The 109,062-nt window shown below is 51.9% G+C and overlaps 3 protein-coding genes across 5 annotated transcripts; all 3 read right to left on the reverse strand.

Annotated features, from left to right (window-relative positions):
* Positions 1 to 602: 602 nt before the first annotated feature.
* CZIB (CXXC motif containing zinc binding protein) lies at positions 603 to 8,398 on the reverse strand. Of its 2 annotated transcripts, XM_079927688.1 has the most exons (8): positions 8,347 to 8,398; positions 8,037 to 8,120; positions 6,721 to 6,777; positions 6,255 to 6,336; positions 6,010 to 6,041; positions 4,672 to 4,749; positions 3,878 to 3,943; positions 612 to 2,976 (listed from the first exon to the last, which is right to left on the reverse strand). In XM_079927688.1, the coding sequence occupies exons 1-8, from the start codon at positions 8,350 to 8,352 to the stop codon at positions 2,899 to 2,901; spliced, it is 483 nt and encodes a 160-aa protein (XP_079783814.1). In that variant the 5' UTR covers positions 8,353 to 8,398; the 3' UTR covers positions 612 to 2,898. The 2 variants fall into 2 exon arrangements, with proteins under 2 accessions (XP_079783815.1, XP_079783814.1); XM_079927689.1 differs by lacking the exon at positions 6,721 to 6,777 and having other exon boundaries at positions 603 to 2,976.
* A 1,712-nt stretch (positions 8,399 to 10,110) lies between these two features.
* MAGOH (mago homolog, exon junction complex subunit) lies at positions 10,111 to 20,284 on the reverse strand. The gene is made up of 5 exons (XM_079931991.1): positions 20,127 to 20,284; positions 17,289 to 17,347; positions 15,985 to 16,095; positions 11,511 to 11,593; positions 10,111 to 10,374 (listed from the first exon to the last, which is right to left on the reverse strand). The coding sequence occupies exons 1-5, from the start codon at positions 20,212 to 20,214 to the stop codon at positions 10,275 to 10,277; spliced, it is 441 nt and encodes a 146-aa protein (XP_079788117.1). The 5' UTR covers positions 20,215 to 20,284; the 3' UTR covers positions 10,111 to 10,274.
* A 3,109-nt stretch (positions 20,285 to 23,393) lies between these two features.
* LRP8 (LDL receptor related protein 8) lies at positions 23,394 to 104,523 on the reverse strand. Of its 2 annotated transcripts, XM_079899331.1 has the most exons (19): positions 104,034 to 104,523; positions 103,133 to 103,252; positions 67,342 to 67,464; positions 59,550 to 59,678; positions 56,010 to 56,393; positions 54,950 to 55,072; positions 50,778 to 50,897; positions 50,581 to 50,706; positions 47,372 to 47,546; positions 45,109 to 45,336; positions 42,001 to 42,119; positions 41,608 to 41,747; positions 40,047 to 40,188; positions 38,592 to 38,744; positions 37,490 to 37,714; positions 35,474 to 35,542; positions 31,543 to 31,715; positions 30,401 to 30,577; positions 23,394 to 28,107 (listed from the first exon to the last, which is right to left on the reverse strand). In XM_079899331.1, exons 1-19 carry the CDS (start codon positions 104,143 to 104,145, stop codon positions 28,069 to 28,071), a joined length of 2,877 nt encoding a protein of 958 aa, XP_079755457.1. In that variant the 5' UTR covers positions 104,146 to 104,523; the 3' UTR covers positions 23,394 to 28,068. The 2 variants fall into 2 exon arrangements, with proteins under 2 accessions (XP_079755457.1, XP_079755456.1); XM_079899330.1 differs by lacking the exon at positions 30,401 to 30,577.
* Between the last annotated feature and the right edge of the window lie 4,539 nt (positions 104,524 to 109,062).

Genomic DNA, 109,062 nt, shown 5'->3' on the forward strand with positions numbered 1-109,062 from the left:
GCTGGTCCCAGGGGAGCCTGCTGTGGGCCGACTGGGTCAGCAGGCTGTGGGATTGCGGATTTCTTGCCTCTCGTGTCTGTCCTCTTGTGGGTGAGGCTGGTCCAAAGGTTAGAGCAGACTTCATGGAGGGCAGGGTTGGGGCCCAGGGGGTTCTGGGACTGGTGCCTACCCACTGGTGGGTGGAGCTGGGCCCTGGGCCCTCTGGTGGGCAGGGCAGTGTCCAGAGGTGGCTCTGGGCTCATGAGGTCTTTAGCTTGTGTGCTGACAGGAGGGACTGTGTCCCCACCCAGTTAGTTGCTTGGCCTGAGGCATCCCAGCCCCAGTGCCTAGAGGCTGTTGTATGGGGTCAGGTCTTGGTGCTAATGAGCCAGAGGACGGGACCCACAGTGGTGCCCACCAGCGCCAGGGGCCATGCGGTAGAAGCAGTTCCCAAGAGTGGCTACCACCAGTGTCTATGTCCCCAGCGGAGCCACAGTCGCCCCCCCCCCCCCCACAGGAGACTCTCCAAGACCAGCAGGTAGGTCTGGCCCAGGCTTCTATCAAATTAGTGCTTTTACCCTGAGTTCCAAAGCATGTGAGGTTTTTGTGTGCCCTTTAAGTTTCTTCTTTCCCCAGTTTTGTGGGACTCCTGAAACCAAGCCCCTCTGGCCTTCAAGGCCAATTGCTCTGTGGGCTCTTCTTCCCAGTACAGGAACTCCTGTGGGAAGATCCTCTGCAATATAATTACCCTCATTTGTGGGTCATCCAGCTGGGGGTACAGGACTTGACTGTATCATAAGCCTGCCTCTCCTACCCATCTCGTGTGGTTCCTTCTTTATATTTTTAGTTGTAGATCTTTTCCAGGAGGTTCCCATATTTTTCATTGATGGTTGTTCTACAAACAGTTGTGATCTCTGTGTGCTCGTGAGAGGAGGTGAGCTAAGGGTCTTTCTACTCTGCCATTTTGACCAATTTATTGGTCATGAAACATCTTTGATAGACTTAATTCCCAGTTACCTTTGGGGGTATTTTTTTGGTTGCTGTTCCTATTGTAAATGGTATTTTCTCTTGAATTGTGCTTTACATGTTGCCAGTGTACTGAAATGCATTTGATTTCTGTATATTGATCTTAAATCCAGCGCCTGATGCTTTTGGATTCACTAAGTGGAAAATCAAAATCTGTGAAAAGTGAGTTATTTCTTCCTTTTTAGTCCTTGCACCTTACTTTCTTTTCAGTCTAAGTGCTGCGGCAGGGGCAGTGTAGGGACAGTGATGAATAGTGATCCAGGATATCCTCATCTCACCCCAGCCGTGAATGGAGTGCTTCAAACATTTCATTTGCTCCGGGTTTCCTGTAGATATCCTTTGTGAGGTAAGGGGAGTTCCTTTCTGTTCCTAGTTTGCTAAGCATCTCTATGGTTTGTTGCTGAATCTTACCGAATACTTTTTCTGCATCTGTTGACATAATCTATGTTCCATCTGTTACTGATTACTTGGGTTCCTCTACTCCCTACAAGATGAGAAAATAATTTACAATATAAAGAAAACCTTGAGATCCTTTTAGTGCTTGCCTTTATAACACATACTGGCTAGTATGGAGACTAAAACCCAGAAAGCCTGTTTATCCAGCCCGACGCTCCCTTGTTTGCTTTCAGGCCAGGCAATGGACCGTTCTAGTCGGTGGGGGCTGGTGGAGCTGCTGGCCGAGGGAGGCCAAAGAAGCCCTGCTCTGTCAGGTGCAGAAAGCACAGGCCCAGGGGCCGGGAACACAGGGGACCTAGAGGACACGTGACAGCTGCCAGACTGGAGAGGGACAGGGCAGGCATCTCTTCCCCACCCTTGGCCATGGCCAGCTTTACCTGCCTCTGAGGAGCCCCTTCCTAGAGCTCCACAGCCAGCCTCGGAGTGGGCAGACTCTCTCCCAGAGGGCCACTCAGAAAATGAAGGTAGTAATTCTTCCAAAGAATTCCAGGCTGCAGCAGAACACTGGAGAGGAGTAAGGTCTCTCGTGACAGGTTTTCCGAATGGTGGAGTCACCGGTATGAAGACGTGCGCTTGCCCTCATGACTTAACTGTGCACTGAACAACTCTATCCACTGTAAGAGGCTCTTTAGACCCAGGGATCCAGGCCCACGAGACACAGAGGCCGGGACTGTTGTCGTCACACCTCCACAGGGCTGTCCAGGGGCAGAAGAACACAGAAGTGTGACCACAAAGAGGACAAACCAGGACCATCTGGAGGAGCTAAAGGAAGCATAGAGGCTGACTCAGCATAAGGAAGAACTTTCATAGGGATTCCCTTGGTGAGAGGGATTGCCCCATCACAGCAAGTGAGCAAAGACCTGAGGACCATCTGGCAGGGATTGGAGAGAGAAGATTCATGCCAGGATGGAACTGCTGGCCTCCAAAGTCCCTTCTGTCCCTGGAATATGCAGTGACACCAATGAACAGAGTTGCCTGGGTTTACCCAAGAGCCAAGGTGGTCAACGTGACGTTCTGGCTCATGACATCATTCCGCAGGCTCCGCTGCCCTCTGTACCAATGAGTTTGACACCTCTGGTCCCCTGGGGTGGCCTGTGCTCTCCCCAAGAGCTTGAGAGCCCTTAGGAGCTCTGTGTTCCTATTTTGCAAATTGGATCAGGCTAAGATTCTGTACTGTGGGAAGGTGCCAAGAAGCCATCAAAGCCCTCCAACATGAAGGGGAGCGGAGGGAGTAGAGCGGTTGTTCATCCACCAGTGTAGCACAAACGGGGGCTTTATTGGTGGGGCTCAGGACGCTGTGACAGCCCAGCACGCAGGCTGTGAGGGCCTGGGCAGCTGCCAGGAGGCGAGACGTGAGGGGACCAGCCTCTGCACTGTGCTGCTTGGGGCACGTTGTCCCTTTTCAGTTCTTAAGAGGCAAGTGTGCAGGAAGAGGGTTCAGGACTTCACAAACTGGTGGGTGACCTCGTAGATTCCCACAGACTCCTGAGCCTTTTCGTCATAGTCAGTCCAGTCCTGTGGGAAAAGATGGCAGTGTTAGCCTCACGAGGCAGCCTGGACAGCATGGGGAGTGGAGGACTAGGACTTAAAAGGCCCAGCTCAGGCTCCGGCTCAATCTTCAGGAACACGTCAGACCCAGGACAGAGCCAGACTGCTCGGGCCTGAATTCCTACTCTTCTAGCTTTGTGATTTTGGGCAAGTCACTAACTTCTCTGAGCCTTCGTTCTGTCCTCTATTTAAAAAAAAAGAGGACAGAAGTAGATTTTACACTGAATGTTGAAAGAATCAAGAGTTAACACATGTAAAAGTATTTAGCCTAGGGCCAGGCACATATGAGAGCTCAGTAAATCCAATTACTGTTATTAGGTGCTATGCAAACTGAATGATTTTGTCCTTCCTTCCTCTGAGGCCTGACCACAAGCCTTCCTTATCTGCAAGGCAGTAACATGTCCAGTTGATTCTTGGTATTCACAGTAGTTACGTTCTACAAAGTCCCCACAAACACTGTATTAGTGAATACTGAATCACTGCTCCCAGGGGAAATAACAGGGTTAGGTTCCTGGGAGCATATGATTCTGTTTAAAAACACCTTATTTAACATACATACATATATATATATATATATATATATATATAGCTGATTCACTAATACTGAACTCACAGCCAACAGTGCTGTATCTCACACCTGAACAAGCTTGTCTAACATGTGTCTTCTCTGTAAGGCACACCCAGCTTTCCTGCGTGTGAACACTAGGCAACGCTTTAGCACTACACTTGGGGCTATCGTAAACACCAAAATCACCAACAAAAAGCACGGAAGTGTGGAGTCGGCTTCCCACTGAAGAGCCTTGTTCACCAAAAGGGTTATTCCCACCAGGTGCCCTAGAGCTCCCTGCAAGGCCCCCAAGTCCCGTACCTTTTCCTGCAGATTAATGTCACTGAAGACTGTCCCGGATTCCAGACCCTCAGCAGCAAAGCCGGCCTGCAGGTGACAGGAAGGCAGCGGTTAATCTAGGGGAACGGAGGCACTGGTCTGGCCTGTGGGGCCTGGTCAGGGAACTGGCCTTTCTCACAACACCTCTGGCATGGGAAGACAGAAATACAGTTGGGCTACTGTTCTGGAATAACTACTGAGCTTCCATGCCCTGGCAGCTGCCCTGGGACTAGAGTGGTTTCTCCAAATTAGAGCCCTGGCCCAGAAGGCAGGAGGTGTGGGGTAAACCCGTCCATTACCCTTGATTTTCTGAAACACCTGGGCACGTCACTTCCCTCTCTGGACCTCAGTTTTCTTACTTATGAAACGAGGATGACAATACTCTCTCTTCTGCCTACTTCACAGGGTTGTGAGGTGAAAATGCTACACAAATAAAGTGGCCTGAGCACTGGCTCTGGAGTCGGATAGATGTGGGTTCAAATTACAGCTCCATTGCTTACTAACTGCATCACCCTGGGCAAGTGGCAAAATCTCTGAAGTTCTTTTCTCATCTGAAAAATAGGATGTATAACTTCACAGAGTTACTGTGAGGATGAAGGGAGGTAACATTAAAAGTGACAAGCCTGGTGCCCAACATATATTAGATGCTTAATAAATAACAACTGTTATTCTTAGAAATGAGAATTCCTAGTCCACGGTCTCTGTAGGAAGCAAGTTCTACTGTCACTTCCTATACGCCCTCCCCAAAGATACAGGTTCCCCAGGAAGACATGCACCTGGGGCTGGAAATCGACTGGTTCAAGTCCTCGGCACTCAAACTCCACTATCGTCTTGAACTTCTCGTTGTCTTCGGCCTAGAAAGGAAGTGTGTTGAGGAGGTAGGTCTAACTGTGCCCTCAGGTTGACTCCACAGCCCCTGAGAGCCCAGAATGGGACTCAGGGGCAACTCATCCCGTTCTGGAAGAAGGCTGCCTTGACACCTGCTTGCCACGAGATCTTCCTGGATGTGGGCTCTGGGGTCAGAGTGCCTGGATGTGAGCTCACACACAGTTCTGCCTCTCTTTTCCTCTGGGCCTAAGATCGTCAGCTGGAGCTGAGGAAACCACTACAGGTTTATTATGAGAACCTGAACTAGGTGTAAATTGCCCAGTATAGGACCCGATACTATGCTCAATGAATGGTAGATAAAATTATCAAGATAAAAACTATGAAGAATGTTAACCTATAAGGTTTCCAGGTCATCCAAAAGGCCCCAGTACACTTCGCTGTGGCCCTTTGCTAACCATCCGCCATGCTGTCAAGGCAGGGGCTGACTCAAAGCCTTTGAAGTGGCATATGCATGTGGAGGAAGCACACCGAGGGGGGTGGTACAGCCAGGAAATTCATGCCTCCCTGACCCCTGGGCCCACAGACCCCAAGGACACACCCACACATTCATTCTCATCCTGTCATTTACTGTAGAAATGCTTCCTGCACACCAACCTTGTGTCTGGCCCTGGACTGGTTTTTGTTCGCTGGTCTGTCTCTTGCACTAGATTATGATTTACTTGAGTGCAAGTCCTTGTGTGATTTTTCCCTTTAACTTCAGGACAAAGCTGAGAATTTGGCATAAATCAGACATTTTTCAAAAATACCAAGTAGGAATGGATGAAGACACAGACCCAAAGCATACACTCCCTCCCTCACCTTTGGACTAATCTGTTAATGCAGTAACGTATAAATACTTAATAAAATCAAATATCAAGGATGGATGCACTGTCTCATCCATGGATTCAGAGAAGGCTCACTAGCCCTCCACGATGTAGACAAGGCAAGTGTTCCCAGTGATGGAAACGGAGTGGCCAGGTTGGGTCAGAGGTCCCCCAGGCTCCCACAGCCCAACACTTACAATAGCCTAGTTACGAGTCTTTCCTGCCGAGCACTCAGTCAGGGTAAGGTGAATGAATGACTGACAGCGAATGAATGACTGAGTGAATGAACGAACAAGTAAGCACATGAAGTCCGTCAGTTCCATGTAGGTCACTCTGGTGCAGATATAACTCAAGAACCCAGGCCTCCTAGTTCCCGGCTTGGATCTCATCCCCCCATGCCTGCCACTGCAGCAGGAAACTTACATTGTAAGGTTTGATGGTGCTGCTCAAAATCTCTGAAATGTAAAAGAGAAGACAAAGTCGATTGAAGTCCATATCCCGGCCCCAGCCAGGTACCCAGATGTGGCTCTGGGCAAGAGTCTACGGCAGAAGCTTGGATACCTCAGGCCTGGGTCCACCCACAGGTAACATGAGCATGCTTTCGGTCTGGCACCACAAAGCCGATGGCCAGCCTGGCAGAGGTCAGTCAATATCCATGGCCTACCTACCAATGGAGTTTTCCCTTGAACACAGCTTGCACTTCTGGACCATGGAGGCACTGCCACGGCCTCCCTTCAGTGCCACGTTGTCCTGGCAAGCAGTAAACAGAACCTCTAGTCACATATCAGTCAGATGTAAGGGTACCCAGGAGACCCAGTCCTACCACTTATTATCAATTAATATTATAACTATTTAAATACACACCATCTATATCTATCAAGACCCAGACAGGGTGAGCAACTTGCTAGGACAAGAATCCTGGGAAGGCTTCTTGAGAGCGAGGAAAGGACTTCCCCTTGATTTTGAACTCTGCCTCACATCCCAAAGCCCATTGTTCCCAGTTGATCACACTCTGCCTGCCCTCCCAAACCACAAAAAGTGGGGTCCAAAGACCGGGGAGGTGAGGGCCACATATCCCTGCCCAGAGGCCTATGTGTGTCTGTATATGGTTATAGTGGTGGGGGGAGCAGTTACCATCAGCCGAATGTACTGCCACTTCTCTGAAATCTCACCACAGTTGCCACATTTCATCTTGGGGAGGGGGAAAAAGAGTATTAGTAAAGAAGTTGGCTCAGTTGGGCAGATGCTGAGGGAAGGGTAAGAACAGTGTGAGGTGGGCAGGCTCATCATCTTGTCAGCAATCTTACCTCATCCTTACGACCAGCCCCACTAAGGACAGAACCAGACTTCTCTCTGGGCAAAGTGTTTCTCGTGTTGGCTTGCTCATCCTCCTCTAAGAAGTCCCCAGTCTGGCTAGGGATTCAAGGCTCAAGTAGTACAGAAATGGCTTCAAAGTCGTCCCCCCCCCCCCCCCGCCCCTGTTGAGTTAGGAGCTTCCTGTGTGTCCTTACAGGCCCTGTAGGTTCCTGGTAAAAGTATTTATCACTCTGTTGCTACTCCTTCTTTGTCTCCTTCTCTAGACCCTGCTTTTTGAAGCCAGGAAACATCAACTCCTCAAATAAGCCCTGGCACTCGGGCTTCAAAATATTTGGAAATAAAGGTGGGCAGAATGCTTCCTGAAAGATAGGGCTTTTGTCAGGTACTGAAGGATTCTGGGATTTAGACTAAAAGGAAAACAGATCAGAAGCTCCGGGATCTGGGAGAGTAAAGGACCTCAAACTGCTCAGTTAAGAAGAGGACCTCTGTATACCATCCCACTAGAATACCAGATTTACCAATACAGGATGGGGAATTAAGAATGGAGCCATGCACAAAATTAAATGATTTCACAGTAAGTAAAACCTAAACAACAAAAGAGAAGGTGAAATTACTCTTACTAAATCATCACAAGATCCCTTCAAGTAGCCTTTCGTTTAGTGTTTGTTTACATACCATGAAATATGTTACGGAGGAAAAAATTACAAAAGATATTTCAAGATACTGCCAATTAAGAATTAACCAGTAGGGCTTCTCTGGTGGCGCAGTGGTTAAGAATCCTCCTGCCAATGCAGGGGACACGGGTTCGAGCCCTGGTCCGGGAAGATCCCACATGCCGGGGAACAACTAAGCCCGTGTACCACAGCTACTGAGCCCACACGCCTAGAGCCCGTGCTCTGCAACAAGAGAAGCCACCGCAATGAGAAGACTGCGCACCGCAACGCAGCCAATAAATAAAATTTTTTAAAAAGAGTTGACCAATAAACTTAAAAAAGCAAACATAAAATTCTACCCAGAAGAAAAGAAAACATTTAATAAGCATTTCTCATCTAGCTGGAGAGAAAGCTCCTGTTCACCACTGAGACAGGGTGGGAAACCTTTACGCGGCCCTGGCGCCCCCACCACAGCCTTACCTTCAGGTACCACCGGAAGTCCTCGCCCACTGGCCGGAGGTTGGTGACATTCTCCAGCGTGGCTTTGAGCTGCAGCGCAATTTTCTGAGAGGAGGAGAGCCAGGGCGACGGCGTCAACAGCGCCCGGGCAGCCCCGCGCCTAGCCCCTGCCCGGCCCCGCCCCTCTCCTCCCCTCCCGGCACGAGCTGTGCCTCCCCGCTCCTTCTCAGCGCGAGCCCACTCCCCTCCTTCCCTCCTGGTGCGACCTCCTGCCTCCCAGGTTCTCGCCACCTCCCGGCCTCTGCCCAGGCAGTAGCTCGCCTCCGCTTACCCCCATAGCGACCCGGCTCAGCCGGCGCTGGCTGCGGCCACTGCTTTCCGGCCCGTCGTAAACGGCGGGCGCCGCATGCGCACCCTCGCTGCGGCTCTGGGCGGGGCGCGGGGCGGGTCTCAGCGCGCCGGGGCTACCCCCGCACACCTGGCTTTTTCTCCCAGGCAAAGTGGTCTTGTGGAGGTAGGCTGAGTCCGCAACTAGCCGGTGCTCAGACCCGCGGAAGGCTGCCTCCAGCAATCGGTAATTCCAGATATTTACTGAACGCCATGCTAGTCTGAGGGGTACCGCAGCAAACAAGACAGTCCTGCCCGAAACCTCTGCGGGGTCCGCTTCCTGCCCTTCAGACTCTGCCTTCCCTCACCCGACCTCGCGCTTGGTCCCTGCCTGCCCTTGGAGGCTTCTTAGATCACGTTCACCCAGCCCAGGGCCGGCTTCGTAGGTTTGAGAGACGGGACCTTTTTCATCTTTAAACTGCTCCTTCCTCCTTCCCCCAGGGGACCTTTCAGGGGGTTGGCTCGTGCACATGTCCTCATTGTGGTCGCCAAGACTGGACACTCCCTTTCAGCTGGCTCTTCTCTGAGTTCCTGGTTTATTTTCTGTCATACATTTACTGAACCTGTGCTCTTGTGCAGGGCACAGCTGAGACCATACAGAAGCTGTGAGCATTATAAGGAACAGCCTGTTTGAGGCTTTTACAGCTTCCTGAGGTCTAGTTTCTTTAAAATTTGGAGTGACTCTTTTCGGATGTCTACTTTGCCACGAATTTACCTGATTGCCAGGTACCCTTCTGTAGCAGAGGGTGCACTATAGCCAGGAAGCCTGACATCTCAGGTCCCAGATCTGCACCTAAGTTGCTGCCCTGTAATCTTTGAAGGAGGCAGAGTGTGTGTGTGTGTTGTGGAGGAACACTTGCCTAGGAGTCACCAGACTTGGGACCTGTCCCAAGTTGGCCTGTCTTGAGGGATGTTGAGCTCACCCTAATCACCTCCCCTCAGTCAAATGAGATTTATCAGGACCTAGTTCCTTTCAGCGCCCACTGTCTGTTCAGTCAGCAATTTGCCTCATTAAGGAAGCCATGCAATTTAGCAGCAAGAAAAAGTTCCTACAGATTTACCTGCTGAAAAAAATCCCCACACTATCTACAACAACTAGGTTGCTTCTTAATGGCCGCTGGTATTCTGATTTTAAAATGAATTATTGGAAAAATTTTTGAGACCAGGCATTTTATCCCTTATAATGTATTAAACCAAATATTTCCCCCCATACTGAAGTAGCTTCAGATATATCTATAAAGGTGATTTTAAAACCCCCAACCTCAGTTATTAAGCTGGATGAAAACAACAAAACCCAAAATACCAACCACAATACTATTTCACATCTAAAAAATTAACAATACTTCATTAATACCAAATATTATGTTCAAATTTCCTTAATGATGTCAATTTTACATTTCCTGAACCATGATCCAAATAGGGTTCAAATGTTGTATTGATTGTGTGTCTCTCAAATCTCCTTTTATAGGTTCTCACTCCATCTCCATTTATTTTATGTTTGTAGCTTATTTTTTGAAGAAATCAGATCCCTTGTCCTGGAGTTTCCCAGGACAAGGATATTGATTGGATTTCCACTGTATTTATTAGCATGTTTCTCTATTCTTTTACTTCCTGTAAACTGGTAGATATATGTATAGAGTTGATTAGATTTTTGGCAATACTTCACATAGCATGTTAGTGTTAAAAAGTAATTGAGAAGAGTGCACATGTTCGGGTCTTTATAATAAAAATTGCATTTTGTTACGTATTTATTAAAGACAATCATTTCTAGTTTATAAAAAAAAATCCTGCCCTGATATACACAAAAATGTCTTGATAATGGTAATTAAAAGCAGCACTCCCACCCCCCTTGTGTCCACACAAATATTCAATCTAGATTGGCTTGATCTTGAAGTGTAATCCAATAAGACTGAAGACCAAACACTTCAGGTCCTGGACAAGATAATAAAATACTCGTAAGCCTTCTGGATCCCTATAATGCAAGAAGAAAAAAATGTTTAAAAAGCTGAGAAAACTCAGCAAAAAAATACCATTTACTAACCCAGATTATTTATGTACCAGGATATTCCTCATAGAGGTATTTACAGAATTAAAACTTTGAAAACAACCCAGTGTCCAAAAAGAAAAAGCCTATGTACTATATATTAAAATGTAATATTATGAGGTAATTTAAAATGTTAAGGTTTCTTCTTAATGAGGAAATGCTTATATTAAGTGGGAAAAAATCATGATTAAAGTAACAGACTGTTGATCTCAATTACATTTTTTGTGCTTTAAAAGACTATATATATTTTTTAAAGCACAGGAAAAAGACAAGAAATACTTTAAGATTAATGGTTATCTAATTGATAAGTTTACGGGCTATTTTCACCTTTCTACTTTTCTGTATTTCCTATATTTTCAACAATGAGCATGTATTACTTTCAGAATTAGGAAAACTTATTTTTGAAGTAGTACTAAGCAGGACCAAGAGGCTGAAGATTACTACAGCATAACTGGGTAAGAACAAGACTGTTCACAGGAAGACAGTTATGCCTAACATGTACTAAAGGTGAGCCATATCTAACCCCAAATCCTCAAAGCACAAGAACCAAAGAGGTTGCCAAATTCTAAGGATTCTTTGTGGCATGTAGATTCATGTCTCAACTTTATATTTTACCCTACTGACAAAATGAATTTTTAAACTTATATTCTGAATAATTTCAAGTTTCACTAAAGTCAGGCTTTAAGATGTGCTATCGGAATAGCCAACACGGAGGAAGGTGTTCAGACTCATTGATTCTACAGTTTATTTCCAGCACTTGTTTTTTTGTGTTTCATTTCTGTTCTGGCCAGATTCTTACCCACTTTGGCTGCTCTTATGGCATTACTCTGTGTGTGTTACTGAGAAGCTCTTATTAGCAATGATTGACTAAAACACCAAAAGCAAAAGGAGCAAGCCCTTGAAAATATATAATTTGGAGTCTCTCTATTGAGGGGGACAAAGCTGACCAATTCTGTCTTACATTTGTACCAGATCTTCCCATAATGGTCCCAATTTGGTTAAGGGTTTCATATCAGCCTGCTCTAAAACAGACACATCTGGATATAAGGATCATGGATACTTACTTGGATTGATTGACATCAATAAGGGAACCAATTTTTGATGTTGTGAAAGAAATATGTTCATCTCCAATGACAATTTCAAGCTCCTAGAAACATGAAATGTCAGTTTGAATTGGATTTTTCATCAGTCACACAGGAGAAGGGTTCATCATCTGCCAAATCACATAGACTATAATACAGTTGGCCACATTCCCAAGACCAGTTCAATCTGAGCCCTAAACTGTACTGGGCACTGGAAACAAAGAGATAAATAATTGGTATGAGATAAATACTGGTTTAGCCCTTGAGTAGCTTATACTCTTAGAGGAAGTTGTGTGTGTGAGGCTCCACCATTTAGAAGAATTTACATCATGCTTTGTATAGGAGTTTTCATTGTTAACAGTGTGGAGTAACATGTATAAATCTGTTTCACGAATACCAAGGATCTAACTTTTCTGGGCAACATGGGACAAGCAAAAGAATTCCAGACCCTGAGCAGATCCCAGCTTTGTCACTTACTAGCTGTATGCCCTTGGGTCTGAATTTCTGAAGAGTGAAAGAAGTACTATAATCTTAAAAAAAAAAATCTATTGGGTGGGGAATTGGAGGGCAGTGCCTATGGGACAGATCAGCAAAACCAAACAAACATCTCTGCCCTTGTGGAACTTACAATCTATTTTTTAAAAATTTATTATTTATTTATTTATTTAATTTTTGGGGGGCTGAATTGGGTCTTAGTCGCAGCATGTAGGATCTTCATTGAGGCATGCAGGATCTGCTGCTGCAGCGCTCGAGCTCTGCCTTCGTTGAGGCACGTGGGCTTCTCTCTAATAGTGGCTTTAGCTGCCCCGCAGCATGTGGGATCTTAGTTTCCCTGACCAGGGATTGAACCCGCATCCCCTGCACTGGAAGGAGGATTCTTTACCACTGGACCACCAGGGAAGTCCCAAACTTACAATCTATTGAGCTCTACTTCTTAACACTCAGATTTGAAAATGTTAATATTTTATCATATCTGTGTCAGATTTCTTTTTTAAGAAATATTAGCGTTTAGACCCACCTCCCACTCTGTTCTCCTTCCTGCCTCCCCAGAAGTTGGGGTGTATTCTTTCCAATCATGATTTTATATTAGGTAGTATATTTTTAAAATTTTACATAAATGATCGTACTATATCTTTTTGCTTTTTTCATTCAACAAGGGTTTTTGTTAATTTGTTTTTTATTGAGTTAACATTGTTTTTTTGTTGCTGTTGTTGTTTTTGGCCACACCATGCAGCTTGTGGGATCTTAGTTCTCTGACCAGGGATTGAACCTGGGCCCACGGCAGTGAAAGCAACGAGTCCTAACCACTGGACCACCAGAGAATTCCCATATTGGGTTAAAATTGGTTTAAAAGTTTCATGTGTACAATATTATATTTCTACTTCTGTAAATACTAGTGTGCCCACCACCCAGAATTTAGTTTCCATCTGTTACCATACAGTTGATTCCCTTTACCCATTTTGCAACACCCCCTCCCCACCTCCCCCAGCCCCTTCCCTCTGGTAACCACTACTCTGATTTCTCTATCTATGTGGTTTTGTTTGGCTTGTTCATTTATTTTGTTTTTTGTTTTCAACAAAGTTTTTGTAGGTAGATCAAGTCCATTAGTTTTAAATGCTTTAGAATATTCATTTCCCTATTGAAGCAGACTTAAGTTTCCAATTTTTGTTTCTATAAACCATGTGGCAAAGATATCCTTCTATGCATCTTGTGTATATATGTGAAAATCTCTCTAGGAAATTCCTAGAAGGTAAACATATTTTCAGCTCTGCTAGACACTAACAAATCGTTCCCTAAATGGTTGTAGCAATGTTGTTTCCACCAGTATATATGAATCCCCCTTTTCTTTCTCATATCCTTTTTAAAACTTGGTGCCTTTTTTTTTTTTTTGACCGTTCTAATAGGTCTGACATGGTATTTCACTGTTGTCCTCATTTTCACTTTTCAAATAAAACTGTAAATGTTTTCATAAATTTATTGCCCACTTGTTTTTCCAGTTCTGTAATTGTCTATTCATAACCCTTACACATTCTGCCACTAGTTTACCTTTTTATTATTAATTTGTAGTTCTTTATATATTCTGGATTGAAATGCTTTGCCAGTTATGTTTTGCAAATACCTTCCTCTAACCTGTGGCTTATCTTTCTATTTTATCTTGATATCTTTAGATAAAAAGAAGTTTTAAATTTAAAGAAGTCAAATTTACTAATCTTTTCCCTTGAGGAGTTTAAAAAACTTCTCTACCCGGAAATAATAAGACAGTCTATATTTTCTTTTATGTTTTAAAATTTTGCTTTATTTCTATAAATCGTCTAATTAAAAAATACTCTGTAACTATATTGCCAATCAACTTGGTATACTTTGTTAAACAGTCCATCCTTTTTCTATTAATTTGAAAGCTCAACTCTGTCATATACTGTTCCAAGTTCCCGTATACTCATGGGTCAATGTTTCTGGGTTCTCTATTCTGTCCCATTGGTTTAGTGGTCAATTCCTGAGGCAATGTCACCATACAAATGACTATAGTTTTATAAGAAATCTTCAAAATTATCTTGGCTACTCTTGCCCCTTTGATCTTCCATGAATTAGAGGCTCCATCAGGTTTTAGGAAAAATTGTGTTGTGATTTTGATCTGAATTGGAATGAATTTATAAATTATTTTGGTGAAAATCGATATAATATTGAGTCTTCCCATCCATAAAAATGATACATATTTTTATGTCCTTCTGTAAAGCCCTTTCCCATAAGTTTTATATATCTTGTTAAATTCACTCCCAAGTTCTGTATAGCTTTTGTTGCTGTTATGAATGGGATTTTGTTTTTAATTACACTATCCAGTAGGTTGTTGCTGGTATATAGGAGTATGCCTTGCCCACTTCACAGGACTATTGTGAATGTTGAATGAGCTAATGGAGCTGAAAATTTTATCAATCCTAAAGCAAAATACGTGTATATATAGTATTACTAAGATCTCATGAACGTTAATTAAAAAGTTAACTTGAGGGCTTCCCTTCCCTGGTGGCGCAGTGGTTGAGAGTCCGCCTGCCGATGCAGGGGACACGGGTTCATGCCCCGGTCCAGGAAGATCCCACGTGCCGTGGAGCGGCTGGGCCCGTGAGCCATGGCTGCTGAGCCTGCGCGTCTGGAGCCTGTGCTCCGCAACGGAAGAGGCCACAACAGTGAGAGGCCCGCGTATTGGGAAAAAAAAAAAAAAAAAAAAAAAAAAGTTAACTTGAGTAAGTACTGAGGATGAGATTTTTTTCACTCTTCCTCAAGAGTTGGCCCATCATTCTGAGGTTAATTAGAATAAGCTTATACGAGTTTTCATATTAATTTAATAAATATAATTATTATTGAGCTTTTACTATACACTGGCACTATTTCAGTCACTAGAGATATAGCAGTGGAAAAAAACAGGTAAAGTCCTTGTACTGAAGGAGTATGCATGTGTATGTGTACGTCTGTTGCAGTGGAGGAGGAAGAGGGATGCATAAGGAAAATCAAACAAGGCAATTTCAGACAATGATAAATGCTATGAAGACAAAAACCAGATTTTTTTTAAGTGGTGGGGAAAGGCATTTTAGATTGGATGGACAGGCAAGACATCAATCACTGAAGAAATGACATGTGAAGACCTCAATAATAAAGACAGTCTTGGATAGAATGTTCCGGGCAGCATGTAGGAAATGCAAAGGTCCTAAACTAAGAACCACCTAGGTGTATCTGAGTAACAGAAATAAGACCGGTGAGGTCTGAACACAGTGTGAGATGGTGAGAATAGTAGAAGGTAAGGTGGGAGTTTGGACTTTATTTTAAATGCAGTGGGAAGCCACTGGAGAGTTTAAAATTAGTGGAAGAAACCAATTTACATTTTTAAAGATTACTCTGGCTTCAGGAAGGAAAAAATGGGCTGTACAGGACAAAAGAAGAAACAACGAAATCAATTAGAAGTCTGGATTAGGAAAGCAGCATTAAAGTGGAAAGAAAACCTTTCCTATTCTGTCAAATATGACAGTGGCTTTTATTTTTTAATTGCCACAATGTTTTCAGAATAAATATCTAAGCCATGAATTTAAACAGATATACTTAGTTGCCTGCGTGATTTTCCATTAGATTGTTGAAATAACTATGTTTTATTTATCTCTGTATCCTCACAACGTTTTGTCCATAGTCGTTACTCAGTAAGTAATATGGGCAGCAAGTACTCTGAGAAGCAAGGGAGGGATCACAAGAGGAAATTAAGGGCTGGGCTCCAGGTGGGGAGCAGCACCACCTGCTCTCCCCGATCCTCTGTGTGGGATTAGTGCTTTCTTAGACCAACGTGCTGGGAATCTGCTCTGTGTAGGGCTCCATATCGCACACCCATACATGAGTATATTCAGTGTCACATGCAGAGCAGTAAACCTCATCTTATTTGTAAGATTTCTGCACGGTGGATAGTTGCCGAAACACCCACCTGCCGGCCCACTCGGTCAGGAGGAGGCCACAGAGCATCATCCTCTTTGGTAATTTCACTGTCATCAATTATTCTCTTCAGTTCCTCCATCACACTTCTATGTACATAAGCCTGAAAGCAAGTTAAAAAACAGAATTTAAACTGTATCGCTAAGCAGCATTCTGACTCAGATAGTGATGAAAAATAAAAGACTACTCATGAAAACTTACTTCTGGCACCTCTGTAAGTGGGAAGACATTCCGGCTTGACCTCAGCATGCCAAGAGGACAGCAGGGTCAGAAGTGCCCAATGACTACACCTCAGTCCCCCAACTAGTTGCTTCTATTTCTTGGTACATCCTGTTCATGTGGACCTACTCCTTGCCTACCTAAAAAACTCACACTTGAGCCCCAAACAAAAGATGTGTGAGTAACTCTGGTTAATTTTAACTAAATGACATGCTTCTGAAGAGCAGAGATATGTCTTTTACATTTCACATATTAGTCCACATTAAAAAAAACTGTGAGGATGCTGACATGTGTGGGTAAGCATAATACTGATTGCTAATTAAATACAATAGCATGAGAATATACTGACTGTTAAGACATTTTCAAATGTGACAAAGTGGTTAAAAGAATAACTTTGATGAAACCTTAATGGTGTGGTGGAAATCATGCCAAAATGGAGCACACTGACTCGACAAAGGCAGGCATAGGTCTGAATTCCTGCTCAATCTCTTACTAGGAGGTCTAACTTTGTACAAGCCCCATAATTAATATCTGGGCCTTCACTGTCTTATCTTTAAAGGGTATATAATACCACCCATCACAGAGACTTACAGTAAGGGTTAAAATAAGCTCACAGATGTAATACCTAGTGTCATGCCTGGCATCTAACATGCATTCAGTGATGTTAACTGCTTTCCCATGCTCCCTTTCCCCCATTCAAATGCAAATTAAAAGAGCTCTATTGAGTGCTAGGTACCAGGGAATATATCAAACACTAAGTTAGTGGGGGGGTGGGTTTTCTGTTTTTGCAGATTAAGCAACTGAAACTTATCAAGTTCAACCAGGAAGTGTGCCCAAGGTCACAAGGTTAGTAAGTAGCAGATTCAGGGTTCAAACCAAGATTTGCAAGACTTCAATGATTACCCCTTACCGATTCAGCATTGTTAAAGAAAATATAAACTAAAAGAAGATTTGAGAAAAACTTTAGAAGCTATCTACAGATATGTCTATACTTCCCTATTCTTTATCTTTCAATACTACTCACAGAAAGAACAAAAACAGGACAAAAGGCTAAACGGCTCTCAGAGGATTCATTACCTCTTTTCTGATCATGACATCATTTTTGTAATTGCTGTTGTTGGCGTATCTCAATTTCCCTGTGAGGGGCAAAAAACAAATTCAATATATAATAAAAACATATAAATAAAGCCTGCCTTATCAGTAAACAAAGGATGTTGCCGCCATCAAGCCACCAGCCACACCACTCCCAGCTCCCTCCCCACGGGTGCACCCTAAGGGGATTCAGGATGGGGGAAACAGGATACTGGCCCTAGATAGTTAAGGTGCATATCAAAGGAATGATCTCAAGCAGCCAAGCAAGAACCTCTACATAGGAAAGTGCTAACTTCTTTAACTTGAGCTGTCTGGTATTTCTTTAATTAATAGTTAATTGTAATATTTTGATGTTCTGACTACCTGTTTTTTTTTGTCTTTGGGTTTTGTTTTGTTTTTTTTGCACAAACTCCTATATATCCTGGCTCATCCCTTACCTCTTCGGAACAGTCCCCCAAAGCTATCTGAGAGCCTGTCTCCCAGGCTTAAGTCCTCAGTATTTCTGCCAAATAAAACATAATTCTCAATCTTTAGGTTGTGTTTTTTTTTTTTTTTTTCAGTCGACACTATTAAATAGCCTCCTAGCCAAAAATACAGCTGACAATGAATTACAATTCTTGCAAAAGCCAGCTCAGGTGTGAGAAAAGAACAGGCTTTTGTGACTGGCAAATCATGTCTCTGCAGGTTAATGTCCTCAGCTGAAAATAGGAGTAATTGATAACTCACCTGCACCCAGGGCCTTCTAAGGCTCAAGAGTGGTGAAAATTTCTGAAAACTGTAAAACACTTTTTACATATATTAACATGTGGCTGTGAAAAACTCCCATCTATCCTTATGATGGAAAAGCTGTGGATTTATTATTGAGCATATTTGGTATACAAGGCCCTTTGTGCATATGTGCATCTAACAGGCTAATTTGGGTATACAGGGTGGATATGAAGGAGAAGATAAAAGGAAATAGAGGAGATAATTATTTCCCTATAGAAGGCACACTAAAAAGAGCCAAATTAATTGATGCCTCACTGCACTGTCTCTCTGCCTCAAGTCTCTCTCCTTTCAGGTCACTCTCCATACAGTGGATAAAGTGATATAGTAACAGATGGCTCTGACTAGGTTACTCTAACACTCTGATACTGACAATGGCTTCCCACTGCCTTCTTGATAAAATCCAAATTCCTTAACGTGGCTTACTGTTAAGCTGAGCCCCTTTCCAGCCTCACTCCTATAATAGTCCTCTCTCACAGAGCTGGAGTTAATCAAACTACAGTTGACCCTTAAACAACGTGGGGGTTAGGGGCGCCCACCCTCTACACAGTCGAAAATCCGAGTATAACTTAAGAGTCAGCCAGCCCTCTGCATCTGCGGTTCCTTGGTATCTACGGTTCCTTACCCGAGATTCAACCAACTGTGGATCATGTAGTACCATAGTATTTACTCTGTAAAAAAATTTGCATATAAGGGGACCCATGCAGTTCAAACCTTTGTTGTTCCAGGGTCAACTGTCTTGGTTTCTGCCTGAAACATCCTATGCACTTTTTGGGGTTTCAGCCTCCTTGCTGTTAATGCTGTCCAAAATGCCTTCCTGACTCATCTGCCTAACCAACTCCTACACATTCCTAAAGACTCACACCCGCCTTCCCCGTGTCATTTTATACAGGAAGCCTTCTTTGACCCTTCAGGATAGGTTAGGTGCCTTCTTTCTGCTCCTAGAATCTTCTGTTTCTTTCTACCACAACACCCAATACACTGTCTTGCTATTGTTAACAAAATTTTCTCTACAATTGGGGCTTGTCAGTTCATCTTTGTGCCCCCATTTACTGGAAGTTTTCTGTCATCTTTGACTCCTTTTCCTTCACCATACTGGCCACGCCCCAAATCCTATCAATTGGCAGTCCTTTTGGTTCTGCCTCCAACAGTATCCTAAATCCTTCCCTCTACTTTTACTATCACTCTAGTCCCAACCAACATCCTTTTTGTCTTAACAACTGTAACCGTCTCCCATTAAGTAGTTGCCATTCTTGCCCGTTCTGCACGTAATAGTTACAATACTTTTTCAAGAACAGATTACATCTCTGCTTGAAACTTTCCAATTGCTTCCTGCTGCACTTAGAAAAAAATCTAAACTCTACCATGAACTATAAAGACTACATGGTGTGGCCCCTGCATACTTATCCGACATCATCTCCTACCATCCTCCCCAGAGTTCAGTACTCTTCAGCCACGCTGGGCACCTGAAACATGCCTAGCTCATCTCTGCCCTACGGCCTTGACACTTGTTTCTCTCTCTGCCTAGAATGCTCTTCTTCCTGAGCTTCACAAAGCTGGCTCCTTCTTGGCAATTAGATCTCAGTTCAAACATCTGCTCTTCAGAGAGTTTTGCAATGGCCACCCTTTCTAAAAGCGGCCCACCAGCAATTATTTCATCATTTTGTTTTATTTTCTGACCACTCATCACTATCTGGAATTTTTTTTTTTTTTTTACTATCTCCCAGCACGAGGATACAAGTTCCATGAAAGAGAAAGCCTGCGCATCGTTCACTCCTGCACCCCAGAATGTGGAACAGAACCTGGCACAAGATAGGCGCTCAAGTAATGTTTGTTGAATGAAGCATTATGGTCAAAAACGTCACTAAACAGAAGTCCCTACACACATACAGAAAGAACCAGTGGAGAGGACATAGGATCGTTCCCTCCAAATCAGCGCCTCACAGCCATCTGTCCCTTCCTCCTCCAGTTCCTCGTACATTCCGGACCCCCGGCCTCCCCACTAGACCGCCCCCGGGCCTAGTCCTCGCTCCCGGGGAGCGGGGAGGCTTCTCTCACCGTCCGGCCGGAACTCAAACTCCAGGAATTCGTGGCCGAATTTGCCCTTGTGACCCACATAGTAACGCAGATAGAAATCACTCTCCATAGCTGGCAAAAGGCAACCAAGACCAAACTTTAATTGCAATCCTCACCGCCGCCGTACGCGCCCGACACTGACGTTTACGGCGGCGCGCGGAAGTGACGTCAGGCAACGGCACGGCCTGTAGCGGAGAGACCCCCTCCCTAAGCCGTCCACCCGGAGGTGGGACAAGGCGCCTGCGCCCCTCCCGTCCGAATGAAGCTGCATTTCCCCGGAGGCGGGGTCTGTGCAGCCCTGCCGGCTCAGCCCGAGGCGTGAAGGGCCTGAGGCTGGTCGACCTGCCTTCTCCTGGGCTTGAGGCCGGAAGCCGTCCGTGGACTTCTGGGCCCCGCGGCGGGGGGCGGGGGTCTGGAGGTCGCGTTGCCTGACCTCGGGCTTAACACCCGGAATCCTGCGTCCCCCCAGGCTCCACCTCCATTTGGGACACCCAACTGTGTGGGTCGGAAAAGGCCCTTCACCGTCTCTGGACCTAGGTCGTCTCATCAGTAAAATAGGGTTAAAGGGAGACCTCAAGGGAGAACGTAGCGTACCACGGTGAATGCGTCTAACGTACGCTCCGACTGAACTCTGCCTGTTTAAGGATCAGTTCTAGAAATCCTTCTCAGCCACGCTTTCCCTGAATCCGCAGTGGAGCTTTTCATTTCCCTGCAGCTAACTCGGCCGCACTTATCCCGCATTTTATCTCTTTCTACCTTTTATTTCTTCCTTTCCCTTTCTACCTCACGGGTCTCTAGATGAGGTGCTGTGAATAGGACTTAAGTTGAATATTTGATCTCCCACTCCCCAGCACAGCTTACCCAGCAGTGATTCTCGGCCCGGCCTGCGCAATCGGATCGCCTTGGAGCACCTAAAAAAATACTGGTGCTTGGGCCCTACCCCAAACCAATTCAACCAAAATCTCCTACAGTGGACCTGTGTGTCGGTATCGTTGTTTTGTTTTGTTTTGCAGAGCTCTCCAATTGAGTCAGGATTGAGAATTACTGCTCAAGAGGCTCTTGTCTTTTCAGGCCAAAGTGGTTGACCTCTGTGAAGGCTTTCTGGCTATGGAAAAATTTTCCTCCTTGCTTAGGCCAAGGGCAACAAAACTCCTAATTAGTAGAAGCCTGCTGTAGTTCATCTAAGTTCCAGCCAGAGGGGAAAATGGAGTTGGATCTAGAGACAATGCCGAAATGGCATCATTCTTGGCGCCTGTAACTACACTATTCTGTATTTGGGCTAGTGGTCTCTTCTCATTCCCAGTCTTGCCATTACTACTTTTCTCCCAGAAAAAGAATTGGTAGCAGAGTGTAGAGTGGGTGTGATGGGGGGAAAAAGTCACTGGAGATTTGTATTAAAATAATCCCTTGTGTGACAGTGATTCACTGTGACCAAAGGTGAACTGATTGAATTTTTTGGACCTCAGGTTTCTTATCTTTAAAATGAGCATAATAATGTTATACATCTGGCAGAACTGTTGCAAGGATAAGAAACAATGTCTTGGAAATTGAAAAATACTTTGTAAACTGTAAATTACTATAAGGCATCTTATTAAAAAAAAAGTGGATGTGGGTGACAACAAGGGACTTGTATAAAAAAGAGAAGGGATCCACCGTGTATTAGGCACCTAATAAATGTCAACCCCTAGGCTGAGTCTGTTTACAAGTGCTTGTTCTTCGAATCCTCATGACAATCTTGAGGTGGTAGTTGGAGTTAAGTATTTAGAGACATTGGGTAATTACCACAAGGTTATTTTCCAAGAGCGAAATTATAAAAAATTATAATGTAATTGATGAATCTGGGCATCTGCAGATATGGCAAATATCAAAAATGCTGAGAAAATTTAAAGGACACCCAACTTGGGCTTCCCTGGTGGCGCCGATGCAGGGGACACGGGTTCGTGCCCCGGTCCGGGAAGATCCCACATGCCACGGAGCGGCTGGGCCCATGAGCCATGGCCGCTGAGCCTGCGCGTCTGGAGCCTGTGCTCCGCAACGGGAGAGGCCACAACGATGAGAGGCCCGGGTACCGCAAAAAAAAAAAAAAAAAAAAAAAAAAGGACACCCGACTCCAATCAGGCTATAAGGTGATTTCAGGTTTGGGGGTATGAGGCCACATAGTATAGCTGAAAAAGCATGGTCTATGTGTCTGATGTGCCTGAAGTCAGCATAATTTAATGAGCATCTACTATGTGTCATGTGCTGGGAATACAGTGGTGAACAAGATATACCTTTATAGAGCTTACAGAGGAGGCAATCAAGGAACATACAAGCAATTATAATGTAGGGATAAAATTTACAAATAGGGGAAGCACAGAATACTATGGAAGCACATGGAGTGGCTCCTAATCCAGTCTAGGGGGTCTAAGGGGAGTCTTCCTGAAGAAAGTGTTCCAGACAGAAGGCCCAGGACTGTGTGGTTTGAATACAGAATAAGGTTGTGAATATAATAATGAGGTTGGAGAAGGGGTAGAAGACTAATCATGAAGGGCCTTACAACCCATATTAAGGAGTTTGGGCTAAAACCCAAGGCTACTGGATTTAAATGGAAGGAAAATGGATGAAGGGCTTTAGGCAGGAAAGTGGAAAGAGGTGGTGGTGACATGACCTATTGCATTCTAGAAGGATCACTCTGGCTGGTTGTAGACTGGATTGGAAAATGGAAAGATTAGAAGTATGAAACTCGTAGGCAAGGAGATTAAGATGTAGCCAGAGAGGTAGGGGAAAAACCAGGAGTATGGTGTCAATGTAAGCCAAAATAAGAGTATTTCAAGACAGGAGTGGCAACAGTGTTACATACTGCTTCCAGGTCAAGGAAGATAAGGACTGAAGGTATTTACAAGGTTTATAATCAAGGAAGTCCTGGGTGACCTTGGTAAAAGCAACCTCATTGGCATGGGGGTTAGAGGCAGAGCAGGAATATTGGGATACAAATGGAAAAATTTGTTGTGGAAGCACAGAATTACCTAACCCTATGAGTTAGGTCTGAGTCTGAGTGAATAGAGAAGGCTTCCTAAGGAAAGTACTCAAGGACAGATAGGAGTTAGCCAGATGAAGAGGCAGAAAAGGAAAATCGAGGCAGAGAACACTACACGTGCTACACGTACTTTGGGGGCACTAAACATAACTATCGACTCTGGGAAGTTTCTTCACTCATATTTCTCATCTCTAAAATGGGAATGATAATATTGACAGTCCTTATCTCACAATATCATTCACTCCCCCCCCTCGTTAAAGCACCACAGTACTTTCATATTTTAAAAAAATGAATTTAATCTCTCTCTAGAAACAGTGCACTGATTTTACAAATGTCCACATTTGGTTTTTAGTTCACCAAGATGATGTTGGTACAATTAGTGAGATGCAGCACACCACCCTTTGCCTCTGGAAGAGAAACCAGACTGCAAAGGGGACTGAGTACAGAAGCGAACGGAACTCAGAAGGACAAGACAAAAAAGCGTAAATGGTTAGTGTGACCCAACATTCTAACATGCCTGTTACATCAAATATGGTCACTTGGGGGTGTTCAGAGGAAGACAAACAAGGAAAGTTCATTTGTGTACAACGTGATGGAGTTTGCAAACCAGTAGCTCACCCCACATCAACAACAGCTTGTATAGAACAAAATGCTATTTTAAAACACATGGTTTGCACAGATATTTGTTTTCTCTTGTAATTTTTGTAAAAAAGTATCAAAACCTTCACGTCTTTAAATATATATATACATATACAGGTGGCTTTTTAAAATTACTCTTTATAGCACAAAGTGTTTGCAAATGCAGAGGATTTCTGCTGATCCTTGACTATGTACATGGTGCATAGCCTGAATGAACAGAGCCTCCTGATTTCTTATATTAACTGAAGATTTGAAGCTGTAATTCCTCCACCTCTAAGTTCTCCATATCCTGAAAATCCCCAATACCCTAAAAATAGTGTGAGAAGATTCTGATACTCTATCTTCATGCATTGCCAGGAAAAGAAATTATTTACTCTGAAGCATTTAACTGATAACTCATTTATATCTTGTGAAATGATGAGTGTATAGCAGGTGTGAGGGAGTGGGGTAGAGAGGCTCACATTCCTGTGCTCTCTCCCCATTCCCCCTAGCACCCGACTGGGCAGTGCTTGGGGTCCCCTCTGCAGACCCCACGTCTTCAAAATTTCCAGTTTTCTTTTTCACCGTTGAGAAAATCCCAGAGGCTCTTGACAACATGGAATCCTGTGAAAATCCCACTGCCCTTCTATCAAGTCTTCATTGACCGTATCAAAAAACTTCAACTCAAATTTATGAAAAGCAGTCACTGTTTCCCTTTGGCCACAGGAAAGCTTGAGAGTGAAGACTGTCGTGTCTGCAAAGTGCTGGCAACACATTCTGATCAATTTTCCATGATGCACTTGGTGCCTTATACACAGTAAATGACCAAGAAATGTTTCATTAATTGAATCAGAAACTAAATAGAAGTATTCTATAAAGTGCTTACATTGAACCTGTCTTTCCATCCAGCCTCGTTTCTTGCTAAGTCTCCCTTGAGCCTTTTGCTCATTACAGTGAATTACATGCAGTTCCTTAAGATGCCCATGCTGTTTCATGCTTCTGTGTCTTAGCTCAGTGTGTCCTCTGCCTGAAGCAGCCTGGACACCCCTACTTAATTTCTAAGACTTAGCTTAGGGCCACTTTTCCTACAATGCCTTTCTTGACCCCATTCTTACACCTTTGTAAACTAACAGTACTCCCCAAAATATCTATTCCTTTGTTTTTGTTTCCACATGTCTTCCTCTAATTGCTACTGTGAGTTCTGTCAGGACAGAAAGTGTTTGACTGACCTGTACATCTGCAGTACCTGGCACTTAGTTGGTACCTAGCAAATAGTTTCAGTGGACGAATATACATATTGCAATCACACAGAATTGGAGGGATGCAAAGTACTTATTGCTGTACATTTAAATACGATCTCATTCTGAGGTTACAGTTTACCTCAATCTGTTTTATATGTAATCATGCTATCAAGAGTAAATAAATAATATTTTAGTTTTCCTCATTTCTGGAAGGATATTTCTGCCAGTGCTTTCAAAATTCCACCAGAAAGATAGGCCATAAGATAGGCAGCAGGTTTGATACAATGTTCAGGCAGCCCAAAGTAGTCTCCTGGAAAAGGAAAGCGAGGAAAAGGGCTGGGACTAGTGTCTTTTACACATATAAAAAAATGTCTGATAAATTTTCTGCCCTTCAGGCCTTATCTCTAAGCTTCGTTCCAGCTCTGTAGTCCAATGACTCTGTGATCCATTATTGGCTGTAGGTATATGATGACGCAGGGGCAAAAGGCCACAGAAGTGCAACTGTACCTCAAAACGCATCCAAGAATAGAGAAGAATGAACCTGACTCCTCAGATTTCATCTTATTTACTGCCGTCCGACACATGAGTATTCCACAGTTTTTTGTAGGTTGCTTCCGTAACTGTCTCTTCCAAACTGCAGTTGTAGCATATTCAGGAAACATGGATGTCTCTCAGAGAGTTGTGTTTCATCATCATTTTGAGATCTCAGGCTGAATCATCCTGACCCTATTCATTATTTTTTTCTGTGAAGGACAGGATCTGACTAAAAGTTTAGAAACTATGCATTAGTCACTATTATCATTTCCCCAGGAAATTCTATTTCTTTGGAGGCAGGTTACAGAAAAAGTTGCTTGTTTTGTGTAAATTTCAGTGCTTTTCACTTTCATGATTTTTCTTCAGTCAAAAATAATTTTACTTTCCATTCTTGAAAGAATAGTAGTAAGTGATTAAGCTCTATAGGAGTTGGCCACCTGTTCTTAAAATTCTGTTTGGTTTTGGTCGTTCTAGGTCAATTGCATATACCCTCTCAATGAATGTTTCAGGACTATCAACACATGTATATCATGAAGAAACTGCTTGCTTATGCAAAGCTTAGTGGCCAGGCTCCAGAATACAGTTATTTTCTCAGAAGACAGGAGACCATGAGTGATGTAGAGAAAGGTCCTAGGAACAGGGTGACAGAACCCCAGAATGTCTGCCTGGAAATTCAGAGGGTATCAAGCTGGTGAGACATCCAAGCTTCACAGAGCTGGGGGCAGCTGGGGAGTAGAAGGGGAGGAATTTGCTTAAAAGTGTCAAGTTCCAGGTATGTTAAGGTTAGATACATGTCCTCTGCTCCTACTTAAACCAAACACTTCCATGTCACACTTTGTCCCTGGTTGTCCAGTGGGAGTGAAGTGGCAGAACAGCAGAGTTAAGACCACACCTTGGATAAGAGCCAACGGAGACTGAATTCCTTCTGGGACTGTAGGATTATCTTTTCAATGGTAGACCCCACAAAAAGAAAAGTGCACTTCTCCCTGCCTCCCCCAAGGCCCAGGAAAAGCAAAGTAAGTGTCCACAATGAAAAAAAAAATCTATACATATACCCAGAGTTTCTCCTTTTATTTGCAAAGCAGTAAACCAAATCCCTGTGTGAACATATATATCCATTATACTGTAGTATTGTGTACGCCGTTTCCCCCTCAAACAGGACTTTAGGTTTGGCCACTTTTTCTGATTTAAGCCAAATATTAGTTTCATCTATGTGAACACATGATGGCAACAAACCTATGTATCACTTTAAATTGTTTTCTCCACCTAAAGGAAATGGTAGAGAGAAAGGGGAAGGGAGAAATAGAGATGTAACAAAACCCGTTCCTCCATCCTCATCCTCAACCCACAGCATACTCGGAGGTCAGTGCCTGAGCCAGTCCCAACAGTAAACTTGGGCTGTTCAAGAAACGTCTCCATTTAGCTCTCTATAAGTAAGGATGGCACCCTCAGTGTGCTTCAGAGGAAACAGTGAATTCAACCCAAGTGTCCTAAAAGAAGATGAAGTTACTTGAAATGCTGAACTTTAAAACAAGGAGTAGCCAAGGTTCAGGCATGTTCTCACCTGAGCTCGCGGGAACTTTGGGTACTGTGTGAAGTCTGTACACTGGCTTTAGCCACAGAAGAGAACCACAGTAGCCACGGGTGAGCTGAGGGCCTTTTGCTGACTGATTGGAATCCCAAGAACAGTCAGAGGCAGAAAAGATCTACCTCTCCCCACTGCATGTTTGCACAAACCATGGTATCTCTTTTCTGATCCAAATTTCCAAAGGCTTCTCTGAAAACTACAGATAACCCTTCTTGTGGACTGTTTTAAAATATATTTATCTTTATGTATCTGAACAACAGCCATAGGTGTGCCTCTTCTCTACAGACTTTTCTTTCTCACTCACATACACACATAAACATAAATGCACACAGAGTCCGGGTGGTAGGCCAATCACACCAAAAATAAATACTCTCACCTCTCTAAATTACTTATAGAACTAATCTTATTTTTGAAATATGTTAATAAATAATCTAAACGGGAGAGGGAGTTGAAGTGTTTTCTTCGTTTTACTTATGTTGATGGATAGCCACAAAGCATAATTATTCTATTTACAAAAAAAAAAAAAAACCTCTGAAACCTAAAAAAGCCCCCCAAAACCAAATACCCTCTGTAAATATAATTTTTAAATGATGAGTAAGCTACTGTACCATCGGCCCCATTTGGTTATGTACATCACGTTAGTCACTCAGCAGTAGCTATTCCATGAATTCCTCATGGGTAGTGCAACCAGTTAAAAAGTGTATAAAACATTATACATATAAAAACTCTCACATCCTTTGGATGTTTGCAGTTCATCATAACTTTGTGGTTACCTTTCCGCAATATAAATTAAAAAAAATTACACACGCACACACACACACAGACACACAGACTCATGTACAGAAACCCTTCCATCCAGGCATACACCATCCAGGGTGTAGTGCATGGGACTGAATTCCGTGAGGCACGAAGGGAGTGGTCCCATCCTCAGGGCAGTCCATCATCTTCAAGGCTTAATGCCACTCGCTGGGGGAGACAGAGCAAAGAAATCATCATTAGACCCACTGGAGCTATTTATTGGATCACAAGGTACCAGAAATTCTATTACTTTATAGGCAGTAGCTCACATACTCTTCAAGAAGCTACCTCAGAAGACACGTTTGTCTTATTTATTTTACAGATGAGAAAACTGAGACTCAACGAGCTTAAACAGCATTTGTCCTGGATCATATAGCAAGCGGGTGAACTCAATTTGAACCCAGATCTGTATGAATCCAGAGCTATAGCTTTTTTCATTATTCTGTTCTGCCTCTGTAAAGAGGAAGGCTGTGGAGATCTAAACTTTCTCCATCCTCCCTTACAGGATTTTAGGTTTGCTCAACTTCAGTGGGTTAGCTTTGGCAAATGTTTAATCCCAGGCCATTAGCTACTTGTCTCTAGCATGCTAGTCACAATCAGGAAGGTAACTGGCTGCACCCCTCCCAACTAATTATCCAGAATTGGAAGGCAGTGGAGATCAATTAAGTTTAATCCCTCTTTCCCTCTCCCCAACTTTCTAGTCATTAGATACTAGACTTCCCTCTGCCACAAATGGCTGACCACCCACTAACCCTTGAGCCAGTCTATTCCATTGTGGACAGTGGACTTAAATTCTTTCCTATATTGTCATGAAATCTGCTTCTTTATATCTTCCGACGTTCCCCGATTCTCTCTCTTAGACTCAGAGAGTTCTACACAGACAACCCTTGAAATTTTCAGTGTTTGTGTTCCCTTCCCTTCCTTCTGAGTGTTTTCTTCTCCAGGCTACACATCTAGCTTCCCCCACCTGGTCCTGATACAATGCTGTGTCCCACTCTTCCATTTCCTGGATACCCTCCTTCGGATAGACCCCATTGTTTCAAGATCTTTCTCATCGCTATATGAATTTGAGCTAGCCACTTCACCCCTCTGAGCCTCGGTTTCATCATGTTAAATGGGAGTTCTAATAGGACCTACCTCATAGGGTTGTTGGGAAATCACATGGGATTATGTGTGTAGAGTGCTTAATGTAGTACCTAGCACACATGGGGTCCAGAGTATTCTAAATCAACCTAACCAGCATAAGATAGAACCAGACTGGCATTTTCCGTCTCTGAACATTCTATAAACAATAAAAAGTAACTCCACTGCCTTTCAAATCATCTTTGGATTATTTGTGGTTTTGCATGAATGTCACGGCCTTGCTCCACTAGACTATCTTTTTCTAGTCTGTGACCCTCCCACTCTCCTCAAGATGGATCTCTAGGCCAAAGTCAGGTCCCAGCAGTGATGGTGGAGCTACCTGAGAAGGGGACAGGGGAGAGAACAGGCTGTTGAGAATACTGATTTCCACAGCTTCAAGGCCATATACCCTGAGAAACAGTGGAAAGAGCATGGGCTTTTGTGTACATACAGATAGGAGTTTCAATCCTGGTTCTACCACTTCCTAGTTGTGATCCTAGGTAAGTTATTCAATCTCTCTGAGTCTCAGTTTCCTCATCTGCAAAATGGGGCTAACAATATCAAGTATATAGGTTCCTGTAAAGACTAAACAAGAAAATACATGTAAAACACTGAGTAGCGTCTGATACACAGTAGGTTCTTACTAAATGTCAATTTCCTCACTCTCCTACTCTATTTCTCTGCAGTTGGCAGGAGCTTAATTCTTCAGGCCTTAGATTCATCAGGAATAGCTCCTCCTGAGTGGTTGTTTCCTTCTGTGGAAACAATGACACTTTACATGTGCAGAGCGCTTTATAACTCACAAAGCACTCTCACATGTGCTATCTCACTTGAACTTTATAAACTTAGGCAGCAGAGAGAATGGGGGTTATTATTCCCATTTTACAAATAAAAGTAATCAGAAAGAAGGGACTGAGATCACAGAGCTGTGGAATAGTGAAACTGGGAGTCATCTCCACTCTAAGCTCAACATTTCTTCCACTGTGCCCCCTCTGATCTTTAAAAATTGCTTAAGCAACTGTCTGCTTGGATTGGCCAAGGTTAAGGATCCTCAAGGCCATCTGCTAACGCTCCTCACTTGCTTGACCTCATTTCCCAAGTCTCCCCTTCACGAACAATTAGCTTCAGCAGCAATTCTGTCTGTCCTGCCCCGTACTCAGTCATTTCTTCCACATGCCATTTCCTTGGTCTGCAACTAACCCATCTTTCATCTTTGCCCCAACACCCAACTCACAGTTTGCAGCCTTCTAGAACCAGAAAGCCTTCTAGGATTGACTGCACCTGCCTGGTTCATGCCCTCGCTCATCAGCCCCTCAGACTCAGAGTGGCACTGCCCTACCTTGCACTTGACGACAGGCAGCTCGGAAAGAGGGTTCTTCGGGAGTTGGTGCAGCTGTGACCTTGGTTCCCCCGGCAAGACAAAAAGCTCCTTGAGGGCAGGGGCTGGGTCTTCCATTTCTCTGGTCTCCCCAAGACAGGGCTCTGCCCACAGTGGGTGATCAAAGTTGCTGATCGCCTGACAGGGGGATGGACTGGATGACCCATGAGGTCACACCCAGCCCCGACTCCGCTATACAACCATGACATCTGCTCCAGCCACTTTGTGGTCCTTGATCCCCCAACAAGCCATGCCCTGTCGTGCCTCTCAGCCTTTGCACATGCTTCTTTCTGGAATGCCACTTTCCTCCTTCTCTACGTGGAAGCCTGCTATGAATCTTCCAAGGACACAGTTCTTCTGTCACCTTTGTTGATGTTTCCATAGCATTGGTTCAACAAATACTTACTGGGAGCCAAATACGCTGTGCTAGGCACCAGGGAAACATTAATCAGACAATCCTGCCCTCAAGGAGCTCACGTTCTAGCGGGGAGACCAATGAGTAAAAAGACAAGTAGACTATAGTGTGACAGGTGCTGTGATGGAGAGAGGTGGTGAGAGAACAGAGAAACCAGGGAAAGCTTCCTAGAAGAGGGGACCCCTGAGCTTCCACCATGGCACTCAGCACACAGCTGTTCAATAGCCAGTGACTAACTCCCCCACCAGCTCCCTGGGAGCAAGTACATCCCTTCTTTACTTTTGAACACTTGGTATCTTATGTGGTACTTGGCACATAACTGGTATACATTGTTCACTGAAATGAATGCATTTGAACTGAATGGCCACAGTGGCCTTTCTAGGCCAAAGGTTCTGAAAACGTATTCAGCACAAAGACAGGCCTCTTTCCTCCAGGAAGAGCCTCTAGGTACAAGGTGGTCCTGATACCCTTCTATCTCAACCACCTACCCCAGCATTCCTGTGTCCCCAGGGCCTAGAACAGTGCCTGGCACATGGTAGGTTCTTGATAAATGTCTGAAGGAGGGAAGGAGGGAGGGAGGGAGGGAAAGAAGGAAGGAAAGGAGGGAAGGAGGGAAAGAAGGGAGGAAGGGATGGAAGGAAGAAGGGAGGAAAGGAAGGAAGGAATTCTTCCAGCAAGGAACACTTACTGCTGGATAGACATGGCCAATCTGAGCAGCCCTCCCTATGTGGAGCTCATCTTCATCCTCTTCTTCTGTCGTTTTCCTGTATACAGGGTTGTCGAAATTCATGCTTTTGGTGTTCTTCCGCTTCCAGTTTCTCCAGATCAGGTAGCCACTCATGCACAGCAGGGCTATAACCACTGGAGGAAGAGACACGTTACAGTGGATCTCCAGCAGGCTCCAGCCCGTTGCCCAGACATCAGTGCATTTCTCGCCACCTCTCCAGCTTGGCTGCCCCTTGTTCCCAGGCTCTGTTTCTGCATACTCTTTTTCTGCTGCTGGGAAGCCCTTCTCCTAGCTCTTTGTTCATTAACTACTCATCCTTCAAGATCCAGCTCAAATGTGAAGTCTTTCTCAACCTCTCATGGTACAGTCAGTTGTTCCCTCGCACGTGTTCCCAGACCACAGTGTTGTACTTTATATATGTGTACCCCCAACTAGACTGAGCTCTTTGAAGGCAGGGACCGTGCCTTCTTTCTCTCACTGTGCCCAGTGCCCAGTAGCGAGTAGGTGCTCAGTAACATGCTGAGTGAGTGAGTGAATTTCTTCACCACACTCTTGCCCTAATACTGCTACTTCCCTGGATTTCTCTAAGAAACCATTCTCTCCCAAAATTGGAGGGTGGAGGGTGGGGTGCTTCTTTCCAAAGCTGGGGCTCTGCAAGAAGAGGAGCATCTCTAGAAGGGAACACAGCAGGGAAACACAGGTTCTGAGTTAAAATAAATGGATATATTAATGTGTAAAGGAGGAAGTTCTCAGATAGAGCCGGGAGAAAATGGGGCAAGCAGCTTCACAAGATAGTAAGCAGTCACCGTGAGCATTCAAGTGGAGGCTGGGTGATAGCTGTCTAGGATGCTACAGAGGGGGTTTCTACAATACTTCGGTAAGATTATAATAATCAATAATAACTGATATACATAAAGATAAGAACAGGGCAAGGATGTCTGTTATCGCTGCTATATTTGTTGTCCCAGAGATCTAGCTATGCAGTGAGACCAAATAAAGAATTGAAGGGCACACATGGGAAAGGGAGAAATCAAACTGTCATTAACAGATATTGTATGCTTGGAAAATCTTAGAAAAGCAGATGAAAAATCATTAGAAATGATTTTAGTTCATCAAGAATCAACAGAAAAAAATCAATAGCTTTCTTATTAATCAGCAATAACCAATCAGAAAATGGATGGAATAAGAAAATATTCGTAATAGCCCAACAAGAAACTATAAAATACTTGGGATAACCCAATAAGGAATGTGCAAGTCCTATGTGACCTATACAATTCTACTGAAGGCCATAAAAGAAGGCTCAGATAAATAGAGAGATATGTCATGTTCCTCGATGGGAAGGTTCAATGTTGTAAAAATGTAAATTCTCCCCGCATCAATTTATATACCCAAGGCATAAGATGCCATCATAAGTTTTATAGAATTAACAAGATGATTCTAAAGTTCACTTAGAAGAGAAATTGAATAAAAATAGCTAAGAAAATGTTCCAAGAATAATAATACCCTATTAGACATTAAAACATATCATAAAGTTGTGTTTCGAGTATATAGGAATAGTATATAGGGATTGGTGGAGAATAAACAGCCTAAAAGCAGATCAAAGTACGTATAGGCATATAGTTTACAATAAGATGACAATTCAAGTCAGAAGGAAAAGATGGACTATTCAGTAATGGTCTTGTGAAAACTAGACAAGCATGTTGAAAAAAATACTTAAATCTCTAACACTTGCTGCATTCTAAATGCCAAATGGATTAATAATCAAATACTAAAAAATGCTTAAAATAGTAGAAAAATATAGAGAGAGATATTTTAATAATTTAGAATGAGGCAGACCTTCCTAAGCAAGACACAAAGTCCAGAAGTCATAATGTAGGAGATTAACAGATCTGATACTTAAACATTTTTAATTCATGCATGGCAAAAGAGACCATAAACAAATTCTAAAAATCAAGTGGCAGGATGGGAGAAATGATTTGTAACATATATTACAAAGGTTTAACATTAATTATGTATAAATATTTCTACAAATAAGTAAGAATAAGACAAGGAACCAATAGAAAAATAAGAAGAGACTGTGAATAGGCAATTCATAAAGGATGAAATGTAACTGGCCAATACGCTTGTGAAAAGATACTCTGCCTCCCAGGGAAATATCAGGGAAAGAATATTCCTCTTTCAGCCCTCAGATAAGCAGAAATTTAAAATAATGATTCTATTAGGGCAGGTTACATCAGGGAAACAGCATACACATGCCCTTCTGTGGAGCAGAGTATGGCAGGAGAGGAGTTGATTTCTCTTTCACTAAACAATGCTGAGTATTTTCCACTCTACTCAAAATGAGCCTGGAATAGTCTCACCATCACCTTTACTAATAAAGCCTTTCAAGGCCAATTCAAATGCCACCTTCTTTAGAAGTGCCACTCCCTCTCCTCCACAGAGCATCGGGTCTCTATTACAGCACCTTATAATATGTAGTAACACCTCTCTTGTATCACCTTTTTTATCATTAAGTCTTACTAAAAACTGAAAGCTCTTTTTTTTTTTTTGCCGTATGCGGGTCTCTCACAGTTGTGGCCTCTTCCGTTGCGGAATACAGGCTCTGAACGCGCAAGCTCAGCGGCCATGGCTCACAGGCGCAGCCGCTCCGCGGCATGATGGGACCTTCGCGGACCGGGGCACGAACCTGTGTCCCCTGCATCGGCAGGCGGACTCTCAACCACTGCGCCACCAGGGAAGCCCAAAACTGAAAGCTCTTAAAGTCTTTTCTTTTTTTCTTCCCTGGATCCTTGGCGCCTCGCACAGTCCCTTGGATGGTGTTGAAGTTTTTAAAACATTCACTCGCTAACTCACCACCATATTGGGGATTCTTAGGATAAAAGGGCCAAGTCCTTATCCTTGAGGTACTACACATGGGCAAGTAAGGGAGATAAAACAACGAATGGACAATCGCAATTCAAAGATCCGACCAAGAGAAGAGACTGGTATGAGAGACAGGATGTGCAGGATACTAAGTGAATATCAGGGTAAGAGAGAATGAATCAGCCCACGTGGCTCTCTGTGAGGTTTAACCAAATGTTATATTCTGGCCACATTCCAAACCCACCCCACTCCCGCCCTCCCATGCCATCCCCATTCCTGGCTTTGCCCATGTTGTCTTCACCTGCTTGGGTTGCTCTAGGAACTCTCCCCTGTCCACTTCCCTCCTCTCCCAATTCCAAGATAAGTGCCTCAGCACTTCTACTGAACTGCACACGGCTTCATTTTAGGACTTACCACGTCAGAATCAAATTATCTGTGTCTCTCCAACAAGTCTATAAACTTTTGGAGGACAAGAACCATGTCTTACTTATTTTTAATCACCTTCCCTCCCCTTATCACAGAATCTGGTACATCACAGCTACTTGATAAATGTTTGTTGAAAACGAAACAGAAAGCAAGCAAGGTGGCACGATCTATTAAAGGAATGGCAAGCAGCTCTATGAATTTTTGTTAATGTATGTTTTTTCTACTCATTAATTCGACAAATACTTTATTTCGTCCCCTGTGCCAGACACTGCTAAGAGCTGGGGAGAGTGGCGAGCAAGAGAGACACCAGACCTGTCCCCGTGGAGCCTACAGTTCGGCTTCACACGGCTGGTGTGTAGAGCATCCGTGACGGGTAGTGGGGGAAATATGTGGATAGCTGTCTGGGGCCAGGTCCTGAAGAGCCTGGTGTGCCAAGCTAAGAAACCAAACGAAATCAGGACTGGGAGGTGCGCAGGAAGGCGGCCAGGGCAGAAAAAGTCAGAGAGAGAGGTCCGTGTGCTCAGCGCTCTGTCCTTCCAGTGCTTTTACCCAGACCCTGGGCAGGGTCTCTCTCTTCTCACCAGTGACTTGGGGCCACACTCACCCATAGGCACGATGATCCCAATGACAGCAGCAGTGACTGTTGAGCCCATCTTGCCACTTTCATTCCCATCTGCAAAACACAAGCGTTAGCAGAACGATGCTCCATCACTGTGAGTCCCAAGTCCTTGCTGGCCTCAAGCAGTAAAAACTACCCAACTGCTTCTTGCCCCCGTTCCAGAATGATGATCCCGGCTACTGCTTAATAATTTAGTCTTTCCAGATCTTATCAGGACAGAGGTCATCTCCATTTCACAGATGAGGAAATTGAGTCTTCTTGGGGTTTGGGGGACCCACAGAGAAGTGGCAGAGCTGGGATTCAAACCCAGGATTTGTGACCTAAATCCCTTACCCTTTCCACAGTATTTGGGTGGTGGGAAGCTCGGGGCTGAGCCCTTAGGTCTTTATGTTGCTGACTACCTGGGGCAATTGCCTTTTTCAGCCAGTATCTGTTGTTTTGTCTCTCTTATTTCTGTCTGTCCATCTGCATCATCAGTGTTTTTTTTTTTTTAAATAAATTTATTTATTTATTTTTATTTTTGGCTGTGTTGGGTCTTCGTTTCTGTGCGAGGGCTTTCTCTAGTTGTGGCAAGCGGGGGCCACTCTTCATCACGATGCGTGGGCCTCTCACTATCGCGGCCTCTCTTGTTGCGGAGCACAGGCTCCAGACGCACAGGCTCAGTAGTTGTGGCTCGTGGGCCCAGTTGCTCCGCGGCATGTGGGATCTTCCCAGACCAGGGCTCGAACCCGTGTCCCCTGCATTAGCAGGCAGACTCTCAACCACTGCGCCACCAGGGAAGCCCGTACTATATATTTTTAAAAGTAGGTTGTGCCATCTTTTCCACTCTCTTACACTCATCTTCAGTATAACATCTGTACAGAACTTTTTAGTTTAAAAAGCAGTTTTCCCTTGGATCCTCATGACAGCCCTCTGAGGTTTGGAGAGGAGCTATCATTTGCTCCAAGAGAGGAGATGATTGTCTCCTGGCAACGGCGCAAATGCTATCCTCTCAGTGTGTCTGTTTCTCCAAGTTACTCCAAGGGAACCTAATTATTAAGGGGAGAAAAGACCTGCACTGCTTACAAAGTTTACTGTGGAAATGCCGTTCTCTTCTCCCTCCGGGTTCCAAGCATACACAGGACAGTGATATTAAAGCCTAGAGCGTGATGAAGCCAGTGGGGAGACTCCCTGGTTGGAGGCTCAGCCCAAGTGAAAGGAACTGGACTTCACACGCGACCCACCTGCCTCTCCAAACTTCAGGGTAAGCGCTCAACTCTGAAAGCGCTGCTGCTGGCAAGATGGGCCTGATTATTAAGGTGCTACCACGCTGCTTAGTTTCTGGGCCATGTGCATATGGGAAAAAATTTAAAAGATAGTTTATCCTCTTAAATGAACTCCCCCAGCAGGTAACTCAATTTAAAAGGTATTTGCTGGTTAATGAGATAGAACATTTCTAGCAGTGACAATTACTGCTCCCGATGATTTAATAAGTGGTGAACTTAATTATTTTCATCCCAGGGTTTGCAGAGAGGCACTAACAGACCATAGTTATGGATATCACTATATGGGGAACCTACCGAGAGTGCTGAGAACTGAGACCAGGGCATTTGAAACTTCCAAATCTGAGGGATGCTCCCTCATACATGTCAGTAACGTGTGACACAGACACACTATCAGAGTCAGCAGAGGCTGTGTGCATGAGCACTTCTGTTTACACGGATGCCTCTGTCTCTCGTGGCAACCTTGCGAAGCAGGTAGGGGAAGGGTTATTATTACCCTACTTTGTAGATGAGGAAACTGAGGCTCAGAGATAGGAGGTAGCTTCCCTCGAGACCCTCTATAAGGTAGGAGCACCTATGACTCCTAAATTGCGGGTTGGCACTCTTCCTCCCGCTGCTTCCTCCTTGTAGACAGCCAACATTTAGCTCTGGTATGACCACTTCTTCCCACAGATCCCCCGATCCTGGCTTCCCTAGGACCCTCCCACGTCATGAAAGAAGGCAGAACTCATTTCCTTACAGTGCTGGGAGTGGTTGCTGGTTGCAGGGCTTGGGGTAGACGGGTTGATGCTGGGAGCCCTGGGGACACTAACTGAGCCTGGGACCGCTGCTGCCAGGCTTGGTGTCTCTGTGCTGTGGTTCTGGTAGCCGGGGCTGTGGACGGTGGTCCCAGGGGCTCTGGTGGTGTCGGCTACTGTCCTCGTTGTGGTGGAGGCTAACGTTGTAGTTGAGGTAGACTGAGGTGCTGCGGGGGAAATATCATGAAGGTCACTGGACAAAGAATTTTGCTGTTTTAGTGCCTAAATTATTGCCTCGATGAAGTATACTTATGAACTCATCCTCATGGCTCAGCTCAAACTCCTTCCCTAATCCTACTGAATGGGCTATGATTTTTACTTTAGCTGAATGCCAAGCATCTTGTCTGTGTTTATACTGCATTTCGGTTTGATAAAGATGAGTCATTAGGACAATGCTATAGAATCAGGTGTGGGAAAGACCATGATAAAAGACTGGGAGGAGTGGAAATTATATAAATCTAGAAGGAGTTTGCATGTATACTGGTACACTACTAGGTTCAAATTCTCACTCCACTTTAAACAATTGAACCTGGAAATGATGAATGCTGCAGCAGACTTATGCTCAAACAAAAGGCCTCGTGCCTCCATTGAGACTGGAGGGTGGATGTACATGTATATGGTTGAAGTATTAACTGACTGTTAGTCCCAATCATATCACAAAAGGGCTGCTAGATAGTGTGTTAAGTTCTGGGTGAGAAACAGGCAAGATCATAGTCACCTGCATATAAATAGTAATCAAAGCCATGGGGATCAAGGTTTCTTAATTTGAGGTCTTCAGGGGATTCCTGATCCCCCTGAAACTGAATTTAAAATTTTGTATGTGTATGTGCATTTTTCTCGGGAGTGAGAAGAGAAAGCCTTGGAGGGACCCTATGGGACACCAGCATTCAAGGTCGGTACAGAAGAGGAGCCTGCAAAGGGCAACAAGTAGCCAGAGAAGATGGAGGAAGACCAGGCGCTCATGGTTTTCCAGAAGTCGAGGAAAATTTCAGCAGATGGGGTCTGGCATTGCCAGGGGCCATCCCTCCCAGTAGCTCTGCTCACCTCGGTAGCACCTCTTCATGTCAGGGCCCAGTCGCATTGTGTCAGGACAGGCACAAGTGTACTTGGGGGAGTGGCTGGACATCTGAGGAGCAGGAAGGCACAGGTACTCACAGCCTCCATTGGGCTGGGCACTCAGCTCACAGGCATCTGCAGCTAATGGCACAGAGAGAGACGGGGAGAGAGAGTACTGGGGCACAGACGGGATGTGCCAGGCTCTCCCTCCCCCACGCACGAGCCCCTTCCCACTCGGCTAAATCAAAACGATTTCTCTACTACTTTTACTGGGCACCTTCCGTCACTGTACCTGCTGTTTTATCCCCACTATTTCTTCCTTTTTTTTTTTTAAACATCTTTATTGGAGTATAATTGCTTTGCAACGGTGTGTTAGTTTCTGTTTTATAACAAAGTGAATCAGCTATACATATACCTATGTCCCCATATCTCCTCCCTCTTGCGTCTCCCTCCCTCCCACCCTATCCCACCCCTCTAGGTGGTCACAAAGCACTGAGCTGATCTCCCTGTGCTATGCGGCTGCTTCCCACTAGCTATCTATTTTACACTTGGTAGTGTACATATGTCCATGCCACTCTCTCCCTTCGTCCCAGCTTACCCTTCCCCCTCCCCGTGTCCTCAAGTCCATTCCCACACTTTCATTTAATGCTGATGACAGCTCGGAGTGGGGTGTGTTATGCCCAGGTTAACAGATAAAAGACTGTGGCTCAAAGAGAACAAACTTGTCAAAGCTATACCTCTAGTAATTTTGGAGACAATTTAAATCGAGGTCTGTTGGACTCCAAAGTCCATGTTTTTTTCTCCCTATGCCACAGGCCGTATCTCTTTCTTATTTAAATTTCTAATCTAGAATCAGGCACCAACCTTATCTCCTTACCCCTTTTTGCTTTCCCACCTTCACCCTTCCCATTACAGTTAGAATGAGTATATCCTAGTGACAGAGGAAGGGACAACCTAATTGCAGGATTCCTGGCGTCTGTTGCCAACCAGCAAGCTGCCTTACTGACGGCCCTAGGATACGTTACTTGATACCACTGCAAAGTACGAACAAATAGCAAATGAGAAGCAATGTGCTCCCTTATGGCCGAAGGAGCTCTGGAATCGGACAGGCCTAAGTTTAGGCTTTAGCTCTACCACCTGCTAAGGTTATTTTACCCCTGTGAGCTACAGTTTCCTCAGCTGTTAAACGAGAACAGTGATATCCATACTTTGTAAGAATGGCAAAAATGGGACATTTGTATGTTTATTTATTTCTACCCAGCCTTAGTTCACCAAGAGCTTGAGGCAAGATGAAGTAAATATGCGACGGCAAGGCAGTCCACCAACGACAGGGACTGTTGCCACTGCTTCTGGGGATGCCGAGACGTGACGTGCATGTGAATACAGCCTGCCTGCTAGAGGGAGAGGATGTGGGCAGGGGACCTGGGACTGGGCAAGGCTCACCTCGTGGCTGCTTCAGCTCATGGAAGATGACAATGTCATGTGGGTTATTGAGGTTCTCAGCTAGGACGGAGATTTCCAGGCCATTGAGCCGATTTGCACTGAAAATGGCCTCGTTCTCCAGGTCTGTCCAGAACACCTTGTCCTGTGGGGTACAAATACAGAGGATGGGAAGCCTAGAGCTTAAACCCACGACCTCAGCCTGAGGGCTTGGCCTCAAACCATAGTCACAAGCACTGCTCTGGCATCTCCCCTGAACTCTCTGGTCCACAGATTCACAGCGGGACTCTCAGCTCTGATCTGTGGCATAGGCTCTGGTTCCCTTCTGTCTCAGAGGGTTATTCAGTGCTCTGGCCTGAAGGCTGCTCATTAACGCTGAGCTAGGCCTGCTTCCTGGAGTTCAGCAGAAACCGAGGTTGGGTCTCTGTAGCTGTTACCATTACTAGGGCCTGGGACCAAGATTGGAGAGGATGTATGATCTAGCAAGCACTATCCCTAGGGGGCCTCCTACAGCCTCTGGGTATACACGCATACACATCCGATGGTTGGTCCACACAAGCCTCAATGCGTATCTGCAGGCGAATCCACATTCATAGGTACCACCGTGCAGCCTCAGGTGCAGATCTAGACACATACCCACATGCTCACCTACACACCCGAAGGCACACTTGTGCCTAAAATGAACTTGTCTAAGCACTGGTGTGCATACGTACACTCACAAGCACGAGCACACACAGGAAGGCACATTTTTAAACAGACGCATTTATGTGTACACAGGCACGTACACATACATGCCACATGTACGTACAAGCACACACACATGTGTGTGAACACACCTGTCTTTCGAAGCAGAGGCTGGACTTGGGAGCTGGAGCCTTGCCCACAATGTCAGAGCTGTGCTGGGTGATGTCACTCCAGGCAAATATTGCCAATGCCCACCACAGGCCACTGTCCCCTTGCTTTCCCTCCCCTTGGTGGCAGAGTTAGTTTTGGGGAAGAGGTATGGGTGTGTGAGAACTTGGTCGCTTCTGGCTTCCTCATTCCCCAAGGAGATACGTTGTTAGGGTCAGAACACAGGAGGGTCTTGACTCTTCACCCTCCTGTGAGCTTCCTGAGGACAGGGATGATGTCTGATTCACTTCTATGACCCCAGGGTCCAGCAAAGGTCAGTGAGAGTGTGCTGAATTGAATAGCATCTCTCAGGCCATTTCCATAGTAAATAATACTAAGGAAATGTGTATTCCTTTTCCCTTTCTTTATTGGGTACCTTCTGTATACGTGGGTACAGTGCTGGGTGCCGAGGGTACCTGGTCTAGCTACTTACCTGTGGGAAGTGCTCTGAGGGAGGGGCCTTGGGGAGGAAGCACAGGAAAGGCTGCCAGGTGGACAAGGGGCTGCATAGCCTCTGTCTGAAGACAGCTCACGTATTATGTACAAACAAGCCAGTCAGCTTCCCTGTCCCTTTGTTTCCACTTGGACGAGTCTCAGGGAGTCATCCTATTTGAACAGCCTTTCCTAGGCTTCAGCTTCCTGATGGGGCCATGCCTCCCCTCACGGAGCTCACCTCAAACACAGCTATCCCGAAAGGGTGGCTCAGGTAGTCAGGGGAGGAAATCAGCATCTTCCTGTTGCCTCCGCTGAAGTCAATGCTGGACAGCTGGTGCAGCTTGGAGTCCACCCAGTACAAGCGCTGGTTCAGCAAATCTTGAGCAGGAAAAAGGGACAAGGGGATCGGGTTGTGAGCCTGGGACCACAGCCTGGAATTCTGCTCCTCTGTGGCCCTTCCCTGCCCACATCTCCAGGCCAGGCCTCAGAAGGAGGCCAGCCCAGGGCAACCATCAGGAAACACAGGCAGTGGCACTATAAGGGGACACAGCAACAAGACCCACGGAGCCCCAGGCAGTGGTCAGCTCCAGGCGCTAGAACAGGCCCCCCAGTGGGGGAAGGCAGGGCTCACCCAGGGTGATTCCGTTGGGCCACTCAATACCATCTGACACCAGTGTCTGCCGGTGCACACCGTTGAGCCCAGACTTCTCGATCTTAGCCTCGTACCCCCAGTCAGACCAATACACGAACCTAGAAGAGAGAAGAACCCAATGGGCTTCTTGTCAGGGAACATGACTGGGGTGGTGTGGGTCACAAGGGCTCAGTGGCCCTCTGAATATTGAAGATTACGCTTAGTGAGGACTGGAAAGACCTCTGAAGTTCACGGGAGCCATCAAACCTTAGCACTGGCAGGCGTGTCGGTCTTTGCCTTATCTGAGTCTCTGGAGAAGCCTGTATTCCCAGAGTCCCCCTGACCTCAGCTGAACAGCCTGTCAGCCCATCTGTCCCACCCCAGCAGCTCCAGCTCCAGCCCTAGCGTGCCAGAGCAGGAAGGCAAGGGCCCCGTCAACCCTCTTACTTTCCTGGTTGACAGAGGAGAAAGCCGATGACCTAGCCAGGGTCACACAGCTAGAACTCTGTCCAGGGCTTCTCTCTCTTTCTTGTTGAACATTTATTGAGTACTTACTAGGTGAGTGGCCTCATCTCATGTACTTACAAATGCAGTAATCACTGCCCCTCTAATCCAATCCCTACAGAGCAGACAAAATGAGCTTCTAAAAATGGGAATAAGCTGTCATTATCCTGCTTTTTGAAATTGAGATATAATTGACGTATGACACTAGTTCCAGGGGTACAACATAATGATCTGATATTGCAAAACGAGCACCACAAGAAGTTAGTCAACATCCGGCACCCCACAGAGCTACAATGTTTTTTTCTTGTGATAACTTTTAAGATCTATTACTCTCCAGTTTTTAAACTTTATGATGGTTTCTCCTACTGACCTTAAAACCAGATCCCAAATCCTTACCATATCCGACAGGGCTCTGCATGACTAGGTCCCTGCCTACCTCTCTGGCTGTCTCTCCTGCCACCACTGCCCACTTCCCTTACAAACTCCACACCCGCCGCCAGGGCTTCTCTTAGATCCCTCAGGGCACCAAGGCCCTCACAGAGCCTTTGCCCCCACTTGTGTGCCATTTAGAACGTCTTTTCAGTAGAGAACCTTCCTCCGACCCTCGATGTAAATAGGTTCTCCCTGTTACTGACTCTTAAAACACCCTGTTTTTTCCCTCCAGAGCGCTCACACCGTCGGTTATTTACGTGTGCATTCGGTATGTGGCCTATCTGTTTACTGTCTGTTTTCCCCACTAGTCTATACGCTCCGCTGAGGGCAGGCGCCTCATCTGCCTTACTCCTCATTTTGTCCCTGGCAGGTAGCTCGTGTGTGGCCTATAGGCCTTATTTACTATTTGTTGAACGAAGTAGCCTCACAATTACCCCAGGAGGGTGTAATTATTAGTCCCATTTTACAGAGGAGTAAACTGTGGCTCAGAGAGGCTGACTTCCCTAAGATCACGTGGTGAATAAGTAGTAAGGCCAGGCTTCAAATTTAAGTTCAAATTAAGTTGGGCTCTAAAGCCCACGTGCTTAACCCTCCCCAAAATGCCTCTGCTGAAAGCTGGTGTCAAGCCAAGGCTGGCTCCAGGCTGGGGGGCTGCGTGGTTGTTCTGGATCCCTTCCATTTGCCACTTCGAATCCCATGGCCATTCTGCTCTGTATACCAAAAGGCTGGCGCATGTGGGAACACCATTGGGCTGGGCTCCCTAGCCGTCTGGCTTCCAGTTGTATTCAGCAAAATATCGGAGGGGGAAGGGGAGAGACTGAGGTCAGGATGTCTATTCCCCTAACTCCCCCCTACAGAGGTGCCTCCAGCTGGCTAATGCCCTAAAGGTGACCCTCTCTACCCAGCTCTTTCCCTCCCAACTCGGGTAACCCTCCCTGCTCCTGCCCCTCAGGCCTGTTACCTGTTACTAGTCCAGGATAGTGCATGAGACCTTACCCGCTCCTTTGTCAATAGTCCCTTTATTAACCGGCCTTAAATTATCTTAAAATGAGTGTACAGTGGGTTTTCTGGCGGGACCCTGACCGAGCCACAACGGACCAGGAATGGGCTGGGTGTAACTATATGGTTTGGGGGACATGGCAGGTGCAGCCCCAGGTCTGTGTGACAGCAGACAGAGAACAGGGTTGAGGTGGGGGTTAAAGGAGATGACAGTTGTCTGCAGAGGGCCTGGATGCACCTGTGCAAAGCGGCAGCTGTCCGCCACTGCCCAAGGCCACGCACAAAGGCCACGCACACCCTCTCAGGTGGCCAGCCTCACCCCCAGCTGCCCTCACTGGAAGAAGAGGCTTTTCTTATCCCTGCTTAACAATTAAGGAAACAGCAGCAGGAAGAAGCTGGTGATCCTGGTAAACATAATATGATGCAGCTGCTTAAAAACCATGCCATCTCAGGACATCCCCACTGAGGGAGGGAGGGAGGGAGGGAGTCGTGCTCTGTTCAGAATCCCTACCCCCGATACGGAGGCATGGGCAGAGCAGGGCAGCCTGGGTGGTGAGGGGCCCAGAGGCTGTGGGCCACAGGGATGGGGATGGAGGCGGGCAGGCTGGAGCAGAGCTGACCCAGTAATCTCAGTCCTCAAATCTTGCTGGCTGTCCTGCAGGGCAGGGAGTAGACATGCTAGAGGTAACTCCGGAGGCCAATGGAGGAAGTCCAAGAGAGGCAGATATGGGAACATAAGAACGAAACAAACAAAAGAATACTTTCTAATGGGCAGAGCTGCCCCAAAATGAAACAGGCCGTATGAGAAGTGACAAGCTCCTGTCTCTGGAAGTGCGAGCAGTCGCCAGATGCCCACCTGTGGCACGCAGCAGCCTGAGGGAAGATGTCCTGCCCCAGGAGCGTCTACCAGGCAATTTCTAGCGCCCTACCCGGCTCTGAGATGCTTTGCTTCTATGATATGGTGAGAGAGTAGCAGAGTCCTGGGAGCACCCTGGCGACCAGTGCGCAAGGGACCCTGGGTCAGGGGTTCACAGGCTGAGGGGCCCGCACGGACTTTCTTCCCTGTGGCTTGTGTCTGGGTGGCCCAGGGCCTTCCAAAGCCCTCAAGGCAGCTCTTGTGACAGACACATGAGGACTGAGCGCCTGGGGTAATTTGGGGGTGGGAACACTCACCCTCGCAGGGGGTCGACGGCAATGGCCCGGGGTTCACTGAGGTCACGGCTGAAGAGAGTGCAGCGGCGTCCGCCATCAACTGTGGCCACTGAGATGGTCTTGTTGCCCGAGTCGGTCCAGTAGATGTGCTTGTGGACCCAGTCCACTGCCAGGCCCTCCGGAGAGTGCAGCTGCTCATCAATGAGGACCTCCTGCTCCGCTGGGTCGCTGGCTTTGTCCATGTAGGCGCTAGGAGCAACCAGGGCTGGCGTGGGCAGGTGTGCCACCCCCGGGCCCATCTGGAGCTGCCCTTCCCCTCTCTCTTCCCTCTGGGTCACAGCAGTGCATTGGAGAGGAACTTGGCTCATTTCCACTCAACACATTCCCTGGGCCACCAGGGTAAGGATACAGGCTCAAGTCAGCCACGGTCTCTGGCCTGGAGGAGCTCAGTTTAGTAGGGACAGAAATTTACAGCCAGATAATTACACCAATACACTGTGATTACGGAAAGTACCAGAGGCTATAGCAGCAGAGAAATGGAGACTACATCATCCTGGAGGGCTGGAGAAGGACTTGTAGTTGAGCCCTGAAGGACCAGTCTGTCAGGAACACAAAGAACAAAGGCAGAGGGAACAGCACGTGCAGATGCCGAGGTGTGTGCTCTGGAACAGTGACGGATCCAGTGGGGGTGGAGTGGGGTAGGTGGGGTGTAAGACAGGAAGTAAGTGTAGGCAGGGGCCACATCCTGACGGGCTCTGCGTGCCACGCTAAAGGCTCAGGATTTCACTGTGGAGGGGTAACTGAACAGGTCGGAGGACACGGCCAGAGAGGCATGTTAGATCACTGTGGCACCTGCAGAATACGCGAGGAATTGGAGGAGGAGGGAATGAAGGCAGAGAGACCAGTTAGGAGGCTGTGACTACATCCAGGTGAGAGACGAAGAGGGTGTGCAGAAGGGCTGAGGCAGTAAGAATGGACAGAAGGGGCCACAGTACAGCAGACACTCAGGAGGCAAAATTAGCAGGGCTTTCTCTCTCCCAAATGCTTTATTTCCCAAGGTTTTCTTCTCCACTTACCCTCTCTTCGGGTGATTAGTTCCACAGTGCCCACAGCCATCCACAGCTCTGACCCTCTGATCCTGACAACTGTCTAAGTTCCAGACTATAAAGCCAACTGGCCCCTGTCGGACGTCCCATGGACACCTTGAACTCAACACATCCCAAACTGTTCATCCCCATTCCCCTCCTCTCAGCCACACAGACAGACTGCCTACCCCCCACCCGAAACTCCTCCCCTGCTTCCATCTCAGAGAACGGTACCACCGTCCATGAAACCTCCCAAGCCGGAAACTGAAACTCCCAAAGTGAACCTGGGAATTCATTCTGACTCATCCTCCCACAGCTCCATAACCAGGGCATCATCAAATCCTGCCTCTTTCCATCACAACCATCGGACAGGCACTGCTCAAGCTGTTTCTGGGTGTGCGAGTGTGAGTGTGTCTGTGTGTGCTGGGGTGTGATAAGCATCGAGTTGTCGGTGAGCAGCACGCGGACTGCTTCCATCCATCCATCCACCATTCGTTCAACAGTCCGCCCAGTGCCTGGTCATCGGCAGTCCTGCCAAGTGGATCTCAGGACAAAGAAAGGGGGCCTGGGCACGCAGAGGCTCCTAGGAGAGAACCTCCTGCGTGTGCAAGGAGCCTTCCCAAGCGCCAGAGTCCACTGACTGTGCTGGGAAGGGCTGGACTGCAGGTAGTGCCACCCTTGACCGCCAGATTGGGTCAGAGGCCTCCTCTATACTTTTCCCTCATGCTCATCACAGTGGATTTCGCTATGCTCTGAGTGGGATCCTCCAGGCAGGACCAGGTCTGAGTCATCTTTGAGTCCCCAGCATCCAACACACATATATGTGAGCTGCTCTGAAAATCCCTACCAAAGCCCAGAGGCTTCTTCTTCCTTTCCGCCCTGGCTGAACATTTCCTGTGTCTCGCACTGCCCGCTCAGGCCGCCGGAGGTCAGTCAAAGCCCCCATGTGTGGGGCTCAAAGCTGCTTGCCCATCCAAGCCCTCAGCCCCCCCCCCCCCCCCCCCCCCCGGAAGGCCCAGCAGGTGGAGAAGTCCTGGCAGTTCCACAACCGCTGTGATCCCCCGTGCCTTCCTAAGCCCGATCTCTGTCCTGGGGAAATATAGAGGCAGAAGGGGTGCAGAGGCCACCCTTCCTCTCCTTCTTTGTTGGCTCCAGCCCCGCCCCCCAGGCCTGGTTGCAGGACCCAGGCCTCGACTCACCTGTAGATCTTGCGGTAGGAGAGGTCACACCAGTAGATGCGATTGGTGGCAACTTCGACGTCCAGCGCCACGACGTTCTTGAGCATGGGGATGAGACGCGAGTAGTCCCGCTTCACCAGGTCTATCCTCCGCACTTCGTGCCGGTTGGTGAAGATTAGGGACGGGCTTCTGCCAGCTGCCATGCAGGGGGGTTGAGAGGGAAAGGGTCAGTGCAAGAGGCGGGGGATCTGGAGACCAAGGCTCTGCCACTGGTTTGCTGGGGGACTCCTCATTTCCTGTAAAAAGTGGCGACGACTCCTACCTCACAGGTTAAAGAAGCAGGTGAAATGATGGCTACAAAAAGCATAAGATGCAAAGCCCCATGCATAACAGAGGGATTTTTATTCTTTTTATCGCACACAAACTCCCCCCTAATCTTTGATGACTCCCCATTTCCTCTGGCCTGCACGGAAGGCCTTCTGCAGCACGACCCCAGCTCCCTGTCCAGCCTCATCACTCACCCCCCTGACACCTTGATTCCGGCCACCAGACTACCTGTCATCACCTTGCCACGGCAGAGCTTTGCTGCCTCGGGGCCTTTGCTCAAGCTGTCCCTCTACCTAGAATGCATGTCTCCCCAGCAGCTGCCACCTCCTCTGCTTGGGCCCCACTGCAGTGTTCAAGAAGGGGCAACATGAGCGTTAAATGATTTAGAAAGATGACTGAGGCTGCAGCATGGAGCACGGCCCTCAGGGCTGGGGGTGGGACTCGAGGGAGGAGGTTCAAGGAGGTCGTTGTGAGACTTTAGTTTATACAGAGTGTACTGGCATGAGACGAATCTGCAGATGCTGGAAGGGACCAGATCACAAAGGATCCTGTGATCCAGGGAGAGAGTTTTCACTTTATTCTGAGCCAAAGGCAGGGGTGGGATGTGTATAATATGACACAGACTATATACGTGCAAAGGGACAACACACAACCTCCCGTGTATACACAAACTCATTTTTAGATTTAGGATTAGATTTTGGGAAGATCTTCAGTGAGCTAGACATTCCTGGCTACTCCATGGGGAGGGTCACTGTCCCCCAGGCCTATGAGGGCCTAGCACTTCGCACAGGCCGCCACCCCTCCAGCCTGTTTTCAGATGGAGCGGGCCACTCTCAGGCACCTGCAATACTGAATGGCAACACCTGCCCCTGTACCTTCTCCCCCTCTTGTTTTCCAGCTGACACTTCTGCAGGCCACCTGGTTCCTGTCACTGTCCATCGGTGCCAGGCTAATGTGCTCCCTGGGGACAGGGTAGGACCAGCACAGAGCCAGGTGGGGCCTGGGGCTGGGTGTGTGACCTGTGTGTAGTGATGGAGATTATTTCAAAGCAGGGTTGGCGTGACAGGGAAGGTGTGGGACAAACAGATACCATGGAAAACTAGAGGTCTAAGCGCAAGGAGAAAGGAGGAAAGCTGGATGCAAGGCCCAGCTCCGCCACTGACCAACTGTGATTTTCCTCACCTCAAAATGGGAGCAAAGACACTTCATCTTCCTGAGGGCAGGAGCTGGGTTACAGGGTACCTTGAGGTGATTTTTACTGAGAGCTGTGACTGTGACAGGAACCCTGTGTGTTTATGATTTGAGTTTTTGAGTAACTGCACTTTAGATATTCACACATAAGGGTTTGTGTATACATGGGCCATTGTATGTTGTCTCCACTGCACGTATGTAATCCCAGTTCTGTGTCACACCTGTCCCATGTGGGGGTAAGAACAGGTTGCATGTTACATGTGATGGGCTAATGTATGTGCTGTACATTGTGCTGTTTGGGTGGTATATGTTTTGGGTTTACGGGCTACATGTCAATTATTGTAGCTGCTGTGTTGTTATAACCTATAGAATGAGTATTCGTGCATCTGAATCCCAGGTTCGTATATCCAACAGCCTACACAATACTTTGCTAGATGTCTAAACCGTTTTGTTAAATTTAGCATGTCCAGATCAATCTAATATTCTCCCAAACCTGCTTTTCTCACCGTCTTTCCCAACTCCATAAATAGCAATCCTATTTTTCCAGTTAGTTCGTCAAAAACCTTGGGGTCATCTTTGACTCCTTTTTTTTCTTTCACATCCTACATTTAATTCATAAGCAAATCCTGCTGCTTCAAAATAAATCCTGACCTTCAAAATATATTCATACTGTCCACTTCTCATTATTCCCACGCAAGGCCCTGATCCAAGCCACGATCACCTCTCTCCTGGCTGACGGCAAGGACCTCTGCAGCAGCTCCCCTGCTTCCTCCCCTGCCCCCGACAGTCTATTCCCAACACAGCCTACAGAGGAAGTCAGTTAAAAGGTAAGGCACACCCTGTCCCTCTACTCTGAACCCACAAAGGCTTTCTTCCCCGACTGACAGTGAAACCGAGAGTCAGCCCTTAGAATGGTCTCGAAGGCCTTTGTGATCTGCCCCCAAGTCACCTCTTGGACTTCATCTCCTCCTATGCCCTGGTTGCCCTGGCTGCCCTGGCTTCCTCGTTCTTATCTGAACACAGCAGGCATGCTGCTGCCTTCGGCTCCTGCAGGTGATGCATGGCTCACTCCTTCATCTCCTTCAGGCCTTTATTCAAATGTCACCTTCTCAGTGAGGGCTTTCCTGACCACTCTATCGAAAACTATAACTTCTCTACTTTATATTTCTCCTGAACCCTCATCACCATCTGCCATGCACTGTATTTATTTTTCTGATTTCTTGTCTGTCTCACCAACTAGAGTGTAAGTCCCATGAGGACAGACAGGGATTCACGTCTGTTTTGCTTACTGCTGAATCCCTAGTGCCTACAACAATGTTAGGTGTCCAGTGTAAAGAACTGAATAAAATAAGTGAATTCCGTTGGCTGACGTGACGATCAACGTTAGGTCTGCACATGGCCTGCTCTTTGTGTGGGCTGCCCGTGCCGTGTGTAGCCAGCACGGTCCAGCCTGTGTCTGGCACTGTGTGTCGTGCGAGTGCAGACTCTGTGGGCTGTACCGGGTGGCGCTGTGCAGCGTCTGCGTGGGTGTACATGCACAGTGCATCGTGTGTGTGCTGAATATTTACACTCTGAGCACCGTGTGTGCAACCTGCCATCTGTGTGTGTACACGCAGGTGTGCACACCCGCTCCTCACGTATGGGAAGCACACTGCTTCCTGGACTCCCTCAGAGCTGCTCCCCTGCCCCCCCCCACCTTGCAGTGTCCATACCGACGGCCTTGCAGTTCTTGGTCAGGGTGTCCATCTCGTAGCCAGGGTGGCACTCGCACTTAAAGTAGCCTTTGTAATTGACACAGATCTGGCTGCAGGCATCTGGGTCCTCACACTCGTCAATGTCTGTGGGGGGGAGCAGAGGTCAGCACTGGCCGGAGGAGCCGCCTCCTTGAGGGGCTCGGGGAGGGGCTCACCACCACAGGTCTTCTGGTCCAGGAGCCGGTAGCCCGATGGGCACGTGCACTCAAAGCCGATCTTGAGGTCGGTGCAGATGTGGGAACAGCCGCCATTGTTGTGCAGACACTCGTTCAGCCCTGGGGAGGGACGTGGGCTCCTGAGGGTCCAGGAGCTCAGATTGGGGTGGGGGCAGGACAGGGATGGGCCTAGAGCTGAAGCAGAGACCCGGGGCAGCGAGCTTCCCCCAGAGCCTCACTGAGCCTCAGCCTCCTTAGCCAGGTGACTGGGCAAGAGGAGGCTCAGAGAGGGCCGGGTCGCATAGACAGGACAGAGTGGAACCAGAACTCGGGTCCTTTGCCTCCCAGGCCAGGGCTCTGTCCACCACCAGGCTGAAGGCAGCTAGGCTGCCTAAGGTCTTTCCTTTCACAAACACATTTCTTATGGCTCCTCCTTCCTTGTGACCTCAGAGTTGAAGGTGCCTGCAGGTACCACGTCCAACCCTCAGGGACCCCAAAAATCCCTTCCGAAATGCCCTTGCTTAAACACCCCCAGCCTCGGGAAGCCTGCTTTCCTCCTGAGGCAGCTGGCTCTGTGTGGGGTTGACCAGAGTCCAATGGCTCCCCCAGAATCTCCTTAAAGCGCCGATTCCTGGTCCCCCGCCATTCAAGTGCCTTTCCCTGCCTGCACTCCATCTGTCTGTGTCCTTCTCCCGCAGGGCCCAGAGCTAGTCTGCCACCCAGAGGAGTCTGAACGACAAGGGCTGCCCGCTACTGAGCTGTGGTCATCTAAGGCTGCCAGGCCTCTTTCTCCACGGAGCTGCTGCTAAGTCAGTTCTCTCCCACCATGAACTATGGTGGATTTTTTCACCTCCTCTCATTTCAGCACCTGTCCCTATTCCTACACTTAGTCACAGGCCTGGTCCCAATATTACCAACTGCAGCAAGGGATGAAGGGATGCCAGGAGGTCATCTGGTTCCCCCGTCCTCCACTCCCTTACCACCTCCTGGCAGGGTCCTAGCGGAGGTCAGGGAGGCCGGGACCAAGGCTCAGCAAGTTCTCACAGCATCTTTGGGCTTTAGAACCACAGAGGGTTAATTCTGCCAGCCAGGGAAGGTGCCGTGCCACCCTCTGCCCATCAGGCCCACGTCCCACCACTCCAGCCAAGCCAGGCAGAGCTGTGCCCGGCCAGCCAGGGCCATGCACACAGCTGGTCTGAGCTGCCCACCCCAGGCCATGCACAGCTGTGGTGCCCCACCTCCAGCCTGAGCCATGCTTAGGGAATGCTCCTCTTTACCCCTGGGCCGCCTCCTGTTTCTCTGGGATGTTGGCAGAACTGAAAGAAGAAGACCATAGCAACCCCATGACTCGGGGGCCGGGGGGTGACTCAGCCAGGCCCAGCCCTGGGAAGCCCCAGCCCCTCGGGGTGGGCTGAGCTGTGGTAGCTTTGCGGTGGTCTCTGTAGGGTACCACCTCCAGGACTCTTTCTGTCACTCCAAGCCCTCCTTGACCTCTCCCACACCACACTATTCCCTCCCGTCCGTTCATTTGTTCACCAGTTCACTCACTTCCTACCCCGCCTTCTGCAGGGGCAGCAGCTCAACCATTGTATTTACCGACCACTGGGTGGAGGGGCATGTGTAGGATGGCTCTGCAAGGGGAAAGGGGAGAGCTCCACGTGACTCAGGCTTCGATGAAAGACCAAGGAACTGAGTCCTCCAGGGCTGAGGTGAGTCGGGGTCAGAGAATGGGTAGCGGGTCCCGAGCTGTCTATCTCCGTCAACCCTTCCCTGGAAGACCAGTGCTGAGGCAGAGGCTGAGGGGAGTCTCCGGGCCTTCCCAATTCTACCTACCCTGGAGGTGATTCTGCTGGGGGGCCTGCAGGGTGGGGAGAGGGGAAGGTGGCCCAGAGAGGCCTGAGGAGCATTTGAGGTCCCCCGTTGAAGGAAGGGGCAGTGCCCTTCTCCCAGCACGCACGCCCACCTGCATGCCCACACCTGCATGCACACACACACCAGCCTACGTGCACAGGCAGGCACATTCACACAGACGTGGGAGCCGCACAGAGATACGTGATGCAATTCCCTTGCCTTCCTCAGAGGAGGAGCCATGGGTACAGACACTGGCCTCTCACCAGCACAGAGACACAAACACATGCGTACATACGTCTCTTTGGTGTGTCATGCAAAAGACAAGAGAGAAGAGAGTTTAGCAGGTTAGTAGTCTGTGGGTGGGGGGCGGTGGCTAGGCTCCTCTTTTCCATAACTTCCTTCTTCTGGGACTTTCCATGGCAGGGCCTGGGGGGAGTCTGTCACCTGCAAGCTCAGGTGGAGGCCGAGGGACCTTCACCCAGCCACTCCTCCTTCCGAAATCAATTTCTTAATCTTCAGTAGGGGCAGAAACGTGCTATTCCAGGGAGCTCCAGGGGATGAAGCTCCTCTGAGGGCTCAGGAGGGGAGGTACTGGGTGGAAAAGGGTCTGCCAGGAGGGTAGGGGAGGGAGGGTCTGACCTAGGCTCTGTCCCCCAAGAGATCCTCTGTCCCCTGACCTCAGAAATGAACCTTCCTGGAGCCCACGCTGGGTTTCCTGCGTGCTCTCTAGGATGCCCGCCCACCTACGGTCCAGACTCTCCTGTTCTTTGTAGCCTGGAACCCACCCCTACAGCTCTGGCCATCAGGACAGCCGCCTCTTTCCACTCCTAACTCATGTCCAGCCCGTGAGTCTGGTCTCCCAGAAAGCTTCTCAGGATGGTGCTACCCTCTGCTGCTGGCTCTGCCCTATGCTCACCCGGGCCTGGCCTGAGCCCAGTGGCCTCCAGATGTGCCTCGTCTGCCCACCCACTTGCTGTTCCCCACCTCTTCCCCTGCAGGGTCTCCTGCAGGGGGCTGGAAGGCCTCGGAGGCCAGCGCCCTGGCTAGGTCGGCTGGGCAAAAATAATGAGGAAGAGAGAAACTTCAGAGTGAGCACACACTCAGAGGTCTGAACGTGGAAGAAGTGAGGAGAGGCTGCATTTGTGAGAGGAAGCATAATTTCTGAGCATCTGGAAAGGAAAGGCCCTTTGATTTGCAGAGTAGCAGAACAAGAGGCCCCAAAGGCAAAGAGCCCCGTCTGAGACCATGGGACAGCGCACGAGTCCAGAGAGAGGGTCAGATCAGAATGTGTGCAGAGGGGCAGTCGAGGGCTGGGGCCAGGAGGGGCGTGGCAGGGAGGGTTAGTCCAGCAGCGGGACGGAGAGAGGTACTGTACCACACTCTTTCAGAGGCTCATCTGACCAGTCCCGGCAGTCCCTCTGAGCATCACACACTTTCCCGCCGTCCACGCACTCGCCACTCTTACACTGAAATCTGCGGGGACCCTCACATGTTGACTCTGTCGGGCCGGACAAGAGAGTGGACAGCACTGATGAGACCTTGGGCAGGGAGGGCTGGGGTGGGCTGGGCCCATGGGAGGTGAGCAGAGCTCCAGCCCCAGTCCCTGCTGGTCTCCAGAAAGTGACCCAGGACAGAGAGCTGAATACAGGGCCAGAAGGAGCTCTGCTCACAGAAGGACAGGACCCCAGGGATAATCGGGATACCCAAGCATCATCTAGGAGGGCAGGGCATGGGGCTCTGCGTCTGATCTGTCAGCATTAGGGAACTTGGAGGGAAAAGCAGCAGCTCTACAGAGACCCTGGCGGATGCACTGACCATCTCCTGAGGGGGACCTATGCTCCAAGTGCCCTAGATAGAGGAGGCCACGTCACTGCCCAATCGCTGATCCATTTATCCAGATGACCACTGGGTCCGGGTCCCTGCTGCTGCTGCAGGGTGATGACCGCAGAGCCATCTGAGAATTAAGTGGTCTCCCTGGGAAATGGGACTCAGCCTCTGCTCAGTCTGGGAACGAGTGAGGGAGGCTGCTTGGAGGCGTAGATGTGGACCAATGGTGGGGGCTGGACTTCCTGCAGTGCCTTCATGTCCCCTCCCCCTAGGTCTCTTTCAGCTTTTGCAAAGTCCTTAAAAATCCAGGTCTAGTGCCACTAGGACCCCAGGAAGGGGATCTGGGTGGTTTAGGGGCAAGAAATGCTCTGAGGGAAGATGCATCTTAGGGACCAAGCGGTGATGTCTCCCTCGCTGCTCTCTACGGAGCCAGGGGGAGGAGCTCAGGCATTCGCCTCAGAGGACGCTGCCCCTTTGCTGCTGACCACACGCACCCTGCAGGCAGCCAGCTTCATCACTCCTGTCTGGACAGTCCTGTTCCTGGTTGCAGCGCTTGATGGCAGGGACACAAGTCCCATCCCCACACCGGAACTCGTCTCCACGGCAGGTGCCCAGCGCTGCCAGGAGAGGGGAAGGGGAGAGAGTCAGGGCCATTGTGGTGCTGGGACAGCTCTCTTCCCCCAAGCTCCACCCTCACCCCCACTCCGTATCCACCCCTGGCAAAAACAGAACCGGTCGCTGAGCTTGGGAGTCTTCGGAGGACACCCGGCCAAGGCACAAAATGGGAAGACTGAAGCTCAGAGAGGGGGAAGGCCTCACCCAGGGTCACACAGCACTCTAGCTGGCAAAGGCAGGACTACAACTCAGGTCTCCTGTTTCCCACTCCACCGTCTCTCCCCAGGGCCACCCCTCCAAACAGACACGTGGTCTTCTTTGGAGTCTCCGTGCTCATTACTTAACGACCTCATCCCTTCAGCAAACCCCTCCTGAGCGCCCAGTGTGTGTGCGGTGCTGTGCAGGGGTGGGGAACACAGAGATTACTAAGAGACTCCCCATCCTCTAGGAGCTCAAGGGTGCACAGTGGGGCTGAGGGGCGAGCAACAAGGGCATCACAGTGTGGATGTGCTGTAAGAGAGGGTGCCAGGGACCTGCAGCAGCTCAGGGGAGAGACGCAGCCCAGCTGGGTCCATCAGAGGAACCTGGGCAAGGCCTTGAAGGATGAGCAGGCCCAGCAGGTAGGCAGGGTGGGGGGCTTCCTGAGTGTACCAAGGTGTCTGGCATTGGAACCACTCGTGACTGCTTGGGACAGGGAAGGGCAGAGATGGGAGGTATGGGGGTGGGGGGGAGCGTTACTGAAGGTCACAGGTACCTGTGAAGACCCTGAGCTCCGCAGCTTAGCAGCCACGTGGCCTCACACAAGTCACTTCACTTTTCCCAAGTCCTGCTGCCACCGTTAAAACATTACTAGGATCAGAGTAGGGCGAGGAGACGCGGCCCCTCGGCGGACAGTCGCGCGCCCGCGGCTCTGGGCGATACGGAGGGGAGGTGGCTTACGGCAGTCGGCCTCGTCCGACTTGTCCTTGCAGTCGCGGTCGCCGTCGCAGCGCCAGCCCAGGTGCACGCACTCGCCGCTGCGGCAGGCGAACTGAGCGGCAGCGGCGCAGGTGGCGGGCGCGGACGTGGCCCTGGGGCCCGCGCGGCCGCAGAGCTCGGCCGCCTCGTCCGAGCGGTCCTCGCAGTCGAACTGGCGGTCACAGACCCAGCGCTCGGGGATGCAGGCGCCGCCGTCGCCGCCGCAGCGGAACTCGCGGGGCCCGCAGGCCGGGTCGGCGCAGCCACGCTCGTCGCTGCCGTCGCCACAGTCGTCGTCGCCATCGCACACGAACACGGCGGCCAGGCAAGAGCGGTTGCTGCACTGGAACTCGTGCGGGGCGCACACTGCGCGGGACAGAGAGCCGGTCGGCCCGCCGGACCCCATCCCATCCCCGGTGCCCCGGCCCGCTGGTCCCGCTACAGGGGCCCTGATCCTCACCCGCGGGCCAGAATGAGCCCGGCTGGGGCGCCGAACAGGGGACAGCAAAGGGGGCCTCCAATCCGGGTCCTGCCAGGGTCATGCTGGATGACCTGGGGTAGCACACTTGCCACCCTGAACCTCCCCAGCCTCGTTGGGAGTAGGAATTCCTGTGCTGCTCCCAGCAGGAGGGTGGGACTAGGAGTCTCTAAAGCTGCAGAACACGCCCTGTCTTGAAGGGCTTTGCGATGTCCTCAGGAAATGATGTGCAACATGACACCGACCCTCCCAGGGAACAAGGTCTGGACCTGCTTCTTTACAACACAGCTCAGGTCCCTCCCCGTCCCCAGTTTGCCCAGAACTACCCTAAGTCCCTGGGCTTAGCATCCGAGGCCACTGGCACGGAGCTACTGCTCTGCCCCATCACCTCACTCCCGCACATGCTCCGGCTTCACGTCGCACACTGGACCATTTGTACACTTTCCCACCTCCCGGCCTTTGCCCAAGCTGCCCCATCTGCTGGGCGCCCATCTCTTGCCCGCCACTGTCTCTGTATATCGCAACGATGAGTTCGCATCCTTCAAGGGCCCAAATTCTACCTCTTTCATAACACACTTCATGCTCCCCTGCTTGGCAAGTTTCCACCCACCTCCACTCTCCTTTCTGGTGCCCTTCACAGCCTGCTCAGGTGTCTGGGTGTTGTGTCCTTCTCTGTCTGCCCCGTGACCACAAACTGCATGGGGGTGGGCTCTGAGACTGATCCACTTTTGTTCTGAAGGCCCGGCACAGAGGAGCTCCCTGCAGTGAGTGGGTGTGGTGTGGATGGAGGCTGGAACGGCCCTGGTGTGAGGAGTAATTCAGGGATGTGCAGTAGTTCAGGGCACAGGTCACTGGCCCTGCCTGGGGCCCTGGGCTTCCCCTCTCTGGTGGGCTGCTCTGAGCTCAGAGGCTGGGGGAGCCTTAGTGACCACCAGCCCAACTACCAGTTTACAGATGGGGAAACTGAGGCCCAGAGAGAGGAGCAATTTGCCCAGGGTCACACAGTCAGTCCATGGTGATGAGGGAACCAGAACTCAGGTTTGGGGCTCTTACTTCCTACTCTAACTCATCTCGGCTTTCTGGTTTTCCTCCCATCCTGGAGTGTAGGCTGTTTCTAGAGCAGCGACCTGGCCTCCTTCCCTCCTTCATTCCTTACACAGAGGCCAAGAACAGGCCTGGGGGCCCAGGCAGGGTGTGGATGCAGGAGCTGTGGCCACAGGTAACTCGGTGGTGGCAGCACCAGATATCTCCACGTGGGGGCGCCAAGAGTCTGTGTTTTTATTTTCCGGTGGGAAAAAGTCCTTTCTCATCGTTAGGGAACATAAAAGAGAACGATGTCTTCAGTTTCACCATGTAGGGCAGCTCGTGTCATGTGTTGCTGACAGCGCTACCAGGTTTCTGACAGATGCATTTTTTTTCCCTTTCTGGGCTTTTGGGATGTTGGGGCATTGGTGGGAAAAGCACACCCTACCCTGTGATGTCTGCCCCTCAAGATTAAGCTGATGCCTCCTTCCTGTCCAGACAGGGAGGGAGGACTCATTACGATCAGAGTTCTGAGAAGACGTGCTGCCTTTATCCTGAGTTCGCTCCAAGGTTTGGAAGCTGACAGCACCTTGAAGATCTACATCCTCAGGCCTGTGCCCAGGGACCCCCCTCGCCCAGCATTCACGAATGGAAGAAGCTCTGAGGGATGAGAGAAGGGAGAATTCTTTTTGTTTCCCCCGGTGGTTGGGGAGCTGAAGCAGAGAAGCCCCACAGGCCCTTCGAACACCACTATCTCCTATAATTAACAGGAAACAGTCCTGCCACAACATGCCCTCGTTAGAGCTATTCCTACCCGCTGCGGTAGTGGCTGATGGCCTTGATGACTGAGGAAACATCTGATTTTCAGGGGGTAGGGGAGGGAAGAGGATTCTCACTGGCCAGTGAGGCCCCACAAAATGATCACAGCTGAAGAAATGAGCCAATGCCATCAACGGGGCTTTGAACCTGCTGGCCCCAGCCAGGATCTGCCCCCATAACCAGATGCTTCCGGCTTCAGACATATCCAAACTCCAGACTCAGAATCCTACAGTGCTGTGACTCAGAAGCCCCCAGAGGAGATGGCGTTCCCCTGGGCCTGGAAGGATGGATAGGATGAAATACAGAAGCTGATGAAGGGAGGGGGTGGGAGACAGTGGTGGGCACGTGCTTGGCAAAAGCCCCCAAGGGATCACCCAGATCTCAGCCCAGCCTCACAGCCTTGTAACGAGAGCCAGTCTGTCTACCCCGTTAATCATGAGCTCCCAGAGGGAGGACTGTGTAGCAGTCACCTTATCGGCCCTTTCAGAGCCTGGCTCCGGGCCTGGCACACAGTAGGCGCCCATCAAATATGTAACATGCACGGTCGGGTTGTGCTCCCCACTGGCCCAGGCCCTGCTGGCCCGCTCCCTGGGAAGGAGATAATCCCTGTGTTTGAAGCTCAGTGATGTGGAACTGCCCCAGTGACCACTTCCATCTGTCCCTGCCGAGGCTGCTGGGAATGTCTTCCTGCCCTATGGCACGGGGGCTCAAATCTGAGATTTGAGCGACAGTCCCCCTCCCTACCCCTGACACTGCCAGTGTCCTGGCCCGGGCCACCACCATCTCTCACTACGGTCCCCACCCTGGTCTCCCTGCCCTTGCTCAGAGATCAGTACAGATGTATGGAATGGGTGAGCAGATGTCAGGCAGGCATGGTTTAAGAACGCATGGATTTTGCTGTCCAGACCTGAATTTGAATCTCAGTTCCAGCACTCAGCCGTGGGCACTTTTCCTCGCTTGTCTGAGCCTCAGTTTCCTCACCCACAAATGGGGATGATAATGGCTGTTCGTGAGGTGTTTGTGAGGATGAAAAAGAATGTCTCTGCAAAGTGCCCGGCCATTACTAGTGTCCTGACCGTTACCTTTTCCTCTCCACCTGCCAAGCCCCCTGGAGAACCTGGCCCCTCCCCACGAGCGGCCACTGCTCCCCGAGGCTGCCTGACTGTGCGTGGCGAACCCTGGGGACCTGACCCCGGACTCACAGGTGGCACAGCCGGCCTCGTCCACTCCACTCTCGCAGTCCTTCTCTCCATCACAGCGCCACGAAGCAGGCACACACTTGTGGCTGGTGGGTCCACAGCTCAGCTTCTCTGCGGGACACACCTGCTTGGCTGTGGAGACAGACACACGTGCATGGCTTAGCCGCGGGGGACACAGGGCATGGTGCCAACCGGTCCTACTGCCAGGCTCCAGCAACCTGGCCCGAGGCCCTGGGAATCCACCAGGGCCTTCCTGCCCCATGTCTCAGTTTCTTCGTCTGAGAAGAAGCCCCTGTCTTCCCCTAAGACTTCCTGAATCCTATAACTGACCCCACCACTGCCCTGCCTAACACCCTTTCGTGGCCCCCTGGCCCCTGGCCCTCAAGGCCCTCCTTGATCCAGCCAACCCCTGCCTGCCTCACCGGCCCGACCTTCCACCCTTCCAAGCCTTCCCTTTAGGCTCCAGCAATGTGGAGCCGCCTTGCCCTGCATGAGTCTCTGCCATTTCCAGCTGTGTGCCCTTGGGTGAGATATGCCCCATGTGGGCCTCAGTTTGCCTTCCAGATCAGTGACTCCATGACTGCAGATGTGCAGGGCTCACCAAGGCCCCAACAGCTCCCTCCAAGCCCCCTCCCCTGGCGATGGTGCTGAGAGCAGCCGCTGAGTGGCAGGGCCCAGCGGGACCACACAGCTATAATTACTGCAGCTGCAATCAGAGGCTGACTCAATCAGGGGCTCGAAGCCCCAGGGTTGATTCTCAATTTGGAAGAAAGAATGAGAACCCTGATCAGGCCTGGGGATGGCTCTCATCTTGAGCGTCCCAGAAGGTCCCACGTGACAGACCCAGCTGAGGCAGACGCATCTCAGGCCTCCGCGGCTGGCTCCCTCTGCCTTTCAGGGGGTACACGAGGCCGAACTCAGTGGTCTCCAGGATGTGCCAGGCACAGAGCTAGACGCTTCCATTTAATCTTTACAACAACCCAGCAGGGTGAAGATTATGTTGGGGCCTCCGGCACGAAGGTCGAGGCCATGGGCTCTGGGGCTTGGCTGCCTGGGTTCAGCTCGGTCACTCACTGGCTATCTACCTTGGCCAGCAATCCTCATCTCTGTGCCCATAAAGTGGGGACAATACTATTCCCTATCCCACAGGATTGTTACGAACACCTACGTTAATGTCTGTAAAGCACTTAGAACGCCCAGCCAGTGCTCACTAATGATACCTACCATTACTCTCCACGCGTAGAGCTGAGGACTTGTTTGTTCCCTCAGTGAGTAGCTATTGAGCACTGCTGTGTACCAGACACGGCACCCATCACCAGGTACTAGTCACACAGCTGTCAAGAGCCGAGTGAGGATGCAGTCAGCTGTGTCTGATGCCAGAGACGGCACAGTCCACTGCACCCTGCAGGTGGCAGGTTACTGGTGCCTTACCCTCAGTTTTTCTCTCTGATCTCAGACCAGTTTTTCTTCCTCTTACTTCCATAGCTGGGGTGAGAGGCCACAAGAGATGGAGAAAAGGGCACAGACAAGGTGGGGTTGGGAGCAGGTATCTGAGTCAAGGCCCCCAGACACTACTACGCTGTGGGAGAGGAGTACCTCGGACCCCTAACTGTGGATCCCAAAGTTATCCCTAGGAATACATTTCACAAATATAAGGCGACCTGTTGGGAATACGGGATTCACAGGATTCATTTTACAGAAATTTCCCTTTACAGATACTGTCGTGTAGAGCCCTGGAAAGCACTGGCACTCAAAGACCCTTTACAACGGCCTCCTCGGGGCGAGTGCAGGGTGGTGAGCGGCCTGGGAGTCAGGAGAGGGGCCCAGAGCACCTCCATCACCCACGCCCTGCAGGACCCGAGAAAGCACTTCCCACTCTGGGCCCAGCAGAACACGAGGGGGCTGCAGCGACCAGTGTGTCCTGGAGTCCTGACTAAGGGGTGGGTGTGTGAGGGCTGTTGGAAGTGCAGGTTCTTTGGCTCCAGCTCACTCTAGACTGAATCCAAACTTCCGAGGGCAGAGCCCAGGCATTTTAGCCAACTCCCCCCCACTTCACCTCCCCTGGTGATTCTCATGCACCCTATTTGAGAACCCCTGAGTTATCATTCTACAAGTCTAAAAGATATAGGATATTTCATCTCTTAAATTCACTCCCAGAAAAGTGATAGAGGAGGTTCTGTATGTTTGCAAGCCCCTGAGGGAACCACGGGATGGAGGGACGAGGCAGCCATATATCCCTGCGCCAGGCCTTAGGAAACAGAGGAGCTGGCAGGGAGCCACATTTACTGGGCACCTACAGTGGGTCAGGCTGCTCCATTCTGAGGAGCTGATACTTTCCCATGTCATCCTGACCCTCACCCTGCCAGGTAAGTGGGCCCTGCAGGCTGTGAGTGCAAACTCCAGGGGCACCATTCACAAAGATCATCATGTCAGTGGCACCCCTGGAATGGAGTAGGGCAGTGGTCCTGCAGGTAAGCACTCCATTTTACAGATAAGGAAACTGAGGCTCAGAGAGACCAAGTAACTGGCCCAAAATGCACAGCAGTGAGGGGCAGAGTCCCGGTTCCTTGGACTAAAAACCCTGCCCTTTTCCATCAAACCCCTCCTGCTCCTGCGGGTAGAGAAGTGGCCCAGAACCAGCCCCAAACTCTCTGCCCAAAAGCCCAGGTGACTGAAATGGCCCCTGACCTGTCCACACCATCTCTGGGGGCCTGGTTCTGCATACCCCAGTGCAGCAGGCAGCTGCTTGAACTCTGAATGAATATTTATACAGTTAATTGCATAACCTTTCAGCAAGGACAATGATTAAACAATCCGTCTGCTTCCTTTCTTTATAATTAATAAGACATTTGCTGTGTCCCTAAATAGACAGCTCTAATTACAGGCTCTCGAGGATTCAGCAGTGCCTGACACCAGCCCTCCTACCCTCACAGAGCCAAGGCACCTTCTTGGAACGCCGGGACACAAGAGGCCTTGGAGGGCACACTGAGGAGCAGCCATTGGAGTGACAGGAGGCAGAGGCCCAGAGAGGGGAAGTGACCTGCCCGGCTACTAGACGCTGGGTGCTCCAACTGCTGTCTCTCCTAGAACCTTGCCGTCTCCGTTGGGGTGCAGCTGTTCCCCAAAGCAGGACACAGACCTTGCCCCGCGGGCTCCTGGGTGAGGCTTCTCACCACTCAGCCCTGGGAAGTGAGTCTGGGGAGTGTTGATGTGCAGTATCTCCTCACGAGGTGGGTGGGGAGAGCAAAGCCCAGAGAGTGAAAGTCGTTTGCTCGAAGTCTTGTGGTGAAGGGCAGAGCTGGGCTTCCTCCCCAGGTCCCTCAACTCCAATTGCACTGCTTAACTTATGGCACTGGACACTGCACGTGAGAAAAGTAGGCCCCACCGGTCTCCCGGCAACCCTGGGCTGCAGAGGGGTCACTGGAGGGAGGAGGCTCACCGGACCTTTGCTCAGGCAGAGTCTGCGAGATAGCAGATGGCCGTCTGACGTCCACTTTCAGGATAACTAAAGCTAAAGGCCCCAGGCAGCACGACGCAGGAGACAGAGCATGGGTTTGGAGCCGGACAGGCCTGGGTCCAAATCTCATTTACTAACATGAAGGTCCTTCAACAAGTCACTTAACCTCTCTGCACCCTGGCTCCCCTCACCTGAAAAAGGGGTTACGTAATCTCCCAGAGTTGGTGGGTGGTTTAAATGAGGAAACATGGAAATCCCTTCACTCAGGGCCTGGAGCAAACTTGGAACTCAGCAAACAGTTGCCCTAGTTTTATTTCATGAAGTGCAGATACAAAGGGCTGGGAGGGCCCTGGTCTCACCTCTGGGGATGCACATTACACATTATTAGAGTCCACGCGGCCTGCCACGACGCAGCCTCCACCCCTGAACTGAACACCTCTCCCTCTCTCCACCTCTTGTTCTCTCCTGCCCTCTCTCTCTCCCTCCCTCCTTCTCTCTCTCTCTCTCTCTCTCTCTCTCTCTCTCACACACACACACACACACACACACACACACACAAACAGATGCCGCAAGGGATGCCTCTGGCCTGCTGTCCAAGTAACCCCAGGTTCTCCGAGGCAGGAGTAACAAGCCCCACTGTCTCTCAGACATCAGGAATCCTCCAAGTCACCAAGGGCCTGCAACTGCACCCTGGAGTGGCCGGAAGCATTTATAAATTCCCAGAGAAGCCTGCACCAGAAATCCAAATCCAATGGTACTTTCTCTAATTCATAAGTTCACAAATTAACAAAAAGGGAAATGTCTGTCGAATAAAAGAATGAAAGTGCCTGACAGCTACTTATTGAGCAAGCACATCTGCAGTGTCAGGTCACAAGAGGCACAGGGGCAGACAACCTCCGCACGGGGACTGCCAGCTCCGAGGGGACCAGCGGCTCAGGCAGTGGGAACTACAGGGTCTAGCTGCTGCCCCAGGAGGCACGACATGGGACGTCCCACTGTGCAGAAGGGGGCAGTTACACCAAGCTTCTTCTCACAGGGTCAGCTGGGTTGGCCTCTAACCTTGCTGGGATCTCATAAAATCTCTGGTCTCTGATAGGAAGGTACGCTTGGTTAATCTGTGAGGTCCCCCTTTCAGATGGGAAGGCTCTAAGACGCATGAAAAAAACCTCATTTTCAAGAAGCAGCACCCAGAATTGTAACTCCTTCCCCTTGAACTAACCTCCCCATCCCCATCCCACGCCCCTCCCAACAGATGCCTGAAGGTGGATCACAAATGGCCCCAGTCAAGTGAGCTATAATTAGAGCTGAAATGCTACTTTCATTAGGCAAATGTCCCCGCTTTCCCACTGTGACTCCTGGCTCAATTTGATAGACACAGAACCCGGAACCAGAAGGAAACAGAGCTGGGAGAAACCCCAGACAGCGAGGGGCAGATGACATAGTGGGGGAACACAAGAAGGGGGACCTGCTCCCAAATTCCTTTCCCTTCCCTGCAAACCCCGCTCACTTAGACTATTCTAAGGCTTTAAATTGGGGAGAGGGCCTACAGTCAAAACGTAATCATAAAATAACCCTGCCATTTGCTCCAGCACTGACACGTTGTGTGCATTTTTTTATTTGATCCTCATAACCCCCGTAGGGTAGGTACCATTACCCCATTTTGCAGACAAATGAACTGAGGCTCAGGGAGATTGGACAACTTGCCTGAGGTCTCACAGGTTAAAGGACCTAAACCCAAATATATCAGACATCAAACCCACTACCCTTTACTACTGCCTATAATCTTTCTTTGCAGGTAGGCAGGGGGCTCTATCCTGCAAGCTGGCACAGTCCCCAGGAACCTGGTAGGCTGTGGAGGTTGCTATGACAACGCCAATTAAATGGGCAGTGAATTGGCTGCCGGGTTCTCACTTGGTCAGGACGCTGTGAGCAAGCCTGTTACCAGATCCTGCTCCCGCAAATTCTGCCTGACCCTCAAGGACCCACTCTGGCTGCCCTCCCCCAGGCAGCCCTCCCCACCCACAGACCTTGCCCACCTGTGACCAATGTAACTGTGCATGGAAAGTGGGATCCTAGGCCTTGTGCCCCAGCTGGGTACAGGCAAGGGAGAAAGAGGGCCTCAGAATCCTAGGAGTCCAGGAGTCTTAGAATCACAGTCTTTGGAATTCTGGACTGTTAGAAACTAGGGCCCAGAGAGGGGCGGGAAAGTATGCAGGACCTCACAGTGAATCACTGGGAGAGCCCAGAGGAGAGCCGGGCCGCCGACCCCCAGGGTGTGGCCTCGGTGGCAGCTCCCACGGAGCCCCCTGTCAAGCCTCAGAGACACTGTGGAGCCTGCCTTTTGTCCTGGAAGGCAGACCAGCCATGAACCACCTGTGTGTCTTGGAAGCAGGGCCCTCAGCTTCCCTAAGCCTCCAGTTACTCAATGGTCAGATAACCGTGCTCTACAGCTGAACACAAAGCAGGCCTGGGAGGCAGGAGGCGTGAGGCCCGAGGGCACCCGCACAGCCCAGAGGACGGGAAGGCAGCAAGTGCTGGGATGGCGAGAGGGAGGAAGACAGAGGGAAACGTGGGCAGGGCAGCAGACAGAGAGCCGGCAAGAGGGAGAGGGAGGAGGGGCAAGCAGGGAAGGGAGGCAGCCCGGCAGTGCAGGGTTGGGCAGGAGGGAGATGAAAAGGAGCGTCAATGCAAAGAGACAGAGACCTGGGGAGGCGGGGGTGGGGGGGGGGCACAGCGCTCAGGCAGCAGGACAGACCCCGGGAATGACCCTGACGATGCTCCCCCTCCCCTCCCACCTCCAGTGTCCAGGGAAACCGCAGGCATGGGGTCTGGATGACCGAGCTGATTGCCATGGTGGCCACAGCCCCCCGCCCAAACACACACTCTGGGCTGCACACAGCTCTGCCCTATATTAGCTGGGCAGCCTTGGGCAAGTGGCTGAACCTGTCCCAGCCTCAGTTTCTTTCTCTCTAAACAGACCCACCCCCCCTCCCAAGGTTGCCAGGAGGATGAGTCACCAGTGGGCGTGGCTGGGCTTTGTTCCTCCTGAAGCCAAGCTCAGGACAAAGCACTGGGCTGCCCTTGGGCCCAGACACCTGGGGCTGCACCAGCTTTGGCTACTTGGTGGGGTGAGGGAAGAATAGGGCCTGCAGCAAGTCCGGGGAAGGCAGGGCAGCTGTGCAAGGGAACGAGGGGGTGCCCTGTTTCGGGCGGGGACGGCTCCTGCTCTCCCTTTCTCTCTCCCTTTCTCTTTCTCTCCCACGGAGACTGGTAGCTCTGTTGCTAGGAGACAAGGAAACCCAGTTATCACCAGCCGCAGCCCTAGATGGGACGCTGGCCTCCATTGTCCCCACCTCTGCCTCTGGGGTGACTGTGACCCTTAAGGAAGATCCGGGACTGTGACTCGCAGGTCCCTGCCAGCCCCACCCCCACCCCCAACCAGGTCCCCCCCGCCTCGCCCTCTGTCCTCCACGTGCGGCCCCCACCCCGGCCTTTTGTCTCAGGCTCATTCTGCTGAAGCTCTGCCTCCGGGACCACCGGGTCCTTCCCTGCCCCCGTCTCATCTCCTTTTTAATTTAACAAATGTCATGGAATGACCTGGTGGGTGTAAGTTTGCTTTGAGGATTAGGGCCTGGAAAAGAAATCCCAGAGAGACAAAGCCTGAGTATGGGAGGCGGGGGCCTGGGGCTCCGCTCTGGCCCTCGCCTTACCCCTGGCTGTCTTCGCTGCCATCAGCCCACCCAGAGCAGAGGACAGAGCTGGGGTCTCAAAATCCCTGCTGAGTGGCCTTGGGCAAGTCACTCAACCTCTCTGAGCCTCAGTGTCCGCCTCTGCAAAAGTTAGAAAGTGACAGTACCTGCCTCATGAGGCCGCTGTGGGAATTAGATGAATGAAAGCATACACAGCGCTTAGCACAGTGCCCGCTACATACTGAATGCTCGATACGCACCAGCCGCCATTAGCACTATTAGAATTATGATTAGAGTCCTCAGAAACAAATTAGTGGGGGAGGCTGAGGGGAGGCCTGGAGGATGTGCTCTGGCTACTTCTGGGCAGCAGGGCACAAAGGGGCTGTTTCTAGCTCCTGGAACTACAGGAGCAGGGCCCAACCTGCCGGAGGGCTGGGAAGAAAGTCCAGAAACAGGTCACCAGACACCAGCAGCTAGAGGCACCGGACTGTCAGCCCGGAGCTGGCAAGGGCTCAGCACAAAGTGAGTCTGAGGCTGTGCGTGACAGATCACCTCACCAGAGCCTCCCAACCTCCCAACCGGGAAGACCTGATGAGGAAACTGAAGCCCAGAGCCAGGTCCCCTCCCCCAGCCTAGGGGCAACGCTCACTGCAAGTGGCCTCGGACTCGTCCGAGCCGTCGGGACACTCCTCCTCGCCATCGCACTTCCACCGCTCTCGGATGCAGTGGCCGTCGTCACAGGTGAAGTCGCTGTCCGCACAGGTCTTCTTGGCTGCGGGGCAAGGAGAAGAGCGTGAGGGGCCTGGTGGGCACGGGGCTTTTCTAGGACATACACTCAGGTGGCTACGGGGTGACCAGACTGTGCTGGTCTGCAAGCTGGACCACGTGACCTCCCATAGCCTCCCTGACCAAGAGGAGTGGACAGGAGAGAAAGGCTTATTCATTCCACACCAGGAGGAGACGGGCAATCCCTGGCCTTGCTCTCCAGGTTCAACAAGGGTGACAGGATTCATCCATCCGGGGAATGCCCATTCCCATCACACCTCTCTCTTCCTCCCAAGGCCAGGTCCACTGTCACAGCCTCCAGGAAGCCTTCCCTGATCACATACGGTAGCTGCCTTAGCCCCTTCAGCCAGTTCTCAGTCCCTTTACCTGCCTTTCCTGCTCCCCACAACCAGACTGAAGTCGAGGCTCCTTCTGCAAGCACCAGGGAGCTGGTGATAATAAATTATGAAAGTAAATGATTAATGAGGTGTGTTTTGTTCAGAGCGAGGGAAAGAGAATCTGTGGGCAAGACATCCAAATAAGTCTCTGCTCCCAAGGCGCTTATGGCCACACAGGGGGTTGGAATCCCAGCTCTGCCTCTTTCTATCTGTGTGATCTTGGGGATGTTACTTAAGCTCTGAGCATCTGTTTTCTTATTTATATAATGGGGAGAAAGAAACAAAGGGCTCCAAGGAGAAGTAACAAGAAGTTATAATGTATGAAGATCAGGCAGCAGAGACCCTGGCACACAGCAGATGCTCAGTAAGTAGCAGCTATTGCTGTTTTTATGGTCTGAGCCTTAATTAGAAGCAAAGGAAATGGGGTGTTCTGTGCCCTCATAGGGGAAGCACACAGCAGGTCGGAGCAGCTGGGAGCAGAACTCCCAGCTGGGAGCAGAACTGGGACAAGAACACAGGGACCAACAGGGTTTACTTTTCTCCCTCCCTGTCCCTCCACTGGCCTGACACTCCCCCAGCGCAGGGATTGCATCAGATTCAGCACAGGACCCAACTCAGGGTAGATTTCAGTGCAGGGCATTGAACCCATCGGAAACGTAGCTGTCCAGCCTCTGCTCCCGCACCTCCAGGGCCAGGCTCTCCCTCTCCCCGGGAAGCTCCTTCCCAGTGACCAGCCTTGGGTTATGTAAATCCTCCCACAGGCCCTCTGGCCCCCTCTGGAGCCACATGACTGCTCCCCCACTGAGCAGCCTAATAGGGATTTGGGGACAGATGCTAGGCCTCCTGAATCCATTCCATTTCTGTCTTTCTTTTCAATGAAATCCTTGCAGTACATCTGCATTCTAAGCTGAGCTTTCTTCACACTTTCCTTAGAAGAACATCTCTGCCTGTGCAGGGTTGGAAGAAACCAGAGGAATCAGAGTCTACCTACAGATGGGGGCCTGAGACCCAGAGAGAGAAAAGGGCTGGCCCAGGGAAACACAGGAAGGCAGCAGTCAGAACGAGCTCACTTGCCTCCCAGTCCAGGACCCCCAAAAAGCCCTCCCTGAGCCCTGCACTGAGGGGTCCACATGGGTGATAAATACCAATGTGGTATTTGGTAAATCACGGCTTTTGGTAAATCATGGCTTATAGTGCATCAGAAAGGAAGTATACTTATGAACCACGGCACCTGGGGCATTTCCTAATATGAGCACCAGGGCGCCCCTTCCACAGGAAGCTCAGCATTCAAAAAAGAAACATATATTCCAGTGCTTTCTTTTTCCGATTCTAACATTCTCCAAGTGCATCCTGTGTGCCAGTCTCTGTGCCAGGCACTTTACCAGGAAACCCCACGACAAAGGGCCTGTTCTGTCCCTACTTGACATGTGGGGAAATTCAGCTCCAGGGTGTTAAGTTACATGACCAAGGTCACACCTCGGTGGGAGCAGAGCCACAGTTGGACCTCACAGTCAGACGTCCCTCTTCCCCACCATGGCTCTCCAAACAAAATGCCCAGGGGCATCAGATACGGAAGAAAAGCCCAAGAATAGGTGGGAAGTCCATGGAAGCTTCAGCTCAGTGCTCAGTGAGCTTGTGTCTGTGCCCTGAGCACACGGATGAGAAGTCCGCCCAGCCCGTCAGCACGAGTGCATGACCAGCAAACCCCAGGAGAGCAAGGCAGGCTTGACGAAGAAGGGGATGGAGGGGCTCCATCGCTGGGCCTCGGCCAGCCAGATGCTCGCCACGGACCCTTTCCTCCCTGGCATCCTGGGAGCCTGGGAGTCAGCTTGGCCTCCCACAGTGTGCCAAGTCCTGACAGGCCAGAGCGGCCACAAGCAACATCACAGTCCTGAAGGGCAGCACTGAGGCCAGGAAATGGCAGGCTCGGGTGCATGTCCCATGGTGGTGTTTTGGGGAACAGACCTGTTTCACTGTCATGACCAGTTCGGACGTTTTCCACCCTTGCTCTGCCCTGCCACCTTTCACTCAATATCCCAGTGATTCCTCATAGCTATTCTGGCAGCTGTTGTTAATCCCATTTTACAGAAGAGGAAATTGAGGCTCAAAGAGGTGAGGGTGGTAGGTGGCAGAAGTGGGATTTCAAGTCCATGTGGCAGCTTCCAAAGCTTGGACTCTTTATACTAAGTCCCTTAGCCACCTCAGCATTATTGGGCAAAAAATGAGGACTCCAGAGAGGCAAATGCAGTTGGACTAGATCCCAGGGGCTGCAGGACAAGGCAATGTGGCGGATCCACCACAGACCAGAGGCACCTGCATGAAGGGCTCCCCTGGAATGTGCCCAGAAATGTGCGGTAAAATAAACCTGGGCCTGTGACAACTTATGCTTTGCTAATGGACCACTCTGGGGAAACTGAGGCAGCATGGTCAGTTTCAGGCTGGGGACTAGACTAAACCACCTTGGCAGACCCTGTATGAAGTGTAACCACGTGGAAGGATTTGGAAGCAGAGCTGAGCCTGAACCCTGGCACGGCCACCTCCTCTCTGGGTGACCCTGGGCAAGTTCCTTCCCTCTCTGGGCAAGTGAGGATGGTGGCTTTCCCAGGCAGCACTGCCACACAAGGTCAAAAGGCAAAAAGGGATCTGAGCAAGCATCCCAGTGTCAGGTTGTGCAGTGTAAAGAGCCCAACAGCCCCTTGTCAAGAGGCTACATCAGCCCCACCAAGAGATGAGGGCAGGGCAGTCTTTTGAAGCTGTCAGAGCAAACCATGCCAGCCCCCACTCTCCTGGCCTTGGAGCCTTGGCTCCAGCTTCCAGGGTGATTCCCAAGCTGGGCTCGAGGCCGTGGCTCTATATTTCCAGGGATTTATGTCCCTCCATGCCAGTCACCCCTTGGACAATTCCCACCTCTGTGAATCCCTGTACTCCACAGCCCAGGAGCAGTACACAGTCATCCAGGATCTGCGACATCATAATCTGGTGCCATGGCAACAGATGGGCTGCCACAAAGGACTTGGGATTCCTAAGGGCAGTGGGGAGGGGCCAACCCCAGGGCAGAGGGGGAGAGAATGGGAAATCCAGGACAAAAGAAGGGGGAGCTGCTAATTATAACAAGAACGCAGGCCAAGGAAAGCGTCAGGCTGCTCACGGTTGATGGAACTCTGTTCTGCCACTTGTGGGCTGTGTGACCTTTTGCAAGTTACACAACTTCTCTGAGCCTCACTTTCTTCACCTACATTCAGGGATAAAATCTCTGCTTCACCACAGAGGGTTGTTGTGAGAAGCAAACAGGCTAAGGATGGTGCAAGGACCTTATGAACTGAAAAGCAGAAAGGTGCAAGTTTGCGGCGTGTGAAGGCAGCAGCTCCAGCTGCTATGTGTGTGACACTGGGCTCATCAGCCACATGGGCCTGCCTCCTCATCTGGATATGCAAGTGCGGACCTGACTGAATCTTCAGCCCTCTGTGCCCAGAGTCTATGATCTTGCGAAATTGTTATGATCACTCATCACCTCCCAGCTTCCCCGCCCCCAGAGGCGTCCTGCCCCGAGACAATGTGCGTCCTTCGTGCTGTTATTCCCCACCCATGCTCTTCCTGCAGCCCCAGTGCAGACAGGAGGCTTCAAAACAAAGATTAGCCAGGACTGCCGGGTGGAGCTGCTCGGTGTGGCTTCGTCTTGGCAATCACAACGCTCTGTCCTGTCAGAGCCCAGGGCTTTGAAGTCCCCTCTGCGGCTCTCCTGTTCTAGAAGCTGAAGTCAGGCCTGGGGAGAAGGGGCTGCTCCAAGGCACAGCACGTGTCTCTGGGAGGGGCTGTGCCTGAGCCCAGGCATTCTGACCCCCAGTCCCACTGTGTGGCCAGGAAGCCAGGCGAGGGCCACCCAACCATCCCAGGGGGCAGGGAAGGCTTCCTGGAAGAGGGGACTGTGTTCAAGGAAGAGAGGTCATCCAAGCCGTGGGAGTGAGGAGAGCAGAGAAGGGTGTTCCAGGGAGAGGGATAACAGGCCATGGGGTGTGGAGGAGCCAGCGGAATGGCCGTTTGGGGCTGGGGAGGAGGCAAGTGGCAAGGGACCTGGGAGCTCCACTAGGCCAGGGGCCAACTCGCCCCACCTGGCACCAGGCTGCCCTCAGAGGCCCAGTGCAGGGACCTGGCTTTCCCTGAGCTCACCTAGGGACTCACCCCGCCCCTGCTAAGCACAGGGCAGCCAACAAAACCCATGGCTCCAAGCTGCCTGGGCCTCCTTCAGGATTTGGCGTGTCCGTGCACACGGACCATCAGGCCCTGGCAGAGGAAGAGAGAGGCAGACGGCAGGACAGAGAGCTGCAGGACCGTCCACCCAGAGGTTTGGGTTAAGATTTATTACCTTCCCCTTGAAGATTCATGATGCCCACCGGCTTACTAAGGGCCCTGAGAGGCCTACAGTAAAGATATCAGATGGATTTTGTTTCCTCCAGCACTTCCCAAACTTGTTTAGCCAAGGAGTGTCTTTGTTGGATGCCACGTCTATTAATTTCCCAAGAAACAAGTGTCCAATGAACCACACTTCACGAAACACTGCTATAGTGCCAGCCCCTCAGATCAGAAGATGAGGCCCAGAGAAGGGAAGGACTGGCCTATGGTCACACAGCAGAGGCTGGGACCCAATCTTCTGTCTCTGGGCCAGCTCCACCAAGCCATGAAAAACAGGAGAAGGCATTCCTGGAGTACTTGGGGCAAAGTGAAGCTGAGGGGACTCCACTGGGGAGACCCCAGTCCTAAGAGCAGGGACATGTCTAGAGGCAAGCCCAGGATGGGGTTGGGGGGAACTAATACTAGGCCACACGGGACAGGGAGATGCGAGAGATGCAGGCTCTGCCCGCCCTCAGGTTTCTGCAGACAGGTCGTGGGCCCCAGGGAACATTCTTTGAGGGCAGAGCAGAGACCCACAGACAGGTGATTCCAGCTCAACATTGTTTCGGAGCCACCTGGGGCAGGTCCCTTCCCTCCCAGGGCAGTTGAGAGTCTGGCAGAGCAAAGAGGTAAACCCTCACCTTGGAGCCCTGTGCGCAGAAGGGACTCGTCTGTTCCCACTTCCTCTCTCAGGCTCGGACCAGCACCGAGCGGCCTGGCTCTGGCCCTGCCGCCCAGCCCTAAGGCAGCTGGGCCACTTGTACCCGGGTCGGGGAGATGAAAGAGCTGCTCCCCCCCGACGGTTACCCTTCTGCAGAGCTCGCCAGGCCCTGGCGTTGCCAAGACGACCACTGCCAGCAGAACGAAGATCCGGGGTGGGGGCAGGGGCGTGCCAGCCGGCCCCGGCCTACTAACCTGGCAGGCAGATTTAAATGACAGCCCAGGAAGCTACTATTAAACTGTCACCCCAGTCAACGGCACGACAGACCCGGAGTGTTCTCTGGCTGCAGCAACAACACAGCAGGAGCGAGAGGGGGAGGAGCCAGTGGCCCAGAGCAACCTGCATCCCCTCCCGGGAAGCCCGGTCTGCCTGCCTGTTCACCCGCCGGCCAGAGCCACCCTCAGGCTGAGGCGGGTCCTGGCCCAGAGCTGCAGCATAGCACCGGGCCTGGAAAACTTTATTTTGAAGCAGAGGGATGCTTTTCCTAAGTGAAACCCCAGCATATAAAATAGAGTAAAATGGAGCTGCACGACTGGAAGCAGGGCGAGAGAGGGGACCCCATCACTCCCTTAGCAGCCCTGGTGGGGCCGTGAAACCCTGGGCTCACAGCCCAGTGGCAGCAGCTCTGGGGTCCAGCAGCACTGGGTTCAAACCCGCCCCCGATCCCGCCCCCGACACATGATGGTCCTAAAAACCCTCAGTTTAAAGATCCCGTGAGTCTAATACAACATTTAGAATAGCTTTTGTGGGTTTAAGGTGCTCACTCTCTAAGGACCCAAGTTTTTAAGACTGCACCACCCTGATCCACACACCCTCAGCCTCCTGACGGGACTCCAGGACAGTTACTGCGTGACGCACACGTGTCGACAAGCTGTAGACATCCCCCGACCCCATCCTGCAAGGGACTGTGTCCCCGAGTCCACGCTGACAGTCAGACTCGAGGCTCTGGGTGGTGCCAGAAAGGCAACCGGTTCCCACAGCGTCCCGACACCCACGGAGCGCGGTGGGAGGGGCTCAGCTTGCGGCTTTGTGCTGCCCAGCGGGCTCCGGGGCTCAGGCCACCACCATCCATCAGCAGGTGACATCTGAGTCTGCTTTCTCCTCCACCCTCGCATCCCACCTGGGGAGTAAGAGGAAACGAAGCAGCAGATGCTGGCGGGGAGGGGTGGGCATGTGAAGGGCTTCAGGCGGAAGATAAAAGAATGAAGCGGGGGTGGGAGGGTCACTCTTTGGGGAGGGCGCCTTTGCTTTTAAATTGGACACAGCGTCCTCAGCCGGGTGTCCACCTGACTCCACACACCAGCGCCTGCCAACATTTCCTTCAGCTCAGCGTCCCCCTCACAGAGTCTGACGCCAAGCAGGTGCTCAAAGAACACCTACGGTCCCACACCTCTGACAGACCGTGTGACTTCCCCCCCCTTGGCCTCAGTTTCCTCAGGTGAACATATCTTTAAGGACCCCCTCCAGCTGACATTCTGGGTCTGTGACTCTATGACACAGGTGGGTTGTGCTTCACGGTGCTGCTCCAGGGGACCACCTGGGGCTTCCCAAAGCCAAGTCCCTCTTCCAGGCCCTGGCACATCCCAGCTGCTCTCGGACGCTTCCCGACCCCGGCCCCGCTGTCACCAAGGGAGGTCCAAGTCATCACTGGGATATGTGGGTCTCCCTGTCGCCACAGGGAAGATGCGCGTCTCCGAGGGACCGACGACAAAGGGGTTTTCCTGTCGCAGTGATTTGTGGACAAAGGGGTATTAAGCCAGTGACAGCTGTGAGGGGGTTGGGGGGGAACGGGTGTGGGGGAGAGGTGGATGGGATCAGCAGGGGTCCCCGGCGGGCGCCTGCACAAGGACCGAGCACCGTGCAAGGGGTGCTGCTCGGAGAAGCAGGCAGCAATGGAGAGGACGGCCACTCCCTGACCAACTTCCAGGCTCAGGACTGCCCACTCCGGATACGGGACACCCACTTGGCGCTGGGATTTGAGGTTGCAAGGAAACAGCTAGAGGGAAACTCACAGTATCCTCAGGGTAGGAGCCTCCAGAAAGCAGAAGGTGTGGCTAGGAAACCCTCCACGACCTCCAGCCAGAGCCCTGCCTGGTTCCCAGCCACACACTGTCCCTCCACTCAGGTGAGAGCACTTGGCTGGCCCCAGTGGGGACTCAGTCTCCTCTGAACTTGGGGACCTTCCAGTCTAACCCCAGTCAGTCACAGCTCCGCCTCCCACGAGGAGACCTCAGAGCCTGCCAAGGACTCTACCTTCCAGGCCTCGTTCTCCCATCACCAGCCCCAGCGGGAAGAGGGACAGCTCTTCTGCAGCTGAGGGAAAGGCTCCAGGTCTCATTCCAGCCGGGCTCTGCCATCAACAAGCTGGGTAACACCGCCAGGCCTCTCTGGGCTCTGTTGCTTCCACCCCGCTGACTTCGAGTGGGAAACCCAGGGCTCCCTGGACAAAACTCTGCAGCGGTGGGCGAGGAGGTCAGGCCAGAGGGGCCCGAGAAGCTGCCTCAGTCAGTAGCCTGCGTCGGGTTCGCTAAGGGAGTAAAAGCCGGGTGGCCAGTCGTTCCTACCCAAGCAGCCAGGTGGCACGAAGCAGTGAATGACGGAGTGATGACCCCCACCTGTCTGGGGGAGGGGCAGTCCCTCCCCACTACCCCCCCATAGGCAGTAATGGATGCCGCACCCTCTGACCACAAGGCAGCAGCTGGGAAGCAGCCCCACCTGAGTGGAAAATGCAAACGCTTTCACCAATTAGGCTGGTAGGAGAAGCGTTTTGAGAGGAGCCCCACTGGGCTATCCTGGTGATAAATGGGCAGTGACACCCTGTTATTGGGAAATCCATCCCCTGGGGCTGGCTGGGCTGCAGCGTCTCTGGGGCACCCTCTCTGGGGCACCCCCTCTGTGCTGGCCCTGGGCTTCTTGCCCAGGAGGCTGGTATGGGCTCTCTGCCACCCTCAGCCGCTTGCCGGCCATCCAGGGGTCCTTGGCCCACTGGGTGCCCAACAGGAGGCCCGAGGGTTAGGGCACTGCTCTGCAAAGTAGTTGAGGCCTGTGTCTGGGAGGCTGCTAGCTTTTATTTGGAAAGCGGTTAAGACCATTTCACTGCAAACGGGGTTGGCACTGGGCTCTCTCCCACCACTGGCCTGGGGACCTGGTTCTACTGTGTGACCTTGTATAAGTCCTCTGCCTTCCCTGTGCCTGGCTCTCTTCCTCCACGACGGGACTGGATTGGATGAGATGACCTCTAAGTTCCTTTTCTTTTTAGTTATGGTGCTAAAAAGAGGTCCAGAGTGAGGCTGGCAAAGGAGGGGATCTGTGGCTCAGTCCCCAGGCCCTCCCAATCCACCGCTGTGACTCCAGGTAGGGGGCCGGAAATCCACACTGGAAATCCTCCACTGTCCCGCTGGAGGCCTCTCCATCATCAGAAAGCCACCTTTCCTGGTCCTGCTGGTTCCCATCTCCCCTAGAATCTGACCAAGTGTCTTAGCAGGGTGCTCAGGAACACTTCAGGCTGCCCTGCTAACTGCTCTCACCCACCCCTAGCTACCAACGCCTCCACATCCACCCAACGGTCATGGACAAACCGTGGGCTTGCCTACCTGGTGTCCCACTCGTGCAGCTCCACCTGCAGGAGGTGCTTCTTCATCTCTACCTGGCAAAACTCTCCCCACTCCTCAAGGCCAGTTCAAGCATCAGCTGTTGATGGCGTCTGACAACGCCCTCTACCTCCGACAAGGCCCAAAGGAGTGGAGTTCCTGCCTGGGGCCTGCCAGAGCCCAGACACTAGCAAGCTCGAGTCACCACAGGGTACTTGTTTTGTTGCCATATTTTTGGCAGGTCAGACCTACCTGGACAGTGCCCGCAGCAAGCCTTCCAGGCTGTGCCCACCCTGGCCGTCAGCGCCGAGGCGAAGCTCTGCAGCTTGGCTGGACATCACTCATCTCCCTGTTGACAGCCTGGGAGGCCCCGGGAGGCTCCACCAGACCAGAGTGGGCTCAGTGAGTCATCCCAAGGTTCCCTGTGGAGCTGGCCTCAGGGAGATGCAAACCTTCCCCTCCCACTGTAGCTGGGCCCTTGGCTATGGGAAAGCCCTTCACAGGGCTATTCCGGGGGCATTCTGCAAACCCAGGCCTGGGTTGTGGCGGGGGAGGTGCCACTGAGTGGCCTGGGCCTCAGAGCCCTGGGCACTACTCCAGGTTGCCCCTGACCGCTGGGGTGACCTTGGACAAGTCCCTTGCCCTCCCCGTGCTTTGGTCTCCTCATCTAGACATCGAAGGAGAAAGGAGTCAGGTTTTCCATGTGCACCATTCACAGGCCTGCCTTGGTACCCCTCCAGGTAGAAAGTGGAAGGGACAGACAGAGGGCACTCCTGGCGTGCGGGCAGGGCTACATGCCCCGAGCCAGCGCAGTCAGCACCCGCGTCTAGAAGGGGAGGCAGGTGTGCAGCTGGGTGGTGAGGACAGCAGAGCACGTGCATGGCTCAGGGTGGGTGCTCCATGGAGAGGGGGCAAGGGCCCTACAGCAGGGGCCACAAAGCAGCAGCAGCTCAGACGTGGGGAACCGCGGGGCTGTTCTGGGGACAAGGAGAGTCTCTGGCTGGAAACTCAGCGAAGGCCAAAGGAAATCTGGCAGAACTGGGCTCCTGAATGAATGCGGTGCTGAGCGGCAGATTCACGACCTCAGCCCCCCGCCCCTCAGTCTGGCTCCTTACAGCAACTCTGTGAGGCAGGGGGCATCACCCCCTTTGAGAGATGAGGAAGCAAGAGCCCTTGAAAGGCAACGGACTGTCCCAAGGTCACAGAGCTCAAGGCAGGACCAGAACCCAGGGCATCTTATCCCTAATGCTTGACAAGGAAAGCAAAGGATGAGAGGTGGACCTTCCCTCACAGATATTACAGCCAAGCTGAGGAGACAAGAACTCAGATATAACGGCCGGCCGCAACCCAGAACAAGGTAGGAATCGAGGGTGGCGAGGTTGCTGTGTGGCCTCAGTCATCTCCCTCTCCGGGCCTCAGTGCCCCAGCTGAAAACAATGCTGAACTCAGCCCTGGGGAGCTCTCACCAGTGCCGCTCGTCTCTGGGGGTGAGGGGTGCTTGGGGGACAGGGGCGGTGAGCTAGGAGCCTTTTGAGTTGGACCTCAAAGAAGGGGTGATTTTGCATCAATGGGGAAGCAGTGGGGGCTGAGGAAGCCCGCCCTGCGAAATGCCGTTTGATCCAGAAGGAAAAGGTAGATTCTAAAAGCAGATGAAGAAGGCAGTTTCTTGTCTGGCTTCTTGGTGCTTTGGGAAGGAAACAAGGTCCATTCTCTGAAGCCCTGGAACATCCCAGGGGTGGTTCCAGGGGAGAAGCATGAGTGTGTGGGTGGCAACCCCACCCTGCAGCAGATTCTGGGGAGAGATGCCCCTGGGCTCCCTCATCACACTGACCACCTCGGGCTGCTCACGCCTCGTTCAATGCAGCCTGCATGTGGCCGGCAGCTGAGCAAGCAGCAAGCGACACAGGGTCCTGGAACTCACCAGTACAGGTGAGTTAACCTCTCAGAGCCTCAGTTTCCCCACCTCTAAAATGGGGCTAACAATCAGTAACTACACCTCTTGGGAGGCAAGATTTAAAGGAGATCGTAGATGCTGAAATTGTAGAGTGAACTGTTCAGCTCACAAAGAAGATGGAGCTCTTGTCAATGATCCGGTTTATTTCTTCTTATCACCCCCACCGGCTTTCCTGCTGGGACTTTGGAGGAGAGCTGGGTCGCCTTCCTGCTGGAATGCGAGAGGGCTGGGGGCAAGTGGGCAAGGGGTGTGGCTCAGATGGGAAAAGCTTCTGGGTTCCCAGAGGTGCCGTGGGGTGGCCAGCGCTGACGGGGCACTGTGTGGACGAAGCTCGGAAGGAGCTAAAGGAGCTGCAGGCAGAACACACCTGCGAGGCAGGACCTGGAGGGCCCTCTGGTCCAACCCTCCAATTTCATAAACGGGGCAACTGAGGCCAGAGAAGGCCTGGGCTTTTCACACTCCCAAAGCAGCCTCGGCAAAGCAATTACACTCCCTCCTGAGACCCAGTCATGGAGCAGAACTGCAGCTTAAGAGGCTCATGGAATCGTAAAATAGCCTAGAGGCACAGAACAGAATCTCCAATTCCATGAGAGTATCTTAGAATCTTAAAGCGCACGATTTAAAAGTACTTAGACCCAAATGGCTCAATGGTAGGATCATGGATTCACAGCTTCTTCTCAACTTGGAAATCACAGAGAAAATTTTAAACTTACAAACAACAGAATCCTAGAAGCTTCAAATCGCAGAATCTAATCCAAGCGCCAGGAGTGGCAAAGGCCTGTCCCTTCCCCCCCAGCAGTGCAGGAATCCTCTGTTCCCACCGCTGACATATGGCCATCCCGCCCTCTTGAATGCTCTCAGCGACAGGGGACTCAGTCAGCTGTGCCGGCTGGAGGCTGGACACGTTCCTTCCTCTTGAACAGGGAGGGAAATAAGTTCTCAACAGGAGATCCCCACTTCGTACAAATGGATTTTTCACCCCTCCTTGTTCTTTGGCTCTGGTCAGAAAGATTCCCAGGGAAGTGGAAAGGAGCCAAGAGCTGCCACAAGATGACTTTAACCAGCAGACAGGCTGGTAATGTGTTTCGGTGGGAAAAAGGAAGGAGAGCGGCGATTAATTCCAACTTGCTATGTGATAAAGGAAATTAAGGCATAATACAGAGGAGACAGCAGTTCTATTAACCTGTGTGGAATACCAATTACTCAGGCTTCTCAAAATTGCTGGAAATAGAGGGAAAACCCCTAAAGAGACTGTGATTGTGGCCTAGCGCTCATCTGGATTAGGCTGTTTGTTTGCCCTGGCACCCTCATAAAGGGAATGAGGGAAAATTCCACGTTTCCTGGGAGATGGCTCTGCCGGAGTGGGGGAGAAGAGGCAGGCCCACGTGTTGCCACTGGACCGCTTGGCGAGAGCTCATGGCGGAGGGGGTCCCGGCCCACTTAAGGAAGAGTTTGGTACAGTCGGGGTCCAGCACACACCCTTAGTCCTGCACTCTGGGAAGGACCCTGGGAGGGCCAAGCTTCTGATGACCCCTGTTCCCACTGAAAAGTCTCAAGTCTCTGCTTCTGGAAGCTGAAAGAATCAAGTACTTGCTGTGCGCCAAGTAGCCTGCTAGGTGCTGGTAAGCCCTGCCTTTAGGCAAGATCTTCAGAGGTGGCCGTGTCTCAGGTGCTGGTCCTGCTGGGCCGGCGCCCAGGGCTCTGGCCTGCACCGCCCACCTCTCTGCAGCCAGCTAAGGGACAGGCAGCGCGGGCAGAGTTAATGGCCAAGGGCCGCAGCTCGGTGTCTACGGCCAGGGCCCCAGCAGGACTTCTGTGAGGGCTCCCGGCCAGAGCTGGGCAGGAGGAGACGGTTGCGGCCGTGGGAAGTGAGCTGAGAGAGGGAGTGAGGCAGGTGCCCAGCAGAGCCTCACGCCCCACTGGCATCCTGGCCTAGACCCTTGCCACTTCTCAGAGCCCCTCTGACAGGGGGCCATCACTCGGGCTCTGAGCCAGCATGGTTCCTCCAACAAGACAGGTCCCACCACAGCCTGGCTGATAGGGAAGCTGCCTCTGAAACAGCCTGCTCCGTGAGCACGCCCACCACCCATGACAAGTCCATCCTCCTCGGCCTTTTCTTCAAGTGGACGTTTTCTCCCAGTACAGAGATTTGGAAGATGCTCGTCTGCAGCCCTCTGTGGCCCTCCTCCCACGAGGGGCAGGTTAAGGAAGCAGAGCTCACATCCTGGCTTGGCCCCTTACTAGCTGTGTGACCTCAGCCAGGTTACTTGACCTCTCGGAGCACCTGTTTCCCTCATCTAAAATTGTGATGCTGCATCCTGACTTGCAGGGTAGTTGCTTATAAGATAACACAGCAGTGCCCGACGTAGTGATGCAAGTTCCTCTCAACTTTTCTTTTTCGCTCTCCCACCCCCAGGCTCTGTACCTAGTAGGTCCTCAGGAAGTTTTTGTTACAATTATTAAAGGGCATCAGGAGGCCTGGCCATTGTCATCCTGGGCCTCCTGGTTCTTCCTAACATGGTTTCTCTGTGTATAAAGAAGGGCTGTTCCTTGGAGAAAAAGGTCCAGGTGGAATCATGGCCAGGCAGCCAGCTGGGCTCAAAGGACAAGCTATTTTAGAAGTGGTGTCGCCACTAATCCCCCCGTGATCATAACCCTGAGTGGGGCAGAGTCAAGACTGGCCCACCTAGGCATACAGGCGGCGAGCTCCAGCCACCAGCACGCCCTGCCATCTCCACCCATGGACCTACAGACAGCCAGGGTCCTCTAAGGGGGCCTCTCCTCCATTCTTGGGTGTGGGCCCGAGCCCAGGGAGAGCTGCATGGGGGAGGGGAGGGGAGGGGAGGGGAGTTGGAAGGTGCCCAGCGGCCCATTTCTGGGTGAATGGTTAGCCTGTCCAAGGTCAAGCCCATGTGAGGCCAGGGTGTCTGGTGGGCACATCTTCCTCATTCTTTGGGGTTCTCCCATTCTACTGAAAAGTCTTCCATGAGCCCACATGGAATCTGAGGCCTGTTCTGGCCACAGCCTCATCACCCCGTGTTCCTGTCACTCAACGACCCTTCCCCACCAGACTAGCAGCTCACTGGAGGCAGGATAAGATCTACATGGTGAGCACCAAGGGGATGCTTAGGAAATGGATGCTGGATGAATGAATAAATGAAAGAACATGTGCAATCTTGAGGCCTGGGGCTTTTCTATCTATACAGAACTTACAGCCCAAGATACAAACCATCTTTACCATCCAGCATTCTGCATACACAGTAAAAACAACAATCATTGAAACAATGCTTTAAAAATCCTTCATTCATGCATAATGAACTGGAGCTTCAGGGGATCCTAAGTTCTCTCCAGCTGGCTGGTACCCTCACCTCCCTCCCTGCAGATACAGGAACCACCTCTCTGTTCTTCTCCCTTTCCAAAGACACAGGACCAAGGAGAACAGAGCCAGGGGCCAGGAGGCCTGCATTCCGGTCCCAGCGGTACTCCTGAGCTGCTATGTGGCCTTGAGCAAGGCACTCACCCTCTCTGGACCTTAGTGTCACCACCCGTTGGAGAAGAGGTGGGTCCCACTGCTCTCTGAGCCCTGTTCCTGCTCTAGTTCATCCTCACAAGCCACTCGTGGGAGACTGGAGCTGGAAGACAGTAAGGGCCGGCACTCAGCACCCAGCCAGATAGTGCCGGGGAAAGGTTCACAGTCTGCAAGGCTGGGGAGGGCACCAGCCTCCGTCCAGGGCCCCACCTCCTACCTGCTCCTCAGGGAACTCTGGAGACACGTGGCCCTCAGCATAGTGTGGCAGCCACCCCTGGGCCAGGCCCTCGTCTATCTACCACACCTTGAGGTTTACAAAGCCCTTTGCATGCATCTCCTTATTTAGTTCCTACAACACCCATGAGGCTCAGAAAGGGACAGGATGGGGCTTCCCTTGCGGCTCAGTGGTTAAGAATCCGCCTGCCAATGCAGGGGACACGGGTTCAAGCCCTGATCCGGAAAGATCCCACATGCCGCGGAGTGGCTGGGCCTGTGCGCCACAACTACTGAGCCCATGTGCCACAACTACTGAAGCCCACGTGCCTAGAACCTGTGCTCCGCAACAAGAGAATCCACTGCAGTGAGAAGCCTGCACACCACAATGAAGGGTAGCCCCTGCTCAGCAACGAAGAAAGCCCACGCGCAGCAACGAAGACCCAACGCAGCCAAAAATTAATAAACTAATTGATAAAAAGAAAACAAAAAGAAAGGGACAGGATGGGCCCAGGCCACACAGCAAGTCAGTGACCATCCATCGGCCCAGTGTTCTGCCCTGACTCCACCCTCCTCCACACAGTAAGAAGGATACAGGATCTGCAGTGCAAGTCCTGACCTTGCCCCCTGAGCAACCCTGAGAAATGTGAGTGGTACCCTCTCAAGAACCTCTCTGAGCCTCCATGAAAACCCAACAGCATAAAAGAAGCCAAAGGTGTGAAAAGAGCACTGCACAGGGGACCCAGAGCCAGGGCTCCAGTCCTGGCCTCTCCACACACTGGCTCAGCGCTTGGGCAGGCCTGGGTTTCCTCATCTGTCAAGCAGGGGATGAGAATCCCACCCTGCCCGCCCCCTGCAGGCCTGCTGTGCACTTGCCAAACCTACCCCTGTCCCACCTGTGCACGGCCCACCTGCCCTTCTGTGAGCATCACCTCAGCCAGGAAGGGTGGAGAGGCTGCCCCCTCTCTTCACACAGCTCAGTTTGACTCACTGCCCCCAGAAGCCAGGCCTGGGCACAGAAGTGTGCTCAGGCAGACATGCAGACCCTCGGGCGCATGCACACAGCACATGCAGATGGGCACACATGCACACAAACACACCGCCCACTTGCACACTCAGATGTGCACCACATACCAAACACAGACACACACGCCATGCTGTGCACACACCGCAGCACACGGGCCACACACTCACACACACACAGGTGGCTTCATGTGATGCTCACACGCTACAGACAGATATGCACAGATTTTCCTGCCTCTCCTGCAACAGCCAGATGGTGGGATTCTCCCAGAGGGCTACCATTTAATGCTCTAATTAATTTTTCAAAAGTTCTATGTACCCAGAGCCTGGGTTTGTTCCAAATGTCCCAGGCATGGCCCAGTTCGAAACCAAGGAAGGAAGCGGACCTTAGGGGGAAGGACTGTGGGGCCGGGGAGGGAGAGGGGCTCCCACTGCCTGGGAGAGCCTGCATCCTCACCTGGAGGTCTGATACCTAGCCTAGTAAGGGGGGTCCGGACTCAAGGGTCATCTGCCCAGATGTGGTCCTGATCCTGGTTCCAAGAGCACCCTATAACCCAGGACAGGGAGAGACCCCTCGCAGCACCCCTGGCCGGGTTGTCTGGTCCTGCCTGCACACTTCGGTTCCTCAGACTTCACTGCAGAGGAAGATGTTTACAGACACCAGGGTGGTCTCTGGGGCTCACGTCCAGATCCCAACTCACCCTTTACGAGCCCTACTGTGGGACTCCAAGGCACTGTCAGAGGAGACAATGCACAGAGCCAGCGCGGTCTGCCGGGTGAGACGGATGAGGCGGGAAGACGACGGGCCAGCCCAGGGGGACTTGCAATGCTCCCTGCCTTCCCACTTACATGCCTCCAGTGAGGGGACGCTCACTCTGTCTCCAGGCAGCCTGCTCTGAATGGACCAGAGCCCATCCTCACCCAGGTCCCCTGGTGAACCCCCGCCGTTCTCTGGGTCACGGTCCCTGGTGGTCCAGGCTGGCAGGAACCATGCAGCAGTTGCCCTCCAGGCCTTTCCTCTGACTTTCCCCGGGGCATGTTCTTTGCTGCTGAGTGTTTGGGAAAATGCAGCAATAAATTTACTGCCTCACTTATGAGTAATTTGCTGTCAGGAGCTCTGCCTAAGCAGAGGGCTGAATTAACGAGGCTTAATTAATATGAATGTTGTGACAGATTTCAACCGAGTCGGGAAATCCCCCGTCCTCGAAGTCCAGGCCCTCGCCTGCCACTCCCCAGCTCACGCGGGAGATGAGAGGCCCGGGGAGAGCACTCAGAGCCGCTGATGGATATGACCCGGGGCTGCCTCTTTCCCAGGATTAGGAGGGATTCGGGATCTGGGGGATGGAGGTTTGAAGATCAGCACAGGAAGCCGGGAGCCTTTGCAACACCAATTCCAAAGGAGTTTTCAGGCTAAGCCCTTCGTCCCTTCCTGGCTCAGTGACAAATGCATGGGCCTCGGAGCCTGAGAGACCAGGGTTCGGATCTGCTGCTCACATGCTGAGAGGCCTTGGGTGAGTCACCCTACCTCTCTGTGACTCACCATCCCCATCAGCAAAGGAACAAGACAAATCTCCCCTCACAGAGTTGTCAGAGGATTCCTGAGGTCATGCGTGGAGAGCCAAGGTGCTCCGAGATCTTCATTTCCTCCCCCCCCACCCCATCCTGAGCATAAGAACAAACATTATTGAGTGATTACCGTGCGCTGTGCTCATCGTCCATCTCATTTAATCCTCCTCATAGTCCTCTGAGGAAGAAACTACCATAACCCCATTGTACAGATGAGAAAACCAAGGCACTCTGAGGGGAGCTAATTTGCCCAAGGTCACACAGTCAGGGGGGTCAGGGGACCACAGTCACCCATGACGCTCACTGAGAGCCCCTGGAAGGATCTCGAGAGCCACGGCAAGGGGTGAGGTCAGGCAGTGGGGGCCGTGCTGGGTGGGCACGGGGCCTGGCAGTAATGTTAGTGGAATCAATCTGTCAATGATGGAGGAAGGGGAGAAGCAGGCCCTTGGGCAGTAGGTGTCCCACCAGAGAGGTATCTGTTTTTCAACCACTAAGACTTTATTAAGTTGACCCCCGAGGGCCCAGCCTGTGTCAGGCTCTGGGGAAGAGAAAAATGCAGTGGAAGGTGCACCCACGGCTCTCAGGATTGGTCCCCCCCTTCTACTCCCCTCGGCTTTCCCCCAGGGCACCCAGCCCAGCCCTGGCATGGGCCGGGAACACCATAATTTATCATTAATGATTGCCATCATTAATATTAATGTGGAGGACACCTCTGACCAGAACCAACTTTAAGGAGTAGCAGGAAGGAGGCCCAGCTCCCACCTGCCCATCCCAACACCTTGGGCCCCTAGCCATCACCCTGCACACCTTAGATCACCCAACAGGACAGGCCATGTTAAAGTCCTGGGGCTCCCCCTGGAGCACAACCAGGGGAACAGGAGGGGTTCTGGGCCCCAGGTCCCCAGGGCTCACCTGAGGGACACCCAGTTGGAGTCCTGGTGTCAAGGATGTGTCTGGGAACAGTGTAGGGAGGAGGGAGTGGACAGTGTGTGGTGCAGGGTCAGATCTACCTCCAGCGTATAACCCTCCTCAGCCCTGCCAAGCCCCACACACCCCCCAAGTCCTGCCCCAGGAGGCCTTCCCCTCCCCCCAGCTCACCCCCCAACTTCCTGACTCAGTCACTAGCCCCACGACCTTGGGGAAGCTTCTCATTACCTCTGCCTCATTTCCCTCCTCTGCATGATGAAGGATAAAAACAGTACCTATTTTATCAGGCTGACCTGAGGGTCGAGTGAGGTACAACCTGGCACTGAGCGGCAGCTCAATAAACGATGGCTATGATTACCGACCCCCCCCCCAGGTTAGTGGAGACCAGCCCTGACAGGTGCCACGGAGGAGCCAGGTGGGCTCGGGGGTTCTCTGGTCTCTATGGGGCAGCTCCAAGGCAGCAGGATTAGCCAGGGGGCTCTGTACAGCCCCTGTGACAGGCCTGGGACCCACAGGGCCTCTCAGAAAGAACTCTGTTTTTGGAAATAAAAAGAACTACCTTATAAAGAAGTGAGGTCTCCGTCCCAGGAGGTGTGCAAGCAAGAGATCCATCCATTCATTCAACAAGCATTCACTGGGCCCCTCCGCTGTGCTGGGCCCTGTGTTGGCCAACGGGAGTTGGGAAAGAGAGCATGAGACACAACCCTGCCTGGAGAAACCCACGATCTAAAAAAGCAAGAGCTACTGAAGTTGCCAAACTGACCCCCGGGCCAGGGCTGCGCACCCCTGTACACGTGTCAGAGCCTGGAGAAAAAGCAAGAGGCCCTTCGGCATGAAGGGGGCTTTGGGGAACACCCGGGGCGGCTCAGCGAATGCGCTCTGGCCCTGCAGACATGAGGTCAGGCCCCACCTGCTCTGAGCCCCTCGTGGCCCTGTGATCCCGACGGCCTCCTGGTGCCTATGCTCTCCTTGCCCTGGTCCACCTTGACCACAGCTCAGCATCAGCCTCCAGAGCCCCCATCCACCCCGAAACCCGGTCAGGGGGGTAGGAGGTGTCCTTGGAGGCAGGGCCCTGCTGGCAGCAGGGAGCAGAGGAGAGACGGGTGGCTGTCTGCCTGGACAGGGGCAAGGGCACGGCCAGTCCCAGGCAGGTGGCAGGCTCACCCCTTGCCCACTTTCCTGCCCCCCCCGCATCTACAACCCTGCCAACCACGGTTCCCGGGGAGCAGGCTCCCAGGAGGCCCAGCAGGCAGCCCACCAGCTGCTGCCCCCTCCCCGTACAAACACTAGCCACAAAGCACCCCCCCCCGCTCTGCCTGCCTGCGGTGACAGCCTCTTGGCACCAGCTCTCCCCTTCCCTCCATCTGTCAGGAATCGGTGCAGACAGGCTGTGAGAACCACAAGAGGAAGGAGCGATGCTGCTTGGACCCCACCCCTCCTCCCTACCTCCCCAGCGCTCTCCCCCGCACCCCATGTCCTCTCTCTCCCCACTCCTCTCTGTGTCCTCCTTTCCCTTGCATCTGTCTCCTACTGATGAAGCCATTGACAAAGTTGGGAGTAGGGCGGGGAAGAGGACCAGCCAGCCAGTGACCCCCACTTACGGGTAATCACCACACACCGCGGCCACAGCCCGGCCACCCACCCATCAGGCTTCATCCTTTACGTTCTCCCAAACCATCAAGGAGTCGAAATCCCGTGCGACTGTGGGCTCAGTGTCCCCATCTGTACAACTGGTACAGCAAATCCTGCTGAGCCCACCTCCCAAGGGATACTAGGAGTCCAGAGGCAATACACGGAAAGGGCTCTGTAAACCACAGAACCTTGTACAAGGCAAACGGCCTGTGTCCCCAGCTTCTTCCTATCTGATGTGGGAATAAAGGCCCTAGTGCCGCCTGCCTCCTGGGAGTAGTGAGGCCAGAATGGGACGTGAACAGACAGAAAAATGCCTTGAAGAATATAAAGGGCGGCAGGAACACAAAGGCAGGGCTGTCGAGGTAATGATCCTCACTGTACTGATGTGAGGTGAGCAGGGCAGAGCTGGGGAAACTGAGGCCCAGAGGGAGCTGTCACACAGCTAGTTGTGTCAGAGGCAGGGTCAGAACAAAGGCCAGGCCTCCTGGCCATGTCCACACCAGCACCCCAACAGGGGTGCTCAGCCCTGGCTCCTCCAGACCTTCCAAGGGGGTCTATGTCTCTTTGAATTCTCCCAAAACGTGGGGAAGAAATCAGCTTTTTCCTTTCTTTAGAGTGAGCCCTGCCCAACTGGCAGCAGAACCCACAGGTAACGGGGGAAGACCTGTTGCAGAGCCGGGGGAGCAGCGACGGGGGTGGGCAGGGTGCAGGCCGGCAGGCCAAGTGTCCCATTGGACATGAGACTTTTCATTTTAAAACGGGGGCGGTTCCAAGCCGGGCACCCTGCGTGGGAGCAGGCGCTTGGTAATGCCAAAGTGCAGGCAAACATGGGGGTGGGTCTTTGCACCGAACAGAGAGCATAACCCCTTTCCCCCTTCATCCCGGCGAAGCTTGGCCCAAGGCCCCACAGGCCCCAGCGGGGAGGAAGTTCTGGTCTAGCTGCCATTTCAGGGTCCTGTGAAGCCACATCTGCCCCCAACTGCAGCACAGATGTGCCCAAGGAAAAGGGGAAGGAGACATGGGTCCTCCACCCCTTTCACTGCCAAGGAAGCTTGAGGTTCAGAGAAGCCAACTGCCCAAGGTCACATATTGAGTTGGGCGGCCAAGGCCTGCTTTTCCAACTGCAGATCCTCCCCAGGTCCCAGCAGGGCACTGGCACAGAGGAGGCCTGCAATGGATGCTGGAGCTCAGACTCGAAGGCTCCAGTCCACACAAGGCACTTCTCGGGGGCTCACAGAAACACCATGTGCGAGCGGGCACGTGGCACAGGAGGTGCAGCGCAAGGAGCAGAAACACAGCCTGGGGTGGGAGGGGCGCTGGGCGTGTGAAAAGCCAAAGAGCCCCACCCGCTCTCCTCCCTTCCCTGCTTCTCCGCAGGCCCTAGCCAGGTCCCCCTGCCCCATCTCCTGAGGCCCGTGGTCTGGTGTGAACCACAGACTCTTAATCGGACCATCTTGACGCAGAGTGGCAAGGATGGAGATGGAAGGAAACACAGGGACGGGGGAGCCCAGAGGAGGCCCTGACTCAGCTGGGGTGTGAAGGCTCCCTGGAAATGGAGACTCTTAAAGCAAAGTGGGGTTGAACAAACAGAGGAAGGGCGTTCCAGGGAGAGGGACCCACATGTGAGAGTGTGATGATGCCCCTGTGACATCAAACACATGTGGGGTGTGGCTGGAGCACAGAGCCATGGGGTTTGGGGGGACAAGTGGATGGTGAGGTCTGCAGCAGGAGAGATGCCAGGTATGTGTTTGGGCATTGAAGGGCCCTGAATGTTAGCAAGTAGACTATCCTGTGAGTGGGGGACGTCCCTGTAGGACGCTGAGCAAGGGCAGGAGAAAGCTCCACGTGTTTGAGAGCGCTCGGCGGCAGAGCGGAGAGTGGACAGGAGGGAGGGAACAGAGACGAGGTTGGTGCTGCTATCATGGTCCGGGGAGGCTGAAGTGGGATGGGGAAAGGGCCTGGACCGGCAAGTAGGAGGGGAGGATCAGGCCTTGGTGGCCGTTAGAGGTAAGGGAGACGGGGGCTGTGATGACTCCCAGGTTCCTAACCAAGGCCAGGACAGTGTCCATGCTGTGGACTGGTCTCAGGGCAGAAGAGGTCCGTGCACAGCCCCCAGTGCCCGTATGCCCAGCCACAGGTCGTCGCGGGGTCTGGGCACTACCACCTTGCTGACCCGGAGATAAGCTGTCTGCAGAGGTGTCACCTTTACTGCTGGACATGGCACATCTGTCTTCAGCCCCCCACTTCCTTGGGAGGTAGGTCATGGTTACAGAAAGCAGCCAATGTTTATAGAGCCCAGACTGTGCAGCCCACCAGGCTCCAAGAAGCAGTGGCCAGAGAGGGGATAGGCCTTCCCCAAGGCCACACAGCATGTCAGCTATCACAGGCCAGGAAGGGACACTGAGCAGGCTTCGAGTGAAGGCAGGGGGCAGTGTTTGTGAGCAGAGGTCCCAGAAACAGAGCTGGGACCTGGGTAGGGCAGAAGCGTCACTGGAGACAGATTTGAGATTGAAAGGAAGACAGATTTTGTAACAGGAAGGGCTATCCAGGGACAGAAAAAGCTATCAGGTTGCTCAGTGAGCTCCCTGTCCCTGGAGGTATGCAAGCAGACAATTGCCCCCTCCCCATCTCCAGCCCCTGGGGCTGCTGAGGGGATTCCGGCATTGGGATGGGGGTTGGGAGCCTGCTTTGGCCAAATGAAGACGCTGCTCCAGCCCCGAGAGCCACAGCTCACTCATTCATTCACTCAACACACATTCACCAAGGCTTGCTCTGTGCCAGGCCAGAGACATTGGGCACCAGGGGCAGGTGGAGCAGAACAAGAGAAACCTCATCTCTCAATCTTCCCCACCCCCATCCAGGGGGGTGTGAGGCCAAAGCTGGGCAGGGGGCAGAGGATGGAGGCCCTGGCTGCCCACACTCCATGTCACAGGTCTAAGGGGCTCGGCTCCCTTATCTTTCTGGGCACATTTGGGGCATGGGGCCAAGGGCTGGGCAGGATCAGACACAATGCAACCTCCTCCTGCACCCCACCCCTCCTGGAGGTCCCCAAGGCTCTGGGCTCATTTCCTAATGAGGTCCCTGTAAGGACTCTTCCTAATTAAATTAGGACAGTAAGTTATGGCCTGGGGCTGCAGGGGAAGAAGCAGGGACAAAGGTGACTTCTGGGGGTGCTCCCTGGCCCCTCCCAGCCCACCCAGCAGTGCAGCAGCCTGGCATGGGAGGGGATTCCTAAAGGACAGATGGGAGATGGAGGTTAAGCAAAAGAGGTCAAAATAAGTGGAGCAAATCTTGAATTGAGCACCGATCACGTCCACACACTATTCTTGGTGCTTTTCCTAAACAAACTCGTATCATCGTCCAACCACCTAGAGGGTTAGGTGTTGGTGGCTCCATTTTAGAGAGGAGACAAGTGCTCAGAGAGGTGAAGTAACTTGCCTAGGGTCCCACAGCTAGGAAGCAGTGAAGTATGGACTCGATCCCAGGCAGCCTAGTTAGAGGCCCTGCTGTTATCTGAGCTACAGTGGAGTTGCTCATGGATGAGGCAATGCGGAAGCAGTCAGACGTAGGGGACCTGGGGGGCTTCCCACCCCCACGTCTATGGCTCCCACCTGGCCGCACAGCAAGCAGAGGTTTGGAGTCAGACCTAGACAGGGGTCAGGGAATCTGCATTTCAAACGGTGTCCAAAGTGACTCACTCTCGTGATCCAATCCTCACAGGTGGGAAAACTGAGGCCCAGGGAGGAGCAGAGACTTGCCCAAGTCCCTCAGCAAGTCAGCGACAAGGTGAGGCTACCTGGCTCCTGGTGTGGTGAGGGTGAGGGCCTGGGGGGGACTCCCTCATAACGGATCAACAGCGACAAGGGCTCAGGTCTCTGCTTCCAGGGGGAGAACTCAGGGCAGCGTTTGCAAGTGTGGGAGAGGCCAAAGGCCAGGGAGAGGGAGGGCGAGGGGTCTGGGAGAAGGGGTAGCAGAGAGAACAGGGGCTCCAGCCACATGGCTGGCAGACCTCTGTGTCCTGGTATGGCCCAGTTCCCGGTGTAGGAAGAACCGACTGGCTCTGTGAGATCCAGTGAGGCTTCAGGTACTGTACCCAGACCAGGAATGGCTCATTACCCGCGTGCACAGAGCAGGAGTCTGGGGTTCAGATTCGAGGGACTTATCCCAGGCCTCTAACTAGGACGTGGAAGGACTGCAGTGGAAACCCCAGTCCAGCTGACACTGGGAGGCCACGCGTGTGCCTTGTCCGTGCACCTCCAAGAAGCAGGCAGCTGTGCAGATGGGGGATGAAAAGAGGAGGAGACAGGAGAGCATTACATATGCAGCATATTTAAAGCCTGGGGCTATGGGTATTAAAGAATTGGCCTGGTCAGACTCAGCAAAAAAATAAACAGGCGGAAACCCCCGAGCAGATATAGGTGCTGCTAATTAACAGTTGGTTCCAGCTTTGCACATACGGTTTATGCCACATCCCCTGTGCGATGGGTTGGATTTCACAGCCCTTGCTCCCTGCTCTGGGCCTTCTGGGCCTCAGGGAACGGGGGCAGCTCCTTGGACCGCCACATCTGGGTCCTGGCCATGGCGGAGCTCCTGTGAACTCCGTGATTCTCAGGGGAAAACAAAAGAATCCCAGGGAATTGGGGCTGAGAGGGGCCTGGAGATGCCCCGCTCCCAATGAGCAGAGACCCAAGAGGGGCAGAGACCTGCTGATGGCCATTAGGTAAGGTAGGAGCAGGGGTGGAGCTGAGGTGGGCCTGGTCTCCAGGCCATGGCGTTTATATCAGCCTCAGCCCTCTGCGTGGGGCGTGGGTGGGTGCAGACAGTGGGCTATAGGCTGAGGCTTGGAGGGGAGAGGCTGCCATGGCAGGGGGCAGGCTGGGAACAGAGACCGCTGGCACCTCTCCAGCTACAAATAATTCCCCGCCACAAACAGCCCAGTGGGGGGCTTTGGCTTTGCCTTGGCTGGGCGGCCTTGGCCAGCATGGGAGGAAGAGCGTCACCTTGTCCCTGCAGCCTCTGTGCGTCCAGAACAGTCACCTCCCTCCTGGTGCACACCTGCTCTCTGAGCACGCACACTCCATGCACACGCACGTGTGCGGCTCTGAGAGTGATGGGGGCAGCAGATGGCAGCTCGGGGTCCAGGAAGTGGAGAGGGAGGGAGGGCGGGAAGAGCACTGGCACGAATATCCCTGGATTCGCGCCACCAGGAAAGCCCACCCTTGGCCTCCAGCTATTCGTACCAGCAGCTTAACCTGGGTCAACAGGCCCTTCCTGCCTCTCTCAGCTGCCAACTCTCTGATGTTAAACTGGACCCACTGGTGAACCAAGGTCCCCTCTTAGATAACTAACTATGCCAGGCCCGGATGGTTAACTAGCTCTCCTTGGTTCTCTCTGCGTAACCAGCTCCCCTAGGCCACCCAGGAAGCAGCCACCCTGGGGCCCCCGGTGCAGATGGCAGCGGATGAGATGATTCCTACAGTCCCTCCCGGCCCGAGAAACTGCTGTTCTCTCAGGCAGCCAAGTCCTCCCAACTGGCCAGCTGACCTACATCTCTCCTGCTGCTATTTCAGCAACTGCCCTCTTGTTATGTCCTTGGAGGAGGAGAAGGAAAGCTGTTGACGGTCGCTTCCACTTGGTGGGGATCAGGGGCTCGGGAAGGGGAAAGGGGATGCTCATTTCAGGGCCAGGTCTGGGCAGAACACTTTACATCAGCCTGCACATCTCTGAGAGGTGGGCTCATCATCCCCATTTCAGAGACCAAGGATCTAAAGCTCACAACATAAGACCCATACCAGGGACCCTGGCTAGTGGGTCACAGGGCTGGTGGCCTGACTCCATTTTTCTCCATCACTCCACTGCATCCAGTGCAGTCACGGGCACAGGAAGAAGACAAAAGGGAAAGTGGCCCAAGGAACCTGGGTCTTAGGGCTGAGTTCTGGAAGTGGACCCTAAAAAGTCCAGCTACCCTCCATCTGCCTGCCTGGAATCTACCCACAAAGCCAGGTACACTCCTACCAACCCTCACCAGGCATTAAGGAGCTCGAGGGCCACAGGTCCCCCTCCCCCAGGCCAGGACTGGTCCTGAGCCCAGCTCCAGGGAGAAGAAATCTGCTCAGAGTGCTGGTTACAGTGCAGGTGGAGCAAGGACCAATGGGTAAAGGGGAGATGAAGTTCAGAGAGGGAGAGCGCCTCACGCAGGGTCACACAGCAAGTTAGGGGCAAGGGCAGAACAACTTTTATAAAGCTGTGGAGGAGACAGATTCTACAAATATCTTGAGAAAAATGAAGACCAATTATACTCCCTTCTGCTTTCTTTGGTGGGGGTGGGGAGTCCTTGGGGCCAGAACACAGTTGTTCCTTCTCTTTGCTTTGTTTTGTGAGGCCTGGATCTGGCTACTTGGTCTGCCCCACAGGGCCAGGGTGAGGTGGCCCTGTGCTCAAGGAAGAGGGAGGTCCTGCTGGCCGCCAGCCTGGCTGGGAAGGGCCATGCGGAGTCAGGGGGTGTTGTGAGATAGGAAACATCTCCTTGAGGGACTGCGACAAGGTGAGGATGAAAACGCACATGCTCAGCCATGCCTTTCCTAGGACTTCCTCTTAAGGGAAGAACCAGACAAATGCACAAAGGTGTAGTACTGGTATTCACCCCAGCACTGTGCAGAACAGGAAAAAATATATATATATAAATATATATATAACCAACTAAACACATGTCTATCAATAGGAGACTGTGTCATTAAATTAGGGAAGATTCATGCAGTAGACTACTATCTAGCCCTTTAAAACGATAATACGTACCTACTGTTACTGACACTGAAAGATGTGCATGATGTGGGGAGAAAACAACTGACATAACACAAGCTCGTTTTGCAAAAACACCCAAAAACCAAAAAAAAAGAAAACCCAGAAACACACATGTTCATGCACACCAGCTCGCATGCAGAGAATGCAAGAACACCTCTGGGAGGACAGGCAGCTCCCACCGTGGTATAACCAAGGGGGACTCCTACCTTCCTCTTTTCCCTTTTCTGAATTGTCTGTGTGTTTTCTTTTCTTTAAATTACAAGTATGAAATTACCTTTATATAATCAGAAAAACTTACTTCCGTTGGAAAAACAAAGGAAATCAATTGAAGTGAGTTTCAGCTTCAGCACTACCAGTAACAGGCTGTGTGGCCCCAGGGGAGCCCCATGCCCTTGCTGAGCCTCACTTTCCTCATCAGGAAAATGGGGACGATAATGAACTCCTGCACCACCTTCCTCCCAGAGCAGCTGTGAGGCACAAACTGGAAGAGGCCATACTGTGGTTCGAATAGGCTGAGAGGGCCGGAAACGGAAATAGTCTCCAGAGCGGCTGGGGTAAAGTCCCTTGTGGCATCTCAAAGCCAGTGACCAAGGGAGGGCGGTGGTCACGTTCACCATTCCCATGTGACCATTCCCAGACTGGCTGACCTCAGAGAGGCTTTGGGCTGCCATATCCAAGGGGCAGGTGCGTGGAGGCCGTGAGGGGTCATAGGAACTGTGTGGACCTAGGAGCCCCATGGCCCTGCCTCTCTGGGTAACTCTCCTAGTCACTAGAGGGTGTTCCAAGGGGCCTGATAAAAAGCTGGGTTCCTCGCCCGCAAAGCAGCCGGCTTGTGGGCACCTGGCCTGGGCCCTGCCAGGGTCAGGGAGGTCAAACCAGGTGCAGGGGGATGGGGGAGCTCACAGGCAGGGCCCGCTCCTGAGCCACTGCAGCCGAGGGGCTATTCCTACGGCCTGTGACATACACTGGCTTGTAAGAGGAGCCATGGCGAGCACAACTGATGATCAAAGCTGCCACCTGGGGCCGCGCTCATGCCTGGGGGCACCCAGGGGCCAGAGCTGCTCAGGAGGGAGCCGGTACACCCACTGGCAGGGGCTGGCAAGGACGGATGCCTGGGGTACCTAGAAAGGAAGGGCGGTCGCAGCACACCCCAGGCCACTCCCACTGTAGCTGTGACTGGGATGTGTGAACGTGTATCTCTTCCTTTCACCTGTGTCACAATGCAGCCAGACAGGCATGGCCCAGTCCTGCCGCTGACCCGCTGACCTGCCTGGGGCAAGTGACTTCACCTCTCAGAGCCTCGGCTCTTTCTCTGTGAAGTGCAGTGATGATGCGTCCAGGCACCGGCTGAGGGAGGTATTGCATGAGAAAGCCCCCAGCAGTGAGCATGCTCGTGAACTCTTACTATAGTTAACAATATTATTTTAGATGAGTTCCCAGCGATCTGGGGGTGGGCAGCAGGCCCCAGCCAGGGGCAGTATGCACCTGCGGTCCCCGTGGGGAAGTCCCAAGCCCTTTCTGTGTGCAGGAGCCAGTGCCCGCCTGCAGCCTGAGAACGCCTTGTTCCCTGGTCCAGCAGGAAAAGGAGAGGGGGGGCGGGGTGGCAGCAGGTGGGAGTTGGGAGCGTACTGTTCTGACTCAGTCCCAACCCAGGAACTGAGGACACCCTAGTTCTGAGAATGGGTCCCTGCTGACACCAGGAGCTGATGTCCAGCCACCAGGGCCTCGGTTTCACCTTCTGAAGCCTGGAGCTGGGAAGCTCCCAAGTTTACAGTGTGAGCACTGAGAGGCCTGCATGCCCAGGTCCTGTGTGACTGTGGATGTCACTGGTGCCCTCGGGGCTTCAGGTGACCCAGCTCACAAGAGGGGGCCTGACTATGGTCCCTAAAGGATGCTCAGCTCCCTTCTCCAGCTTCAAGGACCCCCCAGGGCCTTCTCAGAGGCCCCTGGGTCCCCTACATCTGACCGATATATGCTTCTCACCCTCAAAAGTCGGGGACATTTCCTCAGTCCATTCATTCATGCACACACCATCCCTCAAATGCCTCGGCTCTGGGCCAGGCCCTGTGGTCCCCCACCACAGACTCTCCCAGCAACCACGAGCTCCTATGATGGGCTATTACAAGGGTGCACAAAGCCATGGGCATCCAGACATAGGAGAGGTTAGATCACACCAGGAAGACAGGGAAGGCTTCATGGACGTGGTAATGAGCTGGGTTTTGAAGGATGGGTAGAAGCCAGGGAAGGACAATCCAAGCAGAAGAAAAGCATGTATGTATGAGACCTAGAGTCAGCGAATTGCATGGGGGTCAGAGAACCGAAGTCCACATTTTGGATGACTTGGGCTCTTGGCCTTTTCTGAGGAAGGATGGCAATATTGGAAATGACACCCCTTGAAGTCATCTGCATCAGCGACATATCACTGGGTCCTCAGTTTCCCTATCTGTACAATGGAAACAGTACTCACCACCCCACAGGCAATGGCCAAGGAAGGCCCTTGGAAACTGTGGAGGGTCACACCCATGAGGGGGTGCTGGACAAGGGGGGCCTTATGTTGGGGCCCCATGTGGTCTCCAGAAAAGACAGTCCCTCCTAGACAGAAACCTGTAGTGCAGGAAGGCATCACTGGACACTGCAGCCCCTCACCGTCTTCTTCCATGCCCTCTGAGCCCCAGGCCCTCTGACCCCAACTGGGTAGACAAAGCTCAGAGAGGAAGACGCTAAGGAAGAGTCTGGGCTCCAGAGTGGACAGGCCTGGGCCAAATCCTGGCTCTAGCACTCAAACATCATGACATTGGCCAAGTCACTTCTCTTTGAGCCTCAGTTTCATCATCTTTAAAATGGGAATAATAAGAAAACAGCCCTCACAGGGTTGTGAGTAGTAATATTAATGAATGCAGATTGTCCAACATCGTGCCAGGCATGGGGGTGAGTAGTCAGTATCTGTTAGTAGTAATTCCCTCAAGGGAGCTATTTATTTTGGAATCCCTCGTGCTCAGCACAAGGGTAGCAGAGCAGACAATGTGGAGAAGACAGATCTGAGACCGAGGGGAGAACAGGGACATGTTGTGGGTGCTCAGGGACTAGGGAGCAAGAGGACAAGAGGTCAGGGAAGGCCACCTGGGGGAGGTGGCATCTCCACCAGGCCTTCAAAGACTGGGTGATCTGGGCTTGCGGGCATTTGCAGAGCTGTTGAGATCCAGGGCCCCGAGGCCTGGCTGCCCAGCCCCCAGAGCAGGGCCCCACACGCTCTCCTAGGCCCAGGACTGGCTTCATGGGGATGGCACTGGCCTGGGGGTCTGACCACAGACCCTGGGCCAGGAGACTTGCACTTGGTAACAGCCCTGAAGGGTGGCACAAATAAGCCTATACCCTCCTGCTCCATCAGCCCTATGGGTCCTCTCGCTCCTCACCCTCTCCCTGGGGCAACTCTCTGGTTTCACCTGCTGTTGCTACTTCCCTAAGGAGGGAGAACTGTCAAGTCAGCTGCCTGCGGACAACCGAGAGGACTAAGCCAACCAGCCCTGAGGCCTATTGCACTCGGAACCCCCAGCAGGCCTGAGAAAGCCCAGGGGGTTCCCAGAGGGGAACTCCGTCCCAGGAGAGCCCCCAGGAAGGCCCATGGGAGAGTCTTCAGCAAACACTCCCAAGGCCTGCTGGGGCCAGCCACGGAGACACAGACCTGGCCCTAGGGAAGGGAGAAGCTTAGGCCCTGTGGGGCAGAGCCATGGGGGCTGTAGGGCTTCCTCCCCTTCCCAGGCACAGACAGGTCTGGAAACCAGCCTTGGGACAAGCATACGGCCTGAGGGAAGTCTTCCTCGGGCCCTCCCAGGGCCCCGGCCACTCATTCACTGAGACCAACCAGGCCTGTTTGATTCATTTCTTCCCTCAGGCCCTCCTTGGGTACCTTCCTCCACTCCCAGGTCCATCTCAGGGCCGAATGGCCTTGGGACCACCTCCACTGTGGCTGGGGAACCCTCTGGCTGAGGCACGCCTCAGCTGCGCGAGCCTTTGGATCTCGGGCTAAGCAAATGCGGGCAGGAGAACCAGGGGGGTCCTGGCAGACAGGTATCTAGAGACCTCAGTGAGACTCCTCCTCCAGGAACAGACAGACCCACTCCATTCATTGAACACCTACTGCTTACCAGGCACATTATCTCACTTAATCCTCATCACTGGGAGGGAGAAACTACTATCACCTCCAAGGCCATTCAGCCAGAGGTCACAGTTGGGATAGAAAACCAGGAGTATCTGATTCAAGGCCACATTGAGTTATTCCAACACACATCTCTAAGTCCCCTCTTTCGACTCCTGTATCTCAGCCCTGGGGAAAGAGGGGAGCAGGGAGGGCTTTCTGGAGGAGGTGATACCTGCACTGATGATTCTAAGATGACAAAAAGAAGGTAGCCAGGTGAGGGAGCAGAAAGTGTTCCACACAGATGGAATAGCACGTGCAAAGGCCTAGCAGTAAGAAGCAGTAGAAAGGCCAGAATATGACAGAAGTTTGGTGTCACAGGTTCATAGGAAGAGCAGGAAGGGGCTGGAGGGCAGTGGGGCAGCGGAAGCTGGTCACAGAGGGCCAGATGCAGAGGAGTCTAAGCCAACACTATCCTATGGGTACATGGGAGCTTCGGGAGGACTCCGAATGGTGGAGCTGGTGGGTCAGATGAGGAAACCGAGGTTCAGAGAGAGCAGCACGATCTGTCAGATGACTCCATCCAATAAAGGACATGAAGCTGGGCCTCGTGTCAGGGGTGTGAGAATGGGCTAGGCCAGGCGGCACACTGAAGACCAGATGCGGGCTTGCAGCCCCAGCTGGGAGCTGTGGCCGAGCTTTAATTATTTACAAGGCTACTTCCCAGCAGGCCTCAGCACTCCTACAGCCTGGCCTTGCCAGCTAATGAACTCTCGGCCACGGGAGACCTTGCTGCGGCCACTCTTTATTAAAACTGGAACGGAGCGGTGATGGGGGCTGGGAGAACAGGGCAGCCTAAAGAAGCCTAAACAGGTAGAGGAAACTGAGCATACGACCGGTCCACCTGTCTAAGCAGTCCATCCACACGGAGAAGCGCAGAGCTCTTCCCAGAGCTGGAAGTGGAGTGCGGGGGTTGATGTCCCCTCAAGATGGGGAAACAGAGGCCTGGGAGGACTTGCCTGAGGTCGTCAGCTAGTGCTTGATGCAGCACAAGTTCCATTAGTTGGGTGCCTGCATTCACACCCCAGCAGTTTCAGTTTCACTTAAAAATCATACACCCTTGGGCTTCCCTGGTGGCGCAGTGGATGGGAGTCCGCCTGCCGATGCAGGGGACGTGGGTTCGCGCCCCAGTCCGGGAGGATCCCACATGCTGCGGAGAGGCTGGGCCCGTGAGCCATGGCCGCTGGGCCTGCGCGTCTGGAGCCTGTGCTCCACAACGGGAGAGGCCACAACAGTGAGAGGCCTGCGTACCGCAAAAAAAAAAAAAAAAAAAATCATACACCCTTGTTACTTAACCCCTCTGTGCCTTTGTAAAATGAGGAAAATGCGGGTACTTCCAAGAGTCACCCCATTTTATAGACTCGAGGTGCACGAGGTGATACATGTAGAATCTCAGCACAACTGGTCCACAGCAAGTACTCAGTAAGCGTTCATTGTTGTTGCTGTTGCTACTCTGGGGGCAAAGGGCTGGCTGGAGACCAGAACCCATGTCTCTGCTCCCAGACACTAAGCAGCAACAGGAAACTGAGGCCAAGGCGCCAGCTGGCCTACGTGACCCAGGTGCAGCCAGGAACCCCACCCCTTCCCCTGGCTGGGCCGCCCCTGGGCTTCCAGCCCCTTCCTCCACTTTGAAGGCCCTTTGAGCTGGGAACTAAAACCCCATGAGCCTTTCCCTTCCCCATCCCCGTCAGATCTGTGTCTCCAAAAGGCCGAGTCCCATCTGCTGCGGGTAAGCTTCCGCACTTAGAAGGTCTTACTTTGAGTTCCAGCTCCAACCCTGAGGAGCTGTGTGAATTTGGCGGAGTCACTTCACCTGTCTGAACCCCAGTTCTTCCTCTATAATGCGAAGACTGCATCACCTATTTTTAAATGGTAAGCTCTGAGGGAATGGCATTAGTTACCATCTTTCAAGGCCTGCCTTAGCTGTCTCTTCCTCCAGAAAGCCTTCCTTGGTTTCCCCCACATACAAGCTCCCTCCCTCCAACCTCCATCAGCTCTCAGAATTCACGATCTGCATTCTGACCCCTTTGGGAGCCTGAACGCATTTTGCCCCACACAGACTTCACTTACAAATGGCAATCCCCATTTTGCAGGCCGAGAGGTACAGAGATGGAGTGATTCAGGCCCTCTCACAGGGTGGAATGGTTGGAGTGGTCAAATATAAGGCAGGGAGGATGGTTCCAAGAAATGCAGCTCGGGCAGGTGGCCCGGAATGGAGGGAACTCCCCAGATAGGGAAGGAAGGGGTGACAAAAGACCATTTTCCAACACCACGCCTCATACAGCCACCCAAAGCTCCCACCCCTTTCTTCAAGATTTCTCTCTGTGGCCCCTAGGGGTCCCTTTCTAAAGACCTTGGTGGTGTGGACACTCATCCACTCCCTTCTCTTCACCAGCCCCAGGTGAAGACTTTCTACGGGTATAACCGATGGTAGAGGAACAGCTACCCCTCATTTGGCAGATGAAGAGACAAGCCCAGAGAAGCCCAGAAAAGCCCAGAAAAGCCCAGTGTGGGGGACGGATACTTGACACCAACAGCAAAGCCCTCAACGTCGGTTGCTTTTGTTCACTAACCCTCTGCCTGTGACTCCACCCCATCCACCTCAGAATGAAAGCAGGAGCCCAGAGTGGCCGTCAGATTGGCCCTGGTCCCATCTGGGGTCGCCCAGCCACCCGCTACTTCACTCCTCCATCTTGCCCAGAGCCTCGATGGAGATGAAAAGCACCCGGATCACCCTCCTGGGTCCTTCTGCACCACACTCCCACCAGAGCAGACAGTGCCCCTGAGCTAGGAGGCAGGTGGACACCCTGACCAAGTTCTGTCACTCTCAGCTGTGTGACCTTAGGCAAATCACTCAACTTCTCTGAGCCAGAGTCCTTATCTACAAAGGGGGATGACAAGAAACACGTCTGCTCTTCACGGCCACCCCCAACAAAACTGTTGTTATACAGAGCCAGGGAGATAAGGTAAAACCAGCCCAGAAATGCACAGTTTCCACTTCCTCGCCTCATCCTCAGCACTCCCCCTGTAAGGAAACCACAGAAGAACAACTCCGGGCGAGGAGACTCACTATCACATTTTACCCTGGCTCAGGCATTTTCAGAATTTCAATATCATTGGGAAATGGTTAGGGTCATAATTAGACTAAGAACTCTGGAGTCAGACGCTCAAATTTAAGCTCCTACTTAGCAGCTCAACAGCTGTGGAATAACTAACTTGATCTTTCAGTGCCTTGGGGCTTTTTTGTTTTGTGTTTTTTGGTTTGTTTTGGTGTATAAAATAGGACTGCTCTGAAGGTTACAGGAGTTTATATAAGATAAGCACTTACCACAGTGGTTGGCACACAGCTAACAGTCGGCACATGTTAGTCGCATCACTTTCAATTACATTTCTAGAACTGGTCTTCAAAACCAGGGCAGGAATCATTAGCCCAAGTGGTCAGGAGAGGAAACTGAGACAGGAGGGAAAGATGCGCCCATGTCACACAGCCAAATCTGGGTTGGTCTGAGAATGAACCTGGGGGCTGACTAGCAAACCCTGAAAAAAACCACTATAACTCAACAGACAATGCCTGTCCAGGTGGTCTCTCTACCCCTCTTGCCACTGCGTGGTGCTGTGGGCCTGTCCACCTATTGCCCTCCTCCCACAGAACCTGCACTCCCTGGCCTGCGGGGTGGGCCTGCTCTCCAAAGTGTCCCGGTGCCTGGCATACAGCAGGTGCTCAGTAACGATGAATGAATGACTGCCCGCGTCTGTGTTTTATAGAGTCCTGTTTATCTGTTCCTGGAACTATACTCCTTCCACTGTGGCAACTGCTTGCTAACTCGCCTCAGGTCCCACAGAAACCACATGCACCTCACGAAACAACTTCCAAAGCAGTCGTGCCCAGGTGTACAGACACCACACTCAGCAAAGGCGGCCGGCCACCTGCATGTGACCATGGGTTCACGCACGGCCTTGGGATCCTCACCCCCCCTTCCAGGAAACAAACTCATCCCTCTGGCCCCCTCCTTCCTGCTCTGCCCCATGACTCATGCCTCAGTCTGGCTGGCAGGAGAGCGCAGTCGGCCAACCAGGGTGGCACAAGAAAGGTCTTCACCATGACTAGGCAGAAAGGCAGCGAGCGCCAGCGCCCCGCCTGCACCTACTACCCAGGGGAGGAGCGGGGGTGTGGCCAAGGCGGGGCCAGGGCAGGGCCCCAACGCCAAGGGCGCCAGAAAACTGCACACCCAGCCGTTCCACGATTGGCCTGCTCCGGCCACAGGGACCTATGGGGTGGTCCTCGCACAGCCAATCAGGGGCCCCGGGGAGCCCATTCATTCACAAAACCCAGCAGGAAAAGGAGTGAGGCTAGGCCCAGAGTTGCCTGGAACTTTGAGACACGAGCGCGTTCCGTGGGGCCTAGGCAAGAGTCCCGGAGGGCCTGATCGCAGAAAGCTAGACGCTTGCAGGGACCGTCGCGTCGCCGCCCCACAGTTCCGGCCCAGCAACCCGGGCGTGGCGTGCCCTCCTCCCGGGCCGTGCTGCGCCGGGCTTCGCCCCCGGCTCCATCAGGACCTGCCGGCCCAGAACCCGCTGGGTCCCTAAGTGCCTGGAGGGAAAGGGCTCCCGGGAGGGTTCCCGGCTGCAGGCTCCGGCTGTAAAGGTCCAGGCAGGTGGCCCGGTGGCGGCTGCAGCCACGTGGACGCTGAGCAAGGAGTCCCCCACCTTTCCCTCCCTCCCCGGCCCGCCACTCACGGCAGTCATCCTCGTCGCTGTTGTCCGAGCAGTCGTCGTCCTCGTCGCATCTCCACACAGAGGGGATGCAGCGCTCGTTCCGGCACCGGAACTGGTCCTCTTCGCACTCCTTGACCGACCCTGCGCGGGGGAGAGGGGGCGTGAGCCGGATCCCCGGAACAAGCGATCCCGGCCGCGGGGAGGGGTCTACTGAGTGAAGGAGAGGGCCCGATGCTGAAGCCAACGACCTGGAGGCCTCTGGCACCCTCGATCAGGAAGGAGGGCAGGATGGTAAGGGTTCCTGGGATGACGGGCTGCTCTGTGGCAGGCACACACAGTCGGTGTACCACCACTTAGGTATGCCCCCCATTCAGAACACTCACCCGCACACACGGCCCTTAGTGAGAGACGCACGCAGACACAGCCCACAGGGAGCCCCTCAACACGCCGCGACACGCGCACTGGGCGCTGCGGGCACATCCGCCTCGCACGCAGCCCCTCTTTCTCTGCCACACGCAGGGGTCGCCGGAAACGCATTGTCAGGCGGGGTAGTCTCCGGGCTCCGCTCATCGCCGCCGCGGAGCGCGCGTGTCAAATTAACGCCAACGGCGAGAATCACACAGCCCTCCCGAAAGCATCAGTGATCACCCCCAGCAAAGTTCCCGGCCCGCCCGGCCCCCACGGCGCCCATCCCCCAAGAGCAGGTGCCGGAGGGCAGAGCCCACCACACAGGGAGCCGCGGGGGCGGGGGTCTAGGGCAAATTAAGGGAGAGCTGGGTCCCGAGGAGCATATCCCGCCCGGGCGCCTCCCTGCCAGGCCCGGGCTCGGAGGCCTCGGCGCAACCCGCCCCCCGGCCGCCGGGCCGTGCTTTGTTGGCCGCTCCGGCGGCGCAAAGACGGGCCGGGGACCGGCCGCACGCACCTTGGCCGCCGCGCAGTGGATCCGCCGCCGCCTCGAGATGCTGGAGCTGCAGCAGCAGCAGCAGCAGCAGCAGCGCCAGCGGCCGGAGCGCGCCCCGTTCGGGGCGGCCCATGGCGGGCCCCGGGCTCCGGCCGCCGCTCCCCGCGCACCCCGTGCCGCCGCCGCGCCTCAGCCCTCCGAGTCCTTGCCGCGGCGCCGGGGCTGCCGCTGCCCCCGCCGCCGCCGCCACCGCTGCCGCCCGCCCCGGCTCCTCGGCTGCATTTCAAGCAGGTTCCGTGACGCTCGGCGGCGGGGCGGGCTCAGGCTGGGCGCGCGGCCCCAGGCCTGGGCTGCCTCAGCCTGCGCGCGCGCCCCCCCCCCCCGCCCCCTGCTGTCGCCTCCGCCCCACGCTCCTCCCGCTGCCGCCTCCTTTCCCTCCTCCCTCATGCCCTTGGTCCACTTCTCCCTAGGTCCGTGCTCGGTGACCCTGCTCAAGGCCCGCCGCGTGCTGGGCGTTGCAGACGTTGGGATGAGCCAGGCGAGGCCCCTACCCCCAGAGGTGGCAGACAGCCCAAGGGAAGTAGCACAGGCTGCCTGGAGGAGGTGACATGCTGATAGGTGGCTGAGGGAGGCCTAGGAGTGAACCTGGACGGGAGGGGAGATGATGTTCCCGGGTGCACAGGCCTGGGCATGTGCACACGGAGCAGGGATGGTAGTGGACAGGGATTGGGGTGCCAGGATTCGTGTGATCAGGGAGAAGCTGGGGGAGCAGGAATGAACCTCTGCACCCCTCCAAGACTCCGACCCGGATGTTACACGTCTGTGTAGCTGGTTAACATGCCTATGTTGCATTCTCATGTGAGAATTCCCACGGCCAAGGATGTGAGGCAGGTGGCTTGGGCCTGGCTCACAAACTTGATCCATTCATTCTCATTCAGTGTTCTGTTGGGCCAGGCAGAGGGGCAGACAATCAGGGGGAACTGCAGGGGCGACAGGGTAGTCCTTTCTGTGATGGAGAAGGGCAGAGACTGTGGGACCCCACAGAAGGGACGCCTCATCCCTGCTAATAGGGGACGCACACCAAGGGCTGCTGTCTGCTTCTGCTGGCATGAATAAGACCTCTCCCCTGGAAGGTCTCAGCCTCATCTCATCCATGCCAGCGTACAGGTGACTAGATTTTAGCTACCTGCTGGTAAGCAAGGCCCAACCAGCCCAGCCTTTTTGGACAATGAGTTTTGAGGGCACTGGCCACTAAAAGACAGGCTGGGAGGTGGCTAGGCCCGGTGTAGGTCCACTCTCCCCTCCTCTCTTGCTGCCTCACATCCATGTCAGAGGGGCAGAAGAAGGGGCTTCAGGAGCTGTTAGTCTCAGGCCTGGAAGCCACTCTGTCTCATCAGCAGTCCTGTTACTGAGCCTTGTTTCTTCCCACAGAGGGCAGCCCCTTAGCAATTCGGTCATCCAACAAGCACATCCCAGCTCTGCTCTGTGCCAACCCTGGGCCTAGGAGTGCCAACGTGAATCAGACATGGTACCCGCTTGATTGGTGGGGAGACAGACTATCAACGGACAGACAATGAAATGCAAGCATGCTTTCAACAAAACTTATGGAGCACCTCCTATGTGCCAGGCATTGCCCAGGGATACAGTGTAGAAATAGATGACGTCCCTCTTTACTCTCCTACATCTTACATCTTAGTTGGGAGAGACAGACACAAAAGCAAGAAAACAAACAAATAAGAAATGATAATAATTTCAGATCATCATAACTGCTATGGAAAAAATAAAGTAGGGTGATGTGAGAGTGATGGGAGGTAACTTTAGAGAGGTGATCAGGGAAGGCCTCTCTGAGGAGGTGACATTTCGCTGAATGGCAAGAAGGAGCCTGCTGTGGACTGAATGTTTGTGTCCTCCCAGAATTCATATGTTAAAACCTAATCCCAAATGTGAGGGTATTTGAAAGTGGGGTCTTTGGGAGTCAATTAGGACATAAATGGGATTAGTGCACTTATAAAACAGGCCCCAGAAAGATCTCTGGCCCCTTCTACCATGTGAGGACACATCGAGAAGAGAGTCATCTATGAAACAGGAAGTGGGCTCTCACCAGACACCAACTCTGCTGGCATCTTGATCTTTCAGTGCCTTGATCTTGGACTTCTCAGGCTCCCAACAAATTTCTGTTGTTTTTAAGCCACCCAATCTATGATATTTTGTTATGGCAGCCCATGTGGACTAAGACGGAGCCCAACCATAGGAAGATTGGCTGTAAGGGCATTCCTGGCAAAGGGACCAGCAGGACAGAAGCCTTGAGGTGGGCTGGAGCTCGGTGAGGAGAAGTTGGGTGACCAGGCGAGGTCAGAGTCAGCAATGTTCTGATCACATGAGGGTTTTGTAGGCCCCAGCAGGAGGTTTGGATTTTGTTCCAAGTACAACGATGGCCACTGTGACAGCAGGATGCCTGGGACTCTGGAGCCCTTCCTGCAGCCAAGACTGACTGCTTCATCTCAGCCCCTCCTTCACTCTGTGGTCTCAAGGAAAGTCAGTTCCCACCTCTGAGCTTCAGTTTCTCTTCTGCAAAATAGAGATGGAGAATTTCAAAGGTCTATTCTAGTTTTAAGATTGTGTAGATTAAAGTTCGGAGGCAGCAGGGTAAAGAGATTAAGAGCATGGGCTCTGGGTTAGACTACCTGAGTTTAAGTCTGTTCCTTCCCTTCCTAGCTACATGACCTTGGACAACTCACTTAACCTCTGTGGCTCAGTTTTTTTATCTGTAAAATGGGAATGGTGACAGTACCTCACAAGGTTGTGAGGATTACATTAGAGGACATGCACAGCATGCACTGTACTGCAGGTGCATAATAGCTATTAGTTATGTTACTGTTATTCAAACATAATTCCCTGTCAAAAACCCCCGATAACCTCCTAACACTCAGAGAATAAAGACTGAGCCTTCCTTCACCTCCCCTCCAAGAGGGTCTTTGCTCATACTGTCCGACACACATCCAGCTGCCAAAGTGGGCAACTCCTTGTCTCTCGAAAACCCACTCATTGGAGGTTCTCCAGGCTCCTCTCAGCCCCCACCCAATTTGGACCACTTCTCTCTCTCCCTAGTCAGCCTGTGACCTTCCTGAGGACAGGAACCAGCTCTCCTGCATTTCTGGGTTCCTACAGGGCATGTTTGATCAACGTTTGTTTGTTGTTGCCTTTACCATGGTTTCTGTATGCCTAGGAGGATTATGTCTTATTCATCCCTATTTTCAGAGGATAGATACAAGGCGTGGCATATAACAGGCATTAGATAAATGATGTTTAAATTCTTGAAAAGGTTAAAAGGAAAACCATATCAAGTAATAATAATAGCTAATACTTATTGTACACTTGCTGGAGGTGGGGAGGGGGTCAAGCACCATGTAGGTGTTTTAAACGCTTTAACCCATTTAGTCCTTACAACATCTCCATGAGGCAGGTTTTATGTTGATTCCATTTTACAGATGAGCAAACTAAGGGGTGGGGAGGTCATACAGCTAGTAAATGGCAGGCCTAGCATTTGAACCCAGAGGGCAGAAATGGGAATTTTTCAGGGCACCTAAGTTGGTTAATCTAGTGAAGGGCAAATGAAGAAAGCTTTGACACACCCCATACACCAAATGGACACTGAGGTCCTTGTACAACTTGTTCCCAAGTGACTTCTTGTCCTCACCTGTCCTCGCTCTCCATCCTGGGCTGACTCAAGCATATAGGCCTTGCCCAGTCCTGGGTTTCCAAAGAAAATCCTCAAGCCCAACCCCAAGTGCAATGAATTCCCCACGAGACAGAAACAGGTGACATTCCAGCTGCTGTCAGCATGTCACCCTGCCCATCCCAAGTCTCTGTGTCCTGCTTTAAGAGCCACCAGAGGCCAGTGGCCCACCCCTTGCACATTCTACTCCCTCACCCTGTCCTCCAAGACAGCCTCAGGCCTCAGGCCTCTGCCAGGCTGTACCCTCTGCTGAGAACAGTCTTGCGCTGGCTGACGTCTGTGCATCCTTTGGGCCTCAGCTCACATTCCTCCTCCTCTGGGAAGTTCTCAGGCCTCCTCTAGAGAGGTCCTCCCTACCCCTCTGGCCTCCCACAACACGCCGTGTCCCAATCTCTCTGATCGCACTGGGCTATCATTGTTGTATCCTCCATCCAATAAGGAGCTGCTCAAGTCAGAAACTGGGTCATCCTGGTCCCTTCTGTGTCCCCAGTGATAATTTGTTAAAGGGTAGTGTGACCATATGAATTCTCTCCAGGGCCAGGGCCAGAGAGCCTTCTGCATATATACCTCCCCCAGCCTGCTCTGACTGGCCTTGCACCAGGCAAGGGGCACAGATGAGCAAGACTCCATCCCTGCCCTTGAGGATCTCTGGTCTGGGGGCAGACAGTGTCAGTGCAGGGTGATAAGAGCCCCAGAGAGGGGGTGCCCACAGGCATCACATCCCCACCCCGAGGTATCCAAGGCTGCGTCAACCACGCAGCCAGGGACAGAGACCAGTGGCCCCAAGCTGATCACAGCTGAACTGCAAGGGCAGCAGAGCTCTCCCACTGTCTACTATCATCACTTTACAGAAGTCTAGCCTAAGTCTGTTATGCTGTACTGGGAACCAATTGCCAATTTCTCTTTGCCACTGTCCCTGTGTTTCCCTCTCTCTCTCTTTCCCAGCAGTGTCTTCATTCCTGTAAAAGGGATTCTAGTTTATTACATGAACTTTATACAGATCCAAACCGCCATGGTTTAAATCACTTGTTAACTGTGTGATCTGGGACAAGTTACTTGAACTCTCTGTGCCTCAATTTCCTCATCTATAAAATGGGGATGACAATGTTACCTACGAGTATTAATTACCTATTGCTGCATAACAAAATACCCCAAATTCAAAACAACAACAACTCAAAACAACAACAAATATTTATTATCCCCCACATTGTCTGTGAGTTAGGAATTTGGGAGCAACTTCGTTGGGTCACGATGCTGGCCAGGCTATAGTCTTCTGAAGGCTTAACTGCAGCTGGAGGGTTTGAGTTGGCTCAC

This window comes from Stenella coeruleoalba (genome assembly GCF_951394435.1).
Source record: "Stenella coeruleoalba genome assembly, chromosome: 1".
Lineage (NCBI taxonomy): Eukaryota > Metazoa > Chordata > Mammalia > Artiodactyla > Delphinidae > Stenella > Stenella coeruleoalba.

Coding starts and splice junctions, on each gene's coding strand:
- CZIB (XM_079927688.1), bottom strand. Junction 6,337..6,720: donor GGCAGTACATTCGGCTGATG/GTAACTGCTCCC, acceptor ACTGCTTGCCAG/GACAACGTGGCACTGAAGGG. Junction 3,944..4,671: donor CAGTCGATTTCCAGCCCCAG/GTGCATGTCTTC, acceptor TGTCACCTGCAG/GCCGGCTTTGCTGCTGAGGG.
- MAGOH (XM_079931991.1), bottom strand. CDS start 20,214: ATGGAGAGTGATTTCTATCTGCGTTACTATGTGGGTCACAAGGGCAAA. Junction 16,096..17,288: donor ATGTCATGATCAGAAAAGAG/GTAATGAATCCT, acceptor ACTTGCTTTCAG/GCTTATGTACATAGAAGTGT. Junction 11,594..15,984: donor CTGACCGAGTGGGCCGGCAG/GTGGGTGTTTCG, acceptor TCATGTTTCTAG/GAGCTTGAAATTGTCATTGG.
- LRP8 (XM_079899331.1), bottom strand. CDS start 104,145: ATGGGCCGCCCCGAACGGGGCGCGCTCCGGCCGCTGGCGCTGCTGCTG. Junction 103,253..104,033: donor TCCACTGCGCGGCGGCCAAG/GTGCGTGCGGCC, acceptor TCCCCCGCGCAG/GGTCGGTCAAGGAGTGCGAA. Junction 41,748..42,000: donor GCCCAACGGAATCACCCTGG/GTGAGCCCTGCC, acceptor TTCCTGCTCAAG/ATTTGCTGAACCAGCGCTTG.